This window comes from Salvelinus alpinus, chromosome 2 (assembly GCF_045679555.1).
Source record: "Salvelinus alpinus chromosome 2, SLU_Salpinus.1, whole genome shotgun sequence".
Lineage (NCBI taxonomy): Eukaryota > Metazoa > Chordata > Actinopteri > Salmoniformes > Salmonidae > Salvelinus > Salvelinus alpinus.
Window position 1 is genome coordinate 13,811,989 of NC_092087.1, and position 127,315 is coordinate 13,939,303.

The 127,315-nt window shown below is 40.5% G+C and overlaps 3 protein-coding genes across 14 annotated transcripts; all 3 read left to right on the plus strand.

The window, feature by feature from the left end:
- The first annotated feature begins 16,757 nt into the window (after window positions 1–16,757).
- Window positions 16,758–53,654, plus strand: igfn1.1 (immunoglobulin like and fibronectin type III domain containing 1, tandem duplicate 1). 7 transcript variants are annotated; one of them, XM_071367087.1, is made up of 26 exons: window positions 16,950–17,047; window positions 31,475–31,552; window positions 33,317–33,361; window positions 34,800–34,919; window positions 35,927–36,066; window positions 36,382–36,481; window positions 36,629–36,719; window positions 38,218–38,395; window positions 38,549–38,662; window positions 39,803–39,971; window positions 40,246–40,518; window positions 40,666–41,325; window positions 43,890–43,976; window positions 45,433–45,675; window positions 47,286–47,410; window positions 47,625–47,766; window positions 47,880–48,173; window positions 48,709–49,005; window positions 49,628–49,807; window positions 49,943–50,071; window positions 50,169–50,477; window positions 50,639–50,724; window positions 50,868–51,060; window positions 51,168–51,464; window positions 51,899–52,225; window positions 52,389–53,654. In XM_071367087.1, exons 2-26 carry the CDS (start codon window positions 31,501–31,503, stop codon window positions 52,391–52,393), a joined length of 4,656 nt encoding a protein of 1,551 aa, XP_071223188.1. In that variant the 5' UTR covers window positions 16,950–17,047; window positions 31,475–31,500; the 3' UTR covers window positions 52,394–53,654. The 7 variants fall into 7 exon arrangements, with proteins under 7 accessions (XP_071223199.1, XP_071223188.1, XP_071223195.1 ...); XM_071367083.1 differs by lacking the exon at window positions 16,950–17,047 and adding an exon at window positions 23,814–23,984; XM_071367098.1 differs by lacking the exon at window positions 33,317–33,361 and having other exon boundaries at window positions 16,758–17,047.
- Window positions 53,655–54,048: 394 nt separating this feature from the next.
- On the plus strand, window positions 54,049–70,686 carry igfn1.3 (immunoglobulin like and fibronectin type III domain containing 1, tandem duplicate 3). Its single transcript, XM_071367122.1, has 24 exons — window positions 54,049–54,534; window positions 57,847–57,946; window positions 58,369–58,491; window positions 58,634–58,776; window positions 59,199–59,298; window positions 59,521–59,562; window positions 59,647–59,692; window positions 59,802–59,988; window positions 60,359–60,472; window positions 60,627–60,789; window positions 61,001–61,273; window positions 61,486–61,944; window positions 62,057–62,181; window positions 62,456–62,597; window positions 62,784–63,077; window positions 63,270–63,566; window positions 63,686–63,865; window positions 64,060–64,188; window positions 64,382–64,690; window positions 64,889–64,974; window positions 65,557–65,749; window positions 67,195–67,491; window positions 68,888–69,214; window positions 69,321–70,686. The coding sequence occupies exons 2-24, from the start codon at window positions 57,895–57,897 to the stop codon at window positions 69,323–69,325; spliced, it is 4,086 nt and encodes a 1,361-aa protein (XP_071223223.1). The 5' UTR covers window positions 54,049–54,534; window positions 57,847–57,894; the 3' UTR covers window positions 69,326–70,686.
- Window positions 70,687–83,365: 12,679 nt separating this feature from the next.
- Window positions 83,366–116,224, plus strand: igfn1.4 (immunoglobulin like and fibronectin type III domain containing 1, tandem duplicate 4). 6 transcript variants are annotated; one of them, XM_071367131.1, is made up of 27 exons: window positions 83,366–83,514; window positions 88,856–88,949; window positions 92,566–92,688; window positions 95,444–95,583; window positions 95,756–95,855; window positions 96,062–96,146; window positions 96,258–96,444; window positions 96,649–96,762; window positions 97,066–97,234; window positions 100,649–100,921; window positions 101,045–101,281; window positions 101,592–101,651; window positions 103,908–103,967; window positions 105,977–106,036; window positions 107,597–107,644; window positions 109,205–109,270; window positions 110,776–110,891; window positions 111,078–111,219; window positions 111,314–111,607; window positions 111,729–112,028; window positions 112,354–112,533; window positions 112,832–112,960; window positions 113,151–113,230; window positions 114,329–114,521; window positions 114,882–115,178; window positions 115,416–115,736; window positions 115,859–116,224. In XM_071367131.1, the coding sequence occupies exons 2-27, from the start codon at window positions 88,901–88,903 to the stop codon at window positions 115,861–115,863; spliced, it is 3,828 nt and encodes a 1,275-aa protein (XP_071223232.1). In that variant the 5' UTR covers window positions 83,366–83,514; window positions 88,856–88,900; the 3' UTR covers window positions 115,864–116,224. The 6 variants fall into 6 exon arrangements, with proteins under 6 accessions (XP_071223232.1, XP_071223237.1, XP_071223241.1 ...); XM_071367136.1 differs by lacking the exon at window positions 107,597–107,644; XM_071367140.1 differs by lacking the exon at window positions 103,908–103,967.
- Window positions 116,225–127,315: the final 11,091 nt, after the last annotated feature.

Consider the following 127,315-nt stretch of genomic DNA (forward strand, 5'->3'; position numbering starts at 1 on the left):
GTACTGGCTGTGAATCAGCATTATATCATGTCATATTATGTGATATTACAGATATAGGATCTTAATTCGATCACTCTTTTGTTGCTGTGAACTTTCCTGAACCGCAGGGATTGCAGATGAGCTTTGTGATTTACATAAATTCACTGAAAACCTACATTAGCACACAGTTATATTAACGGTATTCCACTTTTTATGTAGCCTACTTTTGGCCTAACCACAGATCAAGCAACATTATGGACTAAATGTTTAAATCCTGCTGCATCAGGATTATTTTGCTGTGACAATATTGGTCAAATTTAACCTGCAGCATACCAACCTGCGTCCCAATGCTGTCTCGCGTCTGAAGCTAAGCATGGTTGGTCCTTGTTGGTCCCTGGATGGGAGACCTGATGCTGCTGGCTAAATTCTCAGTCTAACCATCATGGCAACCTAATCATCCCTAGCTTGCAATTGGTTCATTCATCCCCTCTCCTCCCCCCTGTAACTGTTCCCCAGGATGTTGTGGTGAATGAGAATCTGTTCTTGGTCAATTTAGCTGGTAAAATAATGGTTCAATAAATTAAAAACAAATTAAGGTCCTACACCTGCATGTTTGTTTCCCATGGCCCCAGTCCTTACTGACAGAGTAAATATGCCATCAGCACTGCTTCTGGCTGTCATTTTCTGCTTCTGTCTGTCATCATACCTACTATAAAGCAGTGACTGTCACAGTACTGCATCTAGTACTGGTTCACTGTCACTACAATGCATTAAGTACAGGGTCACAATCACACTGGTGATGCTGACTGATACTGAACAATCATCTGAGATGCTCTCAGTACCCCGTTATCAAGGACAATTCATAGCGGCCATGAGGCCTGTAAAGAATGCCATACTGTTCTGGATAATGATTTTAAAAGTACCCAGATTCATGATAAATGTACAGACGATTTATGAAGCATCTACAAAGCATAATATTACTTCATACTAGCAGCTGTTCCATAATTTATGAAGTGTATAAATTTGAGTTCCCGTGTACAGTGTTTCTCATTTGTCAAAAGTCATTTTACAGTGTTTCCCCTGCAGCAAGCAAGGTTTTGTATGGAATGCATCACAAATCTCATGTTTACCAAGGCCTGCTCAGACCATTTCACAATGGCTTCACGAGGACACATTAAAGCCAAAGTGATTTTGTCGTGGTTTGATCCATAGAACATTAGAATGATTGACGAGACGATCCAAAACACAACTGTATGTGGAGTAAAATAACAGTGCAGCTGTTTGATTGATTGCTGGAGAACTGTTGCACATTAATACACACCCGTGTGCGAGTGTGTCATTTAATGGTCTGGTATAATTTATTGTTTTTACGTGTCAGCAGATTCCAAGTATGACCAGTACAATTATCACCAGACCCAGCAACAGAACCTACAATTATGCATTGGTTCAGAGTCTTTACAGTCGATGATTGCATTCTGCATGTTGCTTTAATTGTTTTATTTCATGGCGTTATGCTGGAAATATCCTACAATTAACAGTATGACCTTCTAAGCAAAGAACAAAAAAAATACATATTCATTTTACTTTTATTTCATCAGGCATATGACTTACTAGTAACAGTAAGTTCCCTGTTTTTTGATAATTACTGTATTCTGTAACGATAAGGAGTTAGGCCAGTGATGTGGTGGAGCGTAACCTTAACCATAAAGGGATCGATCACCGTAATTACAATGACTTCTTAGCATTTGTGTCCAAAAACTAAGTCAATATCCTCTATATAAAATCAAATTAAAAAAAACGTATTTGTCATATGCGCTGAATACAACAACTGTAGACCTTACCGTGAAATGCTTACTTACAAGCCCTTAACCAACAGTGCAGTTCAAGAAGAGTTAAGACAATTTTTACCAAATAAACTAAAATAAAAAAGTATAAAAAGTAACACAATAACATAACAATGATGAGGCTATATACAAGAGGTTCCGATACCGAGTCAGTGTGCGGGGGTACAGGTTAGAGGTAATTTGAAGTGACTATGCATAGATAATAAACAGCGAGTAGCAGCAGTGTACAAAACAAATGAAGGGGGGTGGGGTCAATGTAATAGTCCGGTGGCCATTTGATTAATTGTTCAGCAGTCTTATGGCTTGGGGGTAGAAGCTGTTAAGGACCCTTTTGGTCCTAGACTTGGTGCTCCGGTACCACTTGCCATGCGGTGCACAGAGAAAACAGTCTATGACTAGGGTGGCTGGAGTCTTTGACAATTTTATGGGCTTTCCTCTGACACCGCCTATTATATAGGTCCTGGATTGCAGGAAGCTCGGCCCCAGTGATGTACTGGGCTGTTCGCACTACCCTCTGTAGCGCCTTACGGTCAGATGCAGAGCAGTTGCCATACCAGGTGGTGATGCAACCAGTCAGGATGCTCTCGTTGGTGTAGCTGTAGAACTTTGAGGATCTGAGGACCCATGCCAAATCTTTTCAGTCTCCTGAGGGGGAAAAGGTTTTGTCGTGCCCTCTTCACGACTGTCTTGGTGTGTTTGGACCATGACAGATCATTGGTAATGTGGACACATAGGAACTTGAAACTCTCAACCCGCTCCAATACAGCCCCATTGATAATTTCTATATGATCATTTTTATGTTTAATATCCAAATCATTGCAACGCCTTTTAAATTAATAATATGTAATGTACCTATTGATCTTTGAAGAATATAACTTATAGCTTAGATCAACATTTGTATCCAATCAAAACCCTGCAAAAGCTTGTTTTACTCCTTTGTTGGTAAACAATGTAAATGTAAACAAACTTTATGGCCTCAAAACAAAATACTTTAATTTTAATATCATGGATGGTTAGTCCTTGTATCTATGGCTCTGTCTATGAGTTTGAGAGTGGTAATATTTTTTCAGCCCCATCCCTCAGTTGTTTACCAAATTTTTTATTTATCTGGGCAAGTCAGTTAAGAACAAATTCTTATTTACAATGACGGCCTACCCCAGACGACGCTGGGCCAGTTGTGCGCCGCCCTATGGGACTCCCAATCACGGTCTGTCACGTAGAGTAGGCCAGAAGGCTAAACTGGAAAACCTAACCTCTATCAAAATAAAAAGATGGTGGAGCCGCAAAAGTTATTCTGTGCAAGGGTGTTTATTTACATAGTGATTCCGGAACAAAAACAGTACTGCCATCAAACGTCTACCTTATGGGCCAGCTAAAAACAATGCTGCCCCATCCACAGCTAAAAACAATGCTGCCCCATCCACAGCTAAAAACAATGCTGCCCCATCCACAGCTAAAAACAATGCTGCCCCATCCACAGCTAAAAACAATGCTGCCCCATCCACAGCTAAAAACAATGCTGCCCTATCCACAGCTAAACACAATGCTGCCCCATCCACAGCTAAAAACAATGCTGCCCCATCCACAGATAAAAACAATGCTGCCCTATCCACAGCTAAACACAATGCTGCCCCATCCACAGCTAAAAACAATGCTGCCCCATCCACAGCTAAACACAATGCTGCCCTATCCACAGCTAAACACAATGCTGCCCCATCCACAGCTCAATCCAAAATGCCTCCCCATGAACTGAAAGAGAGGCTCCTTTTGTAGGGCTAGCCCCTCCCCTCAGAACAATTAACACTAATTAATTGAGCAATTACCCATACAAACCTACATTTTCCATTTAACTAAACATACTAAAGTATATACATTGCAACACGTTTATGAAACAATATCACAACATAACATTTACAAAATTACCTCACTACTGACAGTGTCTTTCAATATGCCCATTTACATTAATCAGCCAGTCGGGACAGGCACTACAAAGTCAGCCTTAGCTCGGGTCCTTATCCAGCATACCCGGAAGCTACAGAGATGGAGAGAGAGAGGAACAGAACAAACAAACAACGCACTCATCCATAACATCAATAAGTATAATAAATATTGCTTATATTAATTATAAACACGTGTCTGTTTATTTCTTTATCCCATAACCGGTTACTGAAGTAAGTGTGAAATGTATGTACTAAGATAGCTAAGTTAACTTGTGTGTCGACCCACATTGTTAACTTATCTGATAACGGAGCAGAGAGGAGTGATGAATGTGTGCGTGCATTAAAGTCCCAAATGCTGCCCGCGGCCAGTGACGGACTTCTACGGCACACAGTCGTTTGTGATACAGCCCAGAATTGAACCAGGGTCTGTAGTGATGTCTCTAGCACTGAGATGCAGTGCTTTAGACCGCTGCGCCACTCGGGAGCCAAAATCAGTTGTGGGGTGACCGCTTTGTTGTTTGAATTGCATATTAATAAATTAACCAATTAACTTTAAACGGTTATATGTTACATTTTGAAAGAAGCTTCTATGCTAAGACTGACTGCAAAAAAAATAAGTTAATGTGCAATTTCTTGGAACAAACAATGACATTTAAGCAATAAGGCCAGAAGGGGTGTGGTATATGGCCTGGATACAGCCCTTAAGCGTGGTATAATGTCTTATTGCTATCATAAACTGGTTACCAACATAATTAGAGCAATAAAAATACACGTTTTGTCATACCTGTGGTATATGGTCTGATTTACCACTGCTGTCAACCAATCAGCATTCAGGGCTCGAACCACCCAGTTTATAACAAGTGATAATGCCCGAGAAGCCAGTGTTTGGAGGATATAATGGCACGGGTGTCGTTAGGCTGGAGTGCAAGCAAACCGTGCCAATATATCCTCCAAACACTGGCTAAGAGGGGATTATCACTTTTATACAATGGGTTACCAACATAATCAAAAAATTATTGACATATTTTCCTTAACGTTATTTTGATGAATTTATAAATACTATTTCATCCTTCCACAAGATATACTCCCGACAGAAAGCTAAGGTTGCTACGCAAGCCGGCTGGTCGTTCGTTCTATCGATTCAGTTGCCAGAGACGCGACCCAGTCGTTCAGTCTATTTGTTCTGTATCTATGGTTGCGACCCAGTCGTTCGTTCTGAATGTTCCTTTACCATACTGGCTGGCAACGTTCTTATCCCTTTCTTGCTAGCTAGCCAACTACGACTAACTTGCAGCCAGAATAAAAGCAAAGGTTTCTCATTTGTATTTGTTTAAGCTGTTTTCTAGTGACATTTATTTGGATCCATCCATAACAATGAGCTAATGAGGCGCGATTTCGCCTGGCATAGAAAATGTGCTCCCCCCTTCAGGACACTGTTGTTCAGAGGAGCTAGCCAATAACAAAGCTAACACATTGACTTCAAACTGAAGCTGGAAAGACTGCAAACTAGCTGCGCTTCGTTTCCTTTTACATTTTTTCAAATGACATTTATTTGTATATATTCATAAAAAATTACACCAGCTGATTCATGATTTAGACTTGTGGAGAAACGCTGCCTGTCTGTCTGTCTCGTCCCGACTCCCGACTCCCGACACGTTCATTACTATGGGACAGCTGGAGATCGACTTTGAATATTGAAACACTATTGCAAATGTTGGAGAGACAGACAGCAAGGTTTATACACATCTCCACTGTTGAAAACTAAATGTTAGTCTAAAAGAAATGTGAGATAATGTCTAGATGCTTTTTATAGTGGATATCAAGTTTATAACTTCCCTGCCTGGGCTGATGAGAGAGCGGATTGCGCAGTCAGCCGGAGGAGAGTAAATAGTCATAGATTTATCCGGTGGTAACTTATGGAATACACACCGGCTGGAATGCGGTTTTAACCAATCAGCATTCAGGATTATACCCACTCGTTGTACAATGAATAATAGATCATGACTGTAGCAAAATAATGTTGGATGGGATGGACAGATGTGTTGGCCAGGGGGAGGTGGGAAGCCATGTTGTGTTTTTATTTGAGAATGTCAGATTTTGTACTGTCTTCATTACATTCTCTCTTGACACCATTCACCAGCTAGCCTTCACCACAACCCAGATCATCATAGTGAGACAACCCACCCGCTGAGCGTGCTGACAATGGCTATCTCCATCATTGGGCTCATGTAACACTGCTCTCTGACAGAACGCATATGTGCACATGTATCCTTTTTAGAGAGGGGATGAAAGAATGAGGGAGTGTCCCTTAAAATCCCTTTCACGCTTGCCCTAACACTGACAGACCATGTGCGAGGCATCAGCGGTGCTCCAGTTTAGAGTTCAAGGGTGGGAATCTGCTAGTTCACACCAGTGATAATTAGTGTTATGATTTCTGGTGGAAACATGTTTAGTCTTGGCTGGCTTATGTTGGGGAGAGAGCTGGGAGGTGGAGCTGGAGGCTGGGTGGTGGAGCTGGGAGGTGGAGCTGGAGGCTGGGAGGTGGAGCTGGGAGGTGAAAGTGGAGCTGGAGGCTAGGAGTGTACTGTAGGCTGCAGCAGTGCATAGCTGACTCACAACAGAGCTCAGAGAGTCAGAGAGCCTCGTTCATCCTCATGATACTGTGTTGATCCCTTTTAGTAGCAGCCAAGTCACGGCCCTGCTATCTTTCACCTTTTCAATTGTATGTGTCTTGTATTAGCACTGGATTGAGTGGCATTAATTGGACACATGTCACCAGTAAATAGATATTAGGGAGGTCAAGTCAACTAGGGAGTGCTGTGTTTGCAATATTCCAACTAAAGCGTCCCGGCATTCACAAACAACAGGTGTTCCCTTTATGAGTGCACTGGGAGCTATATGACAGGGACAGACTCAGGGTTTATCACTCTGGTCAGGGAAATAGAGGGTGAGGGAAACAGGGATTTAATGTCAGGGGATGAGCCCCCGAAGTGTGATGACTAGAGGTGTGGGTAATAGTGAGAGACATTGAGAGAGAAAAAACACCATCGCACCAGATGAGGAGTGGGGCTATTAGGTACTGCCTTCTCTTATTGCAGGATGATGACTAAAAATGAAACAGATCGTCCCATGGCTGAAAATAGAGACATCTCAGTTATCCCCTCCCCTCCCTCCACACCCTGACCACATGATTCAGAGAAAATACCAGGGAGGCCACCCCCCCGACTAACCCAAAAGCTGCTGCTCATGATCCCAGCGGGGGAGAGGACCCCAAAGAATCTAGACTCAATCACTGTTCAAGAGTACGAGGCTTACTATGAACCGATTCGCCTCTGATTCGTTCAGATAACACATGATCCCAAAGATCAACAGCCTCAACAGCCCCACAGCTCCGTGCTGTGCTTAGCAAGGCCTTATGTTTCCATCTCATTAACTCACAGAAACAAGAGGATCATTCAACATAAAAACACCATGTATAGGACAGGAAGAGTTACTAATGCAAGCTTTCAGTCAGCCTTGAAACTGAACTTGAAAACTGTTTGATAAATGATAGAATAACACAACATCAACGATGTAGTGTAGACATTGCAGGATTATCTAGAAAGTGTTGCTAAGGCATCTCTTGCACATAGTTTTGAATATTTTGTTATTTTGGCCCATTGTTCAGGTAAGGGATCTGTGTTAGGACAAATTATATCACCTTTGATCACTGTTAAACATATAATTACCCCACATATAATTGTCTCTCTCGTACTGTATTTGGAAACCGGATAAAAAGCTGTGTTCAACCCCTTTCAGCCCCTTGTGCTGTAATAAGTGGTCCCACAACTCCCACAAATAATGGTAGTGGCAGATTGCCAGACAAAGGAACATTTTGGACTAAATTCTTAATTAACATGTTTGTAGTTGGTATCATCCTGCTCCCTCTGTTACCACACATGCGTTTACATCAACTGCTAAACTACAGTATTACATGCTAGAATGAGATACTGCATGATTATTTATAGACATGAGAGCCGCATCAAAAACCCACATCTTCTTATTTGGAATGAAATATATCTGTATAGTAGTACGTGACAGTATACGGTGCAAACAACTCAAAACACACCACAATCACCTTTCAATGGATGGTTGTTCATCAGACGGTCTAATGACTATGGTGACACGTGGAGATATTTAGATAAACTGGGATGGTATATGTACTTGATGTGTAATTGACAGTGTATGAAAAAGTTTTTATGGAGAATAACAAACTCAGTGAGGTGACATAGTACATGTATATCAGTGGAGGCTGCTGAAGGGAGGACGGCTCATAGTATTGGCTGGAACAGAGCAAATGTAATGGCATCAAACACATGGAAACCATGTAGCAGCTGTGTAAAAACAAAGGATGGGGGAGGGGTGAATGTAAATAGTGTAGGTGGCCATTTGATGAATTGTTCAGCAGTCTTATGGCTTGAGGGTAGAAACTGTTGAGGAGCCTTTTGAACCTAAATAGACAGTGGACCAAGGCTTTCAGGAACAGATAATAATAGATGTAATACATGCCACTAGCGACAGTTTATGAACCATCACCATACTGGAGTATCACGTCTACTGCTTTCACATGATTTACAACCATGCACAGAACCTCGTGTACAACCGACATTGCGATGTGGAAGTCAATTTCTCCGAATGTTGTCACTTCTTTTGCAGCCAAATGTCTCAAAACGATCAAATAGCTTTGTAAATTGGGAAAATTGGAATCTTTAATACAACTTCTTAACTGGATCAACAACCAAACCTCAAGTTGAAATAAGACTATGTGTGCATTCTGCAAAGGCTTATTAAAAGTGTTCTGTTACTACAGAACTGAATTTGGGAATCTTTCGTTGTTTACACGGCAATCATGGACGTTGGGCGCAAAAAGCTTTGCCGAGCAACTCTTCATAACCTCCCTATAACCAGTTCTTTAACGACCATGGGGCTCAAAAATATCCTCTGATTTAAATGCTGTCCAGGATTGTGTTCTGAGCAGGTTGTTTCAGCATAGCGACCCTGACAGAGTTGTAAATCAGGCCCAACGGTGTGAGGGAGCCAGTGACCTCATGACTACATGCCCTTTATAAGGACTAGGAACATTTGCTTTCCTGATCACAGCATGACATTCCCAACAATCCTCAAATCTGAATCATGGTTGACTCATGAATCATGGTTCACTCATGAATCATGGTTGACTCATTCTTCCAGCTCACAGCACCATTCAGTCTTGAATGAAATGAAATGAAATAAATCAAATTTTCTTTGTCACATGTGACCAATACAACAGCTGTAGACCTTACAGTGAAATGCTTACTTACAAGCCCTTAACCAACAATGCCGTTTTTTAGAAAATACACCCCAAAAAGTATGAGATAAGAATGCAAATAGTCTGGGTAGCCATTTGAGCAGCTTTTCAGGAGTCTTATGGCTTGGGGGTAGAAGCTGTTTAGAAGCCTCTTGGATCTAGACTTGGCACTCCGGTACCGCTTGCCGTGAGGTAGCAGAGAGAACAATCTATGACTAGGGTGGCTGGAGTCTGACAATTTTTAGGGTCTTACTTTGACACTGCCTGGTATAAAGGTCGGCCCGGTGATGTACTAGGCCATACGCACTACCCTCTGTAGTGCCTTGTGGTCAGAGGATGAGCAGTTGCCATACCAGGCAGTGATGCAACCAGTCAGAATGCTCTCGATGGTGCAGCTATAAAACCTTTTGAGGATCTGAGGACCCATGCCAAATCTTTTCAGTCTCCTGAGGGGGAATAGGTTTTGTCGTGCCCTCTTCACGACTGTCTTTGTGTGCTTGGACCATGTTAGTTTGTTGGTGATGTTGACGCCAAGGAACTTGAAGCTCTCAACCTGCTCCACTACAGCCCCGTCGATGAGAATGGGGGTGTGCTCGGTCCTCCTTTTACTGTAGTCCACAATCATCTCCTTTGTCTTGATCACATTGAGGGAGAGGTTGTTGTTCTTGCACCACACGGTCAGGTCTCTGACCTCCTTCCTATAGGCTGTCTCATCGTTGTCGGTGATCAGGTCTACCATTGTTGTGTCATCAGCAAACTTAATGATGGTGTTGAAGTCGTGCCTGGCAGTGCAGTCATGAGTGAACATGGAGTACAGGAGGGGACTGAGCACGCACCCCTGAGGGGCCCCCGTGTTGAGGATCAGTGTGGCGGATGTGTTGTTACCTACCCTTACCACCAGTTGGAGAGGGAGGTGTTTAGTCCCAGGTCCTTAGCTTAGTGATGAGCTTTGAGGGCACTATGTAGTTGAACGCTGAGCTGTAGTCAACGAATAGTATTCTCACTTAGGTGTTTCTTTTGTCCAGGTGTGAAAGGGCAGTGTAGAGTGCAATAGAGTGCATCATCTGTGGATCTGTTCTTGCGGTATGCAAATTGGACTGGGTCTTGGATTCCTGGGATAAAGGTGTTGATGTGAGCCATGACCAGCCTTTCAAAGGATTTAATGGCTACAGACGTGAGTGCTACGGGTTGGTAGTCATTTAAGCCAATTCTGTTACTGTAAGGGTAAAAATGACTGCAAAGCCTTCTAAATCCACTTAGCAGCTCCAAGGAAGGGACATACTTTGGCCTATGATGGTGTGGGACCGGTGGTGTAGCACAGTTTCACAAGGTCCGAGCAAGCCACCCCAACCCATGCACAAAGCTATCACACCATGTAAAGGAACAACCTCCCATTTAAAAAACATGATAAAATGTTTTTTTTTTAAACTCAGTTAGACACCGTAAAAGGCAATTCATTTTTAAATTATTGTTTAAAGGCCTTTATTGTTTAATTGTAACATTAGATTATTCCAATATGTAATACAAATCTCCAAACTTATTTTTGTTTTGTATCACTATTAAATGCTCCAGGACAAATTGTAAACATTTTGGCATATTTTTCTAGATTTAGAACATTAAACAATATTTATAAAACAAACATTATTTATTTTTATTTTTATTTAACCTTTATTTAACCAGGTAGGCAAATTGAGAACACGTTCTCATTTACAATTGCGACCTGGCCAAGATAAAGCAAAGCAGTTCGACACATACAACAACACATAGTTACACATGGAGTAAAACAAACATATAGTCAATGATACAGTGAAAAAAAAATAAGTCTATATACAATGTGAGCAAGTGAGGTGAGATAAGGGAGGTGAAGGCAAACAAATATATGTATAAATAAATAAAAATATAAAAAGGCCATGGTGGCGAAGTAAATACAACACAGCAAGTAAAATAAAAACTAAAAACACTGGATTGGTTGGTTTGCAGTGGAAGAAAGCGCAAAGTAGAGACAGAAATAATGGGGTGCAAAGGAGCAAAATAAATAAATAAATACAGTAGGTAAAGAGGTAGTTGTTTGGGCTAAATTATAGATGGGCTATGTACAGGTGCAGTAATCTATGAGCTGCTCTGACAGCTGGTGCTTAAAGCTAGTGAGGGAGATAAGTGTTTCCAGTTTCAGAGATTTTTGTAGTTCGTTCCAGTCATTGGCAGCAGAGAACTGGAAGGAGAGGCGGCCAAAGGAAGAATTGGTTTTGGGGGTGACCAGAGAGATATACCTGCTGGAGCGCGTGCTACAGGTAGGTGTTGCTATGGTGACCAGCGAGCTGAGATAAGGGGGGGACTTTACCTAGCAGGGTCTTGTAGATGACCTGGAACCAGTGGGTTTGGCGACGAGTATGAAGCGAGGGCCAGCCAACGAGAGTGTACAGGTCGCAGTGGTGGGTAGTATATGGGGCTTTGGTGACAAAACGGATGGCACTGTGATAGACTGCATCCAATTTATTGAGTAGGGTTTTGGAGGCTATTTTGTAAATGACATCACCGAAGTCGAGGATTGGTAGGATGGTCAGTTTTACAAGGGTATGTTTGGCAGCATGAGTGAAGGATGCTTTGTTGCGGAATAGGAAGCCAATTCTAGATTTAACTTTGGATTGGAGATGTTTGATGTGAGTCTGGAAGGAGAGTTTACAGTCTAACCAGACACCTAGGTATTTGTAGTTGTCCACATATTCTAAGTCAGAGCCGTCCAGAGTAGTGATGTTGGACAGGCGGGCAGGTGCAGGCAGCGATCGGTTGAAGAGCATGCATTTAGTTTTACTTGTATTTAAGAGCAATTGGAGGCCACGGAAGGAGAGTTGTATGGCATTGAAGCTCGCCTGGAGGGTTGTTAACACGGTGTCAAAAGAAGGGCCAGAAGTATACAGAATAGTGTCGTCTGCGTAGAGGTAGATCAGAGAATCACCAGCAGCAAGAGCGACATCATTGATGTATACAGAGAAGAGAGTCGGTCCAAGAATTGAACCCTGTGGCACCCCCATGGAGACTGCCAGAGGCCCGGACAACAGACCCTCCGATTTGACACACTGAACTCGATCAGAGAAGTAGTTGGTGAACCAGGCGAGGCAATCATTAGAGAAACCAAGGCTGTCGAGTCTGCCGATGAGGATGTGGTGATTGACAGAGTCAAAAGCCTTGGCCAGGTCAATGAATACGGCTGCACAGTATTGTTTCCTATCGATGGCGGTTAAGATATCGTTTATGACCTTGAGCGTGGCTGAGGTGCACCCATGACCAGCTCTGAAACCAGATTGCATAGCGGAGAAGGTATGGTGGGATTCGAAATGGTCGGTAATCTGTTTGTTGACTTGGCTTTCGAAGACCTTAGAAAGGCAGGGTAGGATAGATATAGGTCTGTAGCTGTTAGGGTCAAGAGTGTCCCCCCCTTTGAAGAGGGGGATAACCGCAGCTGCTTTCCAATCTTTGGGAATCTCAGACGACACGAAAGAGAGGTTGAAAAGGCTAGTAATAGGGGTGGCAACAATTTCAGCAGATAGTTTTAGAAAGAAAGGGTCCAGATTATCTAGCCCGGCTGATTTGTAAGGGTCCAGATTTTGCAGCTCTTTTAGAACATCAGCTGACTGTATTTGGGAGAAAGAGAAATGGGGAAGGCTTGGGCGAGTAGCAGAGGGGAGGGCAGTGCTGTTGTCCGGGGTAGGGGTAGCCAGGTGGAAAGCATGGCCAGCCGTAGAAAAATGCTTATTGAAATTCTCAATTATAGTGGATTTGTCGGTGGTGACAGTGTTTCCTATCTTCAGAGCAGTTGGAAGCTGGGAGGAGGTGTTCTTATTCTCCATGGACTTTACAGTGTCCCAGAACTTTTTTGAATTTGTGTTGCAGGAGGCAAATTTCTGCTTGAAAAAGCTAGCCTTGGCTTTTCTAACTGCCTGTGTATACTGGTTTCTAGCTTCCCTGAAAAGTTGCATATCACGGGGGCTGTTCGATGCTAATGCAGAACGCCATAGGATGTTTTTCTGTTGGTTAAGGGCAGTCAGGTCAGGAGAGAACCAAGGGCTATATCTGTTCCTGGTTCTAAATTTCTTGAATGGGGCATGCTTATTCAAGATGGTGAGGAAGGCATTTTTAAAAAATGTCCAGGCATCCTCTACTGACGGGATGAGATCAATATCCTTCCAGGATACCTCGGCCAGGTCGATTAGAAAGGCCTGCTCGCTGAAGTGTTTCAGGGAGCGTTTGACAGTGATGAGTGGAGGTCGTTTGACCGCTGACCCATTACGGATGCAGGCAATGAGGCAGTGATCGCTGAGATTTTGGTTGAAAACAGCAGAGGTGTATTTGGAGGGCAAGTTTGTTAGGATGATATCTATGAGGGTACCCGTGTTTACGCAATTGGGGTGGTACCTGGTAGGTTCATTGATAATTTGTGTGAGATTGAGGTCATCAAGCTTAGATTGTAGGGTGGCTGGGGTGTTAAGCATGTTAAAATTTAGGTTGCCTAGCAGCACGAGCTCTGAAGATAGATGGGGGGCAATCAGTTCACATATAGTGTCCAGAGCACAGCTGGGGGCAGAGGGTGGTCTATAGCAGGCGGCAACGGTGAGAGACTTGTTTTTAGAGAGGTGGATTTTTAAAAGTAGAAGTTCAAATTGTTTGGGAACAGACCTGGATAGTAAAACAGAACTCTGCAGGCAATCTTTGCAATAGATTGCAACACCGCCCCCTTTGGCCGTTCTATCTTGTCTGAAAATCTTGTAGTTGGGGATGAAAATGTCAGAATTTTTGGTGGTCTTTCTAAGCCAGGATTCAGACACGGCTAAAACATCCGGGTTGACAGAGTGTGCTAAAGCAGTGAACAAAACAAACTTAGGGAGGAGGCTTCTAATGTTAACATGCATGAAGCCAAGGCTATTACGGTTACAGAAGTCATCAAAAGAGAGCGCCTGGGGAATAGGAGTGGAGCTAGGTACTGCAGGGCCTGGGTTCACCTCTACATCACCAGAGGAACAGAGGAGGAGTAGGATAAGGGTACGGCTAAAAGCTATGAGAATTGGTCGTCTAGAACTTCTAGAGCAGAGAGTAAAAGGAAGTTTCTGGGGGCGATAAAATAGCTTAAAGGAATAATGTACAGACAAAGGTATGGTAGGATGTGAATACAGTGGAGGTAAACCTAGGTATTGAGTGATGATGAGAGAGATATTGTCTCTAGAAACATCATTGAAACCAGGTGATGTCATCGCATATGTGGGTGGTGGAACTGTGAGGTTGGATATGGTATAGTGAGCAGGGCTAGAGGCTCTACAGTGAAATAAGCCAATAAACACTAACCAGAACAGCAATGGACAAGGCATATTTACATTAAGGAGAGGCATGCTTAATCGAGTGATCAATAAGGGTCCAGTGAGTAGAGGTTGGTTGGGGTCACGGCGATCCAGACAGCTGGCCGGGTAGATGGCTATCGGTAGCGAGATAGCATAGTATGGAAGTCTATTTGTAGATACCTCGTGCGTTTCCGTCGGTAGGTTAGTGGGGTTCCGTGTGGTAGAGGGGATCAATCCAAATTGGCAAAATAGATATAGTGACCCAATAAAAAAAATAAAAAAAAAAATAATAATAATAATTGTCCGATATACTTATTCAGATAGCAGCCGATAAGACAGCTAACGGTTAGCGGGCCCCAGATGAGCGTTCAGGTAACGTCGGGACGGAGGTGCCAGTTGGATAACTCCCTCGGGCAGATAACGTCGGCAGTCAGTCGTGAAGGCCCGGTGGGGGTCCGTATCTGCAGCAAAAAAAAATATAATAATAATAATAATAATAAAAAAAAAAAAAAAAAGGGTCCGGATAGGTGACTGTAGCCCAGGAATGGCTGATGGAACTCCTCAGCTGGCTAGCTCCGGAATGATTTGAGTTTGCTCCGGGATCGACGTAAGCCAATAGTCACACGGTTTGCAGCTAGCTAGCTGCAAATGTCCAGAGCCTGCGGCTGAAATCCGGGGAAACTGAGAGAAAAAAAAGTCCCGGAATGCTCCGGTCCGAGTCGCGTTGCACAAAAGTGCCGGTAGATTATCGAGCTAAAGGAATAGCTGATGACCACAAAACGTGGGCAGCTGAGACACCAACGCTAGCCAGCAGACCGGCTAATTTCTGGGCAGCTACAGATTAGCTTCTGGCTAGCTATCGGATAGCTTCTGGTTAGCTTTCTGGCTAGCTTCTGAATTAGCCCCTGGCTAGCTTCCACGGTGGATTTTCAGATTTGAGGTAAATAATACTTTTTTGTAATTGGTGAAGCGGGTTGCAGGAAAGCTTTTGCAGGAAAGCTTTTGTAGTTGAGTTCTTGGATAATAAAATATATAAAAGATATGCGAAGAAAGGTGTAAATATATATATATACAGGACACGACAATACGAAACAGAAATGACGTCTGAACTGCTAAGCCATCTTGGAATTTGGAATTATCCCTTAGGTCTAGCACAGCAAATACTTGTTTAATCATATGTTGCAGAACAGTGAATATTTACGAAAAAATGTATCTTATTATTATTAATAATTATCATTATTGCCACACTCATCCAAAATTAATGGGGGGTGCAAAGCTTGTGCCAGTCAATATGGAACATTTCAAGAACTTGGAACGTTTCTTCAAGTGCAGTCGCAAAAACCATCAAGCGATGTCACGTGTGCTCCCTCTCCGGCCTCTAGGTCACCAGGCTGCTCGTTATGGCGCACACCTGTCACCATCGTTACGCGCACCTCCGTATCATCAGACTCATCTGGACTCCATCACTTCCCTGATTACCTTCCCTATATATGTCACTCCCTTTGGATCCTTCCCCAGGTGTTACTGTTTCTGTTTAAAAAATAATATTTAAAAAATAAAACGTAACCTTTATTTAACTAGGCAAGTCAGTTAAGAACAAATTCTTATTTACAATGATGGGCAGCAAAAAGGGCAAGTAGGTAGCGACAACAATACATCACGCGTCTGTGATTTATTTTGAATTCAAGGCACACTTAACCAGCGTGGCTACCACAGCATTCTGCAGCCATACGTCATCTCATCTGGTTTGTATAGTGGGACTATCATTTGTTTTTCAACAGAACAATAACCCAAAACACACCTACAGGCAGTGTAAGGGCAATTTGACCAAGAAGGAGAGTGATGGAATGCTACATCAGATGACATGGCTTTCCCAGTCAGCCGACCTCAACCCAATTGAGATGTTTTGGGATGAGTTGGAACGCAGAGTGAAGGAAAAGCAGCCAACAAGTGCTCAGCATATGTGGGAATTCCTTTAAGACTGTTGGAAAAGCATTCCTCATGAAACTGGTTGAGAAAATGCCAAGAGTGTGCAACGCTGTCATCAAGGTAAAGGGTGGTTACTTTGAAGAATCTCAAATATGAAATATATTTTGATTTGTTTAATAACACTTTTTTGGTTACTACTACATGATGTGTTATTTCATAGTTTTGATGTCTTCACTATTATTCTACAATGTAGAAAACAGTAAAAATAAAGAAAAACCCTTGAATGAGTAGGTGTGTCCAAACTTTTGACTGGTACTGTATATAGTGTACAACCTCTGATATGGTTGCAATAAAAGGGGGAGGGTGGGATATCAACAAATGGACATACACAGAGGGCAAACAAAGTGGCAGTCAGGGTGTCGACAGAGAACCAGAAGAGGGTGTAAATTATGAGGCAGAGCATTGGAAACAGATGGAGGCAGTTATAAGAAGCCAGTTGTGGGAACTCCTGTTATGGAATTTGATGAAAACTGAGACTTCATTGTCTGTGCCTGACTCATATAAGATGACTGCGGAAACAAGACGATTGAGAAAACAGAAATGTCTTTACCCTACGTGAAAGATGTCAGGGAACCAATCACAAAAACGGAAACTTCAAGAGCGTCTTACAAGTTAAGGTGAAGTTTGATGTATCAAGAGGTAAGACAGCTGTTTCTCCCATTGACTATACAATTAATTGTTTCCCACCCACATTGCAAACACACTCTACCTTTGAGTCGATGAGAGAATTATGTGTAATAACTTCGTAATCACACTTTATTTAACATAAATGTTGTATTTTTATTTTAGAAAATGATATAATAATTGCTTTTTGGGTTCTTTCGGATTTCTCGGCAAACATTAAAATAATTTGGACCAGGTAGTAACCAATTTAAGTATCAAAGTGTACTCATTGTTAGAACACACTTGCCAGATTACCTAAAATATGTTCAGCTGGATTCAACATTACATTTTCAGGAGAGAAAAAAGTTTCCAGGGAGAAAAAGTTAATTTGTGACAATGTAATGGACCTGACAGCCTATTTAGAGGGTTTGGTGCCAACATTGAAATTGGAGCCACAGGCTGAGTAAAATGTCACAAACATAAATGTATTACTTGAAATCAAATCTAAAAAAATAACAAATACAAAAATAACTCTAAATCTATATATTTTCAAATCAACATATATGATGAGACAACAGCTGCACGCAATCAGATAAGGGGGTTGGCTATAACAAAACAAAGAAATGGCAGGGAACAAACACGATTGCTCAATGTATGACGTCTTCTCAGACGTCATACATTGCCTATTATGTTGATATTTGTCACTACAGTTACATACTAACCATGTTACATACTGTCAGTAAGCAATATTATTAGTTTATTAAGGTATTATTGGTAATAAGGTTTCAGTCCCGGCCACGGTCAATTTGAAAATTGCTATATGGAGAAGAAAAAAAAAAAAATCCATTAACTTGTTAATTAGTTAGGCCACCCTGCTAAGTATTATCATTGAAATTGATTTTGTGTCCTTTTGAATTAGAAATAAAAACAACAACATGTGAGAAAGTACGTTAGTTACATTAAGTCGGAAGTTTACATACACTTAGGTTGGATTCATTAAAACTCGTTTTTCAACCGCTCATCTACGTTGTGCATGACACAAGTAATTTTTCCAACAGTTGTTTACAGACAGATTATTTCACTGATAATTCACTGCATCACAATTCCAGTGGGTCAGAAGTTTACATATACTAACTTGACTGTGCCTTTAAACAGCTTGGAAAATTACAGAAAATTATGTCATGGCTTTAGAAGCTTCTGATAGGCTAATTGACATCATTGGAGTCAATTGGAGGTGTACCTGTGGATGTATTTCAAGGCCTACCTTGAAATTCAGTGCCTCTTTGCTTGACATCATGGAAAATCAAAAGAAATCAGCCAAGACCTAAGAAAAAAAATTGTAGACTTCCACAAGTCTGGTTCATCCTTGGGACCAATTTCCAAATGCCTGAAGGTACCACATTCATCTGAAACAAACAATAGTATGCAAGTATAAACCCCGTGTGACCACGCAGGCGTCATACCGCTTAGGAAGGTGACGCATTCTGTCTCCTAGAGATGAACGTACTTTGTTGCGAAAAGTACAAATCAATCCCTTTACAACAGCAAAGGACCTTGTGAAGATGCTGGAGGAAACAGGTACAAAAGTATCTATATTCACAGTAAAAACGAGTCCTATATCGACATAACCCGAAAGGCCGCTCAGCAAAGAAGAAGCAACTGCTCAAAATCCGCCATAAAAAAGCCAGACTACGGATTGCAACTGCACATCGGGACAAAGATCGTACTTTTTTGAAAAATGTCCTCTGATCTGATGAAACAAAAAGATAACTGTTTGGCCATAATGACCATCGTTATCTTTGGATAAAAATGGGGGATGCTTGCAAGCCGAAGAACACCATCCCAACCGTGAAGCACGGGGGTGGCAGCATCATGTTGTGGAGGTGATTTGCTGCAGGAGGGACTGGTGCACTTCACAGAATAGATGGCATCATGACGCAGGAAAATTATGTGGATATATTGAAGCAACATCTCTAGACACCAGTCAGGAAGTGAAAGCTTGGTCGCAAATGGGTCTTCCAAATTGACAATGACACCAAGCATACTTCCAAAGTTGTATCAAAATGGCTTAAGGACAACAAAGTCAAGGTATTGGAGTGGTCATCACAAAGCCCTGACCTCAATCCCATAGATCATTTGTGGGCAGAACTGAAAAAGCGTGTGCGAGCAAGGAGGCCTACAAACCTGACTCAGTTACACCAGCTCTGTCAGGAGGAATGGGTCAAAATTCACTCAACTTATTGTGGGAAGCTTGTGGAAGGCTACCCAAAACATTTGACCCAAGTTAAACATTTTAAAGGCAATGCTACCAAATACTAATACTAATACCAAACTTCTGACCCACTGGGAATGTGATGAAAGAAACAAAAGCTGAAATAAATTATTATCTTTACTATTATTCTGACATTTCACATTCTCAAAATAAAGTGGTGATCCTAACTGACCTAAAACAGGGATTTTTTACCTGGATTAAATGTCAGGAATTGTGAGAAACTGAGTTTAAATGTATTTGGCTAAGGTTTATGTAAACTTCCGACTTCAACTGTACCTGTATACCATGTAAAGGGAAAGGGGATACCTAGTCAGTTGTAAAACTGAATGCATTCAGCTGAAATGTGTCTTCTGCATTCAACCCAACCCCTCTGAATCAGAAATGTGCGAGGGGCTGCCATAATCGATTTCCACATCTTCGGCACCCAGGGAACACTGGGTTAACTGCCTTGTTCAGGGGCAGAACGACATATTTTTACCTTGCCAGCTCGAGGATTCGATCCAGCAACCTTTACGGTTACTGGCCCAACGCTCTAACCACTAGGCTACCTGTACAACATCATAGGATGTAATGTACACCTGTATACCCCCCCCTCCCTTCTCTGTATAAGGATTACATTTAAAGCCACCCAAACACGGTGGTGACCATGGACATGGTATCAACAGAGAAGAGATGGCCTAAGGAGGTCCTGTGATCAAGCGTAGACAGTATTCTTACATGTCATCCTTGTCCACATGTCACGACTAATAATTACAGTTATTTGCTGGCTATTCAATCCATAGAGCTGAAGATAATCGTTGTAGCACGATTGACGTTTAAAAGCAATGTTCCCACGTTATACGGAGACTGTATTCATTCAGAGCTATAACACCGAACTTCGGCAATATGGATTGAATCGAGCCCGAAGTATAAACCTGACAACATATTATTAAGTCCAGGCAGTTGCTATATTTGACCTAAACCATTTGTTTCACATAATAATGTATAGATTATGTAAATTACACACTGTCTAGTTATCTCATTATCACAACGAGAGAATTAGCAATATGCGAGATGACGTTTTCGAGAGGATGGAAAAGTGATATCCCCCATAATGAATTCTGGTAATATGGCAGGTTTATGACACCTCTTGCCTCTAATGGCAAAGTGCAATAGTTTTACTGCAAGGGCAAAGCAGGGTGAGCACAGGAAGATTGTCTTGAAACGATCAGCTCAGGGAAGGAAACAAGCTTGGGCATTTCAAGGTCTGCTCCTCAGGGTCTAATTTTGCTCTCCAATTGCATGATCTGACCAAGCTCTCTGTTGCTAAGTGTGTTGGTAGGTTTTGCCAATGGTAATAAAATATATAAGGTCACTTAATATTACAGCCAATGCAGGTGCGTTCTCTGCAAGTAGGCAGTTATTAATACGAACTCATAAACCAAGTCCATAACATTGGACACTACTACTAAGCCTTATGGGGCAAGGCTTTGAATTTGTAAAACCGCAAAATGTGTAAAACCATAAAACGATTTATCAAGTAACTTAGCTTAAAAAGGATAATATAACTTAACTTTTCATTACACATACAGTGTATTGTATAATTGCTAGGAAAGGTTTGTGAAATTTGAGATATATGTAAATGAATAAATAAATAAAGAGTTTTTGCTTTGTATGTGGTGTTTATGGTCATGGTATTGATTTGTAATGGGACAAGAACAACTTTATGTCCTGCTTGATACCGACAGGATGAGACGACCTTTCAGACATCTTGCTGTGAATTCCCTATGTCAGGGATCAAGGGCAATAGTTCACTTTTATTTATGTTCTAAATATATAGCTACCCTATTAACTTAAACAACTCACAGTTGGCATGACTGTGAGCCTCTTTTAAAGTACTATGCCAAATGTCAACCAGCACCTAAATAAACATGTTCTTTACATTCTCAGTATAGGCACATGCTGAAATAAACAAAATAAAAATGTACTCTTAAGATCATATTGCTTTAAATAATTGTAACAGATGCATTGAACATCCTCCCTCTGAATTATATACTGTACCACTGTGACAGAAAATGGAAGGAATGTTTTTACAAAGGCTGTGATAAAATGTACATTAATATCCATTATCTTTTCAGGTCCATCTAATGAATAATTTATTGGATACCGGAATAACATGGCCCCTGGAGAAAAGCTTCAGCCATAAAGTGCTACAGTACATTACCAAACATTCATTTCATACATCTTAAGATAGTTAGGTGAGACAGCTACATATCAGTTGTATTAAAGCCAGACTCAGTAAGTCCCAAATAAAATATAAAATGTTATTTTCTTGTTTACCATATTTCGAAAATTGATCAATTAAAGCTTAATTTTCCATTTGGGTCACTTCAAAGCGATACAAAATACAGTTTTACGAGTTATTAAAAGTACAGCAGCTTGGTTTACAAATTGCAGGTCAGATTTCTCAAGGTAATTATGATGCGTAGGCCTATTGACCATTTTGTCACGCGCGTTCTGTTGCTCTGATGTTGCTAGCTTGATTTTCTGAGTAAAACTGGAAACTGAATTGTGGGCGATTTTTATTCAGCAAGGCTGGCATTCCTCACTCACGAGTGCTAGTATCACACTGCTGTGGACAGTGCCAATGATAATCACAATGTAATGAATACTCAGGGAGAAAAAGGTGTAGATTCACGCGCAGAGCACAGCAGGTGTTTGTTTCGCCTTCGCAGAAGGCAGGAATCGTGGTCACAGACGGGCAATCATCATACACAGGTAGGCAAACAGGCAGGTGAATCAAAACTAGGACTGAAGGCTTTAACTGGTTTTCACAAACCAAAGCTTAGTAGAGTCCAAACTAACAATACCTCACAAAGGCACAAACAGAATGAACTGAACGAAATAAGGAGTTGATGAGACCAGGTGAGTAACTAACACAGGTGAAATCAATGAACAAAAATGAAAGACAGGGCTACGTTCAAGAACACAACGAAACAGAACACAAGGTTAACTAAAAAACTAATTACAGAACCTTACACACAAAAGTCTGAGTTAATTGTCTGCTGATAAATTAAACTTTAATACATTAGTTACACAGAAAGCTAGCGAGCTAATTTAGCTGGCTAGCACACAGCTGTCGATATATTATTCAACCATTGCTAAATGTGCAAACCGGTGGTGTAGCCTACTATAGTAAAAAAAAAAAAAACTTACAGTACTTGCAAACATTTCACGTCTTACCTTCATAGTTGACTTGTACATTTAAAAAAAAATATCCAGCAGCCTACATGTTTGTTGTAACTAGAAGAGGCCTACTGGTTGATCTGGATCAAAGGGTGGCTGGCCCAGCAGCTGCTTGACAACTCTCAGGTAGCCTAGACTCTAGAGCATATTATGACGTCTTACCTGGGTTTCTTTTGTTGGCCCGACAAAACAAAATATTAAATTCAAACAAAATTACGAAACTGACACTTACTGAGTCTGGCTTTAAGTACATTTTTCCTCAATAAAGAAGTTATCAGCAAAGGCAGTGCTAGTACAGTAAAAAAAAAGACAAGTGCACGTTTATTTTCTTTCTTTCTTTATATTTTTTTTAATGGGGGGAACACAATCTTTCACAACATTTAAGAAAAAAAAGACATTGACCATTATGGTTACTGTAACCATAGAAATCACAGTGAAATTCATTACAGTAATTGAGACAGTAATCAATACTACCATACCCCTCAGAATTGACAGGAAAATAACAGCCAAGTTACGTTCCACACTAAATTTAATGGGACAAATTCAAGTCTTATGATTTACGCTTCATAAGAACCTTTCCAACACCACAGAGCTTACAAATATGAACCACTGAGCCAAAATAGCAATCACTGGTCATTTTCAATAATAAACGTTGGTATTTAAAAATATATACACATTGATGCATTTATTCCCTTTTTTTTTCTCAGGTGCCCTGACCTGTGTGGTTTACAGTCAACATAAAAGTGCTTCTTATTCCCAAATTGGTTTGAGGATGGCGAGATGTAACCAAGAAGTTAAAGAAAGCTTAGGTAGTCTATCGAGTTGTCAAACATTAGCAGTCTTTCTGATATATTAATTAATCTTTGAAATTATACAAAAAAACATTAACCACTGTATTTTCATTTACATTTTGTTGACTGATTTATTGAAATGAACAATTTACATCTTACTACAATTTATTCACACACAAAATACTACATTTCTTAGTCAAAAGCAACTGTAATAAACACAGACCTTATTACTTCTAGTAATGAATGACACTCAAATGTATAATTGAAAATAACCATCATAGGTCTAGACAAACTTGCAGTGTTATATTCACTGGATATACACCATGAAGAACATATCATATTTTTTCTCTTTCATGATTTTAAGTGAAAGTGTGGTTATGGGAACCAGTTAATAAACATTACTGTATGAGGAGTGCCACTGTAAAGGAAGTGTTAGTTAGACCCACCTTTAGTGGGGCCCCCCTCTTCAACACCCACCCAACCAAACGTCTTTGGTGCGAACTCCTCAACACAAATACAAAAAAAACAACTCGTTTTGGCAGTCGCTGAGTCTTCAGGCAGAGACACACACGTTGCTCTTTAGGATTTATTACCGAGCACAACTTGGAACAGGCGCTCAAATATCAGAGTAGCCACAGTGTTGCTTGAAAGGAGCACAGCTGAGAGCATTGAGGACTGTAAGCAGGTAGGTCGTTCTTCCCTCCTCTCTGGCAGAATGGGGGGGTCGGACGAGATGGAACAGCATGGAGGGAAATACAACCTGGGCTTGTACCTTTTTTAATTGTGCCAGTATTGTTATTCTGTTATGTGACTTGAGGAAAGGTCAACATTCCATAATGTACATAAAGTAGTAGTAATACCGTTTAGTTGTTCTGGGAAACATAGTGATAATGCTATTCTGCATATGAGTATGTAAGCAGATGCTTGTATGACCACAGGGATTTTCAGTTGATATCGGAAGATTAGGGTGTAAAATAACTTCAGCAGGGCTGAATACCTTTAAAAGGTACATAAAAGACTTAAGGGTAGAGGGTATTAAATGTCGCAACTGTTTGCTTTCTGGTCTTTAAGTTTTAATGCCCTCTAATTTCAGTAACTCAAGTTACTGAATACCTCATTAAGTTAGTTACGGACATTCACTTGCTTATGTGTCTGACATACTGTACTGTACATTAGAATGGGATTCCATATGAAGAGGTACAGCTAACTTGGTGGTAATGCATAAAATCTTTTTAGTTGGGCATGTGTGTTCTACAGTTTGAATTTCACCCTTGCGGAATTTGTAGAGCTGGATCATAGACGTGAGGTCATAGCCGTGAGGTCATAGTTGTGAGGTTTGAGGGTGACGGCTAACTATAGATGGAGGTGTCAAATAAAAATGCAGCCCAAACATATATGATATGCCATAGTGGGCTGGTTTTATAGTCAATCCGCAAAAAGCTATTCTGTATTTAATACAATTTAGACAATACATATACATATATAAATATATATATATATACACATGAATGTGTGCCATTCAGAGGATGAATGGGCAAGATACAATTATGAAGTGCCTTTGAACAGAGTATTATAGTAGGTGCACTGGTTTGTGTCAAGAACTGCAACACTTCTGGGTTTTTCACACTCAACAGTTTCCTGTGTGTATCAAGAATGGTCCACCACCCAAAGGACATCCAGCCAACTTGACACAAATGTGGGAAGTATTGGAGTCAAAATGGGCCAGCATCCCTGCGGAACGCTTTCGAGAACTTGTAGAGTCTATGCCCCGACGAATTGACGCTGTTCTGAGGGCAAAAGGGGTGGGGGGAGGTGACTACCTAATGAAGCTGGTCGATAGAATGCCAAGAGTGTGTAAAGCTGTCATCAAGGCAAAGGGTGGCTATTTTGAAGAATCTCAAATAAATAAAAACATCTTTTTTTTAGGTTTGTTCAACACATGCTCCCTTCAAAGGCACTTAAATATTTTGGCTTGCCCATTCACCCTCTGAATGGCACACATGCGCCATCCATATCTCACTTGTCTCAGGGCGTAACATTTTTTTTTACCCGTTTCATCCCCTTCATCTACACTAATTGCATTATAGCTTTCACCTGGATTCACCTGGTCAGTCTATGTTACTCAGTGTGTACTGTATGTGTGTGAGAGTGCAAACATTTTTATGTCGGACTAACGATTAAGAAGATACTTGTATCTAAATTAACTATTGTTGTGTCATTTTACAGAAGCAGAAACAAAATAGAAGATACATGATTGTATTTGGAAACAATGCAGTAGAACAAAAGGAACATAACACTAACAAAATGTGTGTTATAATGGTGAAGCATGTGCCAAACATACCTTGAGTCTCTATTGTGGAATTTATGCATGAACTTGGCAGCTCCCTTAATTGAAAATAATTCAGAAAACCATTTGGCAATTCAAATACTACCCTTCAAATACAGCACCCGTCTGTCACCAAAACCCCTTGTCATCAAGGAACTGTTTTTTGTGAGTTATACAGCTGTGGTTAGTGTACGTGTGAAAAATCGCTGGGAGGGACACTTGAGATCCTCTCAGATGCCATTTCAAGTGTGAGGTCAACAGTGCAGTCAATGGTGGAAGACAGAGTTACTCAGACTTGTCTAGCACCATTTTAGCAATAAGTACGCGGGTCATTCCACGAAATGGGTGCATTTTGCGTCCCATTGCTTTATTAAAGCAGCAAAATAACTAGGCCTTTACAATGATGGTGAAACTGGTAGACATTTTTGGATTAAGCTTTCTGCCCATATCAGATATGTCTATGTCCTGGGAATTGTTCATGTTACTTACAACCTCATGCTAATCACATTAGCCTAAGTTAGCTTAACCGTCCCGTGGGGAGGACACCAATCCTTAAGTATTCTTAAGGATTGGCCCCTTTTTTTCAATGTTCACCTAAAATGACAAATGATATGTTTAAGTTAATTTCTTAAAAGTGTACTTGTCCAAAAGGCACCCATTTTGTGGAATGAGCCACGTGTGTTCGTTTGCTGTTCAGCCCTTCATGAGATCATTCTCACGGCTCACTGTAGGTTCAGCACACTGTCAAGCTGGTTGATTCATAGTGTAGCTTTATTCTGCCCCTAAATTAATGGCCTTGCTGCTGTAGTGTTACATAGCAAGAACGCACAGGCCTTTGTCAATCTTCCCTCTCAGGTGAAATTGACACAAGTTTACCTGCACACTATTACAACACTTCGTGGTGTTAGGACAGTGTGTGAATGTTTGCTACCAAGTGGATAAAGTTAAACATCACATTTACCAGTTAACAGGACATGGTAAATGGAGTCACAAAGATTATGAGGTTGAGTGCATTCCATCAAACCTGGACACTTTATTTGGAGTGTTGTTAATTAATTCAGTTTCATGACTGCACATTGAAAGTCAGGGCAGGGCTGCATCTGTTTTGTCTATCACTCTGTAATACAACACCTTTATGAGTTCATGTGAAACACCATGTGGAAACACCATTTGAAATATTTGCAAGAGGAAGGAGCTACAAGACAAAATTGCATCACTGATCCAGTATCAACACTATTTTATATAATTTAGATATAAAGTAGTCTAAGTAAGCACTTGTGTGACAATTATATAACAATGTACAAAACTAGTAACAAACATACGCCACAACAGGAGTAATACTGCACGTAAACACATACATACAAATAGACATACATTATCAAAAAAGAGGACTCTTCTTTCCATCAACAACAGCAACACATTTCAAGACAGCCTGCCTCCAGTGTGGTGAATTACTTATGCTGCCAGTCGTGGAATCTTGCCCCACATACTGGTTATAAAGCATGCCTCCTATTTCTCACTGCGACATAAATGTTACCTTTTATACAGCCACGTATCAGAGAAACAAGTGATTTTCTTTGTGATAGCACACAGCATGGCATAGCCTGGATCTACTGACCACCTTGGACTAGTAGGTAGCCTAGTGGTTAGAGCGTTGGACTAGTAACCGAAAGGTTGCAAGATTGAATCCCCGAGCTGACAAGGTACAAAATCTGTTGTTCTGCCCTTGAACACGGCAGTTAACCCGCTGTCCCTAGGTTGTCATTGAAAATAAGATTTTGTTCTTAACTCACTTGCCTAGTTAAATGAAGGTAAAATAAGCTCTGCAGAAGGATGCATATACTTTGGTGTCTATCAAAGGCGTTGGAGTTCATTTTTAGGCCCCCGGCAAGAGTCAAGACCACTGCTGGAGTCCAGCTCTGCTTCGGACAGTCTTCTTGGGAGTGTGTAATGAACTAAAAATAAAGCTGTCAATTTGAGTAATGGCACAACTTGTGTGTTTATTAAGATAGCCTGAGGTTCAGGGATGGATATTAATCTAGCCCTCGAGCCCGAGGTAATACTTTTCAGACCAGCCTAATAGAAATTGTGCCCAAGTAGACCGCCGGCTAGAGAAACTTTGTCTTTCAAATATTGCATGACACAGATTTTGGATCCTGTCTAGTTCAAATTGTGGTCTACTAGCCCGGCTGTTCAGTGCCGAAAATCCTTAAGTTCCATCCCTGCTGAGGCTGCTTGATGACTTAAGGAAAGATTCTATCAAACATGTTCTGCGCTTTTATTCTACAGATAGAGCACTTTAAATAAAAAAGTAATCTGCTCTAGTTTATTTTTTACACCTAGAATCTACCTGATTATTTACTATTAGGCGGTAACTAACTAGTAGCTTGTAACAATGGATACTAACTGGAACTTAATTGTTACTACAGTATATTGTACCAAATGGTACACATTGTTCATGATTCAATTAATTCCAACACAATCAAAAGTATACCGTATACCGGTCCCGTGTGGCTCAGTTGGTAGAGCATGGCGCTTGCAACGCCAGGGTTGTGGGTTCATTCCCCACGGGGGGACCAGGATGAATATGTATGAACTTTCCAATTTGTAAGTCGCTCTGGATAAGAGCGTCTGCTAAATAACTTAAATGTAAATGTATACTACCGTTCAAAAGTTTGAGGTCATTTAGAAATTCCTTGTTTTTGAAAGAAAAGCATATTTTTTGAACATTAAAATAACATAACATTGATCAGAATTACCGTGTAGACATTGTTAATGTTGTAAATTACGAATGTAGCGGAAAACGGCAGATTTTTTTTATGGAATATCTACATAGGCGTACAGAGGCCCATTATCAGCAACCATCTCTCCTGTGTTCCAATGGCACGTTGTGTTAGCTAATCCAAGTTTGTAATTTTAAAAGGCTAATTGATCATTAGAAAACACTTTTGCAATTATGTTACCACAGCTTAAAATTGCTGTTCTGATTAAAGAAGCAATGAAACTGGCATTCATTTGTGTGTTCGATTATAGGCTCAAAATGTCCAGAAACAAATAACTTTCTTCTGAAACTCGTCAGTCTATTCTTGTTCTGAGAAATGAAGGCTATTCCATGCGAGGAATTGCCAAGAAACTGAAGATCTCGTACAACGCTGTATACTACTCCCGTCACAGAACAGCACAAACTGTCTCTAACCAGAATAGAAAGAAGAGTGGGAGGCCCCGGTGCACAACTAAGCAAGAGGACAAGTACATTAGAGTGTCTAGTTTGACAAACAGACGCCTCACAAGTCCTCAACTGGCAGATTCATTAAATAATACCCGCAAAACACCAGTCTCAATCTCAACAGTGAAGATGCGACTCCGGGATGCTGGCCTTCTAGGGATGCTGTTCTCCATATCACCAACAAACTAACATGGTCCAAGCACACCAAGACAGTTGTGAAGAGGGCACGACAAAACCTATTCCCCCTCAGGAGACTGAAAAGATTTGGCATGGGTCCTCAGATCCTCAAAAGGTTCTACAGCTGCACAATCGAGAGCATCCTGACTGGTTGCATCACTGCCTGGTATGGCAGCTGCTCTGCCTCCGACCGCAAGGCACTACAGAGGGTAGTGCGAATGGCCCAGTACATCACTGGGGCCAAGCTTCCTGCCATCCAGGACAACTAAACCAGGTGTTGTCAGAGGAAGGCCCATAAAATTGTCAAAGACTCCAGCCATCTAAGTCATAGACTGTTGTCTCTGCTACCACACGCAAAGCGCCAAGTCTAGGTCCAAGAGGCTTCTAAAAAGCTTCTACCCCAAGCCATTAGACTCCTGAACACCTAATCAAATGGCTACCCAGACTACTTGCATTGCCCCCCCCCCCCCCCCCCCCCTCTTGTACACCGCTGCTACTCTCTGTTGTTATCATCTATGCATAGTCACTTTAATAACTCTACCTTCATGTACATATTACCTCAACTAACAAGTACCCCCGCACATTGACTCTGTACCGGTAGCCCCCTGTATATGGCCTTGCTATTGTTATTTTACTACTGCTCTTTAATTACTTGTAACTTTTATTTCTTATACGTATTTTTTTAACTGCATTGTTGGTAATGGGCTCGTAAGTAAGCATTTCACTGTAAGGTCTACACCTGTTTTATTCGGCGCATTTGACTAATAAAATTTGATTTGATTTGTACACTAAAATATCAGTTTTTTTACATTAAACAAATGTCCCCAAAATGAATTATTCACATCTGGTCCTTATAGTGTACTGCATACGTGAACACACACACTGTATGCTGCTCTGTCCCTAATATGTTGCTGATGCATTTTAAACATCCAACAGATGTGCGGGATTATGGCACCATGCAAATCATGCGAACACATAATGTTCAGAGTTTCAAATGTAAAACTGAGTCATCTGCACCACATGCTAAATCATATAGAACATATATAATATCTGAATATAAGGTTAAAAAATGCATGCAACCAGTCCTAGTTTAGAAACAAAATATAGTCACTACGTTATTTCAAGGTAATTCAGCTGTATAGCTGTATACCTAAGTTCTTTCAATAAATAACGTATCTTGTCATACGTTAACTTAAGATATCCTTAAGTATCACTTCAATGGTTCGGAAATATGAAACCAAAATGTTAATAATTATATAAGACCTGAAGCGGTAGCACTCACCTTACCGTATTTTCAAAGAATCTATGACGAGATGTAAAAATATGAGTTAACTTACCCTTAATAACTCCCCCCTCTTCAACCCCTAACCAATGAGCATTTTAAGGCTTGATGAGCAGAACAGCCGTTAGGTCAAATTTTACTACTACAACAAAAAAAGGAACGATACACAGAGTTATGTGACCTATTACATTCATAGACCAATGATACTGCTATGTCTCAAAAGTGCTGTCAGTCTGTATCTTGAAATCACTAGCATTTCTGTCTTTACAATCTGTGTCAGAGGACACCTGATGTACATTATAAATCAAAATCCTAATTTATCTTTGACATTTGACAAGCCAAACAACATATGCTATAAAACCAGGCAGGCAAGGATAGTATTGCTTTAAGAAAAATTGGGTGATTCAGATATTGCGTGAACACAATTCAATATTAAATTGTCAACATAAAATTGTTAAAAGCAATTCTCAAAACGTAGGATCAACTCTTAATCCTGTAGAATCATATTGACAAGTGATCTATAATCTGCAGAGAGCAGAGATCTTTGTTAGCTATGTTCCCTATTAACCATCTACAAATACCTCGATAATCTATAGCGCCCTCGGTGCCTCTGTTGCTACCCACCCCCTCTGCATATCCTCCCACAGTTTGGTTTAGTAGAGATTTCAACAACTGCAGGGCTCAATCAAAACATGTCAGCATCACATTCCTAGGATAGACATCGATCCAGTGGTTCGACACAAGGCCAATAGATAGATGTGTATTGCATGCTGCCTCTTACTGACTGGGTAGAATAACAGCATCACTTAATCAAGATTTCTCTTCCATTGCTAGCAGCTGCTTGGTACTGTATCATCTGGGAGGATGATACACTACCCCGATGATGTCATTTTGGGGTTTCTTTGATACGCATCCTTTTAATGAGATTAGAAATAGTTCAAACTAACACCAAACCCAAGTTTCAAGTGCCACCTGCTGGCTATTAGCTGAAGAGGAAAGAATGTCACTCATGTAAATGATCTCTTCTGAAACCACTGTTTTTTATTTTTATTTTGTCTCGTACCTAGTAGGCATCTCAATGACTGTAATCAGTGGTAGTGTAGTTCCATTCAACTTGACAGTTTTAACTCACATTCCTTTTCTCTGTGTGAATGTCTGTTACAGAGCCTTCTGATCCAAAATATACCAAGATGAAGGTGATGAAGTCGAAAGTGACAGATAAATCTGCCGAAGGGCAGAAGGGTAAGTGCAATGTGATGGATTTCTCCTCTGAACAGTCAAATCAAGACAGACAACCACCCAATGCAGTCACACACAGGCAAAGGGTAAATAACAAAAAAGGCAGGAATCATAGCCCATTATTGATTGTCAAGATATAGTTGCAGGCATAAAAATGTTAGGTTGTGCTGTATTGACAGAACAATTGTTGCAATGCGTGTGCAACACGGTACTCCAGCGTCTTTTACCGATAGTTCGCCAGTAAATCGAAGGTATGTAAAGTGTATCAATTGGACCTTCCAATACACAACTAAGAGAAGAGAAGAGAAGATATGAGATCATTTTCAGTACAGATGACATTTAGATCGTCATAAATGACAAGCTTCGTCAAGAACATCACCAAATAATGTCTTCTGCTCTTGTGCTATCGAGAGGAAGTTGAAGAGATCCTTCAATCATCTGGGCTTCCAAAATCATACAGGAGCACCCTGATTAAATATTAACAACACCTACTACAGTGTCAATTATACTAGGAATTAAGATATTGCCGAAAAGGACCATTCTCCAGACAAGCACATGAAGAAATACAAGCTGCTTGCTATTGCTTCAATCAGCTTAAAATGTGAAGTAGCAGTCAAATCACCATGTCAACCCTTCTAGTGAACCAATCATGTCAAACACTTCTCTGTCAACGCCATCATAAGGCAATATCACCAGGCAGTCATTGGGTGATATTGGAAAAGGAATGGGCATGAATATATTTCGGATTCAGCAGAAGAACGAAAAAGGAGAAGTTTATCGTGATTATGAAGAGTGAAGAATGAAAAGTGCTGTGAATTGTTTTATTTACTTGCAGTTTACAAAAGATACATCACAAAACTGTAAGACAACATGCTTATTCTAGAAAAACTAAACTGAAGAACTGATTTAACATCAAGAGAAATCTGTCAAACCTGTGCTGCATGCTTGACAACATATCTACTTAGTCAACAAATCTAAACAGAAGATTAAGTTTGAGATCATATTTGACCAGTAAACTGAAGCGTTTAAAGAATTTTCACTGTGGGGAAGATTGAAATGGGAAGACTGGACTCAAAAGATGGATGTCTGACAATAAACTGTTTGGTAGAAGACATAATCTGATATCTCATCTTCCTCAGCTGTTTTCCAACTCAATTTACAGCCAACTATTAATAACTGGCACAGAAAAGGACTCTCAACAGCCCAACCCTATGGACAACCACCACATATTAAATGGGACCTTATTGGATGCCAATGAGGACTGGCATATCTGATATCTGATACACCAAAGTTGGTCAGCAGATTTAGTATAATTTAACACCACTAGTTCTTAGTTAGTATTAATAGGCCATCGCCATAGAGAAAACATACCTTGTATGCTAAATATTAAAATATATAACTAAGACTAAGACAAGCAGCATAATAACTTATGAAACAATATAATTGCTGTTAATTCCATGATTTGATGTACTCAGAAATTCATAATGGTTACAAATGTATTTATACAATTAATCTTCCATACTTTTTCTTTCAAACATTTGTTCCATCAAATAATCTTCTGAAAAACCTTAGGATGTTGGTTCTCTCCAAGCTGTGTGTGTGTTGGATGTTTCCATTGTCCTTGTGTTTCATGTTAATCGTATCTATGTACATGTATGTGTGGATTCGTAATCCTGTCGAAGTTCCCAAGCCTCTCTCAGGTGCTTTTGTCAGGATTAATGTTTCCTGTGCTATGTCCTTTCTCTTGCTGTCATGTTGCTTGTAAAGTGGAAGGTGCTGGGGGTGCTATGGAAAAGCCCAACCACAAAAAAGGTATGCAAGAGAAAAGGAAACTCCAGCAACTTGAGTTTCCATTAATGTGTCTTTCTCATTGTACAATCTTAGAAAAAAGTTTCCACTGTGGAAAGGGTTCTACACTTAACCCAAAAGGCCTCCACATGGCACGTTTTTTTCTAAGAGAGCATACCTTATACTTTTTTCTGGGTGTTTTACTGTACCAAAGCATGGTGGATGAAAGTAAAGACTGTGTTGCATGTAGGCTACTGTATACATTATCATATGAATGGTGTAATTCCTGTATGTGTATGACTCAGGTTTTCAGCGTCACAACAGATGCACTTCATTGTAGAATTCTAAAGAAATGACAAATCCATTAATACTGACAAACTATCCTTAAAGGGCATTGCGGATGATTGCTATGAGGTCCTTATATTGTCTTGCAACCTAACTGTAGCTTGTGCAAGAGAATACAAGTTGAGTATGTGGGAGGACAGATTGGGCCCTTCATGACCTAGGTTTTAGGTTATGGGTTTCCAGAAAATGTTCTTACAGACAATTAACATCTGCATCAAAAATGTTTTGCTCATGATTACTCATCAGTGCTGTGGAATTATGTTCATGTTCAGTTACAGTAGTCAAGTAAAACAGAGAAATATGGATGGAAATAGGATGGATGACCAAACATAATTTGAAACAGTTGGGGTCAGATTGACTAAGTATCTGCAGCGGTGCTAATTGCAGCTGTTATAATAAAAATGAGACATCACATTAAAGCTGAAATCTGTAAAGGGGGCAACAGCACCACTGTTCGCCCCAGCCCCTTTGTTATTGTTTTGTTTTGTTGATGAAACAGAGATGAGCATCCAGCATCGTGGCATTGTTTGAAGTAACTTATTTGTTGATGCAATATCTCTAACAGGACATGGTGGTTTCACCAACTACAGATTTCAGCTTTAAAAGAAACATTTACAGTAACATAAATATTAAGAGAACAATGATGCATTGATCTAAAGTGAAAATAATCATACATCATGTTTTTTGCTTAGTTGGCTTCATTTTGGTATGAAAATAACACGTGCAAACTTTGCATATAGGTGTATTTTCTTGCTAGATGTGGCATGTGATTTAGGGCAGTATTCTCGACCTGACACTACTAGTCTACTCCATGTTTTGGTGTATCAGCCATTGCTTTAACAAGACTGTCTTGGGCTTATTAGTTGTACTATGACTACTTCTACAGTAATATTAGGTCCGAATATGGCCCTCAATCCCTTACATTCAAAAAGTCAAATATTACATGATATTAATGCATGTAATAATTCAGTGATTATAACTGTATTAGACATTATGTGTGTTAGATTTGGTCATCCATTAATGCAAATCTCAATGGTTTTAAGCAGTAAGTGCTAACAATGTAATCAAATAATTTTGCCATTTTCTAATGATGTATTCTTTGTGTGTGTGTGATCAGTCAAGAAATTCAGATCAAAAGTCCCTGGAGTTATGATCACGCAGTATGTGGAGGAAATACCAGAGGGGAAAAGCCACCCTGACTTCACACGCAAGCCCATCGCATTAACTATTCAGGAGGGTAAGGAACAGTTAATTATGTAATATTCTGCATTAACAGGCATAGCTATCCTATTATACTGCAATAAATGTTGTGTGTTCTGCTATTGCCTTATAAACAAAGGGGGGGGGGGGGGGGGGTACAAATGTATTATTCCAAACTGCAGGAATTGGGTCAACCAAAATGGGAACAGTGACCCACTGCAGCGGGGGTGCTGATGGGATTAACACATGTGGTCCTCTGTAGCTCAGTTGGTAGAGCATGGCACCTGCAATGTCAGGAGAGTGGGATTGATTCCCAGGACCTCCCATAAGTAAAAAAATATATATATAAAATGCACACATGACTGTAAGGTGCTTTGGATGAAGGTGTCTGCTAAATGGCATATATTATATTATGTCCTGACTAAGACAAGCAGCAGAAGGACATGTAGGGATAGTCCCGATTGCATTACTTTACATCTCAGTTGAGACATTTATATCATTTGGAGTAGGTTCCACAGGCTTCAGGCCATGACATGTGACAGTGGTCATAAGGCATGTGATGTATGGTGGAGTCCACAAAATGCAATCCTTACAGACGGCTCATATCAACTTCATTTGCAACAGAAATGAAATGTAGACTCTACATAATTTATGATTATGATGACCTTCTATGCCCTACCCACTCACATACCAAATCCTTATTTAACCTTGCACACTTAGATTGGTGACACAACCTTTAATAGAGGCAGTCTGTTAAGCTCCTTATTAAAGCATATGCCATAATTAACGCCTAGCTCTTTCATCATTGGGGGTAGTTGTATAACAAATGTTACACATCATATTTGGTGAAAATGCAATGTATTCAATAACATACCAAACAAATACAGTCCGACCTATCGCACTAATCCTTATGTAAAATTGTATCACCAAAAGGATGGACTAATTATACACCCAAATACGGACATATACTGGACATCAGAATAAAACACAATGGTTCAAATTGCTACTATTTACGAGTATTCTATGACTCTAATCACAAATCAGGCAAGTTCGGGGTGTTCAAAGCCATTGTGCATGGTGAACCTACACCCAAAGTGACATGGAACCGAGCAAATGGAAAGATAGACGATCCAGAGAAGTTCCAGAGCAAGTATGACGAGGCGACTGGTGAACACACCCTAGAGGTAAGCATGTTTATCACCAGTCAGCACCAACTGGTTCTTATACTCAACAATAAAGGGGACATGTTGTCAATTTCAGTTCCATCAAATGCTGCCGAATCTCTTGACTTCTACACGTCCCCACCCTTTTTACTCCAACCTTTATATTTCAACCCTTTAACATGAAAAAATGTATTATAATAATTATTGGTTAAATTCCTGGATTTTCAAATAAATAAAGCAATTACCCTTGAAGTATATTTCAATAGATTTGTTTTATAGACCTTAACAGCAGTCGATGGGAAGTACGTAGTTAATACATTATCAGTTTGCCTACAGATCCCCAAAGTAAGTGCAGAAGATGCCGACACCTACAAATGCTTTGCAACAAATGAGTATGGAAAGGCTGTTTGCACTATCCAGCTGAATGTCATTGAAGGTAGGACATACAAAAAGAGAATTCTAACACATCTAATCTAAACCTCTCTTAACCAATATTTATCTTGTCATGCAAGTGCATTCTAATGATTTAAAAAAGAATGATCAACACTTTAAGACATAAACATTACGAATCGTTTCTGTCCAGTTGGATTCAAAAAGACAAAGGAATTAGCCAAGTCCAAAGAAGAAAAAGAAGCACTCAAACCTGGGTCTTTTAGAACAATGTTGAAGAAGCGGTAAGAGAATGCATTACATTGTACTCTATTAACAGGTTGTGTAAATAGGTCTTGAACAGGTATTTTAGTGGTTAAAATTCTGTTTTCTAACTCCTAAACCTTTCAAACAGACAACCTAAACCTCTAAAAAGAAGGTAACAATAAGTTAAAGCTCTCTGATTGAAAAGGGTTCAAGTCTGGAAAAAACGCCCTAAGTGACAGAGGGAAACACGATGCTGAATAGATTTGTATAACAGGAGACAATTAATTAATAAAGCAGACTAAATACAGGCTGCAACTCTGCAATAGCAATTCAAATGAATGCATGCATGGTAAATGATCATCCTGTGTGACTAAACACCTCTCTCTGCAACTGAATCCTGGACTTCCTGACGGGCCGCCCCCAGGTGGTAAGAGTAGGTAACAACACATCCACCACGCTGATCGTTAACACAGGGGCCCCTCAGGGGTGCGTGCTCAGTCCCCTCCTGTACTCCCTGTTCACTCATGACTGCATGGCCAGGCATGACTCCAACACCATCATCAAGTTTGCTGATGATTACCAACAACGATGAGACTGTCTATTGGGAGGAGGTCAGAGACCTGGCCATGTCGTGCCAAAACAACAACCTGTCCCTCAACGTGATCAAGACAAAGGAGATTATTGTGGACTACAGGAAAAGAAGGACTGAGCACGCCCCCATTCTCATCGATGGGGCTGCAGTGCAGCAGGTTGAGACCTTCAAGTTCCTTGGTGTCCACATCACCAACAAACTATCATGGTCCAAACACACTAAGACAGTCGTGAAGAGGGCACGACAAAGTCTATTCCCCCTCAAGAGACTGAACAAATTTGGCAATGGTCCTCAGCTCCTCAAAAGGTTCTACAGCTGCACCATCGAGAGCATCCTGACTGGTTGCATCACTGCCTGGTATGGCAACTGCTCGGCCTCCGAATGCAAGGCACTACAGAGAGTAGTGCGTACAGCCCAGTACATCATTGGGACCAAGCTTCCTGCCATCCAGGACCTCTATACCAGGCGGTGTCAGAGGAAGGCCCTAAAAATTGTCAAAGACTCCAGCCACCCTAGTCATGGACTGTTCTCTCTGCTACCGCACAGCAAGCAGCTTCTACCACCAAGCCATAAGACTCCTGAACAGCTAATCAAAGGGCTACCCAGATCCCTATTTTACGCTGCTGCTACTCTCTGTTTATTATCTACGCATAGTCACTTTTGTACTCTACCTACATGTACATATTACCTCAATTACCTCGACTAACATTGACTCTGTACCGGTACCCCCCGTATATACCCTCGCTATTGTTAGTTTACTGCTGCTGTTTAATTATTTGTTACTTTTATTTGATATTTTTTACTTATTGATTTTTTACTTGACACTTTTATTTCTTAACTTTTTAAAACATTCTAGGTTATGCACTTTTAAATAAGCATTTCACTGTACACCTGTTGTATTCGGCACATGTGACAAATAACATTTGATTATATTTGATCTGCAGTGGAGATGTCCATGAGCAAAAGCCACTCGAATCTGAAGAGAAAGTTTGGGAGATCCTGATGAGTGCCGACAAGAAAGATTATGAACAAATCTGTGCTGAATACGGCATCACTAATTTCCGTGGGATGCTGACAAAACTGGCTGAAATGAAAAAGGAGAGAGAGGTGGAACAGGCACAGGTATAGTACTATGGAATATCTTTTTACTGGTATTATTTTGAAGAAAACACCAATAAACTAAAAGGGGAAATGTGTCAGTTACCTGTTTGATTTTTCAAAGATCTTATGGTTTCTCAGTCATTTTACCGTACCTTTTATATTTGTCTGTTTCAGTTTATTGAACATATCAGTTCGCTCAAACACATCGGAGTCAATGCTGATGAAAATGCAACATTTGAAATTGACATGGATCTTAAAGATGCCAGCAGCAGGATTTTCCTCTACAAGGTATGAAAGCTCATACCACCTGTTCAATACCTCTCCTGTTTATTTCATTTACATAAGTATTCAGACACTTTATTCAGTACTTTTATTGAAGCACCTTTGGCAGCAATTACAGCCTCTAGTATTCCTGGGTTTCTGTCTCGCCACTTTACCATAAAGACGTGATTGGTGAAGTGTTGACAAGATGGTTGTCCTTCTGGAAGGTTCTCCCATCTCCACAGAAGAACTCTGGAGCTCTGTCAGATTTACCATTGGGTTCTTGGTCACCTCCCTGACCAAGGCCCTTCTCCCCCGATTGCTCAGTTTGGCCGGGCAGCCAGCTCAAAGAAGAGTCTTGGTGATTCCAAACTTCTTCCATGTAAGAATGATGGAGGCCACTGTGTTCTTGGGGACTTTTATGCTGCAGAAATGTTTTGGTAGCCTTCCCCAGATCTGTCCCTCGACACTAATCATGTTCTGGGAACTCTACGGACAATTCCTTCGACCTCATGGCTTGGTTTATGCTCTGACATGCACTGTCAACTGTGGGACTTTATATAGACAGGTGTGTGCCCTTCCAAATCATGTCCAATCAATTTAATTTACCACAGGTTGACTCCAATCAAGTGGTAGAATCATATCATGGATGATCAATGGAAACATGATGTACCTGAACTAAATGTATAGTCTCATAGCAAAGGGTCTGAATACTTATAAAATAAGTTTCAAATACCTGTTTTTGTTTTGGCATTATGGGGTATTGTGTGTAGATTGATGAGAATTTTTATTTATTTAATCCATATGTAACTTAACAAAATGTGGAAAAAGTCAAGGGGTCTGAATACTTTCCGATAGCACTGTTTCTACTTCCCCAGACTCAGATGAACTTTTGGATACTATTTTTATGTCTCTGTATACAGTTTAAAGGAAGTTGGCAACTAAATTTAGCGCAAATGCTAAGTAGATTTAGCGCAATGACAGGAAGTCTATGGGAACAGCTGTCGACTTCCAGTCACTGTGCTAACGCTATTTAGCATTGGCTCACAAAACTACCTCGAACTTCCTTCATAATGGACGCAGAGACATAAAACTGGTATCAACGAGTTCATCTGACTCTCGGAAAGTAGATAAAAATAAGATAAAAACGATATATATACTCTGCAGGATGGTGTTATGGTTCCTTACACCGTTGAGATGGAAGAAGAAATGAAGCACCAACTGAAACGAGTTGGCAAAAAGTTCATTTTCACTATCAAAAATCTAGACCCGGAAGATGCTGGTCTCTATTCAGTGGATGTAGAGGGAGTTAATGTCTTCTCCACCGATTTCAAAAGTGAGTACAAATGCAAATCGCAGTCTAAATAGAGACTAGAAAAAATGCTACAATAATATGATTATTACAAAATAGTTAATGATACTATGTGGAATTAAAGCTAAACAAGAGCAAATACATCATACTATACATTTAGGGAACTACAGTATTCAAGGACTAGAACTGCAGTATTTGTAAAATTGGTGTTTGAAGAATTTGACAAGCATGACAAAATTATTGTGTGAACTAGATGGGCTTAGTATGTATTATTCCCAACTCTCTATCCATCTTTCAGTTCCACCTGTAAATTTCGCCGTCAAAATTGAGGAGGTGAAGGCAGAAGAAAGACAAGATGCCATCTTCCAGTGTGTCTTAACGGCACCTATGGCTGAGATTAATTGGATGGGCAAGAGTGCCCCGATAGAAAATAATGACAAATTTGAAATCACAGTGTCTGAAGACAAGCTCATTCACAAGTTGTTAGTGAAGGATTGTCAGCCTTTGGACGCTGGTATCTACGCAGCTGTGGCAGGTATCCATTCCTGTAATGCCTGGCTTGTGGTGGAAGGTGAGGTTTTTCAAATTTCTCATGGAATGTTTTTGAACAATCTTTCAGCATATCAGTTATATTCATAAACCATATAAATGAACGGTGAATCACACACACGTCACTGGCTACCATTATATTAAATAGCTCGCAAATTCTCTGATTTAGTTGACAAGAACCCTGCAAACAAAGGCAAGAAGATAGCTCGCAAAACAACCCAGGCTGGAGGAGGTGATTTGGATCTGGAGAAAATAGCAAAGGAGCAGGCGGAAAAACACAAGAAAGACATGGAAGAGAGGATGGCGGAAGCAAAGATAAAGGCTGCCGAGAGAGGGGTCACTGACGCAGCCGCCCAGGCTGAGAAGGAGGCCGCTGATGCAGCCACCAAAGCCGCCAGAGAGGCAGCTAGGGCTGCGGAAGCTAAGGCTAAGGCTAAGGCAGAGAAAAAAGCTGCTAAATTAAAAGATGCTAAGGAGAAAGCAAAGGCAAAGAAGAAAGCCTCAGGTGGTGGAGCTGCAGGAGGTGGGGCTGCAGGTGCAGGCGCTGCAGGTGGTGGGGCTGCAGGTGCAGGAGCTGCAGGTGCTGAAGGTGCTGGAGCTTCAGGTGCTGGGGCTGCAGGTGCTGGGGCTGCAGGTGGTGGGGCTGCAGGTCGTGGGGCTGCAGGTCATGGGGCTGCAGGTGGTGGAGCTGCAGGTGATGGGGCAGAGGGAGATTCTGGATCGGAATACGAAGACATAGTAGTAAGCACAGATGAGTCTGATGAGGAAGATGGAGCCACAAAAACAAAGCGTGTGAGAAGCGGCAAAGTTGTTCCAGACACGTTCATAGGTAAGAAACTATTTCTTCCACTGATAAGATTTTGAAGTAGTTTAAATGGAAGACATTGTGGCCAGTTTCCCGGACACAGATTTAGACAAAAGAACACGTTCAATGGAGATTCTCCTTTAAGCATGCTTTTTAGTTCTGGGAAACTGGCCCATAGAGTATATCCACTACACTAAGTATAGTTCACCCAGATGTCATATTTCTATGACTGGGATGACTGTCTCAAGGTCATTAACATCCGATTGTAATTGAAGTCACTGATTGACCATAGAGGATTAATTTAGGTAGGGTAACCTCTAAAAGCACTACTTAAATGAATACTTCGGGATTTTGGATATTAGGCCCTTTATCTATTTCACCTGAGATGAATTTGTGGATACCACTTTTCTGTCTCTGTGTCCAGTAGGAAGGAAGTTAGAGCCTATGCGAGCTTATGTGAACCTAACCCGAGTGGCGCAGCGGTGTAAGGCGCTGCATCTCAGTGCTACAGGTGTCACTACAGTCACCCTAGTTCAAATCCAGGCTGTATCAAAACCGGCCGTGATTGGGAGTCCCATAGGGCGGCGCACAATTGGTCCAGCGTTGTCCTGGTTTGCCCGGTGTAGGCTGTCATTGTAAAATAAGAATTTGTTCTTAACTGACTAGCCTAGTTAAATAAAGGTTAAATGTAAAAAAAGAACCATGTTAAATTTTTTTGCCAACAAGCGTTAGAACAGTGACTTCCATCCATTGTGCTAACTCTAGTTAGTAACTTCCTTCAAACTGCATGCAGAGACATAAAAATGGTATCCACGAGGTTATCTGGGGAAGTAGATACAGGGCCTCATTGCCAAAATCCCAAAGTATCCCTTTAAGAAGTACCTACCATTAAAAAACAAGTAAAGGACACACACCCCTGACAAGTCAACTAAGATAAAAAATCATCTAAGATACTTGTTGCTGTATGCATCCATTTTAAAAGGATTTTTTTTTGTTATCGCTTTGGCTTCCAGTCTTTATTTTCTGCTTTTGCATCCCATAATGTTATTGTAATCATACTTTCGTAATCATGCTATCGCTATTTGTGTTACCATAATTGTGTTTGCAATTGTATTTATTATTATACTGATTATAAAACATTAGAAAACCTTATCAGCCAAGACAATAGCATCCACTTACAGTAAGAAACTACATCCATGTTTGTAACAACTGACATACAGTACCAGTCAAAAGTTTGAACACACCTACTCAATCAAGGGTTTTTATTTAGTTTGACTATTTTCTACATTGTAGGATTATGCTGAGCACCAAAAAAGTGTTAAACAAATCAAAATACATTTTATATTTGACATTCTTCAAAGTAGCCACCCTTTGCCTTGATGACAGCTTTGCACACTCTTGGCAGTCTCTCAACCAGCTTCACCTGGAATGCTTTTCCAACAGTCTTGAAAGAATTCCCACATATGCTGAGCACTTGTTGGCTGCTTTTCCTTCACTATGTGGTCCAACTCATCCCAAACCATCTCAATTGGGTTGAGGTCAGGTAATTGTGGAGACCAGGTCATCCGATGCAGCCTTCCATCACTCTCCTTCTTGGTCAAATAGCCCTTACACAGCCTGTAGGTGTGTTGGGTCATTGTCCTGTTGAAAAACAAATGATAGTCCCACTAAGCGCAAATCAGATGGGATGGCATATCACTGCAGAATTATGTGGTAGCCATGCTGGTTAAGTGTGCCTTGAATTCAAAATAAATCACAGACAGTGTCACCAGCAAAGCACCCCCAGACCATCAAACTTCCTCCGCCATGCTTCACGGTGGGAACCACACATGCAGAGATCATCCGTTCACCTACTCTGCGTCTCACAAAGACACGGCGGTTGTAACCAAAACTCTTACATTTGGACTAATCAGACAGATTTCCACTGCAGATTTCCACCGCAAGCATGCCCATTGCTTGTGTTTCTTGGTCCAAGCAAGTCTCTTCTTCTATTGGTGTCCTTTAGTAGTGGTTTGACCATGACCATTAGCAGCAATTTGACCATGAAGGCCTTGTTCACGCTGTCTCCTCTGAACAGTTGATTCCACAAACAAGGCACACCTGTTAATTGAAATGCATTCCAGGTGACTAACTCATAAAGCAGGTTAAGAGAATGCCAAGAGTGTGCAAAGTTGTCATCAAGGCAAAGGGTGGCTACTTTGAAGAATGTCAAATATAAAATACATTTGATTTGTTTAACACTATTTTTGGTTACTACATTATTCCACAATGTAGAAAATAGTAAAAATAAAGAAAAACCCTTGAATGAGTAGGTGTGTCCAAACGTTTGACTGGTATTGTATATTATTGTCAAAGGAGATGCAACATCTAATTATGTGATTAGCTTGCACATTTTGGCATATTGTAGTTTAAATGATTATTAATCAACATCAGTTCATGGAACATGGTCTGATTTGATCATATTAATGTACTAGCAAACCAACTTCATTACAAATGAGTTTGCCTTTAAAATAAATATAAAATTCACAAGGTAAATACATACAATTGAAATTGTTTGACATCAACTTTAAATTGATGATCACCAATAGATGATGATGAGGAAGCTTCAAGTGAGCAATCGGGGAAACGTGGGAAACGCACAAGGCAAGGCCCACTGCTCAAGGAAGAGATTGTTGGTAAGATTTTGTGAAGGTTGCATTTGATGAACATGCATGGAAACAGGTTGGTTTAATATCAAAGTCATTTGTCGGAAATGACTTTGGCACGCCGGGCCTGATAAATTAAGGCAATCTTTGTTTAATCAAAGAAATCCTAAACGTAATATTTACACTGACATTTAGGATTAATATTAACCCTCAAATGTATGATGCGTTTGTTATTGAAGTTTATATACATTATATCAAGGGAGATAAAAACAAAACATTTTATGCCATAACTGTCATTCAAAATAGGTCCCACAGAAATAATTGACCAAAACTGTGGCACTGTAGTTAAAAATAACATCTGCTACATTATGATGTACTAATTGTCATAATTTGAAAAACATTTTCATAAATCCATAGGCCTATTTGTTTACTTTAGAGTGGACTGTTCTACACAATATAGCGATAAACTTGATGAAGCGGTTTGTAAAATGCATACACATTGCAGGTCACCAACCATGTCTAAATAATGTCCAAACAAACAATTACTGTCCCTAGCAGGAGCATCCATCACTTTGTGTTTGAACCTCAGATAATTACTTAGTAGGGAAAGATTGAATTTCCAACCAAGTCGAGCTCGAGTACCTTTCTCTGAAAGTGCTTAGTTGGTTGTGTTAGCTTTTTCTTTTGATTATTAACTGCCTTCTAAATTTAACAAATAATAACAAGCACAGTTTAACATACTTCTTATTAATCTTTATGTAAAATGAAAAATGTACATAGCATGTACATAATTACCGGTCACTCTTTGAAATACAAATATGACCTAATGTTTGTGTTTTATACGCCACGTGTGTGTGCTTCGATGTTTCATCTGTATGTTATTTGTGCGTTGTGTTGACCCATTTGTGAATGTTTGCTTTTGAAAAAGGGGCTCTTTATTTTTTTTAACCTTTTTTTAACTGCCTTGTTCAGGGGCAGAATGACAGGTTTTTACCTTGTCAGCTCGGGGATTCGATCTTGCAACCTTTCGGTTACTTGTCCAATGCTCTAACCACTAGGCAAGGGGCTCTCTTTTCATTACATAGATTGGTGAAGGAATTTGCCAGGTTACTTATTCAAGTACAACAAAAATAAGTTTTAGGTAAAAGGATAGTGTCTTCATATTTCCTCAAAATGTTTTTTATTTTGAGGAAAATGTCAATTACATCCAGCTACTAACCAGAGTAGTTATGGATACGTAAGGCTTGTCAGTTTCTGGAACTGTATTGGATAAGTAATTGGAACCGAATTCTTCACCACCCCTTCCGTGTTAAAGTTATAGTTGTTGTGCAATTGTTATTGTTGCTATTGTTGCTTTTGTTATCGTGGATGTGGTTGTTACTGCTGTTGTTACTGTTACAATTGTGGTTCTCTACAATGCCTTACCCAACAATAGTCCACAAATAATCAATGAGTGATTGACAGTGATTATAATAATCATTACTAGGAAAGATAAATAGTAATGGCACAGCCACAGATGCCAAAGTCCAAAAAAGAAAGGCAAAGAGCGGAGATGGTGCTGGTGGTGCCGGACCAGCAAGCGGTGGTGCGTCTGCCAACAATGGTGAGGCTGCAAGTGGCGATGAGGCTTCAAGTGCCGATGAGGCCAACGAGCCAACAGAAGCTGCTAAGCGTGGCAAGCGCACAGGCCGCACAAGGCCAGGCCCAATACTTCAGGAGACGGTCATTGGTAAGATCACGGATACTGCATTGACTACTGCATGGGAGGCACCCTTCAAGGATCAAAGTCATTTGATAAAACAAATGACTTTTCCGGTTTGAGGCTGGGCATACAGAACACACATCCTTACTTATTAGATCCCTGACCCTTTGGGATGATGGTGTTCTTGAATAAGGGTGGCTTTAACAATGGTTAACAATCCATACTTCACATAGACATTGATTATCATACAGCACATATACATCTATTCTAGATGTTTCATAGTTAATAGGTTTGGGAGGAACTTTTTTATTTTATTAAACCATGTAGTTTACAAGTAATTTCAAGCAGGGCATATTAATGATGGATGACAAAATTGCATCCATGTCGCCGCCTTAGTGTTTGTGTGTGCTACAGTATGTTTAAAAAGCATCTGTGTTCGTAGTTTGTTTGTCTTAACAAACATTCTTGCCTGTGTAACCTAGTACTATAATAAGTGTTGTGAAATCCCCAAAATGTGGTCTCATTACTAAAACATAATCACGTCAGAAGATCACAGAAGACTCAAACCATATTTCAGGAAGATAAAAATGAACATGAAACGTCAGCAACTCATGAAAATATACGAAGATTGAAGTGTGAAAACATAAGAATGGATTTGATGGTTTGAAAGGTGATGTGAACATATAAGAAGAATATTTATATATATATAAATATTTCAATCATTATTTGAATATGTTGGTAACCCATTGTATAAAAGTGATAATGCCCTCGACTTCGTCTCAGGCTTAACAACACCCGTACCAATATATCTTCCAAACACCGGCTTCTCGGGCATTATCACTTAAATAAGAAGAGCTCAAGCTTTAGAAAGAGAAACACAGATATATGAAGACTTCTTGCTTTGGAAGCCGCCTGGAAGATAAAACCTCATGTTTTAGAAAGTGGCATGAAAAAAACCTGCACCTCTTACACATAACCATTGTCATAGCCAAGAATGAATGGCTTCATTTTTTCACACAGTACACTGAAGATATGAATATCTCTTGTCAATTATCACCTTGACCAAAGAGCTATGGCAGCAAACAAGAATGAAGGCCAAGAGTGAAGAATAATACTCATGCCATACCCAGACTAACAGAAAGACAATATAAAGGAAAATAAAAACATATCAACAAGTTCCTGAAATAACAATATGGAAAAACTCAATCTTCAATATTTTGCTTAAACAATCAAAGTAGAAGAAGTGACATTTTGCGATCTTCATCTACGCTGAAGTTCAACGCTGTCTGTTTTTAATCTGTCACACCTCTTAAATCATTTATATTCAAACATCACAATTTACATTTGAACATGTATTTTATAGATAAACTGCTTAATAAAATACATGGAATTTAATAAATGTAAACAGTAATGTGTGATTCAGGATTCTGAGGACTCGGAGCTTAGGTAAGTCACTGAGATGACTGTATTGTGTGCCATGCATACATGCATGCATGAACTGTATAACAAAGAAAGATTGCAATGAATGTAATTATTTTACTTCATATGAATTCCAACACTCACCCTGCAGGTAATTACATAAGGGTGGGCTGCAATTTAAGCACTGCCACTAACTGTATTTCTGGTAAATCCTCCAGACCCTGGCGTTCACTTCAACCTTGGGCTTTCTGACGTCACCGCCATTCTGGGAGACCCAGCTGAACTTGTCTGTAAGCTGAGCAAGGAAAATGTTGATGGTGTATGGTACCTGAATGGAGAGGAGGTGAGCATCTACATTGCAGTATAATTTAGCCAATCACCACTTCAATACATATTATTATGCTGGTTATAGAAAAACACCAATACGTTATTATTATTATTATAGTTTAGTCCTTATATAGCGGTTATGAGCTAATATTAGTTGTTTTAATGGCCATTGCAAATGCAGACGAGATTTAAGAGATATATCAGCCTAAATATTGTGTTTTCCTGTTCAGATTGAACCCGATGATGTTCTTACCATGTCTAAAGATGGATTCTTCCAATCTCTGAAAATCAGCAAAATCTCAGAGGACTATGCTGGAAAATACAAATTTGAGGCAGATGGGCGTAAAACAGAGGCCATGATTGTTGTTGAAGGTCTAAATCTATTTAACTTTTTTTTATCTTGCATGTAATCTTAGCACGACATTCATTATATTTAAAAACATTCTTAAATTCACTCATTTATATTATTGTACCTTTCTTTGTAGATCCACCTAGATTCGACGCAGAGGAATTGAAAAAGTTTACTGTCCCAATCGTTACTAAAAAAGGTCAAAAAGCCACTTTCAAGATACCATTTGTGGGTCGGGATCCAATGAAGATCCAATGGTACCATGAAGGCGAGGAGCTCTCAGACGACACAAACATCAAGATAGAGCATGGAGAGGGTTATAGTCAACTAACTCTTAACAAGTTACAGCGCAAAGACACTGGAGAAATCAAGTTTAAAATCAAAAATGAGTTTGGAACTGTTGAGGCCTTTGCAAAGATCATTGTAACTGGTACGTTTATTCTCTCTGGGTCAAAGCAAGAACTTCTCTTTGATTTGGTGTGAATTCCTGATTGTTACAAGTCACTTAGGCCAATTTTATTTTTCAAACTATGTATTTAGAATACAGTGCAATATATTATAAGATAAAATCTAATAATAAATAAAATAATTACAATATTTAAGTGATTAATTAAAGGGATAGTGCAAGATTAAGCCCTTTATCTACTTACTCAGAGTTAAAAGAGCTCATGGATACCATTTTTACTTCTCTGCATCCAGTAGGAATGAAGTCGGTGGTAGCATGTTAGCTGTTCCGGTAGACTTCCAGTCATTGCGTTAAAGCTAGTTCGTATTGGCTCGCAAAATCTAACTCTTAACTTCATACTGCATGCAGAGACATACAAATGGTATCCATCAGTTCATCTGACTCTGGGTAAGTAGGTAAATTGCCTAAATATTGCACTGTCCCCTTAAGTTCAGGAAGAAATTGTATGATGCTAAGAGAAATAGCACAGAGAGTAAAAGCTGCATCTGTTTCTTCACAGACAAGCCCACCCCTCCCATGGGACCTCTGGAGATTATTGAAGCCTCTCAAAATGCAATTGAGGTGAAGTGGAGGGCCCCAAAGGATGATGGTGGCTGTAAGATACTAAACTACATCCTGGAACGTCAACAGATAGGCCGCAACACCTGGAAGAAGCTGGGTCCGATCGGTCCAGAGGCCCACTACAAGGACAGTGATGTGGACCATGGCAGGAGGTACTGTTACAAAATCAGGGCCGACACCGAGATGGGCACCAGTGAGTTGATGGAGACAGAGGATGTCCAGGCTGGCACAAAAGGTGGGCGCATAAATTGGTGAGGCCAATTTAGGGTGATTCAGGATACTATGTGTTATTTTGTAAATCTCAATGTGCATTGTCTAGTACAGTATAACAATACCACATTTTTTAATGCTGAAATTAAGTGATGTATTTTGTATATACAGTGATCCCTCGCCACTTCGCGGTTCACTTATCGCGGATTCGCTATTTCGCGGATTTTCATAATGCATTTTTTTTTTTTTTTTGGTGCATTGTGCTCTGCATTCTGATTCGCTAAAAACTCACTCCCGCTTCTTGTATCAAAACATGCTACGAATTGTGCTATCATTTTGTCGTCTCGTGCAGTTATGTGTACGTACATAAAACAGCTTGGCAAATTTACATTAAGTTGGCCAAATTATCTTGTAATTTCGAACATCTCCTAAACCCATAATGTCGACGAAACGGCCTACACGTGAGTCACTGTATTTGTATACATGTAATAGTTGCTAATTGTAAAAAAAAAAAAAGTTTTCTATTTCGCGGATTTCACTTATCGCGGGTCATTTTCGGAACGTAACCCCCGCGATAAACGAGGGATTACTGTATATTAATACAGAACCAGACGACAGTTGTCGCTAAACCATATTTCTGTACTTAGCATACGCTGGACCCCCTTCTGCACCCAAAGTGGTCAGTGCCTTCAAGGACTGTATCACTCTGACATGGAATCCCCCTTCCAACACTGGAGGAACCAACATTCTGGGATATAACATGGAGAAACGCAAGAAGGGAAGCAATCTATGGAGCCCTGTCAATCCTGCAGATGATAAGATAAAAGGTTTCACCATTTCAACTTCTGTTTTAATGTATTGTTCTTTTCTTGTTCATCTCCAAATACCAGGAAACATGTTTATTCCATACATGAAGTATTAAAGTTTTACCCATAACTTGCGCTTGTATGCTTGTACCACAGAGAAGGAGTTTGGTGTGAAAGACGTGATAGAGGGCATGGAATACGAATTCCGTGTGGCAGCTATCAACAACTCTGGAGCTGGTGAATTTGGCACTCCGTCTGAGTTTGTGTTTGCCAGGGATCCAAAAAGTAGGTCATACTCAATGGTACTTTGTGTACGTAGATATTCTTTCAAATTAATCCATAGCTTTAAGAGACCTATCACTATGTCACTGTATAATTTCAGAGCCCCCCGGTAAAGTCATTGACCTGAAGGTGACAGACTCCACCTACACCACCTTGTCCCTGGGTTGGACTAAACCAAGGGAGGAAGCGGGGGTTGAGGATGAAGCCAAGGGATTCTTCGTGGAGATTAGACCAGCAGAAAGCCCAGAGTGGGACCGCTGTAACAATAACCCCATCACCATGACCTCCTTCACAGTGAAAGGCATGAAGTCAATGGCAATGTACTGGGTGAGAGTGGTCGCCACCAATGACGGGGGAAAAGGCAAGCCGCAAGAGCTGGACAACTACATCCTGGCTATGCCTCCCCCTGGTAAGACCTTGAATTACAAACATCCCTGTTGGCATCAACATATTGAGATGATCTAGTTTGATTGCAAGCACCCCCACCCCCCCCCCCCCCCCCCCCCCCCAACTTTGACTGTGTAGACACAAAAAATGTGAATGTTGTTCTTCTGCATTTGCATCATCCAGTCAGGCCTAGATTCACTGATCAAAAAGTCAAGAGTTTCATGGTGGTACAAGCAGGGAATTCTGCACGATTCAACATGAACTTTGAGGTACAGTGTAAATATGTTGTATTATTTCTATGTCTAATAGAATATCCACTTTCATACAAATGGAGAGAACTCAAATAAATTATTCACCAGTTGTATGACATTGTTATGTAGATGTCGTGATTACATTCTGATATTCTTCACAGGCCTCCCCTTGGCCAGATGTCACCTGGATGAAGGATGGCATGCCTGTGTCCAAACGGGTTACCATCAGTAATGCTGAAGGGGCATCCCAACTTTTGATTCCTTCTTCAGAGCGCTCAGATACAGGAATCTATACCATTATGGTCAAGAATATCGTTGGCCAGGAGACATTCAGCATTGAGATCAGAGTTACAGGTGAGATGCTGATAACATGGCTGACTGCGGTTCTGTTAATAACCAAGTTGAAAGCAGTTGAGGTCCAGTGTTAATCATTCATCACAATTATTTGTGGTCCGATCTAGACGAGCCCAAACCTCCAGGTCCTGTGGAGGTAGATGAGAACGTACCGGGCACAGTTACCATCTCCTGGTCGCCATCTCCTGATGAGAAGAGGGATGACAGGCTGCACTACCTGGTGTCGAAACGTGACTCAAGCAAGAGAACGTGGCACACAGTGGCAGACCACATCTTTAACAACAAGTTCACAGCCTGTAACATCATGCCTGGCAGAGAGTACCAGTTTCGTGTCTATGCCAAGAATGACATGGGCTCTTCTCAACCCTCAGAATCACCAAAGTGGGAAATCATAGGCAAAAGAGGTTTGTAAAAGCTGTTTGGGTCACTCTTCATTGTGGATTTTGGGCCAGTCAATTTTAGTGTCCATGTGCTTTGAAATGCATCAGAGTGGTTTTTACTGCTTAACATACAAAAAGGCTGGCAATTTTTGGGGTCACTTGTTGGTAATCCCAATAAATGAGAGCTTGGGCACTGACTGGCCCAAAGTCTCCCCGGCTTGTCATTTGGCCGTTAGATGAAGGGAAGTGTCCGTACATGGTTTGCTCCTCCCAGAAGGAATCTTTATTAATAACGCTTTTAACATTATTGTATAATGCTAAAGCTTTATTAAAGATATGTTTTTTGGGTCAGCAACTGGTGAGCGGACATTTACACTTTCATCAGCTATACTTTAATTTCTGTCCGTGTAATAACTACTGTAATCTTCAACAAGGTATGTCTGTGTTTGTGTTTTCAGAAAGGTTTGTGCTGGACAGGCCAGAGTCTAAGACCTGCAACCTAGAGCGTCCTCCCAAGTTCCTTGTCCCGTTGAAAATGCATACCGCTCCACAAGGTTATGAGTGCTACATGAGCTGTGCTGTCAGAGGGGACCCAACACCCCATGTCACATGGTACCGTAACAATATCAGCCTCAACACCAACACCAACTACCTAATCTCCAACACCTGTGGGGTCTGCTCCATGCTTATACTGAGGGTTGGACCCAAGGACACTGGAGAGTACAAAATCATCGCAGAGAACCAACTGGGCAGAGCAGAGTGTTCCACTAAGCTCACTGTCTCAGGTATAAACACCTTTTTTGCTGTACTACATTGAAATGCAAATCTGAGAGATACAACTAATTTTTCTAGTTTTTTGAGAGCAAACAATGAATTTGAAATGGAAACCAATACATTTAAAAACAGTTTTACTTATTTATAATCCCATTTTGTGTTCTTGTTTTTCAGATTAGATTGGCATTAAAAAGAAGACAATCATGCCCTTATCTTTTTTCAAATAGCCTAAAGGAAAACTCCATCCAAAAACAATATTTTGGTATTTGTTTTATTAATCCATTGTTGACATAGTCCCACGTTTTTTTGCTTATCAACAATCAGGTTTTCAAGATATGCAACTTTCAAAATACAGATATCATCCTCCGTATGATTAATTTTGTATCATATGATGGTGCTTTTTGTATCACATGATGCAAAATGCATTATACAGGGATGATTTCTGTATTTTGAAAGTGACATATCTTGAAAATTTGATTGCTGACAACCAAAATATTTTAGGACTATGTCAACAATGGACTAATGAAACAAATATCAAAATACAGTTTTTGGGTGGAATTTTCCTTTCACAGAAGTCCTCTGTTGTTTTCCAGTTCTGTGTAGAAATGACATTGTGTATATTTTTTTGTTCAGCGTTCCCTGTATCACATTTAACATAAGACTATTCTACATTCTGGGTGCTGCATATGTTTGAAGATCTCAGGTTGAGTACAATACAATGCATCACTCTTTGAATTAAGGCAAGGCCATTATGTAATGTAACAACAGTGTTCAATAATCAAAAGCAGCCTAAAAGCAAGTCATGAATAGTGTTGTGTTTGTGTTTTTTTTCTTCTCAAAGTGCAATATTGGTATAGGAAAGATGATTGGAAATTGAAATGATGCATGTTGCTCTTGTTTTCAGTGGCTTTTGAGTAAATATGATTTAGAAAATGAACAGTAAAAACAAGCAGAGAGAGAGATCAAGGTTTACTGGCGTAAACATTCAAATGAGAACTGCAAATGCGTGGCTGTGTTTCATTAACTTCAAAGGTACTTACTAATTTGTGAAATGTGTTTTACCTGCTGTTTATGCTTCTCATGGAGAAATGCTGATTTGCCCATTTTTTCTTTGAAAACTAGAATCAATATTTGTTGTCTATAGTGTTTGTTTTTGTTTTCCTCTTTCATTTCCATTAGGCTAGTTTAATTATTAAACTAAATGTAAAATGTTTAATATAATAGAACTTAATCAATCTACTATCTTCAACTAATCACAATGTAGAAGTTAAACATATAATGGATCTGAATGGTGTGTTGTAAAAGAGATATTTTTATGTTGGTTATGCTATATACGAGAGCTTGGTGTAAATACATATTTCAAGCTCATATGATGTAGGAAGTTTGAATTCTAAATGTTTGAACAGGAGAGTCAATTAAAATCAGTGATTATTAGTTTAATTTGCGTACATTTTTGTGATGCTTTTTAGACATACAGGAATGCTTAGGTGATTCGTGACAATTTGTTTTGTGGAGTTAGTCAGCAACATAGCATTTTGATGGCTTTGAAATGTGTAGGAATCATTTATACCTACTGAATAGTACAGTATTACTTTTATAGAGCACTCAAAACACAACGTTAATGCTATAAAATGTTTTGACAGGATAAAGCTCTCTTTTTCCACATTGACATTATCATTCTCTAGTTTAAATATCCTGCTCATAGAAGACAGTATTTTAAGTAGATTTTGATTAGTCATGTCCAATAGCAACCAACTCCAATAGAGTAAAACTACATGCTCAAATAAGTCAAACGTTGTTAATTTGCAACCAGATTAAAGATAGCATGGTCATCATTACATGCATACTATTTCCTGTAGCATGCAGTCCAACATCCATAGTCATCTTAAGTAGCACACTAACCAGTCGAGGTCCATCAACAGAAGTGGAAACGGACCTTTAAAATGCTGGATGTAGAGATGCCCGGACAGTGTTCAATGTTTGCTGCTGTGGAAGTTCATCTCATTATGACATTTCTATAACCTCTTTTTAAAACCGTACTCTATAATAACGAGCCCGGTCCAATGTCTAGCGGGTATCTTCGTTTTGAGGGAGGAGTCAGCTATCCCTCCACTCTTGGTACGTCCTTTTCAAGACCTGCAGCACTTGGGCCAAATAATGTATATGTCAGTAAGCCTATCCCCAGCAGTCACGGTGGAAGGACACGGCCAAGGCTTGCACTGAGCATCTCAAAAAGGGTTTATTGCCTCTCAAAACGAAGACACCACACTCAAGTATCAGCAGGACTGTGGGTAGAAGGAGCAGAGAGGAGAGAGAACAAGTAAGTCCATTCCCTGGGCACAGGGCGAGGGGCTAAATGTCAACATGTGGACATGATAATAATTCAAGACATATTGATATCATTATTGATAACATCTGTTCTGTGTAACTATACTCAAATAAACTATGTGTACTGTGGGTGTCTCTGCACACCAATTGTAAATTGATCCTAAGCTGTTTAAAGACTAATGGTATATGACGTCATTATGTCCTGTAAATAATTCAAATTAATGTAAGGTTGTTATGACACAAGGTTGTACGACGATGCAAGGAAGGGCATAAGTACATCTAATTGAATGCTGATGGAGAGGGAGGCACAGCATTCAATTCCCAAATAAAACATCCATTACTTAGTGATTCAAAATTCAATTGAACTTGAAAACACAATTTAAAAAAAATATATATATATAATAGCGAAATGTATAGTTGCTCAATGTATAGTCCAATACTGATTGCATAGGAAAATGGCATTCATAAGCATGCAAATGGAATGTAATAAAACACAATATGCTTACAACTGTTTATATGCTCTGGAAGCAATTGGCAGATGATGATGGTCTATTTTCAGGAATACACAGCATTCAAGTACTGTAACTAAAAGCTGAGATGCATTTTGAGCTGAAGATGAGATGAGCTTGAGCATTAAGATGCCTTATGAGCTTAACTATGTCGTGGATGTATGATAGGTGCTCAATGTTGATATAGTGATAACTAACCAAAAGTGTGGGAATACTGTTAACGGTTTGATACATCTTGTGACCGCTTCTCCTCTCAAAAGATCGGGGCAACTAAGAGAGGCATCTTCTAACTGTCAAGATGATGCTGTGTAGACACAAACCCCCAATGGAACTGCCCAGGCAGTAAAAAGAGACTGATTGCCACTAGACGGAGCTCGGCGTCCTGGGACATAGACCTGCCACATACCCATCTTATTTATAAATCAATCCCACAGCACAGTTGCTAGGCAGGGCTATTTTTCATCCCATACAAATATGGAAGTACAGCACAGCGTAGACGATGACATTCAAACTTGCACGGCATCCTAATGGAAAGCCACCTCCTGGCTTGATTACTTTACTTTGGTTGTCTCATTGACTATCCAAAAGCAAGCAAAAGTTGTTCATATCATTGGTAAAATAAGTGCATTTGAACTCTTACAACTGGGAACTGTACAGCTAGAGAAAGAAGAGGCAAAGATTGTCTCCTAGCAACAATGAAAAAGTGAAGTGTAGCTCACGTGAAAAACATTTAATTCCTTGGTTAATCCCGTAGCAAAAAGCAGAGGTGCCAGAGTAGTGAACAGGTGAGGAAGTCAGAATGAAGATGGTGAGCAAGGAGAAGGTTCTTGCGTGGTAAAATGTGACCTGTGGATTTAGCCTGTAGCAATGGAACACTGACAGGCGAATATATAAAATTGTTTCCAAATGTTCAATTATTATTTATACTAATTTCACATACGCAATAGCATTATATTTAGCATATATTCAAGCTCCAATGCCTTCTGTCAAAGTGGGCAAACCCAATACATATATTGGCTCATGACCTGATCCTTCTTCAGAATGACATTTTGCTTCTATTGACTTAAAATTGCATAAAAATGTAGTTGACCTGAGTGAGGTAGTTTACAGTAGCCCGTTCCATTTTCAGCGAGTGACTTGCGTCACATGTTGGTCCATGATAGATAGTTTTATGAGCTATGTGACCTATTGCATGAAAAATGAAGCAGGTCACTTGCCACAGCCTACATTGGGCATGCTAAGTATTCTGTGATCACAGGAATTCTTTAATTTACCGTCCATCTTGAGTTACCACCTCTTGGAGCATATCATGATCCAACCACCTGCACTAGTACGTGCTAAAGTAAAAGTTGCGATATAAAAAAGAAATCTACACTGACTGCACTGTCAAGTGACTGCAGTGTCAAGTGTTTTTATGAGAAAGTCAGATCGTTAAGATTTCTGTGCACAATTTATAAACTGTGCAAGTTTCTTCATACCAACAAATATATGAAACATATTATCGTGTTTAAACAGAGAAAATATAGCGTACACAGATTGTTGGTATGGGTATTAGTTAAGAGTTTCATTGGATCTTGAAATGTAAACGAATGCACTAGACAATGGAGAATGCCGGTATGACTGCACTCAAATCCCCAAAATCAAAATAATCCACTTGCAAGAGTTTCCAAGGACTTTTTTTAAAGTGTCCTGCTTGTCCAAATGTTAAAGACAGCGACAAGAATGCTGTATCCTACCATCTGTCACACGCTCTCCCTCCCATTCCCCCTTTTAATAGAGACCTCACCAAGAGCAAGGTTTACTCAAAATGTGTCAGCATCAGATTCCTAGGACAGAAATATTGCCTTAATCCAGCGGTTAAAGCAATGGGTAAATGGCACCCGGTGGTACCATCTGTGGAAGATTAATTGTGTGGGAGACAGATGGGGTTTCTTACTGTTACTAATAGCTGTCCTGTCCTGTGACACCTACCATCCCACATGCTTAGCTCATATACTGAAGAAATGTGCAGCAGTCTTCCTTCGTGGCCCTCAGTGAGGTCCGCGCTCCTTAGTAAGCCAAGTAATTCCTATAAACACTGTGGAGTGCAGTGACCCAGAGATGACAGTCATGACAACCAAGCCATTATGTACTGTAGGGCCCAGAGACTATTTATGATAAACATTATGTTGATCACACTAAATCAAAAAATGATATTTGGTATTCTTACATTTTCCCATTAGAAAGGTCTTCACCAGTTTATCTCAGGGTACCACTGTGCATTCACAATGGTATTCATGCAATATGTATACAAAATCAACGCAGTTGATAGGTAGGTTAACCAGTTAGCCAACCATGGTACATTAGCCGGTTAAGCTTATTGGTTAAATGGTTAATTTGTATAATGTTATTTTAGCTTGCTGCTTCGTATTTATTTATTTATTTAACCAAGCAAGTTAGTTAAGAACAAATTCTTATTGACAATGACGGCCTACCCCGTCCAAACCCTAACCTGGACGATGCTGGGTCAATTGTACATCGCTCTATGGGACTCACGGCTGGTTGTGATACAGCCTGGAATCAAACCATGGTCTGTAGTGACACCTCTAGCACTGAGATGCAGTGCCTTAGAGCGCAGCGCCACTCGGGAGCCCCCTTTAAGTTGTATGTCATTCCAGGAGCACAGTAAGCTTAATGGTGCTTGTTAAGCGATTAAAAAATACATTATTGGACATCCCTACTTGGTTCACAACTTTATGCCAAACAAAAAACAGGATCTTGTTAACTTGATTTGAAATACATGTTCTCTATTTCAGTAGCAGAGAACCATCTGAAAAGCTGGCAAAACTGCTATCCATCGCGAGATGAAATTCTTCAAGAAAACTAAAGACGAGGAGCCCACTGCTCCAGGGCAGGGTAAGTCATGTATTTTTTTCTAAACTGATGTTTAAAAAAAAAAAAAAACATCTTTATTTAACTAGGCAAGTCAATTAAGAACAAATTCTTATTTACAATAACAGCCTACCAAGAGGCAAAAGGGACAGGGGCTTGAAAAAAATGTATAACGTAGGACAAAACCCACATCACGACAAGAGAGACACCACAACACTACATGAAGAGAGACCTAAGACAACAACACAACATGGCAGCAGCACAAACATTACATGTTTTCTAAACATAATATACTTTTTTATCAAATCGTAACTAATCAATGTAAATGTTCATACAACAATGAATAAATCAAGTTTCTTTCCGATTTCGTATTATTCCTATAAGACTATTGTGATGTACTGTATATGTGTACGTTTAATCCTGCTCTTTGTCCTACATCCCTCTAGTGGCAATCAAAAAGAGATCCAGAGTCCCTGGGGTCATGATTACACAGTTTGTGGAGGAGCTTCCTGTGGGCATGACCACCCCTGATTTCACCCGCAAACCCATCGCTTTGACTATTCAGGAAGGTATGGTTCATATATCAAACCACAATGACAATGTGAGATAGTACTAAAGTCTTTAAATTGCAAATATTTCCTTGATCCTTGCTTGAAATTGACAGTATACTGAGTTGACATTAACTGTGTTTTATTGCATTATTTTATAAAGGGAAATGTGCTGTTTTCAAAGCAATTGTGTCTGGTAATCCGACACCAAGTGTGCATTGGACAAGAAGTAATGGAGAAGTAAATGAACCAGAGAGATACAAAATTGTATCTGATCCAGCCACGCCTAATGAGCACTATATAGAGGTGAGTCAACACCCTAGTATTGGAGAGGAGCAACAATTTACAGTGACACCTTTTTGGTATTTCTAAACAACCTCAATGGATCTGAAACAACCTGATTTCCACCTTACGTAATACGAACCAGAGGGCGAAATAATAAACAAAATGTTGGCTGCAATGAGGACTAAAAGATAACCTCGACATCCACGTTAGCGAGCGATAAATCGCTGGCCAATGTTGACTGCAATTGAGATCAGCTGTGTTATTTTAGATGGTTTAACAAGAGATCAGCTGGTTACAATTAGCCCAGCTCTTTTACAAACATATCTTTTTTCACTGTCGCCGTTGTTCTTCTTCTTGCCTTCGTCCCCAATCTGGGGTGACGTAATTGACGCTAACAAATTTTGTTCCAAATAGTAATACTCTTGCTCAATTTGTGTTCACAGATGCCGGAAGTATCTCCAGAACAAGCTGATACCTACAAATGCTTTGCCACCAATGAGTATGGAAAAGCTGTGGTCACCGCTAACCTCAATGTAATTGAAAGTGAGGACACCATTTCTCCTGGGTTGATATATGGCGCTAAACCGGGTTACATCTCATAACTGAGTCTTGAACAAGAGAAACATCATGTTATGTTAAATACTGTAGATCCTTAACAAAACACTGGCAGACACATATCCTCAGGATCTAAGCCAGACAACGTATAATTGATCCGATTGATCTTAATTAACCAAATCATCTAATGAAACATCTCTTGCCTTTCAGTGGGATATAAGAAGAGCAAGGCTATGAAAGATGCACGAGCAGGTCAGTCACTGAATTTCAATCACAAAACAAAGTTTAAGTGACATTAACTGTACAAAATAACGTAAAAGTTCAATCTCAATTTAGCTGCTGTGAAGCCACCTGAAGATTTCAAAAATCTCCTAACAAAAGCGTAAGACAATAGTAGAAAAACAATCAATCATAGCTAGGTTCTAGATCCTAATTCTACCATAATGGTTTTGACGCGTGAATGAGATACAGTTGTATTCTTCTTGTTTAAGGGTTGTAGAATCAAACAAAGATGACAAAAAAGATGGAGAAATCGATCCAAGGTTTTGGGATGTGTTGATGAGTGCCGACAAGAAAGACTATGAGAAAATCTGTGCTGAGTTTGGAGTCACTAACTTCCGCTGGATGCTGAAGACACTGAACGCGAAGAAGGTTGAGAGGGAGGAGGATCAAGCAAAGGTTTGCCTGAATCAGAGATAGTCAAAGATAATAAAAATGCCTGTATATAGCTTAAGTTTTTTTTACATTTTAGTAATTTACAGTAGCAGACGCTCTTATCCAGAGCGACTTACAGGAGCAATTAGGGTTAAGTGCCTTGCTCAACGGCACATCGACCGATTTTTCACCTAGTCAGCTCGGGGATTCAAATCAGCAACCTTTCGGTTCCTGGCCCAAACTCTTAACCGCTAGGCTACCTGCCACCCAGCATTTACCAGTATGTGAAAAGTGAGGTGTTTATTCCTCTTACATACACTGCTGTATTCCAAAATGAACAGTAACTGAATATCACCAACATCATTACCAGTGAATGTGTTTTTTGCTCCTACAGTATGTTGAAAACCTCAGCAATCTGAAACACATTGAAGTAAAACCTGGTGGAGGTGCAGAGTTTGAATTTGAGATGTCGCTTAAAGACCCCAACGTCAAGATCTTCCTGTTCAAGGTGAGAATGGTGTGAAATACACACTGTTATATGCATTGTAACAACAACCAAGCAGAACATGTTTGATTTTATTTTAGAATAACGAATAGGTGTCTTTACATTAAATGTGTTTTTTGTATGCATTAATTAAGACTGACAATGTGTTTTTATACAGGATGGAGTAATGGTTCCGTTCAGTGTTGAAACAGAAGATAAGCATTTTCTGAAGAAAACAGGAAGAAAATTTACATTTGGCATTAAGGATCTTGCTGGAGATGATGAAGGATTGTACCAAGTGATGGTGGAGGGGGTACTTATCTTCTCAACTGACTTCAAAGGTGAGATGTCTTCAATTTATTCTCTGTTTAATCATTTCCCATTTCATATAGGCTAACAATCCCTAATGCCAACAAAATTCCCTCAGGTTAGCCGGTATGCAAAAATGAATGTCTGTTCAAAATCGACCAAAACAAAAAGGGAACATAACACATGTCATTCTGTCATTTTGTTCCAGATAAAGTATTTCTTCCAAATTTGTATTTTATTCAGTTCCCATGGCGGATTTCCTGGTCAAAATTCAGGAAGTGAAGGCCACGGAGAGAGAGGATGGCGTGTTTGAATGTGTCCTGTCATCCCCCATGTCAAAGATTCAATGGACGGGGAAGAATCAACCGTGTGAACAAGGGGAGAAGTTTGACATTGAAGTGTCAGAGGACATGCTCATTCATAGATTGGTTGTGAAGGACTGTGCGAAACTGGATGGTGGTATCTATTCAGTATGTGCAGGGATCAAGTCTTGCAATGCCTTTCTTGTTGTGGAGGGTAAGGAGATGACGTTTCAAACACAAAAAGTGTCGCTAAGTCATGTGACTCTTACTTGTGTAAGGGCATATAATGTCAAATATATGTCACTTGTTAAGTAAATTGATCAATATCAATCAAACATTATCCATATCAGACAGTAAAAATGCAAAACATTGACAATCTTTACTAACCTATATCTCTACCTATGTTCTTATTTGCCCACGCTCCAGCTGATAACGATCCAGCCACCAAGGGGAAAAAGAAAGTCCGCAAAACAACTCGAGCTGGTGGGGGAGAGGTAGACTTGGCTAAAATAGCTGCAGAGCAGAAAGCTAAGCTGGACAAAGAGAGATATGAGAGAATGGAGTTGGCGAAACAGATTAAGGCAGACATGGATGCTAAGGCAGCAGCAGCGCCCGAACTAGAGCTGGAGAACAAGGACGAGAAGAAAGAGCCTGAGCCTGTGGAAGAGAAGAAGGAAGAGCTTAGAGACAAAGAGATACCAGTTGAAAAGAAGAAGAAAGAGCCTGGAGACGAAGAGACACCAGTTGAGGAGAAGAACAAAGAGCCTGGAGACGAAGAGATACCAGTTGAAGAGAAGAACAAAGAGCCTGGAGACGAAGAGATACCAGTTGAAGAGAAGAAGAAAAGAGTGAGAACAGGTCCACTGATCCCAGACACCATCATAGGTAAGAGGTTTCAAGGTGTTCAATGATTTGTAATGTCCAGGCATCACATTCACACTACATCATCTTCCATCTTCCTATCACTACATTGACTACGACTTGATGTATCCTCTAGACCCAGGAGTGCACTTTACCAGTGGATTGTCAGACATCAGTGTTAATATGGGCAACAGAGGTGAACTGGAGTGTAAACTGAGCAGGGAAAACTGTGAAGGAATCTGGTACAAAGATGGAGAAGAGGTGAGTTAGAAAAACGGTAGTAACTATAAACATCAGTCCTCAGATTTGGAAATGCCATCATACATGCAATACTCTTCAAAAATGTAATCTCAAATCCAACTTGTTTTTGCCATCTTGTTTTTTCAACTACTACAGCAGGTAAGTTCTGTTCAGTATGAAACTGCGAAATAGAAAAATATTGCAGAGACTAAATGCAGAAAAAGTAATAATTGAGCTGCAACAGCGCATGCAGTTCTTTACAGGTCTAAACAGTACTTTGTTTGTTTCCTTCCAGATAGAAGCATCAGATGATATTGCGATGACACATGATGGGGCCTTTCACAGGCTTATACTGAAGAACTGCAAGGAGGAAGATTCTGGCAAATACCGATTTGAAGCTGATGGACGTAAAACAGAGTCCATACTCGTTGTAGAGGGTAAAGGAATCCATCCATCCATCCATCTTTTAACATAATTAATGGAAACGTTGAGGCAGTTGAAGTATTGAGCGAATGCAGCATACTCTGAAGATGGACATGCAATGCCAAGTCAACTAACATATATTGTAGCTACTATATGTACTGTATTTGTGCTATTATATGTATGTGACATCTGTGTTACAGATCCACCCAGAGTAAACCCAGATGACCTGGCTGATTTCTCAAAGCCCGTCATAATAAAGGTTGGCCAGAGCGCTACCTTCAAACTGTCTTTTATGGGTCGTGACCCAATGAAGATCTATTGGTACAATGAAGGTGAGGAGTTCGTGGAGGACAAACACATCAACATTGAGAAGTCGCTCACACACAGTCGCCTCCTCCTCAGCAAGTGCCAGCGGAAAGCCACAGGAGAAATCAAGATCAAGATCAAAAATGAATGTGGAACCATTGAGGGCAGATCCAGGTTGATTGTGCTGGGTCAGTGGGATGATATGAATCTATTTGCAATGTTGCTACGACAATCCTTTGTGCTTGCCTGAATGACATATCAGGGTGTCTCCACCTTTTACATAATATTGGCAATACAGCTTCTAGCTTCATACACAACATTATCTAGGATAACATAAGGCTAACTGGAGTATAATTAGGCTCCCCTATATCTATTCACAGACAGACCAAGCCCTGCCTTAGGACCTGTGGAGATCATTGAAGCTTCTTCGGCTGTACTTGACTTTAAATGGAGGCCTCCAAAAGACAATGGTGGCTCTCCTGTGATCAACTACATCCTGGAACGACAGCAGCTGGGCCGTAACTCCTGGATGAAGCTGGGTCAGATCCCTGGAGAGCCCAAATACAGGGACACCAATGTAGACCATGGAAGGAAGTATTGCTACCATATCAGGGCTGTGACTGAGCAGGGCATAAGTGAAATGATGGAGACAGATGACATCCAGGCCGGTACAAGAGGTAAGGCAAAATCTGTCACCAGAATGCAGAATTTAGCTGTTGAATTAGGGTTCTCTCTTTCTCCCAATGGAGGATGCCATCAGACCTCCAAAATGTACTTTTTTCCCCTTGTTACCTAGCATATCCCGGACAACCTTCCTCACCCAAAGTGATCAGTGCCTTTGCAAACTGCATCAATCTGGAATGGGTTCCCCCTTCCAACACTGGAGGAACTAATATTCTAGGTTATCACCTGGAGAAACGCAAGAAGGGCAGCAATCTATGGGGTTCAATCAACAATTTGAAAGAGCCAATCAAAGGTGTGTCCATTTCAATACTTGGTTCATCCTCCAAGTGTCTTTCTGTATTTGTTTTGTTCTAATTGCATTCCATACCAGTACACAACCTGATTTCTATATTGCTATAAATACAACCATACTCTCAAAGCGCTGAAACAATAAAGAAATATTTTGATCCCTTCATTATCTATTTTTTGTCACACCCATACTTTCAGGTCAAGGGATTGCAGTCAAAGACGTTATTGAGGGAATAGAGTATGAGTTCCGTGTTGCAGCTATCAACATATCTGGTGCTGGAGAGCCAAGCACCCCCTCTGAATTTGTTATTGCAAGAGACCCAAAGAGTAAGTAATATGATCTGTTTCATTCTGAGATAGCGATGACAAACTCTGGAAATCAGCCATCATTTGATAATACAACACGTCATTTGACTGGTAAATAAGGCATAACATTACAGTTCAAATATAAAGTATGTTTATGAGCAGCTGTCGCAAACAGTATATTCTACTCACCCCTGAAATCATTTGTGTCCTTCAGAGCCCCCCGGTCAAATCATTGACCTGAAGGTGACAGACTCCACCTACACCACCTTGTCCCTGGGTTGGACTAAACCCATAGAGGAGGAAGGGGTCCAAGATGAAGCCAAGGGATACTTTGTGGAGATCAGACCAGCAGCAAACCCAGAGTGGGACCGCTGTAACAATAACCCCATCATCATGACCTCCAATAACATTTTGGGTCTTAAGTCAATGGCCATGTACTGGGTGAGAGTGATTGCCACCAATGACGGGGGAGAAGGGGAGCCCAGAGGCTTGGACAACTACATCCTGGCTATGCCTCCCCCAGGTGAGTGACATCAAATTGTCAACATTGTTTTTGTCAAGTTTGTGTTCACAGTATCATGATAGTAGTTCTAAGACTGAAACACAGAATGAAAACCTAAAACCTGGAGTGATTATACACATATTATTATATTCTCATTATCTTATTTCAAGTTATATAATTTCAAAGGTTTTTTTAATATGATTTTCTCGTTTCTCATAGTGAGACCACATTTCACTGATCGCAAAATGAAGAGCTTCATGGTTGTGAGAGCCGGGAATTCTGCTCGAATCAACATCAACTTTGTGGTCAGCAAAATCTTGTGCATGTAAACAATGCCTTATTGGGTTTTACATCGGAATGACCAGTTTCTATGGCAAATTACAGAACTCAGTCTGCTATTCCATGTAAGTGTGATACTCTGTGACCTAGAATGTGTTGCAATGGTGTAGAAATACAAAATCAGAGCAACAAATTCTGTAATGAAATGTGATGGATGTTAACAGAGATACTTAAAAAATTCGATTGCTCATTGTAGAAACATTCCCTTAACCTTTTATTGCCGTGGGCTAAATCACGGCCACAGAGTGATTCTTGGTAGTCTTAAACAAATCTACTTTGAAACAAAGGTATACACCTCACACACATGATTATGGGTTAAAAGAAAGACACCTGTACCATGTCAGATATACAGTATGCATTAAGTTTTAAGTTTGTATCCCAATATTACACTTTAAATACAGTATATCACAGAAGACTGAAATATTCGTCAGGTTTTTTGGAATATTCCACCCATGAGGCCAAAGAGGGGGCTTTTGGTCATTGTCTGCAGGAAAGGGCTACACTACCAAACAAACTCATCTGTCTATTTCTACGTTGTCTTTTGGCAGGCTTCTCCTATGCCAAACATAACGTGGCTAAAGGATGGGATGCCAGTATCAAAACTTGTAACCATTAGCAACTCCGATAATACATCCCAGCTCCTAATCCCCACATCTGAGCGTCCCGACACAGGAATCTACACCATCATCGTCAAGAACATGGTTGGTCAGGAGACCTTCAGTATCGAGATCAGAGTCACAGGTATAATCATACAAGCAAGACATTCCACTAAATATTGACAGTGAGTGGTGGAAAGTGAGTGGTGGAAAGTGAGTGGTGGAAAGTGAGTGGTGGAAAGTGAGTGTTACTGACAGTGATGGTATTGACAGTGAGTGGTATTGACAGTGAGTGGTTTGACAGTGAGTGGTATTGACAGTGAGTGGTGGAAAGTGAGTGTTACTGACAGTGAGTGGTATTGACAGTGAGTGGTATTGACAGTGAGTGGTAATGACAGTGAGTGGTAATGACAGTGAGTGGTAATGACAGTGAGTGGTAATGACAGTGAGTGTTACTGACAGTGAGTGGTAATGACAGTGAGTGGTAATGACAGTGAGTGGTAATGACAGTGAGTGATATTGAGAGTCAGTGGTATTGACAGTCAGTGGTATTGACAGTCAGTGGTGGAACTCTGTAAAAAATCACTACTGTGTTTATTATCTGTCATCTGTGGCATGAGGAGGGGTTGTGTGAGGGGTGCTGTGAGATTATTTAAGATACTATTTGAAGAAGTAGGGTTCCACATATTTTTGGAAGTTGGGCAGGGACTCTGCTGTCCTAGCTTCAGGGGGAAGCTGGTTCAACCATTGGAGTGCCAGGACAGAGGAGAGCTTGGACTGGGCTAAGCAGGAGCTGCCCTAGGGCCAAAAGACCAGAGGTGTCAGAACAAAGTGCTCGGGTTGGGGTGTAGGGTTTGAGCATAGCCTGAAGTTAAGGAGGGGCAGTTCCTCTTGCTGCTCCATAGGCAAGTACCATGGTCTTGTAGTGGATGCGAGCTTCGACTGGAAGCCAGTGGAGTGTGTGAAGGAGCGGGGTGACATGGGAGAAATTGGGAAGGATGAACACCAAGCGGGCTGCAGCATTCTGGATAAGTTACAAGGGTTTGATGGCACAAGCAGGGAGCCTAGCCAACAGCAAGTTGCAGTAATCCAGATGGGAGAGGACAAGTGCCTGGATTAGGACTTGCACCGCTTCCTGTGTGAGATACGGTCATACTCTACGGATGTTGTTGAGCAAGAACCTGCGGGAGCGAGTACTGCTTTTAAGTTTGCAGAGAACGCCAAAGTTCTTTGCACTCTGGGAGGGGGACACCGTGGAGTCAACCATGATGGAGTGGGCAGGCCTTCCCCGTGAGGAAGAGAAGCTTGAGCTTGAGGTGGTGGGCCGACATCGAAGCTGAGATATCTGCCAGAGATGGGTTTCGCCAACTGGGTGTCAGAAGGGGGGGAAGGAGAAAAGTAGTTGAGTGTCATCCGCATAGCAATGATAGGAGAGACCATGTGAGGATATGACATGCGCTGAAGAGTGGTGTTTTCTGTAGAGTCTACTTTACAATGACAAATACATTTATTACACTGTATGTGTAATATTGCATGTACTGTACATTCAAATGAATGGTTGACGACGATGTCTCTCTTATCTGGTTCCAGATGATCCCAAGCCTCCTGGCCCGGCGGAGTTGGAACAGAATGTTCCTGGAACAGTGACTGTGACCTGGACTCCCTCCCCAGATGAGAAGAGGGACGACAGGCTGCACTACATAGTGTCCAGACGCGACTCCGTCAAGCGAATGTGGCAAACTGTAGCCGACCACCTCTTCAACAACAAGTTCACAGCCCTCAACATCATGGCTGGACGAGAGTACTACTTCCGTGTCTACGCCAAAAATGACATGGGTCTCTCTGAGCCTTCTGAGTCGCCAACCTGGGGAGTGACCAAGAAAAAAGGCATGTTAAGATTGTTATGAATCATTGTTGATTATCCAGAGAGAGAATCATAAGTCACCCTCAAGAGGAAACCAAAACAGATGTTTGTTAGTTAAAACCTCACTAGGAACGCTAGCGTACTAGGGTACTAGGGACTAGTGTCCCACCTGGCCAACATCCAGTGAAATTGCAGAGCGCCAAATTCAAAAACAGAAATATTCATTATAAACATTCAGAAAACATACAAGTGTTATACATCGGTTTAAAGATTAACGTCTTGTTAATCCAACCACGGTGTCAGAATTCAAAAAGGCTTTACGGCGAAAGCATACCATGGGATTATCTGAGAACAGCGCCCAGCAGACAAATCATTACAAACAGTTACCAGCCAAGTAGAGGAGATACACAAGTCAGAAATAGAGATAAAATTAATCACTTACCTTTAATGATCTTCATATGGTTGCACTCACAAGACTCGCATTTACTCAATAAATGTTTGTTTTGTTCGATAAAATCCCTGTTTATATCCAAAAACCTTTGTTCGCACATTTTGTTCAGTAATCCACAGGCTCAAACGCAGTCGCAACAGGCAGACAAAAAATCCATAAGGTATCTGTAATGTTCGTATAAACATTAAAAATAATGTTTATAATCAATCCTCAGGTTGTTTTAAGCCTAAATAATCGATAATATTTCAACCGGACAATAACGTTGTCAATATAAAAGGTAAACAAGAAAGGCGCACTCTCGGTCGTGCGCATGAAAAATCTCTGGGACACTGTAGGGTTCACTCATTCAGAGTGGTCTTACTCCCTCATTTTTAAGAATACAAGCCTGAAACAATTTCTAAAGACTGTTGACATCTAGTGGAAGCCATAGGATGTGCAATTTGAGTCCTAAATCAATGGATACTGTAATAGCATTCAATAGAAAACTACAAACATAAAAAAATCCCACATCCTGGATGGATTTTTCTCAGGTTTTCGCCTGCCAAATCAGTTCTGTTATACTCACATACATTGTTTTAACAGTTTTGGAACCTTTAGAGTGTTTTCTATCCAGATCTACCAATTATATGCATATCCTAAATTCTGGGCCTGAGTAGCAGGCAGTCTACTTTGGGCATGCTTTTCATCCGGAGGTGAAAATAGTGCCCCCTACCCTAGTGAAGTTAACATGTTTGTCATTTAATGGGGAGAAGCTACAGCACACTGTGGTCTGTGATACTGTTCTGAAAAAGATCTCAGACCAAAACCTTGTGGTCGCAGAAGTATGATATTGTAATTTGAACAACAGTTCAATGAGTTTCAACAGTTTCACATTTCTCATGAATAGGCCTAAACAAAACTAAATGAAGTCATAAAAGCAATTTGAACCACTAACTGAGACTTTCCCATATTCATTTTGTTTCATCTAGATAAGTTCTCAATGGCTGTCAGCTCATTCAAGAGCCTCAACTTTGAGTCAGCGCCATCGTTCTTAGTTCCACTGAAAACGCACAGCACCCCTGAGAGCTACGAGTGCTACATGAGCTGTGCTGTCAGAGGGGACCCAACACCTCATGTCACATGGTACCGCAACAATATCAGCCTCAACACCAACACCAACTATCTTATCACCAACACCTGTGGGGTCTGCTCCATGCTCATACTGAGGGTTGGACCCAAGGACACTGGAGAGTACAAAGTCATTGCAGACAATGCCTTGGGCAGGGCAGAGTGCTCCACCAAACTCACAGTCAACGGTATAAGAAATAAAAGTCTTACTGTGCTACATTGAAATATAGCATGTTCACATGATGTGTAAAATAATGTTTTTAAACTATAATCTGTCTTTTCATTGTCTTTCAGAGTGAAGTGGTTCCACAGTCCTCGAGTTCTGCTTCGCAAAGACTGTCAGATTGCCCAGAGCAACCAGAAACACTGCAGAGAGCTAACATGGATGCATGTTGATTATATCCTTAGAGAGTAGGCATGTTCTTCAGTCTTCTGGTAAAAAAAGAAAATCAATAGTGGTTTGAGATACAGTAGTGTGTGTTGAAAGAGATTATGTAATGACTTATTCATACTGTAAATAGGCCTGCAATGAGTTTTTCCAACTTTTGTTTGACAGAAACTTGACAATCCAATCCTAGATGTGTTCTCTTGTTGACTCTCAAGACTTAAGAGAGACAGAGGCAACAGAAGAGATTCCCATAATTTAAGACGCATGCAATTTGAAATCAATATTCCATAGGCCACTCACATGGTGTCCATTGCCTAGGCTGTCCACTGTGACCCCCCCCCCCCCCCCCCTCCATAAAATAGTCCATGGGTGCACACACCCTGGTATTGTTTTGCCAACTGTTACACGGCTTCACATACCTCTTTTACTGCTAGCATGCAGTCGTGTTCTTTCGGGGGATATTGAGAGTTTATAATGGAAGGTAATAAATTAGAAGAATTCAAAGGCATGACTGAGTTTGACCTTATGTACATTTGGTCCTGGGCTGGTTTCAAGTTTCAGAAAGTGTAAACTTTCTACATGACAATGCATGGTTCTGTAGTGATTGTTGACTTAAGCGGACAATAATTATTTTATAGCATAACAATGTAACAGGCTTTGACATTTACAAGCATACAAACTGGTGGACAAGAATAAGTTCACTGTATTTGCATTGTATTTTACAATTTTAAATACAGTAAATACAGTAATACAGTAATACAACATTATTAAAGTTAAGGTGATTCATGGAAATGTAAGTCAAATTCCTAATAGTGAAAGCAAGTTATCCTAACTGTCGGCTATTTGAGCTTCAGTGTACTGTCAATCTGATTTTGAACCTAATAACTTAAAATAATTTTGCCTGCATTTAAGTAAATAGCAACAACTGGTTATAGGCTTCCTCCCTTTCCTTTATTTGTTTGGTAAAAATATGTAAACAACTGGATGGAAAAAGCAATGGACAGGAAATGTGGAGTGTGAGTTGATGCAGAATTGTTTTGTGAAGGAAACGTATTAACCCTTGACCCTGTGTGGCCCCTGAAGTAAATGCCTTCTGTAATGTCAACCTTCTCAGCTCAGCTTCCCATGCCTGTGTCCGGTCAACTTTCCTGTGTCAAACACCAACTATTATTTTGTCGCCTGAAATATGCACAACACTCTGTCAATCGTGCTTGGACCCAGTATAACTGTGTCATTGCTAAGAATACAATAAAGATACAAGAATGACTCCTAGTGGTTTTAAGTTCCAACCAGTTCCTGTGTTCTAAGTTCAAATCACATCAAATCACGCATACACATATTTAGCAGATGGTAAGCATGCTTGTGTTCCTAGCTCCAAAAGTGCGGTAGTATCTAACAATTCATAACAATACACACAAATCTAAAAGTAATATAATGTAATTAAGAAAAAATTGAAATATTAGGACAAGCAATGTCAGAGTGGCATTGACTAGAATACACATATGAAATTAGTATAACAGCATGTAAACATTAAAGTGACCAGTGTTTCATTATTAAAGTGACCAGTGATTCCATGTATATGTACATAGTGCAGCAGCCTCTAAGGTGCAGGGTTGAGTAACCGGGTTGTAGCTGGCTAGTGACAGTGACTAAGTTCAGAGCAGGGTACTTGGTGGAGGCCGGGCTAGTGATGGCTATTTAAAAGTCTGATGGCCTTGAGATAGAATGGCTATTTAAAAGTCTGATGGCCTTGAGATAGAAGCTGGTTTTCAGTCTCTCGGTCCCAGCTTTGATGCACCTGTTCTGAGCTCTACTTCTGGATGATAGCGGGGTGAACAGGCCGTGGCTTGGGTGGTGTCACGGCCGTGAAAAGAAGAGGACCAAGGTGCAGCGTGGTCGTACATTTTCTCTTTATTTGGAAAAGACGCCGAACAAAACAATAAACACTACAAAAAACAAACCGTGAAGCTCAAAAGGCAAAGTGCCCTAAACAAAGTCAACTTCCCACAAAGACAGGTGGGGAAAAAGTCTACCTTAGTATGGTTCCAAATCAGAGAAAACGATAGACAGCTGTCCCTGATTGAGAACCATACCTGGCCAAAACATAGAAATAGAAAATCATAGAAACACAAAACATAGAATGCCCACCCCAACTCACGCCCTAACCAAACCAAAATAGAGACATAAAATGGATCTCTAAGGTCAGGGCGTGACAGTATCCCCCCACAAAGGTGCGGACTCCGGCAGCAAAAATCTAATCAAATCAAATCTAATTTTATTTGTCACATACACATGGTTAGCAGATGTTAATGCGAGTGTAGCGAAATGCTTGTGCTTCTAGTTCCGACAATGCAGTAATAACCAACAAGTAATCTAACCTAACAATTCCACAACTACTACCTTATACACACAAGTGTAAAGGGATAAAGAATATGTACATACAGATATATGAATGAGTGATGGGACAGAACGGCATAGGCAAGATGCAGTAGATGGTATAGAGTACAGTCTATACATATGAGATGAGTAATGTAGGGTATATAAACATAAAGTGGCATAGTTTAAAGTGGCTAGTGATACATGTATTACATAAAACCTAAACCTATAGGGGAGGGTCTGGGTGGGCATCTATCCGCGGCGGCGGCTCAGGTACGGGGCGCAGACCCCGCTCCACCGCTGGCTCACCCCACTTTGGTGGCACCTCTGGTGCCGGGACCCTCGCCGCAGACCCCGGACTGGGGACCCTCGTTGCGGGCCCCGGACTGGGAACCCTCGTTGCGGGCCCCGGACTGGGGACCCTCGTTGCGGGCCACGTACTGGGCACCCTCGTTGCGGGCCCTGGACTGGGCACCCTCGTTGCGGGCCCCGGACTGGGCACTCTCGTTGCGGGCCCCGGACTGGGCACCCTCGCTGAAGACTCCAGACTGGAGGCCGTCGCTGGAGGCTCCGGACTGGAGAACGTCGCTGGAGGCTCCGGACTGGAGAACGTCGCTGGAGGGTCCGGGCTGGAGACCGTCTCTGGAGGCTCCGGGCTGGAGACCGTCGCTGGAGGCCCCGGGCTGGAGACCATCGCTGGAGGCTCCGGACTGGAGAACGTCGCTGGAGGCTCCGGGCTGGAGACCGTCTCTGGAGGCTCCGGGCTGGAGACCGTCGCTGGAGGCCCCGGGCTGGAGACCATCGCTGGAGGCTCCGGACTGGAGAACGTCGCTGGAGGCTCCGGGCTGGAGACCGTCTCTGGAGGCTCCGGGCTGGAGACCGTCGCTGGAGGTCCCGAGCTGGAGACCGTCTCTGGAGGCTCCGGGCTGGAGACCCATCTTTGGAGGCTCCGGGCTGGAGACCGTCTCTGGAAGCTCCGGGCTGGAGACCGTCTCTGGAAGCTCCGGGCTGGAGACCGTCTCTGGAGGCTCCGGGCTGGAAGCCGTCTCTGGAGTGGAGAGACACACAGGAGGCCTGGCTCTGGGAGCAGGCACAGGACTCACCAGGCTGGGGAGACACACAGGAGGCCTGGCTCTGGGAGCAGGCACAGGACTCACCAGGCTGGGGAGACATACAGGAGGCTTCATCCGTGGCCGAGGCACCGGATACACTGGGCCGTGGAGGCGCACTGGCGGTCTCGAGTGCAGAGCTGGCACAACCCGTTCTGGCTGGATGCCCACTTCCACCCGGCAAATGCGGGACGCTGGCACCGAGCACACCGGCCTGTGAATGCTCAACCGAGACACAGTGCGCATCACCCCATAGCACGGGGCCTGACCAGTCACATGCTCGCCACGGTAAGCACGGGGAGTTGGCTCAGGTCTCCAACCTGACTCAGCCACACTCCCCGTGTGCCCCACCCCAAACATTTTTGGGGGCTGCCTCTCGGGCTTCCTTGCCAGCCATGTTACCTCATAACGCTGCCGCTCCGCCTTAGCTGCCTCCAGTTCCTCCCTTGGACGGCGATACTCCCCAGCCTGCCTCCAGGGTCCCTTACCATACAGGATCTCTTCCCATGTCCAGGAGTCCTCTCTACCACGCTGCTTGGTCCTTTGGTGGTGGGAAGTTCTGTCACGGCTGTTGAAAGGAGAGGACCAAGGTGCAGCGTGGTGAGCGTACATTTTCTCTTTATTTGGAAAAGACGCCAAACAAAACAATAAACACTACAAAAAACAAACCGTGAAGCTCAAAAGGCAAAGTGCGCTAAACAAAGTCAACTTCCCACAAAGACAGGTGGGAAAAAAGGATACCTAAGTATGGTTCCAAATCAGAGACAACGATAGACAGCTGTCCCTGATAGAGAACCATACCTTGCCAAAACATAGAAATAGAAAATCATAGAAACACAAAACATAGAATGCCCACCCCAACTCACGCCCTGACCAAACCAAAATAGAGACATAAAAAGGATCTCTAAGGTCAGGGCATGACAGGTGGTTGATGTCCTTGATTATCTTTTTGGCCTTCCTGTGATATCGGGGGCTGTAGGTGTCCTGGAGGCCAGGCAGTGTTTCTGCCAGTAATTCGTTGGGCAGACCGCACCACCCTCTGGAGAGCCCTGTGGTTACGTGTGGTGCAGTTGTCATACCAGGCAGTGATACAGCCCGACAGGATGCTCTCAATGCATCTGTAACAGTTTGTGAGGGTCTTAGGGGTCGAATAGAATTTCTTCAGCCTCCTGAGGTTGAAGAGGCGCTATTGCACCTTCTTTACCATACTGTCTGTGTGGTTGGACCATTTCAGATTGTCAGTGATGTGTACGCAGAGGAACTTGTAGCTTTTCCCTTTCTCCATTGTGGTCCCATCGATGTGGATAGGGGTGTGCTCCCTGTGCTGTTTCCAGAAGTCCAGGATCAGCTCTTTTGTTTTGTTGACGTTGAGGGAGAGGTTATTTTCCTGGCACCACTCCACCAGGGTCCTCACCTCCTCCCTGTAGGCCGTCTAGTCATTGTTGGTAATGAGGCTTAATACTGTTGTGTCATCTGCAAACTTGATGATTGAGTTGGAGGCGTGCATTGCAACGCAGTCATGGGTGAACAGGGAGTACAGGAGGGGGCTGAGCACACACCCTTGTGGGCCCCTGTGTTGATGATCAGCGAAGTGGTATTGTTTCCTACCTTCACCACCTGGGGGAGGCCTGTCAGGAAGTCCAGGACCCAGTTACACAGGGAGGGGTTCAGACCCAGGGCTCTGAGCTTGATAATGAGCTTGGAGGGTATTACTTAACCTCTCTTGAGTAGGGGGCAGTATTTTCACATCCAGATGAAAAGCGTGCCCAAAGTAAACTGCCTGTTACTCACATATAATTGGTAGATTTGGATAGAAAACACTCTAAAGTTTCTAAAACTGTTAAAATTATGTCTGTGAGTATAACAGAACTGATATGGCAGGCAAAACCCCGAGGACAAACCATCCCCCCCAAAAAGGTTCAGCCTACCACTGTTTTCAATGGCTGTCACTTTTATTATAAGGCGAAATCCTCCCAGATTGCAGTTCCTAGGGCTTCCACTAGATGTCAACAGTCTTTAGAAAGAGTTTCATGCTGGTTTTTGTAAAAAATTAGCCAGAAATGTTTGTTTTCTAGGTGGCTCTCATTTTGGCTGTAGTGTTTCCAAGCACGTGGAAGAGAGTTCTTTGGTATTTTTCTCCGGTAAACACAATAACGATTCTCCTTCTTAAATTGTATTGTTTATTTACGTATTAGGGTACCTAAGGTTTGATTATAAACGTTGATTTGTTTGGAAAAGTTTTTTAGTAAGGTTTGGGATTCATTTTGAATGCATTTTGATGGAGGGAAACTGGGTGGATTATTGACGGAAGCGCGCCAGCTAAACTGAGTTTTTATGGATATAAAGAAGGACATTATCGAACAATAGAACCATTTGTGATGTATCTTTGGAGTGCCAACAGAAGAATATCATCAAAGGTAAGGCATTTATTATATCGCTATTTCTGACTTTCGTGGCGCACCTGGCTGGTTGAAAAATGTTTTTCATGCTTTTGTATGCAGGGCGCTGTCCTCAGATTATCGCATGGTGTGCTTTCGCCGTATAGCCTTTTTGAAATCTGACACAGCTGCTGGATTAACAAGAAGTTAAGCTTTATCTTGATGTATTACACTTGTGATTTTATGAAAGTTAAATATTTATAATTCTGTCGTTTGAATTTCGCACTCTGCAATTTGACCGAATGTTGGCCAAGTGGGATGCTACCGTCCCACCTGCCCATAAGTTAATAGTGTTGAAGGCTGAGCTGTAGTCAATGAACAGCATTCTTACATAGGTATTCCTCTTGTCCAGATACCATTGTACAGTGCGATGGCGATTGCAGCGTCTGTAGATCTATTGGGGCAGTATGCAAATTGAAGTGGGTCTAGGGTGTCAGGTACGGTGGAGGGGATATGATCCTTAACTAGCCTCTCAAAGCACTTCATGATAACAGAAGGGATTGCTACGGGGTGATAGTCATTTAGTTCAGTTACCTTCTTGGGTACAGGAACAATGGTGGACATCTTGAATCAAGTGGGGACAGCAGACTGGGATAGGGAAAGATTTAATATGTCCGAAACACACCAGATACCTAGTCTGCGTATGTTCTGAGGACGCGGCTGGGGATGTAGTCTGGGATGGGCAGCCTTGCGAAGGTTAACACGCTTAAATGTCTTACTCATGTCGGCCATCGAGAACGAGAGCCCACAGTCCTTGAGAGCAGGCCACGTCGGTGGTTATCCTCAAAGGGGGCAAAAGTGTTAAGCTTGTCCACGGTGTGGCTGGTTTGTAATCCGTGATTGTCTGGAGTCCCTGCCACATACAGTTGAAGTCGGAAGTTTACATACAGCTTAGACAAATACATTTAAACTCAGTTTCTCACAATTCCTGACATTTAATCCTAGTACACATTTCCTGTCTCGGGTCAGTTAGGATCACCACTTTATTTTAAGAATGTGAAATGTCAGAATAATAGTAGAGAGAAAAACGTTTTTCAGCTGTTATTTCTTTCATCACATTCCCAGTGGGTCAGAAGTTTACATACACTCAATTAGTATGTTTAACTTGGGTCAAACGTTTCGGGTAGCCTTCCACAAGCTTCCCACAATAAGTTGGGTGAATTTTGGCCCATTCCTCGTGACAGAGCTGGTGTAACTGAGTCAGGTTTGTAGGCCTCCTTGCTCGCAAATGCTTTTTCAGTTCTGCCCACAAATTTTCTATAGGATTGAGGTAAGGTCTTTGTGATTGCCACTCCAATACCTTGACTTTGTTGTCCTTAAGCCATTTTGCCACAACTTTGGAAGTATGCTTTGGGTCATTGTCCATTTGGAAGACCCATTTGTGACCAAGCTTTAAGATCCTGACTGATGTCTTGAGATGTTGCTTCAATATATCCACATAATTTTCCTGCCTCATGATGCCATCTATTTGGTGAAGTGCACCAGCCCCTCCTGCAGCAAATCACCCCCACAACATGATGCTGCCACCCACGTGCTTCACGGTTGGGATGGTGTTCTTCGGCTTGCAAGTCTCCCTCTTTTTCCTCCAAACATAACGATGGTCATTATGGCCAAACAGTTCTATTTTTGTTTCATCAGACCAGAGGACATTTCTACAAAAAGTACGATATTTGGCTCCATGTGCAGTTGCAAACCGTAGTCTGTCTTTTTTATGGCGGTTTTTGAGCAGTGGCTTCTTCCTTGCTGAGCGGCCTTTCAGGTTATGTCAATATAGGATATATATATATTTTACTGTGGATATAGATACTTTTGTACCTGTTTCCTCCAGTATCTTCACAAGGTCCTTTGCGGTTGTTCTGGGATTGATTTGCACTTTTTGCACCAACGCACATTCATCTCTAGGAGACAGAACATGTCTCCTTCCTAAGCGGTATGACGTCTGCCTGGTCCCATGGTGTTTATACTTGCGTACTATTGTTTGTACAGATGAACGTGTTACCTTCAGGCATTTGGAAATTGCTCCCAAGGATGAACCAGATTTATGGAGGTCTACAATTTTTTTTCTGAGGTCTTGGCTGATTTCTTTTGACTTTCCCATGATGTCAAGCAAAGAGGCACTGAGTTTGAAGGTAGGCCTTGAAATACATCCACAGGTGTATTTATGTATGTAAATTATGTAAATTAGCCTATCAGAAGCTTCTAAAACCATGACATAATTTTCTGGAATTGTCCAAGTTTTTTAAAGCAGCACTCTCATACTTAGTGTATAGTAAACTTTTGACCGCACTGGACATTGATGATACAGTGAATTGTAAGTGAAATAATCTGGTCTGTAAACAATTGTTGGAAAAATTACTTGTGTCATGCACAAAGTAGATGTCCTAAACGACTTGCTAAAACTATAGGTTGTTAACAAGAAATATGTGTAGTGGTTGAAAAATGAGTTTTGGTGACTCCAAACTAAGTGTATGTAAACTTCCGACTTCAACTTTACATCTTGTGCCTGAGCCGTTGAATTGCGACTCCACTGTCTCTGTACTGACATTTTGCCTGTTTGATTGCCTTACAGAGGGCATAACTGCACTGTTTGTATTCAACCATATTCCCAGTCACCTTGCCTTGGTTAAATGCGGTGGTTCACGCTTTCAATTTTGTGCAAATGCTGCCATTTTTCTACGGTTTTTGGTTTGGTTAGGTTTTAATAGTCTCAGTGGGAAAAACATCCCCTCTATAGTTCCTGATGAATTCAGTCACCTTGTCAGTGAATACGTCAATGTTATTTTTAAAGGCAACCCGGAACGTATTCCAGTCCGCGTGATCAAAACAATCTTGAAGCATGGATTCTGATTGGTCAGACTAGCATTGAAGAGACTTAGCATGGATACTTCCTGTTTGAGTTTATGCCTATAGGAAGCAGAATGGAGTCGTGATATGATTTGCTGAACGGAGGGGAGGACCTTGTAGTCATCCCGGAAGGGAGAGTAACAGTGGTCGAGAGTTTTTGAAGAGAGAGTAACAGTGGTCGAGAGTTTTTGAAGCGAGAGCAGCAGGTACTGCAGGTAATGCGTTGATAGAACTTCGGTAGCATTTTCCTCAAATTTGATTTGTTAAAGTCCCCAGCTACAATAAATACGACCTCAGGATATGTGGTTTCCAGTTTGCACAAAGTCCAGTGTAGTTCCTTGAGGGCCGCCGTAGTATCGGCTTGAGGGGGGATATACACGGATGTAACTATAACCGAAGAGAGCTCTCTTTAGAGGTAATACGGTCGGCATTTGATTGCGAGACATTCTAGGTCGGGTGAGCAAAAGGACTTGAGTTCCTGTACGTTATCACAATCACACCATGAGTAGTTAATCTTGAAACATACACCTCCACCTTTCTTCTTCCGGAGAGATCTTTATTTGGGGCAGCAGGTAGCCTAGTGTTTAGAGTGTTGGACTAGTAACCGAAAGGTTGCAAGATCAAATCCCTGAGCAGACAAGGTAAAAATCTGTTGTTCTGCCCCTGAACAAGGCAGTTAACCCACTGCTCCTAGGCCATCATTGAAAATAAGAATTTGTTCTTAACTGCCTTGACTAGTTAAATATATATTTTTAAATCCTGCCTGTGCGATGTACTGAGAACCCGGCTGTATGGATGGGGACAGTATATCTGGAGAGAGCTATGATTCTGTGAAACAGAGTATGTAAGAGTCCCTGATGTCTGGAAGGAGATCCTCACCCTGAGGTTGTTTACTTTATTGTCCAGGGACTGAACATTAACGAGTATGGTGGATGGTGTGCACGCCTCCTGAATTGGACTAACAGTCCTGCTTTCTAAGTTCCAACCAGTTCCTTCATTCTACTGTAAGTTCCAACCAGTTGCTGCATTCTAAGTTCCAACCAGTTCCTTCATTCTACTGTAAGTTCCAACCAGTTCCTTCATTCTACTGTACGTTCCAACCAGTTCCTTCATTCTACTGTAAGTTCCAACCAGTTCCTTCATTCTACTGTAAGTTCCAACCAGTTCCTTCATTCTACTGTAAGTTCCAACCAGTTCCTTCATTCTACTGTAAGTTCCAACCAGTTCCTGCATTCTAAGTTCCAACCAGTTCCTTCATTCTACTGTAAGTTCCAACCAGTTCCTGCATTCAAAGTTCCAACCAGTTCCTGCATTCAAAGTTCCAACCAGTTCCTTCATTCTACTGTAAGTTCCAAACAGTTCCTGCATTCTAAGTTCCAACCAGTTCCTTCATTCTACTGTAAGTTCCAACCAGTTCCTTCATTCTACTGTAAGTTCCAACCACTTCCTTCATTCTACTGTAAGTTCCAACCAGTTCCTTCATTCTACTGTAAGTTCCAACCAGTTCCTGCATTCTAAGTTCCAACCAGTTCCTGCATTCTAAGTTCCAACCAGTTCCTTCATTCTACTGTAAGTTCCAACCAGTTCCTGCATTCTACTGTAAGTTCCAACCAGTTCCTGCATTCTAAGTTCCAACCAGTTCCTGCATTCTAAGTTCCAACCAGTTCCTTCATTCTACTGTAAGTTCCAACCAGTTCCTGCATTCTAAGTTCCAACCAGTTCCTTCATTCTACTGTAAGTTCCAACCAGTTCCTGCATTCTAAGTTCCAACCAGTTCCTGCATTCTAAGTTCCAACCAGTTCCTTCATTCTACTGTAAGTTCCAACCAGTTCCTTCATTCTACTGTAAGTTCCAACCAGTTCCTTCATTCTACTATAAGTTCCAACCAGTTCCTTCATTCTACTGTAAGTTCCAACCAGTTCCTTCATTCTACTGTAAGTTCCAACCAGTTCCTTCATTCTACTGTAAGTTCCAAACAGTTTTTGATTGCATGATTGTGATTGTGTCCAGCACATTTCAGATGTTGAAAGTTGCTTGCAATCCATGTTGTGTCATCTACAAAGATATGTATTAAGAAATAAAGCCATTTTGCCTATACAGCTGTGCAGGCCGGGTTTGTCAGTATACCCCCAACCTGCACTAAAACAATTGTATATCATGTTGTGGATAAAGTTCTGAATGACACAATTTCATGTGTACAACATCAAAAGACCTATATCACTATACTGAGGGCGTATCCATTTCGAAAAGGGTGTTTTTGGGAGCTTTTGTAAATGTTTGATTTTGGCATCCATACTGCAGAACGAGGATCAGGAAGTAAAAATCGGTGGTTGAGGTACGTTTCACGAAAACAAGTCAAATCAGGCCTCCCGAGTGGCGCAGTGGTCTAAGGCACTGCATCGCAGTGCTAGCTGCTTTACTACAGATCATGGTTGGGCAGCCGGCCGCGACCAGGAGACCTATGAGGCGATGCACAATTGGCCCAGCGTCGTCCAGGTTAGGGGAGGGTTTGGCCAACCGGGATGTCCTATTCCCATCACGCTCTAGCGACTCCTGTAGTGGACCGGGCGCATGCACCCTGACAAAGTCGCCCGGTGTATGGTGTTTCTTTCGACACATTGGTGCGGCTGGCTTCCGGGTTAAGCGTGCGTTGTGTCAAGAAGCACTGCGGCTGGGCGGCTGGGCGCCCCTCGACCTTTGCCTCTCCTGAGTCGGTACGTGAGTTGCACAATGGGACAAGACTGTAATTACCAATTGGATATGATGAAAAAGGGTTTGAAAATAAAATGTAAAAAAAGTCAAATCGAATAAAAATGTCTGGACAGTTCTATAACATGCCTTTTGCATACGATATACAGATGAGGTTGTACAAAAAGTAAATTCATCCTTTAATTTCTCCAGGATTGGTGGGTCCCTTGAGCTAACGTAGGCTAATGTGATTAGCATGAGGTTGAAAGTAACAAGAACATTTCACAGGACATAGACATATCTCATATTGGCAGAAAGCTTAAATTCTTGTTAATCTTACTGCACTGTCCAATTTACAGTAGCTATTACAGTGAAATAATACCATCCTATTGTTTGAGGAGAATGCACAGTTTAGAACATGAAAAGTTATTAATAAACAAATTAGGCACATTTGGGCAGTCTTGATACAACATTTTTAATAGAAATGCACTGGTTCATTGGATCAGTCTAAAACGTTGCACATACACTGCTGCCACCTAGTGGCCAACATCTAAATTGGAATAATACATTATGGCCTTTCTCTTGCATTTCAAAGATGATAGTACACAAAAATGTTTTTAAAAACAGTTGGTTTTTTCTTTTGTATTATCTTTTACCAGATCTAATGTGTTATATTCTCCTACATTCCTTTCACATTTCCACACACTTCAAAGTGTTTCCTTTCAAATGGTACCAAGAATGTGCATATCCTTGCTTCAGGGCCAGAGCTACAGGCAGTTAGATTTAGGTATGTCATTTTAGGCGAAAATTGAAAAAAAGGGGCCGGTCCTTTAAAAGGTTTTTAAGGTCGTTTTCTTGAGTCTGTAGAGGCTCTAATTCAGTCGGTCTATATTTTCCAATGATGGCTCCTCTATTTCACCTGACTTCTTCAGTCTAGCCTATGACCTTTTGCAGCACTGTAGACCTGTTATCATCCCAGATCTTAAGGTGAACATGATGCAACATACACAGGCTTTAGGGTAACCTTTGGCTAGATTACTACCTCATAAAACAAGCCCAGAAAAGACATGACTCCTCTGCTAACAACATGTTAAGCCAGGTCCTCTCCTGACAATGTGCCCATTTTATAAGATTAGAATTATGATTAGCACGTCCATTGAACTTTCCTCTTTACTGGAGACCATCCACACTCACGTGTCAATAAATAGCACAATAGGTTGTAATGTGGTTGTTAAATCCCAAATTAAATTCCAACTCACTGGCAACCTTGAGTTTTACTACATTAACCTCTCTGGCACCTGCAGACAATCACCTCACAAACTGTACTCAATCAATTTTATCAATTTTATTTTATATAGCCCTTCGTACATCAGCTAATATCTCGAAGTGCTGTACAGACACCCAGCCTAAAACCCCAAACAGCTAGTAATGCAGGTGTAGAAGCACGGTGGCTAGGAAAAACTCCCTAGAAAGGCCAAAACCTAGGAAGAAACCTAGAGAGGAACCAGGCTATGAGGGGTGGCCAGTCCTCTTCTGGCTGTGCCGGGTGGAGATTATAACAGAACTATGCCAAGATGTTCAAAAATGTTCATAAGTGACAAGCATGGTCAAATAATAATCATGAATAATTTTCAGTTGGCTTTTCATAGCCGATCATCAAGAGTTGAAAAACAACAGGTCTGGGACAGGTGGCGGTTCCATAACCGCAGGCAGAACAGCTGAAACTGGAATACTCCATTAGGGCACCACAGAGGCAAAGAGCTGACTCTCACAACTTGTTATAGGCACAATTGCTAAGATCCACTTCTCGCATAGTAGTGCCAAATCAAAGAAGAGGAGCATGCATCTTGATTGGCTTGCATCTACAGTAATTGCAATAGCGTACACCATTTTATCCAAACCAGATTTATTAGTACATCATCAAGTCAACGCTGTGTTTGGTCTGTCACAGAGACCATTCCTTTCACTCCAAGACATGATACAAAATGATTCATTTTAAGAAACATAAGCATGATCTCTTTGCAGACAAAAGTAGCCCCAACTGTTTCCTTACCAACCTTTTTATCAATACTCCCATGTTTGCATTGGCACCATCCACAACGTCAACCGAGACAGATCAGCTAAGAGACGAGAAAATACACTCACTAGTTTCAGTCTGATGCATCATTTCCTGAAGAAACTACACTTTAAGGGAACATTAAATAACCAGCATCTGCAAACAGTACATTTATTATAATAATAATAATCATCATCATAATAATAATAAATGCCATTTTGCAGATGCTTTTATCCAAAGCGACTTCCAGTCATACATCTTACATACAGGTGGTCCCGGAATTCAAACCCACTATCCTGGTGTTGCAAGAGCCATGCTCTACCAACTGAGCTACAGAGGACCACAAGTTAGCTGTCATAAATAATTAAGCTGGGGTGAATATCCCCTCCCCTCGCAGGGGTTGCCATTTCAGCCAAAAACAAATAGGCAATCCCTTGCTTGGCAGGCACTCTGAGAACGAGGAGGCTTGTTGCAGAATCACTGGCATTCCTAAAAGGATTTATTAGCTTGTAGACCTGTGAGGCTGCACTCGAATATCAGACTGGGAAGAAGCACGGCTGGAGAGGATCACAACTGAGTGTGCTGAGAGGTAAGTCCATCGTCCATCTCATCCTTAGCAGCAAGGCTTAAACGGAGGTGTTAATTGTGGTGACTTGGCCATAGTCCTTATCACAACAGCTCCCTGTGCTGTGGCTGAAGAGGGACTTAAGTCATTTTCTGCCCTTCAATAGGACCTGTAATGTATTATGGCATATCAAAGAAGTTGTCCTACTCTGAAAGTCTGCTCATTCATATTGCATTCTATTTTACATTACTTAAAGAGCCCTGTAGAATAAAACGTGCAAGTATTACGTTAATTTATATATTTTTTTGTGTAATTGCTGTTGAATATTAAAATCTCAGACAGTATAAGATGTTTTTAAATATATATTTCATAGCTTCCTAAGTTGTATAAATGCTCACGAAGAGAAAAATGTTGATGAATGTTAATTAAAGACATTAAAGTTAATAATTCATTCATAGTAATGAATTGCACTGCAGGGTTTAATTGTCATGACATGAGATTTTGCAGTCACAAGGAGAGGAGTCACACTCAATTTATTTTAAGAGTATGATCATACCTCTAGTTTACATAGTTGACCGCATTATATAATTAGTGGGTATTCTAATGCGTACGAATATTAATACGAGAGCATACAAGGTAATTACAATCCAATACAGGATAAATTGATCCATTTAGCTATTTGAGTGAGCAGTATTACTTGCTGCTATTGGCAAACATTTGATTGTCAATTGGTAAAACATGATTAACTTTACATCCCTGAACCCCCTGACTCAATCGTGCTGAATGTCTACAGTATACAGCCTCAAGGCTTATGCATCCTTTATAACATAAGTCGTCATAGACTGGTGTTGGAAAAATGCAACACTGGTGCTTGCTGTTGTCCTGGGATATACAAAATGGGTTGTTATTTTATTTGAAATGCACAAGGTCCTCTACTCCGACAACGAATCCACCGATAAAAGGGTAAAACGAGTTCGTTTCCAGTAATCTTTCCTCCTTCAGGCTTCTTCTTCTTTGTTGGACTTCATATGGCGGTTGGCAACCAACTTTAAGGTGCATTACCACCACCAACTGGACTGGAGTCTGGACCTCAGTTAATCACCCACGTGGGTATATGCTCCTAAAAAACAGGGAAGAGATGGGAGAGGCTGGACTTGCAGATCGTCAAGCGTTACAACTAGAACCAAAGTTCTATTTTAGCGTGTGGCTACGCAAACGCTCGTTGACACACATGAGCAGAGTGGGTGCAATGATTGAATAAAGTATGTATACATTTATTTTTGCAACGCTTGCACATGCGACGCGGGCAGTGTGGTCAGCGGGTTAGATGTAAAATTTCACGACTAAGACCTCCTCAGCAAAAATTTTACAATTACAGATTTCTTGATTTATCTTTCTTTTTTTGATTTTCCTAGCCGAGTTCTGCTAGGAGCAAGCTGAATCTAGTATGCGGGAGCTTTTAATCCAAACAGTGCAATATATATATATATGTATAAATATTTTTTTATTTTATATTTTTATTATTATATTTTTTAAATACATTTTCAGGATGGAAAAATTATTTCAGTGTAAACTTAAACGACTTAAAACCAGATGTAAAGTATATAGAAAAGATAATGGACCTAAATATTTTTGGGGAATATTGGGAATAGCAATAAGTAAAATAAAAGCTATACAGCCAGGGAGAATTGAAAATTACAATTACAATGAATTTAGCACGATTGGTTTTGTTGTTATGTTTGAGCTAAATAACACAGAATTGCCCATGGCAAAATACTTAGAATTGCAGGAAATTCATTTTAAAAGTGCAACATTTTCTCTCAGTTCCATGGCAAATATGAAGAATTGGAGGAAAATAGCTTTAAAACTGCACAAATGGATCTCAACTACATGGAGAAATGTTTAGATTCGCAGTAAATTGGCTTAAAAATGCAACATTTTCTCTCATGAAGCAGCCCTCTAAAATGTGCCCTAAAATTCAGCCGCGCTGACGGGCCGACCGTGCCCATTACCACGCCTCCCTGCCACTTCCACCACCTAAGCCCCTTTTTGATCCAGAACCCCTGAAGTTTTGCCCTTTCCAGGCTTTTTGAACCTGACCATGACCCACCTTAAGTTATTTCAATAATGGCTAGGTCATTAAACACTGCACTCCGGGCATTAAGAACAGTATTCCAGCCCTGGTCACATAAGCAGGTGGCTGCGTTAACATTAAGGTGCACTGTGAGCCACATGGTCCCATAAATACCGACCCCTGCTGTGGTGTGGAGGCTGGCACTAAGTGTCCTGTCAGTCACTGGCCAAGTGGCTCATTTTCAACTGCCTGAGCGCCAAGAGAGGGGTAGCTTTGAAAAACTGCTAATTCACACTATGCACCATCAATGTTCCCAAGATTAACACTTTATTTAGAAGACACCAACCACCTGGTAATGGGATTACTATTTTTATCAACTCTGTTAAGTGGTGTTGGGACCCATGTGTGGTTGTTTTAGTAGTGTCAGAATGACGGGATTGAAATATGGGGTAAACCAAATCCTAAAACTACATAATGGGTAGTATTTTGACATCGTAATAATGCTTTACTTTTAATGATGGCCTTGGAATTTAACTGAATTAAACATCTACAATTGTTTATATTTTAATTAAGAACTTCCAGAGAGAAATGACTGAATATTCTATTTTGAGCAGGTTTTAGTTGGGCTTACTCAGGTCAAATGTGATTTATGGCATATCATGACATTTGTGATAGGATGATCATAGTCTAAGTGGCATGTGATGTATCATATGACAATGTACTGTAACATGCTCTTCTTCGAAAGGCCTCGACTAGGAAATCCTAGAATATCATACATATGTATAACAAGCCGTGTTGAATTTCCTCAGATATTAAATCAAAATCTTAACGTATCTTTATAGAGTCAGTTTTGAACTCAGATTTCCTGACTCCATGTGACAGACCCACCATACGGCCAAGTTTAACATGACCTACATTGTTATGCAGTAAAAGTAACACTAATAGTTTGAAATCCCAAACCATTTTCAATATTCAAATAAACATGAAAATAAACCACAAGTTGACTGTACGACAAAGTAACAATTAGGCTTGCATGATGAAAATGTTGTTTCTTGTTTCAATCTATCCACCAATCCTGAAACCTCTAATATTTCAACTTTGACTTGTATCCTTTTCCATGGTTGTTTATAACCTATCCTAACTACAGTAGCCTACTGGTTACATACCAACACACTTGCTACATTAAAATATTTCAAAGCCTTCTATTTATGACAGTTCCAGCATAGCCTGTGCGCTTCCTTTTTTCCAACCCAAGATTTAGTTGAGACCTCAACAAGTGCAGGGACACCTCAAACCATGTCAACATCACATTCCTTTGAGCAAACATATTGCCGCTCAATCTAGAGGCTGCCAGCCAAAGGAGGAATAAGATTCTACCATCGGGGAACACTTAGGATGTGAGGGAAAAACTGTTAAATAGAGTTTCCTACAGAAAGTCACCTGGTCTGGTACCACCGGGAGCAGGCGTTCCCAACCTTTTCTCTCCAGTGCCCCTTTTTTCTCAAGTGAAAAATGTCACGCTTTTATTATTGTTTATTGAGATAGCCTATATTAAATACAACACTATATTAAATACAACACTATATTAAATACAACACTATATTAAATACAACACTATATTAAATACAACACAACACTATATTAATGCAACACCAGCTCTTTTTTGGGGGGGGGGGGGGGGTGAAAACCTATAAGAGGGTAGCTTTCTTAGAGCAGGGTTTGAGAGCCCTGCTTTGCATCAATACTGTATAACTTCAATTAAACGCAGTCTCAAATAGCTGCCTGTCCAGTTCAATAGCCAGGGATCGACACACATTTCAGCAAGTAAATGCTTGTTTCAAATAAACACAGGGTCTAAATGAATAAACACAGGGTCTAAATGAATAAACACAGGGTCTAAATGAACAAACACAGGGTCTAAATGAACAAACACAGGGTCTAAATGAATAAACACAGGGTCTAAATGAATTGTTTATCGGCACACACTCTCCATGGTGCTGAAGTGTGAAACCCGGGGTGTATGATAGGCAGCAAGTCTGATCTGAGATATATTTTGTATTATACATTTTATACTGTTAATATTGGTCACAATAAACAGTGTGGTAGTCTTTTCAACATTTTATTGTGCAAAAGCTGTCTGCATTAAGGAAATAGACGCACGGCTCAAATAGAATCATGTTTCTAATAAGCGCTGGTTGTGATTACCGATTGAAGCAAATAAATGCCAAGGTTATTAATTTAAGTTTTACTGTAAAACCACTTTATGTGAACCCCTTTATATCCATTAGACATCAGAGCCATTATATGCAGCCTCCAGTCTATCTATTTTTGTATAGCAATACATTCAGCTGTCTTAGAGTAGCAAACCATCTGGGTAATAAAAGCGTCCAGAAGGGTGCTCTTAGTGACATCTACTGCACATTTAACCAATGACATTTTGTATATACTCACTGCAGGAAAATAACTCTCAATATGAGGAAATCAGACCATTTCTAAAATGGACAATCCTATACTGTATGTCTTTAGAGGTATTACACTGGGTACACAAGCATTACACATTGTAGATGGTCCATTTGGAAAACTATTCGCACAACGAATTCTCTATGGCTCTCCTGCAGTACGTCTTTAAAAGTCCTACACTGGGTACACAAGCGTTATACATTACCCTTCAATTTTGAGTCACTACACTAAAATAATACCTTGGTTCAGTGTTTCCCAATGCTGGTCCTCCAGTACCCCCAACAGTAGACATTTCTATTGTAACCCTGGACAATCACACCTGATTCAACGTGTCAACTAATCATCAAGCCCTCAATGAGTTGAATGAGGTGTGGTTTTCCCGGGCTATAATGAAACTGTGTACCGTTGAGGGTATTGGAAGACCAGGGTTGAGAAGCAATGCCTTGGTTGATCAGCAGAAAAAGGAAGACTTTTAGCAAGCAGTAAAGATTTACCGCAGCCTGACAAACAGTCCCACATGGTCATGTTTCATGTCCTCACCACACGTGCAACTTAAAAACCCTTAGATGTTAAATCAATGTCAATGGCAAGTCACGACCTGTAAACCAATGCTCAATCTGATGAGGCAAAATAAAAGAGAAATGCAGGGAGAATAAAACAAAATACCATTCTTAATGGTTTCCCACACGATCATGGGACAGAAATAACATGGAAATCAAGAGAGAGGGATCATATGTACTGTACTCATTAACTCCCTTAGGTCTTGTGACACCATATTGCTTTCAATGCTCAATCCAAAAATAGAATAACCTGTTTCTCTATCTATTAAAGCTGAAGACATTCTGCTGAGTCTACCCAGCAACCAAAAGTTCCAAGATGTGGAAAAAGAAATCAAAGGTCACGGACCAGACGGCCACTGGCCAAGGTATGTAGATAATGTTATCCCCCATTTTCTCTGCAGGTGAAGGTCAAGAATACCAGATTAATGGACGCCAGAAAACACTGTCAACAAACATCTTCAATCAAGAGTATATAGTCTCTGTTGCTTTACTTGTAGACATTAGCTTAATAATAACATCATCATATAACCACCATCATCCTCCTCATCTTACTACATTTGTGTACTACTACCAGTCAATTATTTCAGTTCCCTGTCTGCAGTAGAAAGTTAATCTGATTCCAAAGGGGATGAAGTAGACTACACACAACAGAATGACAGCGTCAAAGGAAGATTGAAGATAACGAAATGACAACAAGACTACTGAACACAGATCACTGCACCATGCAGTGCAGTAACTTTCATCCATTGAAGAAAAACATCAGACCGAAAAGCCTAAATCACATCAAATAGCTCCTGTTGGCCATTAAGCCTCTAAGCGACAACAGTGAATTATATTATAGCACAAGACTACAATTGGTTGTCAACTGTGGGACGACAAAATCAAGGGAACACATCAATGCAAGGGAACAACACGATTATCTGACACCCTAACACCGGAAATATAGAGCAGAAGCCCTTTCGGAAGACTAGAAACCCTTCACTCAAATCTGACATCAGAGAAGACATAACACTGTCCTGAATGTATAGAATGGGGACTGAACTGTAGAGAGGAATCTCCAAATTGATTACAGTGACGGGCACAAATCAATATCAACATCAAGCAAGAAAGATGGCATCCAATGCCTAGAACGTGCATTTATTATGTAGCCTGTGTTAATGTGCTCTTTAACGGACCTTCATGAAGCATCCTCTACTGTTCATTGTCATTAACTGTATTCCATTTGGATGCAGTCCTTTTAGTGTTGTATTTCCTTTTTCCCCCTCTTTTGTTGTTATGTGTATTGCAAAGATACAATGCAGTTCGAATGTCTTAATTTCCTAATACTAAGTGTCAGTCCAGTCCATTTGCTATTTTAACAACACCCTACTGATATCTGGATCTATGTGCTCTATGTATCTATGTTCTTCACAATAGCATGTCCAGTCTCAGACGAGTTTGACGAAGGTAGGCGGGGGGAAATAACGCTTCTGTTCCCTCTCACTGTCGATGCATGGAGGATGAAAATGCAATGGGTTTGTTATGTACAACAATGTACAGTTTTACGTACGGGGATATGTTCTACTGCATATCTGATCTGATCTACGCTGTCACTTACACAATGTGTAAGCATGGATCCTCGAGGAGAAGAAATTTAAATATGATTCCAATTTTTTTAACAAGGAATATTCTGACATCTAATATGTTAGAATATACATACTGTGTTAAGCATGGTCGTGGTTGAGTATTTGGACCGAGATCAATAAAACCACAAGCCAGTTTTAAAGAGAATGAAATGAAAGATTGCAGATATGACAGTTGCATTGCAGAATGCATCAATGCAAGAACAAAAAGCAACAATTACCTGACACAGTATAACAGACATTATGGAGAAAGACTATGAAACCCTTCACTCAAGGGAGATAATGTAGAGGACATAACACCGCCTGGTCTATGATACATTCTCACATAGAGGACATAACACTGCCTGGTCAATGGTACATTCTCAGTAGTAGAAAACATGTATGGAACATGGTCCAATACATAGGAGATACATCTTCAAATCAGTTACAGTTATGGGTAAAATACCAAACCAACATCAACACAACAAACATCACAAGATGCCCATTATGATCAGCATATCTGTGTATGTTGGGAAGTCATCTGTGTTCAATCTCAAACGGATTACTGAAACATGTAATGCAGTTGATTGCAGTCTTTGGACATTTGTTTTGCATTTCCTGTTTTTTTTGTGTGTCTATTGCAAAGTGTGTCACAATATCAATGTCTTTTCTAATACTCAAGTCTTAAGCCTCAGTCCAGTCCATTTGGTATTTTTAACAGTACCCTGCTCACATGTGTCCTGTATGTGCTTTCCCAACTTTACATGAGCAGGTCCTGTCTCAGACGTTTTTGAAAAAGAAGGGGGTAGGTAAGGGGAACTCTAAAGGCTTGTTCCCCTCACTGTTACTTCTGAGGCATGAAGAATTCACCTAATATGCAATGGGTTTGTTCTGTTCGATGGCGTACGGTTTTACGTACGTGGATATGCTTTATCGCATATCTGTTGTCACAAATGTATGTACAACCATGGATGCTCGAGGTGAAGAAATGATCCAAAAATGATTCAATACATTATAACATTAAACATTCTAATACTCATTCAAATTTTTTTTTTTTTTTTTTTTTTTACTATTTTCTACTTTGTAAAATAATATTGAAGACATCAAAACTTTGAAATAACACAAATGGAATCATGTAGGAAGCCAAAAAGTGTTTGATATTTTTCAAAGTAGCCACCCTTTGCCTTGATGACAGCTTTGCATTCTGTCAACCAGCAGTCTTGAAGGAGTTCCCACATATGCTGAGCACTTGTTGGCTGCTTTCCCTTCACTCTGCAGTCCAACTCATTCCACCCCCATAACCCCATAACACTTCCTCCTCCGTGCTTCATGGTGGGAACCACACATGCGGAGATCATCCGTTCACCCACTCTGCGTCTCACTAAGACACAGCGGTTGGATCTAAAAATCTCAAATTAGGACTCATCAGACCAAAGGACAGATTTCCACCGGTCTAATATCCATTGCTCGTTTTTCTTGGACCAAGCAAGTATCTTCTTATTATTGGTGTCCTTTAGTGGTGGTTTCTTTGCAGCAATTCAACCATGAAGGCCTGATTCACAAAGTCTCCTCTGAACAGCTGATGATGAGATGTGTCTGTTACTTGAAGTCTGTGAAGCAGTTATATGGGCTGCACTCTGAGGTGCAGTTAACTCTAATGTTTCTCTTTGCTTATTTGAGCTGTTCTGCCATAATATGGACTTGGTCTTTTTCCAAATAGGGCTATCTTCTGTATACCACCCCTTACCTTGTCACAACAAAACGTATTGGCTGAAACACATTAAGAAGGAAAGAAATTCACCCAAATGAACTTTTAACAAGGCACACCTGTTAATTGAAATGCATTCCAGGTGACTACCTCGTGAAGCTGGTTGAGAGAATGCCAAGAGTGTGCAAAGCTGTCATCAAGGCAACGGATGGCTACTTTGAAGAATCTCAAATATAAAATATATTTAGATTTGTTTAAAAAAATGTGGTTACTACACGATGTGTTATTTCATAGTTTTGATGTCTTCATTATTATTCTACAATGTTTAAAGTAGTAAAAATAAAGAAAACCCTTGACTGAGTAGGCTTGTCCAAACTTTTGACTGGTACTGTATGTTAGAATGTTCATATTGTTTTATAAAGCATGGTTGTTTCGGTTGAATATTATTTGGCTATACATTAATAAAACCGCACAACGGATGTAAAGGCAGTGGGATTAATGATCTATCATGTGAAATGAGCATATCATTGTCATGATGATAATGGTCATGTCAAAGGAGAATTACTTCTCAATTAACTTACCTGGTTAAATAGAGATTGCATAAATAAACTAATTAATATAAATGTTGATTACTGTTAAATTGCTAATAAATCAATAATTTCCTGTTACCAGTTGGGATCAAGAAGAGATCAAAAGTCCCTGGAGTTATGATCACGCAGTATGTGGAGGAAATACCAGATGGGAAAAGCCACCCTGACTTCACCCGCAAGCCTATCGCGTTGACCATTCAGGAGGGTAAGCATGAAAGTCTGTTCATCCTTATTTCCACCACCATGTGGTTCAAACTCCAGATCAGCCATCTTTCTCTATCACCACCTGCAGTGCAGGAATAATATTGAATCAATCCCTACTCTAACCCCACGAAGATAAATGGCAGAGCGTGTGCCCGTGAAGTTCGCAGCTTTTAAGGCAAAGGTTGCGCACCTCTCTTTATTTTAGTTTGTAATTTTTTATTTTTTTTGTTAACATTAATGTAGATTCAAATTATAATGTGTAATGAGGGAATGATTGGCTGTGGGGTTATCACTTTCAAATTGTGAAATTGTATTTGTCACATGCGCCAAATACAACACGTAGACCTTATAGTGAAATGCTTAGTTACAAGCCCTTTTAACCAACAATGCAGTTCAATAAATGAGATTAAGAAAATATTTACAAAATAAAACATTTAAAAATGTACACAATAAAATAACAATAATGAGGTTATATACAGAGGGTACCAGTGTCGAGTCAATGTGTAGGTAAGGGTAAAGTGACTATGCATAAATAATAAACAGGGAGTAGCAGCAGTGTAAATAGTCTGTGTGGCCATTTGATTAATTGTTCAGCAGTCTTATGGTTTGGGGGTAGAAGCTGTTAAAGAGCCTTTTGATCCTAGACTGGGTGCTCTCGTACCACTTGCCGTGCTGTCTATGATGTACTGGGCCATACGCACTACCCTCTGTAGAGCCTTACGGTCGGATGTGTCACGCCCTGACCACAGAGAGCTTTTTATTTTCTATGTTGGTTAGGTCGGGGTGTGACTAGGGTGGGTCATCTAGGTAATTATATTTCTATGTTGGCCTGGTATGGTTCCCAATCAGAGGCAGCTGTTTATCGTTGTCTCTGATTTGGGATCATATTTAGGCAGCCATTTCCCCTTTGTGTTTTGTGTGATCTTGACTTTGTATAGTTGCCTGTGAGCACTATAGCAGCTTCACGTTTCGTTTTGTGCATTTATTGTTTTCTTTGAGTTTCACTTCATAATAAAGAGGATGGAACCATACCACACTGCATCTTGGTCCACTCATTATGACGATAGTGACAGGATGACGAGCAGTGCCATACAAGGTGGTGATGCAACCAGTCAGGATGCTCTCGAAGGTGCAGCTGTAGAACTTTTTGATCCATGCCAAATATGTTCAGTCTCCTGAGGGGGAAAAGGTGTTGTCGTGCCCTCTTCACGACTGTCTTGCTGTGTTTGGCCCTTATTATAGTTTGTTGGTGATGTCGACACCAAGGAACTTGAAACTCTTGAACGGCTCCACTACAGCCCCGTTGATGTTAATCGGTGCTTGTTCGGCCCGCCTTTTTCTGTAGTCCACGATCAACTCCTTTGTGTTGCTCACATTGAGGGAGAGGTTGTCGTCCTTGTACCACACTGCCTCCTCCTTATAGACTGTCTCGTCATTGTCGGTGATCAGGCTAACCACTGTTGTGTCGTCAGTAGTCTTAATGATGGTGTTGGAGTCGTGTTTGGCCGTGCAGTCGTGCGTGAACAGGGAGTACAGGAGAGGACTAAGCACGCACCAATGAGGGGCCCCAGTGTTGACGATCAGCCTTTCAGATGTGTTGTTGCCTACCCTTACCACCTGGAGGCGGCCCGTCAGGAAGTCCAGGATCAAGTTAGTGATGAGCTTTGTGGGCACTATGGTGTTGAACGCTGAGCTGTAGTCAATGAACGGTAATCTCACAGAGGTGTTCCTTTTGTCCAGGTGGGAAAGGGCAGTGTGGAGTGCGAATGAGATTGCGTCATCTGTGGATCTGTTGGGGCGGTATGCGAATTGGAGTGGGTCTAGGGTTTCCGGGATGATGGTATTGGTGAGCCATGACCAGCCTTTCAAAGCACTTCATGGCTATCAATGTGAGTGCTACGGGGCGGTAATAATTTTGTCAGGTTACCTTCACTTTCTTGGGCATAGGGACTATGGTGGTCTGCTTGAAACATGTAGGTATTACAGACTCAGTCAGGGAGAGGTTGAAAAGAAGATACGTCCTGGTAATCCGTCTGGCCCCGCGGCTTTGTGAATGTTGACCTGTTTAAAAATCTTGCTCAAATCGTCTACGGAGAGTGTGATCACACAGTTGTCCGGAACAGCTGATGCTCTCATGCATGCTTCAGTGTTGCTTGCCTCGAAGAGAGCATTAAAGGCATTTAGCTTGTCTGGTAGTCTTGTGTCACTGAGCAGCTCGCGGCTGGGTTTCCCTTTGTAGTCCGTAATAGATTGCTACCCCTGCCACATCTGACGAGCATCAGAGCCGGTGTAGTAGGATTCAATCTTAGTACTGTATTGACGCTTTGCCTGTTTTGAAATTATAGGCTACCTGTTTTAGGTGTTAATGGTTGTTGGGCAGTCATTTTGAAGATGCCTATGTCCCGCTGATGGGAGTCAACATGTTTGTTGCTACAGAGCTCTGCCAGTTATAAGAGAGTATGTGTGTGTTTGCGTTTGTAGCCTACTTAAGTCGAGTTATTATAGTATCGTCCAAGTAAGATGATGGTTTTTCCACCAAGTATTTTTGTCAAAATATGTAGGCTATATGTAGGCTAATGTAGGCTATATGTAGGCTACATGTATACAGTTAATAAGCAACATTTCCAGTTGCAGCTCTATTTGTGCATGGCCCCTCTCAAGACGTCTTGAATAATTCAAATGAATTAACTTGAATAAACTACGCTGCCTTTGTACTAAATTGCTTCCTATTTGCACTTAACTTTCTTGTTCATCAGGTAAATTCGCCTTCTTCAAAGCCCTGGTTATTGGAGATCCAGAACCAACCGTGACATGGGGCAGAAATAATGGAGATGTGTCAGATACATCAAAATATGTGACAAAATATGACCCTGCTACACGTGAGCACTTATTTGAGGCAAGTAAGAACAGTAACCACATTATATGGATGCACAATAATGTGAAAATACATTGTAAAAACATTTATGAAATATGAAATCAATCACTCATTTTGTTCAAATAATGATTGGATGCAGGCTGGAGCTCTTTAATGGACTTCAAATCAAGAACTGTGTTTGTTTTTTCAACAGATGGCCAATGTAAAACCAGAACAAGCAGACACCTACAAATGCTTTGCAGCTAATGAGTTTGGAAGAGCAGTGGTCACAGTGGTCCTCAATGTTATTGAAGGTAAGAGGCCAGATGAAAATGTTTTCTGTGGAAAGAGGGGTAGTGTTAATTTGAGGTTAGCACTTTTTTCACATTATTTCTAACCAAAAATCAAATAAGAATAAATGTATTGATTAAACAAAGTCCGGACATAATTATGCCAATGTATGTACTCGTTCAAGTCTTTACAATAGACTAGCTCAAAATATAATCTTTCTATCTTTTAGTTGGGTTCAAGAAAGGACAAGCGGACTCACAGTTAAAACCAATGGCGGCTGCTGCAGATTTTAAATCTGTACTGAAGAGAAAAAGGTATTGCCATGGTTTTATTTATATTTCAGTAACAATTGTGTATGCTTTATTTAAACTTTTAATAACTGTAAACATAAGCATTGACAACATTTTTTGTTGTTGTCATAATAGTAAAATTCGTCCCAAAATGGAAAAGAAAGAAGATGGAGAAATAGATCCAAAGTTTTGGGAACTCTTGATAAGTGCTGACAAGAAAGACTATGAGAGCCTCATGTTGGAGTTTGGAGTCACTGACTTCCGCTTTATGCTGAAGACACTGAATGAGATGAAGAAGGAAAGAGAGGAAGAGCAAGCACAGGTTTGCCTGTTATAATGTCATTGTTATTCATAGTAAACATATCAATATCACAAGCTTAAATTCCTGAGATCATAGAGAGTTCAGGGGGCTGAGTAAATCTCGATACTAAAGTAGTGGTCATTTTTCATTTGTATACACATTTCATCCATACAATGTCGTTTCTCCGTATAATTCATAGTTTTTTTCATGTTTACTTTTATTCAGTTCATTGAATACCTAGCTAACCTGAAACCTATTGAAGTTGGACCCGATGGCTGTGCAACCTTTTCAATAGACATGGATCTCATTGAACAAAGCAGCAGGATCTTCCTCTACAAGGTTAGACTCATGGACAGTGGAAGAAGGTTGTACATACAGATGTAGGATCTTAATTTCATTTTTAGTCAATCTATCTACGTAACTTGTGTGAATCTATCACAATGTAAATTGCTACCATAGTTCATTTTCTGTTGGTGAATGAATGCTACCAATGACGTAGTATGCAACTTGACTTTCTGTCGGTCATGTGAACTGACTTAAAGATGCAGTAAAATCCACAGTAAAAGACTTGGCAAAGACAGTACAGTTCTGTTGCTGATGACAGTTGTTCATTCCACTGTGTTTTCCCAATTCTCCCCACAGGATGGAGTGATGATTCCATACAGCAAGGAGTTGGGAGATACAATCAAACACAGCCTAAAGATAGTGGGCCGAAAGTATCAGTTCAGCATAAGGGATCTGTTTCCTGATGACGCTGGGCTCTACCAGGTGGATGTTGAGGACGTAAATGTATTCTCCACCGATTTTAAGAGTAAGTTCAGCAATACACTCTTAGATAAAAGGGTTCTTTGGCTGTCCCCATAGGATAACTCTTTTTTTGTAGAAACCTCTGTAGAAAGGGTTCTACCTCAAACCCAAAAGGGTTCTACCTGGAACCAAAAAGGGTTCTTCAAAGGGTTGTCCTATTCCGACAGCCAAAGGACCCTATATGGTTCTAGATACAGTGGCGATTTTAGCATGTAAATCTTGGGGCCAACCCCAAAAAATATTTTGGGATGCATGCCAGCAAATACACTACACAACGCAACACTAAACAATACTATAACTGCACTATAACGGTGACAAACGGTGCCCACAAACTGTTAGGACCTACATAAAGTCCAAACAGCAGTCCCAACACCTTACCACTGCTACACCTGGCTATCAGCGGAGCCTTGTCTGGCAGTGAAACAGTTCATTCAGCCTCATTTACCGCCTTTAAAAAAAAAGATGGCTGACTTGCTTAAACAAATGTGGTTCCTACTGACAATTGAGATGTACAAACTATGACAAAAGGTGATTACAAGCAGATAACAGGCAATCCGTAATTTCGATTAAGACATTAATGAGCGAGCTAGGACGGACATAGTCAATATAACAATTTTTTCAGCACTTTTAAAATGTACAGCGACAGAATTCAGAACATGGGCTGTTCTTACAGTGTTTTCCCTGTACACCAAGTCAGAACCGTATGATAAATAAAGGGGCCATATAGGCAGACAATGAAAGCTCTTACAATATTCGATGATTACATTTTTCTAAAACAGTTTATAGGCTACATGTGCACCACCAAGTCAGAACAGTAGGTGAAATTAAGAGGGGAAAATAATCAGAATTATTAGGGTGAGGCACATGGGCTACTAACAGCGTACTACACAACATACACTTAGTATTACTTTCTTAGCTACGGTATACATATCTCCCTGGCATATTATATAATTTATGCAGCAGCATACAATACATTTTTGGACTCACATTGTTGTGCTTTGCTCAATTGAACAGGAAGGTGGCATGGCGGTCCTTCATGGGCAAATTTTGTTATTAACGTCTGGCATTCTCTGGATTTAATGTGTTTTCAAGACAACTGGGAACTCAAACATTTTTTTGTAGGAATCATGATGACGTTAGTGATCTTCAGATCGTAGCTCTAGAAAGAGGCCCGAGTTCCCAACTTACAATTCCGAGTTGGATGGCCATTTAAAATGTATTTTCCCAGTCGGAGCTCGTTTTTGTCTTGAACTCAAATTTCACAGTTCCGAGTTAACAGTTGTTTTGAGCAGGGCACAAATCATGCTGTATTGACAACATGGCCAATGTTGAATGTTTATCATTTTAAGCTTGAAAAAGAGACCCTTAACCTCAGACTTGGGACCACACAGCCACTCCACCAAATAGCAGGCAAGTGATTGCATGTGATTGCAAGGCTTGCAGTTAGCCACTGATTCCAACAAACCCCTCATTGTTGTGTAATGTTTATGTCCAATGGCTGATGAGCACCAATACGTTTTATCTATCATTTCTCTTCGTTATTTATCTTCATATGACAAGGATTAATCTTAAGGCTAGGCGTCCCGCTAGCGGGACAACATCCGGGGAAATTGGAGAGCGCGCAATTCAAATAAATAATCGTAATATTAAACATTTATGAACAGACAAGTATCATATATCATTTTAAAGCTTAAATTATTGTTAATCTAACTGCATTGTCCGATTAACAATAGGCTTTACAGCGAAAGCATAGTATGTGATTGTTTGAGGACGGCGCTCCCACATCAACATATTTTTCAACCAGCACAGGCTTCATATAATCACAAATAGCGATTAAATAAATCACTTACTCTTGTAAATCTTCCTCTGTTTGCAATTCCAAGGGTCCCAGCTACAACATGAATAGTCGTTTTGTTAGATAAAATCCTTCTTTATATCCCAAAAAGTCTGTTTAGTTGGCGCCATCGATTTCAGTAATCCACTCGTTCAACTTGCAGACAAAGTAGTCCAAAAAGCTACCGCTAAACTTTGTTAAACAAGTCAAACGTTTCTATTTAATCTTCAGGTATCCTAAAATTTTAATAAACTATAATATTTCATACGGAAAGAAGTATGCTCAATAGAAAAGTAAAATTAGTAAGCGAGCGTCCTCTTCGTCGCGCCAACAGACTGATATTGTACCGGGACTCTTTGTACAAAAACTCAAAATTCTTGCTCATTTTTGAAGAAACAAGCCTGAAACAATGAACAAAGACTGGTGACATCTAGTGGAAGCCATAGGAATTGCAATATGGGAGCTGGAATTACATAAAACCCATAGCTTTACATTATAAATTCTGGTTGGTTTTTCTTTGGATATTTGACTGCCATATCAATTGTGTTATAGTCTCATACATGATTTGAACATTTCTACAAACTTCAAAGTGTTTTCTATCCAATGCTACCAATTATATGCATATCCTGGCTTCTGGGCCTGAGTAACAGGCAGTTTACTTTGGGCACGTCAGTCAGGCGGAAATTCAGGAAAATAGACCCTAGCCCTAAATATATTATTAAATTAAATGATTTGCCAGTAGATTGTCGACTTGATTCATGATGATGACTGCTAAGATTTTGAAAGTATGATGTTCAGTCCAATCAAAGCTCCTGTAGATATAATGTGATTTGACGTCATTTTGTCTGTGGCCAATAACCTTGAGCCTTCTTGGATGGGCACTTCTAATGTAACTCTATGGCAGCACCCAAGGGGCTTGACATTTCGAGCTCTACCCTTAGATTTGGCGGTGGAGTAATATCCCCATGAATGACAGAACACTGAGCCAAACATGGAGCAACTAGAGAACATTACCAACTCCTACGCGGCATATTTTTCGCTGGCTGCCCCACCGCCACAGAAAGCAGAAACACCTGTATTTTGGAGCTGCCTTAATCAAGAAAGCAAAAAAGAGACCGTGTTTGTATGCAGCTTTATTAACTCCATGACTCAATTAATTAGATTTTTGTTTTACATTGTTTGCAAACTGATATGTGACACATGCAAAACAGCCCCCCCCCCCCCCCCGAAAAACAGCGCAATAGCTAAAAACGTGTAGCTCAAAACAGGTGCCCTGAATGACGGGTTGCTACTGTCTAGATAGCACATTTTTTTCTAAGAGTGTATCCATCCACACACTTTAGGTCAATATTCCGAGAGTTGTGTAGAGCAATAACAATGGATGACTATTTTGCAAGCATCGTATGTTCAATAATTGAATAATTGTATACAGACATTGTCTAAATGAGAATGGGTTTAAGTGTATCTAAAATATTATCGAAATCTATAAAAATACATAGGAAGGAAGAATGTCTGCCATGCATGTTTAGTTTTTAATAAACTGGGTACCAGATTGCTTGCTTATCAATGACGTGTCTTTTTCAGTTCCCATGGTGGACTTCCTGGTCAAGATTCAGGAGTGTAAGGCCATGGAGAGAGAGGATGCTGTGTTTGAGTGTGTCCTGTCACAGCCCTTTGGCAAGATCATGTGGGTTGGCAAGAACTTACCATTGGAGGCAGGGGATAAATATGATATTGAGGTTTCAGAAGACAAGCTCATCCACAGACTAATCATTAAAGACGTTGCTATGGTGGACAAAGGAATCTATGCCGCTGTGGCAGGAATCAAATCTTGCAATGCCTTTCTTGTTGTTGAAGGTAAGATGATGTACTGCACCAGTATCATTTCGCTGTCATTACACTTCATGTTGACTCCATGTTGACTCCATGTTTGACCCATGTTTGACCCACTCAATCTCTCCGGTCATGTCTTTGGTCCAGCCGACAAGGGTGAACCCGGCAAAAAGAAACAACGTAAAACCACAAGGGCAGGAGGAGCTGGAGTTGACCTGACGGCGATTGCCCAAGAGCAGGCAGTTAAAAACACAGCAGACAGAGAGGTGCTGATGGAGAAGGTGAAAGCAATCAAGGACGAGAGAGCGGCTAATGCCACTGCAGCACCTGAGACTTCCGCTGAAGCTAAAGCTAAAGTTAAGGGGGTAGAGGCTTCCCAAACAGGTAAGGACACTGATTGCAAGTATGACAGAGATCCATCTGAATCTTATTCCAGGTCATATTGTAGAAAAAAATCTTAAAATTCTCTTTTCAGTATTTGCTATTATCCATGTACAATACATGGACATGTACGCTAGGGTACGTGGTCCTGTCTGAACTGTATCCTGATCATTACTATTATCTCCTTCCAGGTCATGTTGTAGTTCATTGCTATTTACCCTGAAGTATCTACAGCATAAATGGATTGGAATATATAATTTAAAATGCATTTCTGACAGTCATTGACTAGTTGTGATGGTGGTTAAAACTGTAGGAGCTACAAAACAGGGACCGGCAGTTAAAGGGTCTGACCATAAATCCGTGGATAATGAGGGTAAGATATTATGAGGAATGTGTTTACCTCTGCATGGATACCATGTCAAATATGGAAGCCATTTGAGACATAATGGCTTTGACAGTCTGTGTGTTTTACTCATGATTGAGGATCTTGTTTGTCCACTCCATAGATACATAGTCTCTAAACTTCACAGCACTTCAAAACAACTCATACCTTATAGTGGTTTGTAGACTAGACCAGTGTCTCTCAACCTCCAACCTCCGGTCCATGGACTGGCACGTTGTTGACCGGTTCCTAGGATGTTTCACTGTGAATGATTCCATCAGCTCTAAAATGCTAATTTGAACAAAGTGGTCTTTTAAGGAGGAAGGACCACAGCTTACTGGGTTGAGAGGTTGAGAAACACTGCACTTGATTTTGGGTTTACATTCATGATCAGCCAACAATGTCCCATTGTTGAGGTCAGGTCATGTCAATGTATTTGGTTTGTTGTATTACACCATGATTCATAGTGTAATTAATTCAGTGTGGTTGCTTGACTTTATAATTTTGTTTTGTTCAATGTGTCTACTAGTCCGTTTCTGCTGCTTGGTTCTCATCCTTTATGCCGTTATTGTGACTACTAATTATCACAAGCATATTCAGGGATTGTAATGCAATGTGTAACACTCTCATTAGATTGCAGAATGAACACAGACATTGTGCTTTCTAAAATGTGCTTTTTATTATGTTTTTTGTATCATATTGCATCATCTATGTCAGGGAAGGGCAACTTTGATGTGTGTGGGGGCTACAAAAAACAGAACTCATCATGAGTAGCCGCAGTGGCTCGTGGGTCTGCGTACCCCCCCCCCCCCCCCCCCCCACACACCTTGTGAGCGAAACGTTTTAGCGGCCCCAGAGGTGACAGTGAAGAGAAAGAAATCAGTTCTAAAGTTAATTTCCTGCAATTCTGAACATGTTGCCATAGGGAGAAGTCAAATGTTTGTATTTTTTTATATGACAACTGACGATCAATGGGCCCCACCCTGTTCGGTAATTCGACCGTGCATGCTACAAGTTTAGATAGTTGGCCGCTAAACTAATTTACCAATCTAAAAATGTTTAGCTGACATGGGAAAATTGAGTGACTGCTGATGCACAACCAAATTTCAAAATTCTACTTGTGTATTCTATTATTCTGACTCTCAACAGTAAGTTGAGATCCTGACTGAGTTCCCCCAAAAATGTTAATATATATTTTTGTATTTATTATTATTGGTCCATGGAAATACAAAAAGGGGGCCATGTGCCACCCGCGGGCCGACAGTTGCCCATCCCTCATATGTGTATTTTACGCTTATACTTTTAGTGTCATGCTTTTGTCAGTAGGGCCTGCTGTCGCCCTCATGAAAACATTTAATGTTGTAAACACTAAATACTGTATTTTCTGACACTGTATTCACCACATCTTAAGTGCAATTGATGACATGTCCTTGGTCAATTTTAATGCACACATCAATAACATTTTGTCAAATCTAAATGTTATTCTAGTGGGTAATCATTGTTGATTTTAGTTAGTTAATATTATTAATTTTTCCTGTTGAAGGTAAGTATGTGCAACAATAATATAAATGAAACAATTAGAATCCATGCACTAGAGTTAAAGTTGAAGCTAAGGTGTTAGAGGCTTCCCCAACAGCTAAGGACACTGATCGCTAGTATAACAGATGACAAGAATAAACATTCCAGCTGACTGAATAAAGTTAGCTGGAGAAGGCTTTGTGACGTCCTTCAGACGGCTCTTATGATAAGATCTAAATCAATAGTAATCAGATTTTTTGAGTGTTGGCCATCTTGGCTTGTTAAAGTTGGATTACTGCAGGGCCACAGCACCCATAGTTGAGCATGCCAGATTTTTTATTCAAAGTGAATTTCAACGTAAAAGTTTTCTCACCATGACTGAGGAGCATAACTGTCATAGAGATTATTATTATTATGAATATTATTATGATACTTGGCTTATAGGTTGATGCTTTAAATGTGTAATAGGTAAGTTGTCTCTACAACAAAATCTTAAATTCTCTTTTCAGTATTTGCTATTATCCATGTACAATACATGGACATGCACGCTAGAGTAGTCAATTCTGTCTGAACTGTATCCTGATCATTACTATTATCTCCTTCCAGGTCATGTTGTAGTTCATTGATATTTACCCTGAAGTATCATATAGCATATTTGGCATGGAATATATCATTTAAAATGCATTTCTGACAGTCATTGACTAGTTGTGATGGTGGTTAAAACTGTAGGAGCTCCAAAACAGGGACCGGCAGTTAAAGGGTCTGACCATAAATCCGTGGATAATGAGGGTAAGATATTATGAGGGATGTGTTTACCTCTGCATGGATACCATGTCAAATATGGAAGCCATTTGAGACATAATGGCTTTGACAGTCTGTGTGTTTTATTCATGATTTAGGATCTTGTTTGTCCACTCCATAGATACATAGTCTCTAAACTTCACAGCACTTCAAAACAACTGATACCTTATAGTGGTTTGTAGACTAGACCAGCGTCTCTCAACCTCCAACCTCCGGTCCATGGACTGGCACGTTGTTGACCGGTTCCTAGGATGTTTCACTGTGAATGATTCCATCAGCTCTAAAGTGCTAGTTTGAAAAAAAGTGGTATTTTAAGGAGGAAGGACCACCGCTTACTGGGTTGAGAGGTTGAGAAACACTGCACTTGATTTTGGGTTTACCTTCATGATCAGCCAACAATGTCCCATTGTTGAGGTCAGGTCATGTCAATGTATTTGGTATGTTGTATTACACCATGATTCATAGTGTAATTAATTCAGTGTGGTTGCTTGACTTTATAATTTTGTTTTGTTCTATGTGTCTACTAGTCCGTTTCTGCTGCTTGGTTCTCATCCTTTATGCCGTTATTGTGACTACTAATCATCACAAGCATACTCAGGGATTGTAATGCAATGTGAAACACTCACATTACATTGCAGATTGAACACAGACACTGTTCTTTCTAAAATGTGCTTTCTATTACGTGTTTTGTATCATATTGCATCATCTATGTCAGGGAAGGGCAACCTTGTTGTGTGTGGGGGCTACAAAAAATGGAACTCATCATTAAGGGCCGCAGTGACTCGTGGGTCTGCGTACCAACCCCCACCCCCCTCTCTTCCCCCACACACCTTCCGAGCAAAACGTTTTAGCGGCCCCTCGTGACAGCGAGGAGAAAAAAAAATCCGTTTTGAAGTTAATTTTCTGCAATTCTAAACATGTTGCCATAAGGAGGAGTCAAATGTTTACATTTTTTTATATGATAACTGATTATCAATGGTCACACCCCTGTTCGGTAATTTGACCATGCTTACTACAATTTTAGATAGCTGGCCGCTAAACTATTTTACCAAAAATAATAAAAAATGCTGACATGGGCAAATTGAGTGACTGCTGATGCACAACCAAATTTCAAAATTCTACTTGTGTATTCTATTATTCTGACTCTCAACAGTAAGTTGAGACCCCAACTGAGTCGCCCTCATGAAAACATTTAAAGTTGTAAACACAAAATACTGTATTTCGGACACTTTATTCACAACATCTTAAGTGCAATGGACGACACATCATTGGTAAATTTGAATGTTCTCATCTATAACATTTTGTCAAATTTAAATGTTATTCTACTTGGTTATCTTTGCAGATTTTAGTTAGTTAATATTATACATTTTTCCTGTTGAAGGTAAGTATGTGCAACAATAATATAAATGAAACAATTAGAATCCATGCACTGGAGAAAAAGCTGAAGCTAAGGTGTTAGAGGCTTCCCAAACAGCTAAGGACACTGATCGCTAGTATAACAGATGACAAGAATAAACATTCCAGCTGACTGAATAAAGTTAGCTGGAGAAGGCTTTGTGACGTCCTTCAGACGGCTGTTATGATAAGATCTAGATCAATAGTAATCAGTTTTTTTGAGTGTTGGCCATCTTGATTTGTTAAAGTTGGATTACTGCAGGGCCACAGCACCCATAGTTGAGCATGCCAGATTTTTTTTCAAAGTGAATTTCAACGTTAAAGTTTGCTCACCATGACTGAAGCAAAACTGTCATAGAGATTATTATTAATATTATTATTATAATTGGCTCATACGTTGATGTTTTAAATGTGCAATATGTAACTTGTCTCTACAACAAAATCTTAAATTGTCTTTTCAGTATTTGTTATTATCCAAGGTCATGTTGTAGTTCATTGATATTTAACCTGAAGTATCATATAGCATATTTGGCATGGAATATATCATTTAAAATGCATTTCTGACAGTCATTGACTAGTTGTGATGGTGGTTAAAACTGTAGGAGCTCCAAAACAGGGACCGGCAGTTAAAGGGTCTGACCATAAATCCGTGGATAATGAGGGTAAGATATTATGAGGGATGTGTTTAACTCTGCATGGATACCATGTCAAATATGGAAGCCATTTGAGACATAATGGCTTTGACAGTCTGTGTGTTTTATTCATGATTTAGGATCTTGTGTGTCCACTCCATAGATACATAGTCTCTAAACTTCACAGCACTTCAAAACAACTGATACCTTATAGTGGTTTGTAGACTAGACCAGTGTCTCTCAACCTCCAACCTCCGGTCCATGGACTGGCACGTTGCTGACCAGTTCCTAGGATGTTTCACTGTGAATGATTCCATCAGCTCTAAAGTGCTAGTTTGAACAAAGTGGTCTTTTAAGGAGGAAGGACCACAGCTTACTGGATTGAGAGGTTGAGAAACACTGCACTTGATTTTGGGTTTACATTCATGATCAGCCAACAATGTCCCATTGTTGAGGTCAGGTCACCTCAATGTATTTGGTTTGTTGTATTACATTTACATTTACATTTAAGTCATTTAGCAGACGCTCTTATCCAGAGCGACTTACAAATTGGTGCATTCACCTTATGATATCCAGTGGAACAACCACTTTACAATAGTGCATCTAACTCTTCTAAAAAGTTAGATTTTTATTTTTATAATAATTTTTTTTTATAAGGTATCAGTTGTTATTTTTAAAAAGTTAAAAAGTATTACACCATGATTCATAGTGTAATTAATTCAGAGTGGTTGCTTGACTTTATAGTTTTGTTCTATGTGTTTACTAGTCCGTTTCTGCTGCTTGGTTCTCTTCCATTATGCCATTATTGTAACTCCTAATCATCACAAGCATACCCAGGGATTGTAATGCAATGTGTAACACTCACAGTACATTGCAGAATGAACACAGACACTGTGCTTTCTAAAATGTGCTTTCTATTTACCAGTCAAAACAAATTTAGCTGACATGGGCTAATTGAGTGGCTGCTGACACACAACCACATTTCAAAAATGCAACTTGAGTATTCTATTATTCTAACTCAACAGTAGACTGAGGCCCCGACTGAGTTTATATTTTGGGGGGTATTTATTCTTATTGGTCCGTGGGCCTACAAAAAGGAGCTGTGCGCCCCCGCAGGCCACCAGTTGCCCATCCCTAATCTATGTGTATTTTACGCTTATACTTTTAGTGTCATGCTTTTGTCAGTAGGCCTTGCTGTCGCCCTCGTGAAAACATTTAAAGTTGTAAACACAAAATACTGTATTTTCTGATACTTTATTAATCTTAAGTGCAATTGACACATCATTGGTCAATTGTAATACACTCATCTACGGTATAACAGTTTGTAAAATCTAAGTGGTATTCTAGTGGGTAATCTTAGTTAACCGTATTTAGTTAATATTACTGAATTTACTGAACTCCTGTTGAAGGTAAGTATGCAACAATAATATATACGAAACAATTGTAATCCTATTTGCATATGGGGAAGAATGCTGTATTGTTTTCATGTTAGCTAAGTTTTAGACACAAATGTTTTGCTGAGTAAATGAAAGGATTTAAACATATCAGTTATAAATGGAACCCCTATTAACTAGTTATAACCACTGGTAGGGGATTTAGATGGATCTGGAGAAGGTGATGGAGGCAGTGGGAACAGTGGTAAGAGATACTGAGAATTGCATTGACCCAATAACCTTACTGAGATAAGCGTTGTCCTGAGTTATATTTGTGCTCAATTTACCTATCAATTTTGTTATGTACTGCTTCATTACTTAACAATGTAATTTTACCAAAATCTAGAAATTAATAGATAACATTTTTAGCATTAACTCCACCAGTTGGTCAAAATGTAAAATAACATAATCCTACATTTTATTTGTTTTAACCCCATTTCTATCTGATAGCTCAACCTGAGTGTCTACATACAGTGCATTTGGAAAATATTCAGACCCCTTGACTTTATCCACATGTTACCTTACAGCGTTATTCTTAAAATTGATTAAATCGTTTTTTTCCCTCATCAATCTACACACAATACCCCATAATGACGAAGCAAAAACTGTTTAGACATTTTGGCAAATGTATATAAAAACAACAGAAATATCACATTTATATAAGTATTCAAACCTTATACTCAGTACTTTGTTGAAGCACCTTTGGCAGTTATTACAGCCTTGAGTCTTCTTGGGTATGACGCTACAAGCTTGGCACAACTGTATTTGGGAAGTTTCTCCCATTCTTCACTGCAGATCCTCTCAAGCTCTGTCAGGTTAGATGTGGAGCATCGCTGCACAGCTATTTTCAGGCCTCTGCAGAGATTTTCCATTGGGTTAAAGTCCGGGCTTTGGCTGGAACACTCAAGGACATTCATGTGCCTTTTACTGAGGATTGGCTTCCATCTGGCCACTCTACCATAAAGGACTGATTGATGGAATGCTGCAGAGATGGTTGTCCTTCTGGAAGGTTCTCATATCTCCACAGAGGAACTCTGGAGTGCTGTCAGAGTGACCATCGGATTCTTGGTCACCTCCCTGACCAAGGACCTTCTCCTCCGATTGCTCAGTTTGGCTTGGTGGCCAGCTCCAGTCTTGGTGGTTTCAAACTTCTTCCATTTAAGAATGATGGAGGCCACTGTGTTCTTAGGGATCTTCAATGCTGCAGAAATTTGTTGGTACCCTTCCTCAGATCTGTGGCTCGACACAATCCTGTCTCGGAGCTCTACGGACAATTCCTTCGACCTCATGGCTTGGTTTTTGCTCTGACATGCACTGTCAACAGTGGGACCTTATATAGACAGATGTGTGCCTTTCCAAATCATGTCCAATCAATTGAATTTACCACGGGTGGACTCCAATCAAGTTGTAGAAACATCTCAAGGATGATCAATGGAAACAGGGTGGACCTGAGCTCAATTTTGTGTCTCATAGCAAAAGGTCTGAAAACTTAGGTAAATAGGGTATTTCTGTTTTTTATTTTTAATACATTTGGAAGCATTTCTAAAAAACAGTTTTCGCTTTGTCATTATGGGGTATGTTGTGTAGATTGATGAGGATTTTTTTAAAATCCATTTCAGAATATTTCTGTAACATAACATAATGTGGAAAACGGGGCCGGGTCTGAATACTTTACAAATGCACTCTATAGTATAACTGCATTTTAAAGTAGAGACTGAAATGAAATATTAGAAAATGAGAGTTGTCTGGTTGTAATCATTAATAGGACAGTCAAATAATGAAGGCCCACCGGCGCCCACTGTGCCTGGCCAGCCGGTCGGAGACAGTACTGGTAAGATTTTGCGAGATTCAATTGAATATTGAATGGATGCAATAACATATATGAATAACATTATGCTATTCATATGAAATCCGCTGAATCTGATTATTCAGGAATTTTAGAGTGTTTCTAATAAGTGGTAAGTGAGATATGGAGCATCGAATGGTTGCAATAACATATATGAATAACATTAAGTTATTCATATGAAATCATTTGAATCTGAATTACTGAGGCATTTTAGAGTGTTTCTAAAAGCATATCTACATTCAATTAATATATTACTGGCTCGTCAAAACTTTTTTTGCATATGATCTCATTCTCTTTTGGGTGTGAATATATGAACTGAAATGCTTTCAGTGGTGTTTTTATATACAACAAAGAAGAGGATACCACAATAACCTGTATGCGAAAGCATACTTTAATCCTCAAACAACTTTGACTTTGAATTGCAGTCACCTTTTCTACTGTTCACCCCTCCCTGTCCTGGAGAGGTGCCGTGTGTGTAGGCTTTAGTCCCATCCCATCATAAACAGGTCCTTGATGACTAGTTGATAGGCCAGGTGTGCCCTACTTAGATGTGTGGTGGGATGTGCAATGACATTGTGACTTAGAAGTTTCTCGGACCCCACAGTGTGTGCATTTTGTCCGTTTACGGATTGTAACTAAAAACCCTATGTGGCCCTACTGAGAAACTGTTGATTACTAAGCCCATCCTAATCCAGATCACAGTAGCATGATATTTACCCATTATAATGATATTTAACTATGTCTATGATAATGATATTTAACTATGATAATGATATTTAACTATGTCTATGATAATGATCATTAACCATGATAATGATATTTAACTATATATCCTTTAAGCAAGTGGAAACAGGTAATTGGGAAATCTTTGTCCAGAGTCTTAATATATGACTGTAGTCCAGACTAGTAGTCTGTAGAAATTGTGATTCAATCATCAATTTCAAAGTATATTTTCTTATTTTTGTAAGGTAAGTTTATATACTGTACGTGCATTAATATGCTGCTCATTGTGTTCTTAACACACATAGACCGGATGAGTAAAAGCATTCACATGAGTAAAAGCATGTAACATTATATATTGGGTGGTTTGAGCCCTGAATGCTGATTGGCTGACAGCCATGGTATATTAGAGCGTATACCATGGGTATGACAAAACATATATTTTTACTGCTCTAATTACGTTGGTAACCAGTTTATAATAGCAATAAGGCACCTCGGGGGTTTGTGATATATTGCCAATATACCACGGTTAAGGGCTGTGTCGGGGCACTCCGCGTTGCATCGTGAAAAGAACAGCCCTTAGCCGTGGTATATGGCCATATACCACACCGCCTCTGACCTTATTGCTTCATTAGAAAACAGCTACAACAGAACGGTATCTTGACTTCAGTATTTTCTTCTCAGTAGATTACTCCATTACTCCACTAGTATTAGCTGTGAATTCAAACCAATGCATACATGCTAATTGTGTTGTATATTGTGCTGTGTAGGATGCAGCATTAAGAGTGGCCTCTCGGATCTCTTTGCTCTCCGTGGCAAGAAAGGTGAACTGGTTTGTGAGATGAGCCATGAAGTTGATGGGGCCTGGTTCAAGGATGGAGAGAAGGTTTTGGCTTTATAGCAGAAATTATTACTACAGTGTTCACGAGATTCAATTTCGTTGAATAGGTCGCCAAGTTGGTCCTGACACTGACCTGACCTTGAAAAAATTCCATAAGTAGACAAAACATTTCAATTGAGCTCTTTTTTTTATCACAAAGAATTTGACCTTACTTTGTCTTTGCCTTTTCAGTTATCCACCACAGATGGAATAGCCATAGTGAAAGACGGAACGAGACACACGCTGACCATTCATAACAGTAGTGAAGACGACACTGGAGTCTATCACTTTGAAGCGGGAGGATTTAAATCAGAGGCAAAAGTCACTGTGGGAGGTATGTCGGCTGCACTTTGAACTCTACCTTACATTTTAGTTTGGTGGACTATGGAGCATTAAGCAGTGGTGTGTTTCTTTCTTTTACATCCTAGAATTACCTGGCGTTGATGCTGATGACCTCCACAAGTTTTCTAAGCCTGTGACAGTAAAAGTGGGCCAGAATGCATCCTGGAAGATGCCTTATACACCACAGGACAACTTGGAGGTGAAATGGTTTAAGGATGGCAAAGAGTTGAAGGATGGTGGTGGGGTGAGGTTGGTGAAGGAGGTCAACCACAGCCGGCTGCTGCTCCGGGAGTGTCTGCGTTCCGACGCTGGAGAGGTCAAGATTCAACTCAAAAACCCATTCGGCACTATAGAGGCCACATCTCGACTGATTGTCCTTGGTGAAAAAAACAAATTGTTGTTGATTTTTCTCTAGGCTATGTGTGTGGTGAAAAGTTTACATCTAGAAATACTTCTGCAACACGGTTAAGGTCATACTGTACCACAATGTGTCCCCGACAGACAAGCCCGGCCCACCAGAAGGCCCGGTGGAAATCTTGGAGACCACCTCCACTGTGATTGAGCTGCAATGGGGTGCTCCTAAGGACGACGGTGGCTCCCCAGTGACTAACTACATCATTGAGCGCCAGCAGCTGGGACAGACCGTGTGGAAGAAGATGGGGGATGTCGCAGCTGACAAAACCACCTACAGGGACAGGAATGTGGTCCATGGGAAACTGTACATCTACAAGATCTACGCAGTGAACCCAGAGGGGACCAGTGATGCACTGCAGACTGAGGAAACAATGGCTGGCATATTGAGTGAGTAGAATCTGAAGAGAAACACCCTCATTCCAAAACATTGGTCCACATGCCGTAACATTGGTCCACATGCCGTAACATTGGTCCACATGCCAAAACATTGGTCCACATGCCGTAACATTGGTCCACATGCCAAAACATTGGTCCACATGCCGAAACATTGGTCCACATGCCAAAACATTGGTCCATTCACTCTATGAGTACCTGAGAGTGTAAAAAAGTGTGTTACTTGGGTGAGCCAATGGTGAGCCTCATTCCTCAATGGGACTCCATCTCTACCGTACTTGTTCATTGTTTTCATTGTTATCTCACCTCCATTTATTAGTATTTGCTGGCCGACCTGGAGCACCAAAAGTGGTCAGCGCGTCAAAGACCTGCATCAACCTGAAATGGGAGCCCCCGGAGGATGACGGAGGAATTAAGATTAATGGCTATCAACTGGAAAAACGCAAAAAGGACACAGCTCAGTGGATTGCTTTGAACCCAGTAACTGAGCCTATTGAAGGTCTGGATTACAGATTATAAATTGTTGGTCTTTTTTTGATGGTGAAAATTTAACACATCATGCCCATCATCAGGTTGGCATGGTCTGTGGGGTAATCATTAGCTGGCACAGTCACAAAGTCACAAAGTCATAAAATCGGATTTTAAACCTAACCCTAATCTTAACCACACTTAACCCTAACCTTAAATTAAGAATGTAAATTAAATTGATGTCATTCAGAATACTTTGTTCTGGAAGCTGGATGAAATAAGGATACATATGTTACCTTTCAAATACATTTTCTTGTCTACAACCATAGTGCTGGAGTACGCAGTGAAGGATGTTGTTGAGGGGGCGGAGTATGAGTTCAGGGTATCGGCCATCAACGTTTCTGGGGCGGGAGAGTTCAGTCTCCCCTCTGTGATGGTGACTGCAAAGAATCCCAACAGTAAGTCTCCTCAATGATCCATCTGCATGCAGTCTGTAGAAGTAAGAGATGTCAACCAGCACTGAACTTAAAATGTTGTTAGCCTCAGTCTGGAGGAAGAAAATCGACTGTCAGAACCAATGTATGGCCAGTGTGGAACACTTCCTAAGACGTTGCTTGTCTCAAAGGATTGTGTTTGTTTGTTTTTCAGTGAGGCCTATATTCAAAGATCCAGAGGACTTCATGGTGATCAGGGCGGGAAACTCTGTGAGAATCAAAGTTTTCTATGAGGTAATCAACAAAATCAAATCTAAGTTTATTGGTCGTGTACACAGATTTGCAGATGTTATCTCTTGTGTTTCTAGCTCCAACAGTGCAATAATACCTAGAAGTAGGTATTACGAGGAGTGGAAACACATTGCCTTGTAATGGTCTGCTGATGGCAGAGTCAGCATTTGGAATAAGCAGCATGAGTCCATGGCCACATCCTGCCTGGACAAACGGCAGTGGAGAATGTTTTCCTGGCACATGTTAGATTCCTTGATACCAATTGAGCAACGTTTCCATGCCTGAAGAATTCAGGATGTTCTATCAATATAGTGGGGTCTGACCTGGTACTAGATGGCTGTACCTAATAAACTGGCCACCCTTATAAATACATATAATGGTGTGTAAAGACAGTAGGATATTATATGAATAGGAAAGTTGTGGACGGGCCTCCCGAGTGGTGCAGTGGTCTAAAGCACTGCATCGAAGTGCTAGAGGCGTTACTACAGACCCGGGATCATCCCCGGGCTGTGCCACAACATCAGGGAAGCGCGTTCACTAAAACCTGACGAAATGTCCAAAAGTTCCATAACAGTCCGTAGAAACATGTCAAACGATGTATTGAATCAATCTTTAGAATGTTTTTAACATAAATCTTGAATAACGTTCCAACCGGAGAATTACATTGACTTCAGATGAGCGATGGAACAGAGCTCCCTCTCATGTGAACGCACATGGTCAAAGAATGGTCAGGTCATGGCAGACCTGACTAATTCCCCTCTCATTCGCCCCCCTTCACAGTAGAGGCATCAGACAAGGTTCTACAGACTGTTGACATCTAGTGGAAGCCGTAGGAAGTGCAAACTCATCCACATCTCGCTGTGATTTCAATGGGATCTTGGTTAAAAATCGACCAGCCTCAGAATTCCCACATCCTGTTTGGATTTTTTCTCAGGTTTTTGCCTGCCATATGAGTTCTGTTATACTCACAGACATAATTCAAACAATGTATATTTGTGTCATTATCAAAACTGTTGGCTATGACTGTACAACAGCAAAACATGTGGCACATCCAACCAACAGTTGTTCTCGCTAATCTAATGCTTTTGAAATTGTCTTTAGGCTGAGCCTCCACCAGAGATCACATGGATGAAGGACAATGAGCCTGTATCCAGTTTTATACAGATCATCAACACAGAGGGCTGTTCCCAGCTTGTGATCCCCTCAACAAAACGCTCTGATTCAGGAAACTACACCATTGTGGCAAAGAATAAAGTTGGAGAGGCCAGCTTTGACATTGAGGTTCTAGTCACAGGTAATTCCAAATTCCCATTTGTTATTATTTTTTACTGGCAGAATAAGATATCCTCGTGTGACCTGTTTAGATTTTCCTGCAAAACTTTATATGAACTCTGAAATCTTATACTGTTGAAGTCTTATACTGTTGTGGTCGTATACCGTTGAAGTCTTGTACCGTTGAAGTCTTGTACCGTTGAAGTCTTCTCACAGGGACAAATTCTAAGTAATGTTGCATTTATTATATCAATCTGAGATTGAAAAATAAAAATGTATTACACGAGCACATTTTCAGATATGATTCAGTCTAGAGAGTCATATACGGCAAAACCTCTGTTAGCCTATGTAACTGATATTTTCTTCTCTTTTGTTGTGCTAGATGAGCCAAAGCCTCCCGGTGCAGTGGAGCTGGAGCAGATTGTCCATGGCAAAGTTATTGTGTCCTGGGAGGCCTCTCCAGACCAGGAGCTGGACAACAGGCTGTATTACATGGTGGCCGAGCACAACTCCAGCACACGCATGTGGTACACTGTGGCAGACCGCATCTTTGACAATTCATACACAGCCAATAACATCATGCCTGGAAGGGAGTACCACTTCAAAATCTATGCCAAGAACGACATGGGCATGTCAGACCCATCCATGTCACCCACCTGGGGCATCAACAGCAACAGAAGTGAGTTTAGGTTTCGGTTAAAGTCTCTTTTAACCAAGTTTAATCAGAGAATGGATTAGCATTGTTGGAAACAAGTGGCCATTACTTGAATCCATAAACATAATTTGACATTCATCTCTTGACTTGACTGAGGTGAAATGGAACTGTATCAGTTCACTTAAGCTCCTATATAATGTTTTCTAAATCCACAATTATGCTTCACTCTTTTAATTTCCTTTGTTATTTTTTTCTATCTAGTTCCTATAAACACAAACACGCCAGTGGAAGTCAGCTTTGAGAAACCACCATCTGTCCTGGTCCCTCTGAAGGTGCACTCACCACCAAAAGGATTCCAGATGTACATGACCTGCGCCATCAGGGGATGCCCCACACCCAGCGTCACGTGGCACCTGAACAACGTCTGCATCAATGGTGACAGCAACTACTACATCACCAACTCATATGGCGTGTGCTCCATGTACATCCTTAGGGTCAGGCCCAAGGATGCCGGAGAATACAAAGTTGTGGCAGTTAACTCCTTCGGCAAGGCAGAATGCTCCACTAAACTTGTTGTTAAAGGTAAGCATCTGAAAATACCTATTTCTATTATAGAAGTGATGTCTTTGTTGATTTGGATACTTTTTGTGATTATTTCCTTAATAATTTTCTTAATTTTCTCTCTTTGTGTTTTTTCTTCACAGACTAAATCACATTGATGAATTATCTTGGAGGTTTTCTTCTGCTCTCCTTGATTCTATGTAGAAACATATATTTATTTAAGCAATATTTGAATATGTTAGAGTTTTGGTACATGTATGCGGGATACATGATTAGGTGTTGTGTATTACTCATTAGTTATGTCACTGGACAACTTATCTTCAGTTGTGAGACAGACTTAGCTAACATTTCGTTTTTTGTTCCATTTACTATATTGACTGAATTATTTATCTCAAATGATAAGGAAATTAAATTGAAGTATTAAGTCATTGTCAAAAATAGCACAATTTTTATTTCTTTGAGAAAATCACAAATGTACTTTGGAAAACTACAATAAATACAGCACTTGACATTTTTGTCTGACTTTTCCTTCAGGTGAATGCATAAGTAACATCTCTTTAGTCTAATGGACGTAGGATCTTAATTTGATCACTCTGTTGCAGGAAATGTAAAACGTGTATTGTATTTGAGGTTTAAAAAGGCTTCTGAAGTTGGCAATTTCCACTTTGAAATTTCAGACTTGACTTTCCCTTAAATGTTTCAACCCCTACAAAAACGTATATTCATTATAATCCACATAATAATTCACATTTCCTGTTGTAGAAAACTGGCTCAAATTAGGATCCAACATCTGTAGTTATTTAATTGATAGGCCTATACAGTATGTTATTCCAGACTCAATAAACCTAATTGCCAGCACAGAGGCGCCAGATCCCGACATTTGAGATATTGATGTCATTACTGTGACCAGCAGCACATCATTGTTTTCATATTGCAGTATGAATAGCGCTTGACTCAGCATGGTTCCAGTCGTCCCAGGATTCCAATAACATCAAGCATCCTAGCCCACGTCATCTACAGTGGGGAGAACAAGTATTTGATACACTGCCGATTTTGCAGGTTTTCCTACTTACAAAGCATGTAGAGGTCTGTCATTTTTATCATAGGTACACTTCAACTGTGAGAGACGGAATCTAAAACAAAAATCCAGAAAATCACATTGTATGATTTTTAAGTAATTAATTAGCATTTTATTGCATGACATAAGTATTTGATACATCAGAAAAGCAGAACTTAATATTTAGTACAGAAACCTTTGTTTGCAATTACAGAGATCATACGTTTCCTGTAGTTCTTGACCAGGTTTGCACACACTGCAGCAGGGATTTTGGCCCACTCCTCCATACAGACCTTCTCCAGATCCTTCAGGTTTCGGGGCTGTCGCTGGGTAATACGGACTTTCAGCTCCCTCCAAAGATTTTCTATTGGGTTCAGGTCTGGAGACTGGCTAGGCCACTCCGGGACCTTGAGATGCTTCTTACGGAGCCACTCCTTAGTTGCCCTGGCTGTGTGTTGCGGGTCGTTGTCATGCTGGAAGACCCAGCCACGACCCATCTTCAATGCTCTTACTGAGGGAAGGAGGTTGTTGGCCAAGATCTCGCGATACATGGCCCCATCCATCCTCCCCTCAATACGGTGCAGTCGTCCTGTCCCCTTTGCAGAAAAGCATCCCCAAAGAATGATGTTTCCACCTCCATGCTTCACGATTGGGATGGTGTTCTTGGGGCTGTACTCATCCTTCTTCTTCCTCCAAACACGGCGAGTGGAGTTTAGACCAAAAAGCTCTATTTTTGTCTCATCAGACCACATGACCTTCTCCCATTCCTCCTCTGGATCAACCAGATGGTCATTGGCAAACTTCAGACGGGCCTGGACATGCGCTGGCTTGAGCAGGGGGACCTTGCGTGCGCTGCAGGATTTTAATCCATGACGGCGTAATGTGTTACTAATGGTTTTCTTTGAGACTGTGGTCCCAGCTCTCTTCAGGTCATTGACCAGGTCCTGCCGTGTAGTTCTGGGCTGATCCCTCACCTTCCTCATGATCATTGATGCCCCACGAGGTGAGATCTTGCATGGAGCCCCAGACCGAGGGTGATTGACCGTCATCTTGAACTTCTTCCATTTTCTAATAATTGCGCCAACAGTTGTTGCCTTCTCACCAAGCTGCTTGCCTATTGTCCTGTAGCCCATCCCAGCCTTGTGCAGGTCTACAATTTTATCCCTGATGTCCTTACACAGCTTTCTGGTCTTGGCCATTGTGGAGAGGTTGGAGTCTGTTTGATTGAGTGTGTGGACAGGTGTCTTTTATACAGGTAATGAGTTCAAACAGGTGCAGTTAATACAGGTAATGAGTGGAGAACAGGAGGGCTTCTTAAAGTAAAACTAACAGGTCTGTGAGAGCCGGAATTCTTACTGGTTGGTAGGTGATCAAATACTTATGTCATGCAATAAAATGCAAATTAATTACTTAAAAATCATACAATGTGATTTTCTGGATTTTTGTTTTAGATTCCGCCTCTCACAGTTGAAGTGTACCTATGATAAAAATTACAGACCTCTACATGCTTTGTAAGTAGGAAAACCTGCAAAATCGGCAGTGTATCAAATACTTGTTCTCCCCACTGTATGAACGACCCAGCAGCTCAACATGCAGCCGTTACGTGTCAAGTGTACATTTTCATTGCATTTCCAAAAATATCCACTTAAGCCCCTCAATAAATAGTCTCTGAAAGGACCATAATTGTGCACATATAGAATTGGTTGTAATGACAATGAAAGGTTTGCTGGGAAGCCATTGAGTATGTCATATCATGACTCACTCATAACCCATATCATGAATCACACATGGCTACAGTTACAGGTCACAACATATTTGTCATAACAAATTATCCATTGTATCACACTAAAGTTATAAGATCAGATTCCATCAAGTTCAGGACTTGCCCACTATGTCTTTGAGACTTCAATTTAATCTATGTGTTTACGTTTAATGCAAGAGTTGTGTTTGCAATCACAAATTGTGCTTCGATGCTATGCACTTTTATGAATCCACCTCACCGGTATGAGTACCTTCCATATAGTCAGTAGGGTCTAATGTCCAACGGCATTATTGAAAATCAGCAATGTTGTCAAGAACAATAAAAAATGTATTCCACCCCATTTCCCTCTCCCAATGTATTCTATTTGTATAGACAACCCCCTGAAGTTCAACCTAATTTTTCAAATTATATTTAATGATGTTGCTATATGAATCACGTCTGGTGACCTTGACTTCCCGGATCCACCTGCAACTAGTTCTCCACCTCATTAGATCAACTCAATACATCCTACAGTAATAACATATTCATTTTTCTGCTATGGTTTAATGAGGGATTGAGGAGGAAGGGTGATACTATTTGTATAATGATCTATGAACAAACAGCTGTTTTTGTTTCGTACCTAGGCAAGGTGCTATGGTGGTAGACCGTTGCCGTGTTCACTGCCAGGTCACAGGTGTTTTATATTGTCTATGGGCGTGTGGCGGTTGACTGTCGCCATGTTGACTGTCATTGGTTGACAGTCTCCTGTCATGCCTCTTTTCCCTGGGGTTAGGTCACAGCCTGTTCTTTCATGAGGCCAATCTGAGTTTTCCCTGCTGTTAGGTCACTGCATGTCCTTTCATGAGGCCAATCTGAGTTTTCCCTGCTGTTAGATAACAGCATGTCCTTTCATGAGGCCAATCTGAGTTTTCCCTGCTGTTAGATAACAGCATGTCCTTTCATGAGGCCAGTCTGGCCATTGACGCTATTCAAGCTGTCTGAGCATGTCAAGCCTGGTGAAACCTGTCAATTTGAAACCAATCCCCTCGGAGCCATGTACACATGCCACCTTGCCAAGACACGGTTGTCTTTTTATTAGGTCAAGATCAGGATCAGTATGAGACATTGAACTTGATCTAAACCCACTCACTGGATATTGACATTGGTATTTTTGTTGTTGCTAAGTGGGAGAACCATATGCTACTTCATATTTAGACTAACTAGAATCACACGTTTTTTCCCTTCCAAATAAAAAGTCTCACATTCACATTTACAAGCCAATAAACTACATAGTTGAGCGATCGTGTTTCTTGAGACCTTGTGAAACAGAAAGTCCAAAGCCTTTAGGTAAATGATTAGCCCGTCACCTAAAGCAGATCATTACATGGCCATTGTGGAGCCATGAATCCTCAGTGGTGGAAAAAACACAACATTTTCATACTTGACTAAAAGTAAAGATAACTTAATAGAAAATGACTCAAGTAGAAGTGAAAGTCACAATAAAATACTACTTGAGTGAAAGTCTAAAAGTATTTGGTTTTAAATATAGTTAAGTATCAAAAGTAAATGTAATTGCTAAAATATACTTAAGTACCAACAGTAAAAGTACACATAATTTCAAATTCCTTATTTAAAGCAAACCAGACAGCACCATTTTCTTGTTTTTTATTTAATTATGGACAGCCAGGGGCACACTCCAACACTCAGACATCACTTACAAACGAAGCATGTGTTTAGTGAGTCTGCCAGATCAGAGGCAGTAGGGATGAGCATGGATGTTATCTTGATAAGTGAGTGAAGCATTCAAAATGTAACAAATACTTTTGGGTGTCAGGGAAACTATATGGAGTAAAAAGTACATTATTTTCTTTAGGAATGTAGTGAAGTAAATGTTTTCAAAAATATAAAAAGTAAAGAAAAGATACCCCTAAAAAGTACCTTTTTTTACCTTTATTTAACTAGGCAAGTCAGTTAAGAACACATTTTCAATGACGGCCTTGGAACAGTGGGTTAATTGCCTTGTTCAGGGACAGAACAACATATTTTTACCTTGTTAGCTCGGGGATTAAATCTAGCAACCTTTCGGTTACTAGTCCAACACTCTAACCACTAGGCTACCTGCCGCTTTTAAAAAACAGTACTTTAAAGTTATTTTACTTAAGTACTTTACAGACTTAGCAGTGAGGTGATGTGTATTACCTGTCATGAACTGACATGGAATGTCCAGATGGAATTTGGCATGCTTTTATTGTTCTGTTGGAATGTCTAAGCTATTACAATGATGTCCGCAACATGTATACCTGGTATATGTTGAGTACCAAATCAAATCAAATCAAATGTTATTTGTCACATACACTGTACCATTGTACAGCTTTCAACTTGATCCCACAGTGATTGGGGGATAATTGAAGATGTTCACCCACTTGCAGCATTCTCCAAGTTCTTCTCACATTGCCAATATGATCCATGATCAAATTCAAGGAGCAGTAGTGGTTACAACTGCAGGGGTTACAACCCCCCACCCGATCCCATCTCGTCAATATAATTATATTTACTAAATGACTACCCATGTGACTCCAGATGGGTCTACTGTAAGTACATGGAGCGTTTCTACGTGTTCCACTTTATCACCTAACAAAAGGGGGGAGGCAGTGCCGAAATATTGGAGACAGCCAAGACAGAGCTAAAGGAGAGGAGCCGTGCTTAGAGGACTTACCACTGGGAGGTAAGTCATTTCTAGACTGCTGCTCGGTCTATTTGATTAGGGATGAACCTGGGAGGGCTTCCCACACACTCACCAGGGAAGAGTTTGTGCCATTCACTTAATCTTGTGGCTTGATATTTATTCAGTGGCTTAACTCTTAAAACTGTAGATTTCAACTGAGAGTTGTACATGAAAGACGAAGTAAACTTGGATCTGGTGCACTTGAAATGGCATAAATGTAAATACCCACTGGGCACAAACTAGTTGAATCAACGTTGTTTCCACGTCATTTCAACCAAAATAAGTATATGTGATGACGTTGAATCAACGTGGAAAACTGATTGGATTTGAAAAAAGTCATCAACATCAGGGAATTTCATATTTTTTCACCCAACTTTTAACTTAAATCCAACAACATTCTTTGTTGACTCAACCAAATGTAAATCAAAACTAGACGTTGAACTGACAACGTACCCAGTGTGAATGGTCTCATATTGTGCGACCCTCTAGATCACAGCTCTCCAAACCTGTTCCTAAAGGGTTATCATCCATATTCCTAATCTAGCACACCTGATTCTAATAATAACTGGTTAACAAACTGAATCAGGTTAGATACTACTGAGGCTGGAGGGAAAACCTCTCCAGGAACAGTGTTGGAGAGCCCAGCTCTAGATGTTCTACGGGTGTTGTTGACAGATATGATTGAATGAGAATCTTAGCTAACTGGTGTAGCCTCAGGTTTCAGCAATACTGTTCTGGCATGGTCTGCACCATTTGAATATCAATTCATTTAAAATGTAAAATGTAATAATTGAATAATTGGGTGTGAGTGAAGACTATCTTGCTAGACAAAACTTTTTAACTTTCAAGACGGATGTCTATTAGCATTTGTTTGTAAATCTCTGAAAGTGTGAAGAATATTTTTTTTTTCCCTTTATTTAACTAGGCAAGTCAGTTAAGAACAAATTATTAATTACAATGATGGTCTACCCAGGACAAACCCTAACCCAGACGACGTTGTGCAAATTGTGCGCCACCCTATGGGACTCCCAATCAGGGCCGGTTGTGATACAGCCTGGAAACAAACCAGGGTCTGTAGTAGTGACGCCTCTAGCACTGAGATGCAGTGCCTTAGACCGCTGCGCCAATCGGGAGCCCCAACCAATATTACAACCAATGGAAAACAATGACTTTCTTTCAGGAATATCAGTATTTCATATCATAACACTGGATATAATTGTAAACACAGTTGACATGATTGTATATAATTATATTGCATGGATAGGACGTGCCAACAATACCGCAACTAGAGAATCTGTGGATTGTTAATATACTTGGAGAATTAAAAATGATGTCCTAGGATGATTTGGAGTTCCTAGGTGCTGTTAGTACTCATAATTTTGAAAACATACAGTTCTAGGGAACAACAATGGGAATACAATACATGGAAATAAGTCAATGAAGAGCACTACCCTCTTAGAAATAAAGGTGCTATCTAGAACCTAACAAGGTTATTCGGGTGTCCCCATAGGAGAACTCTTTGAATAACACTTTTTGGTTGCTGGTTGAACCCTTTTGAGTGCCATGTAGAACTCTTTCCACAGAAGGTTCTACCTGGAATCAAAAACGGTGCTCCTATGGGGATAGCCGAAGAACCCTTTTTTCTAAGAGTGTATAATGGAAGCATTACTAAAGAAAAATATTCTCTTCACTGAAACATTATTTCTTTATTATTCAAGATTCTGTTGCTATGATTGACATTATTACATTCTGATAGACAGTGTGCCTATCATTTAATGAGGTATGTGACCTATGAGCTTGCTACCCAGGGGACACAAATGGATTGAGTAGGATCCCTTGAAATAGAGAATCCCATAAATGTGTTTACCATTGGTTTAGCGTTACTCCTGACGCAATACATATCAAATCAATCTTAATATAACTTTATTGGTCAGAGTGATCAATTTTGAAGGTCAAATATAATGGGGAACTGAGAGAGCAAAACCACACATTTCCCTAGGCCTTCAGTCCATACTTCAGATAATGTGTATCCTATTTTGTAAGACTGCTGGACAAGGACTTCGCAACATTAAAATGAAAGACTTAGTAATAGACAATATTTGATCAATTCCCAAAATATTTGCAAAATCCGATTCTTGAGCCCCAAATATTGCCTCATTACCAAATGTGGTATTAGGGTGATTAAACTATTGGCACAGCCGTTAGTCTCTCGTGGTAGTTACACTGAGTCATTCAGTCGTCCGTCATCATGTGAAGTTTCATATTCCCCATTTATAGTGCCAGCATCTCTTGGATGACTGTCAAGGCTGTCTCGAGGCATGGTGATACCTCATGACAACCAGGACAGGACACGATAAGAGGGATTCAGGTCTGGATGGATATGTGAAACTGAATGACCTCAGAGTAAATAGCATTGAGGGACTGTCTAATGTCTTCCTAATATCCTGAGTATGTTCCTGCACTAATCAAATCTCTAATTATTTCATAAATCAGTTTACAAAACATACCACAGTAGTAAGGTGTTATGAAAAATGTATGAATAATTTTCTGAATTACAAAAGTATATCTTTATACAATGTTCTTTCAGACATAAACAGCTTTCTAACTCTCTGAATTGGCCTACAACAAGTCCAGATATCAGTATGAAGATACCAGGGGCAACTGCGCCCCCACCAGGGCAGGGTAAGTATCATACATAACACTTGACCTTCTCTACCCTTTCGGCCAAAACATTGGTTACATTTGGTTGATCCAAATCACCCAATAGCAAATATTACTTTTAGTTTAAAGGAGTACAGCAACATGGAAATGATGGTCCTACTGCAGATAGAAATAACTAGACAAGAGAACTAAAAACACATTTCTATATAAGACCATCCTCTATCCATCTTCAAGTTCCCCCTGACTTTGTGCAATCTTTCAAGCTAATATGAGTGGGTTATTGCAGGCTAAGCGCTTTATATGATTGGTTAATGAAAGTGCCACAACCATTGGGAAAGGATTTTAATGAGAATAAAATTATTAAAAAATATATTGTACACTCTGGCCAAGTATATGAAACAGACATCAACCGCTCGTTCCTCTGAAGCATCTTGGTCACATCTATCTTTGCATCTGTCAATCTCAAATCTCTTGGACATTATTTGAAGAACAAAAGACATCCTTGTATATTTCATAACCATCTGGTTCCCTGCAAACAAATCTTGTGGACATGTTGGTAGACATCAAACTGAGCACTTTCTCATCTTGTCCAATGGTCCCAAGAACTTCCCTTCAAACAAGCAATATAAAAGTGCAGGAAAAAACATTATAATCTGGAGAAGCACTGTCATCCTTACTTCATTACGTTTCATTTCAGTAGATGCTCTCAGTGAGTGCTCTTATACATTTTTGTGCTGGCCACCGTGGGAATTGATCCCACAACAATTGCCATGCTCTACCAACTGAGCCACACAGGACAAGGTACTTGAAGGAAAAGTTGGTAAGACTATCTCCAAACAATGCAACCCTGATTAGGATGACACAAGAGATGGAATGAATGGACACTAGAGATACTCTAAATGAAATCAATCATCTCCATCTCTCTCCTCTGGCAATCCATCGTTTATCTATTGGGACCACTGACTCCAGGCAGAAACATTTTGTATGGTAGCACTGAAAGATACCTCAAGATGCAACGTGGTTTGCAGGAACAGTCATTAGTATTGTGCTGTAAACAAAAAACATTTTTCTAGGCTTGAACTGGGAAATTGTTTAGGAGATTTTCAGTAATTAATAACTTTTACCCAACCAGCACCCTCTAACACATGTCCTGTATCTGTCTTTTAGCAATTTTTTTTTAAATGCCTGCTTCAATTAATGCTACAATTAAATTACAATTAGAATGAATTCAAGTAGTGCTACCTGTCCCTATTTTTACATTGTTTGTTATATGTTGTAGCTCTTCTTGTATGTTGTACACATTGCGTAGCCCACTGTGATATATTTTAGTATATGTCTGTCAGTGTGCCTTCTCTTTCATTGTTAAGCCAAAGCTGTGCCAGTTTGTCAGTATGTTAGTTCTATTGTATGTGTCCATTCATGTGCGTCATATGCTTTAACTAGCAGAAGATGACTGGGCGCCCCAGGGTCAAGGTAGGAAGGTTAACTTTTGGAAATGCACTGCAACCTAAAGATCCATGCCATGTTTACAGTGATCATATTTTAAAGAATCACTCTGATAAAAAAAAGTCACTTCAGGATGGGGCAGAAAAGAATCAAGTGTGCTGAAAGAAATCGGTGCTCCCATTATTGATGATACCCCATCCTCCTGTAAAGATTCATGTGATTTTATGATTATCAATGTAATTGATAATGTAATTGATAATCCTGATTGTTACCGTAAACCCTGTCCTAGGTGGGCTGAACTTTCTGATGTTGCTGTTTTTCAATTGATGATGACACTAAGTAACATCATACGGTAAATCAGTAAGGCCATTCAAACTTGATTACCAGTTTAGCTGATTTCATGTTCATATTAAGTGATGTGTGGGAGCAAATAAAATAGAAAATAAAAGTGCACCACCTTGTAAAATTCAACATCTAGCAACTTCGTCAATAGATTCTAGCTTCTTGTTGTCATGGCTAAGGTTTTAATGGCAGTCACAGTGATTCGGGTGTGAGTCCTAGTGTGGGATACCCCCATTCACCATTGGTGTCAAAAGTGGGATAACATCATTGAAAGCATGTGCCGGCCGGGTCTGAGGAAAACGTAGCTTTTCATAATCTGATAGGAAGTTGTGTATCTCTTTACTAGAAGCTTGAGAACATAATTTTTGCTATAATCTTGCAATTTTTCAGTACAACATCTCAACTTTATATTTTATTTTTAAGAAATGTGAAATGGGACAGCCGTTAAACTGATAATTACATTTGTATGGCCTAAGACTAAGTGACAAGAAAATATTCATTTCCAGGGCCAGGGTTAATTTGAAACATTTGAAATAAAGTATATGATTTGAATTACTAATGATACAAATATTTACTCCACTCCTTTGAACAAAATATTCTTCCAATATTATTCACTGGGGTTAACTATTCAATTTGTTTCCATGTGAAGCAAATAAGCAATACATTTAATTCGAATTACATAAATGTTTCTATTTTCTTTTTGCTGTGGAAATGAAATGTTGACCTCTTGTGGACGGTTGACTAAAATGCACCTTGAAAAGCAGCCAACCAAAGTAGTACAGCGCCAGGTATAAAAAGTGTAAGAGTGTACACTTAAAACTGGTGTGAAAATATATACTGACCACACAAAAAAATGATGAATGCATTCATTGATGGAACATATGATAAATTATAAATATGACACAAGAGATGGAATGAATGGACACTAAAGATAATCTTAAAGAAATCAATCAAGTATTATGAAATTTGATTTCAACCATCTCTATCTCTCCTCTCTGGCAAATCCATATTTTATCTATTGGGACCAACATTGACTCGAAATAAAAAAAATATGGTAGCAATGTGCTGGGCAGGCATAGTCATTTGTATTGTGCTGTAAAATAAAATATTTTTAGAGGCTTGAACTGGGAAATTGTTTTGGAGATTTTAGTACTATAAAATGGGTGTATTGAAGACTTTTTACCCAACGAGCACCCTCTACCACATGTCCTGTGTCTGTCTTTTAGCAATTTGGAGAAATGCCTGCTTCTACAATGTCCCTATTTTTACCTTGTTTGTCATAAGTTGTAGCTCTTCTTGTATTTTGTATGCACTGTGTAGCCAGCCCACTGCGAGATATTTTTGCGTATGTCTGCTTGCTCTGTCAGTGTTAACGAACTGGGCACACACTGGTTGAACCAACGTTGTTTACACGTTATTTCAATGGAATGGAATAGACGTGTAGACATAAAGGAATAGACGTTGAATTGACATCTGTGCCCAGTGGGAAGACCAAGCAGTGCCAGTTTGTCAGTATTTTGTTCTGTTGTCTGCCTCCATTCATGTGCGGCATATGCTTTTACTAGCAGAAGATGACTGGGCGCCCCAGGGTCAAGGTAGGAGGGTTGACATTGGGAAACTGCTGAAAT

Bases quoted from the DNA above. Each gene is read 5' to 3' on its own strand.
- igfn1.4 (XM_071367131.1), top strand. From the start codon at position 88,901: ATGTGGAAAAAGAAATCAAAGGTCACGGACCAGACGGCCACTGGCCAA. The intron at 92,689-95,443 runs GTAAGCATGAAA...CTTGTTCATCAG, and splicing joins CGCGTTGACCATTCAGGAGG to GTAAATTCGCCTTCTTCAAA. The intron at 95,856-96,061 runs GTAAGAGGCCAG...TCTATCTTTTAG, and splicing joins GGTCCTCAATGTTATTGAAG to TTGGGTTCAAGAAAGGACAA.
- igfn1.3 (XM_071367122.1), top strand. From the start codon at position 57,895: ATGAAATTCTTCAAGAAAACTAAAGACGAGGAGCCCACTGCTCCAGGG. The intron at 59,299-59,520 runs GTGAGGACACCA...CTTGCCTTTCAG, and splicing joins TAACCTCAATGTAATTGAAA to TGGGATATAAGAAGAGCAAG. The intron at 59,563-59,646 runs GTCAGTCACTGA...ATCTCAATTTAG, and splicing joins TATGAAAGATGCACGAGCAG to CTGCTGTGAAGCCACCTGAA.
- igfn1.1 (XM_071367087.1), top strand. From the start codon at position 31,501: ATGAAGGTGATGAAGTCGAAAGTGACAGATAAATCTGCCGAAGGGCAG. The intron at 34,920-35,926 runs GTAAGGAACAGT...ATCACAAATCAG, and splicing joins CGCATTAACTATTCAGGAGG to GCAAGTTCGGGGTGTTCAAA. The intron at 36,482-36,628 runs GTAGGACATACA...GTTTCTGTCCAG, and splicing joins CCAGCTGAATGTCATTGAAG to TTGGATTCAAAAAGACAAAG.